Below are 121,896 nucleotides of genomic sequence, written 5' to 3'. Positions count from 1 at the left end.
TCGTCTCAAACATGCACAAGGAGAATTTACAGGAAGAGAGAAGATGCAGGAAATAGGATGATCTGGGGATGAAACAAGGAGCCAGTTTTGGTGTCCAGAGGGCTGTGCTCTTAGGGGGAACATGGTTGTACAGGCACCCCCGAACGACCTTCACTCACAACCCGCTGTCTTGAGCAAGTAGTAACATGAGCTCTTACAAAGTTGATTTATCTTGCTGAGGCGGTTCCTTGCTTTGCTCGCTGGCTAGCCAGGAATTCTTGGTGGCTTGCGACAGAATTATATGTCATTCTCCCTTCAGTTTCCTCAGGCTTCACCCAAAACCACTTCTAATCAGAGAAAAGGCTCCAAGTTCATATACTACACTTCAGATTAGAGTTTGTCTTACTGTCTGGCATTGAAGACAAACAATCTCTGCTCTGGCTGTTAACCACAGACTCACTCTTTAGCAGCAAAATTCACATTCAAACTTTCATTTGTCTCAGGCTTAGACCCAGTTCCCAAGCAGAAAAGTTTAAACCTTCACCTTGCTACAGACCAGGCAGTCAGCAGATACCTGACTTCGAGCACAGCGTAGTGCTTTCGGGATGGATTAACGCTGGGATAAAGACACCAATGTAAGCAGAAAGGCCACCAAAGAACTTGGCGCCCTCATGCCTACTGCCTGGCCCGTGCTGCAATTCAATGCAAACCTTTCCTAAGGGACTGAGAGCCCTTCCTCTGTTTTCTGTGTATCCCTTCCTCCGATGGACAATACTGGGCATGGCAGGAAAAGGAAGCACATATGGTTTGCACTTGATGACGGATCGCTTCAAGGAAAGGACACAGAGAGGCTGTGGGATTTTCAAGGACCCTCTCAGCAGGAGTCTGCAATACAGAAGGAGAGTTGTGTAGCTTTACAATATATGACATTATGCAACCCCAGTGAGTGTCCTGTGACTGCTTACTCTTGCATTTCAGTAGGACTCTAATAAATGCAGTTGATAGTCTACAATATTCCACAGGGAAATAAAAAAGGATAAACTACCAGCATTTGGAATTTTTGTGGTGCAGCAGTTCGTCTTAGGAAGGTGTATAATGAGATTTCCAATAAACCGTCACCCAAAGGAGTAAGCCTTTTTCTCTTATACGATACCAACACAAGTGTTCACACAACTCACGTGTCAGAAAGCAGCCCGCGTTTGGGCATCGTGTACATCCCATAAAGATCAACTCAAGACAAAATGCAATTGTGCTTATAAGAACATCAACGTTAGCTCTTTCGTTTATCTGCGGTGCAGCAATATTGCACTTGCTAAAATAAAAGACACGGTCCATCTTCCAAGAAGATTACAATCATATAAAAATCAAGTCTGGAATCATCCTTTGCCTGCCTGGGGCTGCATTTAAAAATATTATTCCTGGCCTGCTCCGCTTAAAGATCTCCACCCGTATCATTTATCTAGCTGATGCACAGTCTGGCTACTGGGCTACAACAGACATAAAGCCGAGTCCCCTGGAAAAACGTTATGAAAAAAAGAAATTATGTGTCTGCCTCTCGGTTGCTGGATGCCATCCGTGCAATCTGTAGGCAAATCTGAAGACGATAAAGCTGCTTCAAAATGTGCATTGCTACATTGCTGTCAGCCAGAATCCTGGTTTAGAAGGGAGAGTGGGAACGTGGAGGGGGGGAAGTTACCATTTTAAGAGGCCTTTAGTGTCTCTTTTGTTTCCACACTGTATTTAAAGACAATCTGAAGTCAACTGCCAAACTGGCAATTTGGTGAGGCTGCTCAGGAAAACGCTGGCAGCAAACGCTTTATCGGGAATTTGGCATCACGCACCCCTCTGCTCCATCCTTGAGGATCTTTGCCATCCTAAAGAAAGAGCTAAGGGAAGAGGGCATCAGAGCCATTCCCTCCTCTACTCCGAAAGGCTCCTTGTGGTTGAAATTAGGATGCTTTTGACAGAAAAGTCAGGGAAAAGGCGTGCACCACACTGGAGGCAGCAAAGAGTATGGGTACTGCTCCTCGAATCAGTCGACAGGCTGCGAACGCGCCTGCCACGAAGGAGAGAATGAAGGTGGCCAAGCGTGACCTGAAGGCAGCCGGGAGAGCGCCCTGAGGTGCCTCCCCAGGCTGGCGCTGGCCAGGCCGCAGGGACAACCCCTGCCCTGAGGGGAGGGGACAGGAGCCCCAGGCCCAGCTCAGGCACCACAGCTCCTCTGCGGGGTCAGCCTGGAGCAGGGCAAGGCACAGCTCTGCCCTGAGGGGGGTCGCTGCCTCAGGCCCGGCCCTCACAGGCAGCGCCGAGACCACCCAACAGTGACCCGCCCGCCCCATCGCCTCAGGGCAGCCCCGCGCCCGCCGCCGCCCCCCAGCTCCAACCGGCGGCCGCGCACACAAAAGGCGGTTGTTCCCGCCCCTCTCCTATTTAAGCGTCCTTTCGACCAATCAGCGCCAGGGGAGGGGATTAGAGGGGGCTAAAAGCTGGCGATTGACCAGCCCCCTAGACCCCGCTCCTGTGCGCGAGGAAGGGGGTGGGGGGGGAGCGTGCTGGCAGCCAATCCCCAGGTGCGAGTAGACGGCTCGGCCAATCGGCAGGGCGGTGGGTGGGGCCCGCCGCGGGGTCAGGCCGGGAGTGAAGGCGCTCCATCGCTCCTTCCTCTCTCTCTTTCTCGCTCCCCCCGCTCCGCTCCCGGCTGGGACTTCTCACCGCGGGATCCCTCCGCCGCGGACCCGTCCCCCTCCGCCTGCTCGCTGCCTTCCAGCGAGGGATTATTTCCCGCGGTTGTGGCGGCGGCGGCGGGGCGGCTCCGGCGGCGGCGGCGGGGCCCAGCGCGGCGGGACGGGCTTGCGCGGAGGATGGACGCAGCCGGCGCCCGGCTGAGAGAAGGAGCCGCCCCGTAAGGGAGGACGCGGGAGCGCAGAGGCCTGCTCGGGGCCGCCGGGCCCTGCCGGGCGGGGACCCCGAGGCCAGGCCGCGCCTCGGCGCTCGGGCCTGTTCCCCCGGCGCCGCCGGCGGCCACCCTCGGGGGGGCCCGGCCCGGCCCTGCCCGCCGCCGGGGGCTGCCCCCCGCGCTCCTCGCCGCCGGGCCCCCTCGCCCCCCGGGGGGCGGGTTTGCCGGGGGGGCGGGAGCGCGGAGGGGGCCGCTTGGGGGGCGTCGGGGCGCCGGCCTTGCGGGCCCCCCTCGGGGCGCTGCCGCCCGCTCTCGCCGCCGCTGCCCCCGCCAGGCTGTGCTCCCTCCGGGCCGGGGGTAGGCGAAGCACCATGGTGGAGAAGCGGTGCCCGCGGCTGCAGCGGGACGGCGTGTACCGCTGGTTCTCCGAGCTGCCCTCCCCGCAGCGCGTGGAGTTCCTCTGCGGCCTCCTGGACCTCTGCATCCCGCTGGAGCTGCGCTTCCTGGGCGCCTGCCTGGAGGACCTGGCCCGCAAGGACTACCACTCCCTGCGCGACTCCGAAATCAAGGCCAACAACCCCGCCGACCTGGGGAGCCTCACCAACCTGACGGACGAGGTCGTACGCAGCAAACTTTTGGTCTCTCTCGCCCTGCTGGGCTCTGCCCACCGAGAGGCGGCCGGGGTCCTCTTCCGTACCCTCACCCACATCGATTCGGTCATCAACAACTACGGGCTACAACTCAATGAGGGCCGCACAGGGGATGAGTTCCTGTTGCTCTTCACGATGGCATCCAACCACCCTGCTTTCAGCTTCCACCAGAAACAGGTGCTGAGGCAAGAGCTCACCCAGATCCAGAATATCATGGCCAGCACCAGCAAGAATCCCAGCACCTCTACCCTCAACACCATGGCAACCTATCCTGGCTGCCATAAGGTGGGTGTCCTGCTTTTCCACACCGTAATGGCACTGCTGCAGGGCGCTGGGCTGTGTCTTCAACGATGATTTTAAACCTTTCTTTTAGGACGGGCATTCTGGTGATAAATGGCAGCCTAAGCGACTGGCAGAGATCACTTGCTTGGTTGATGATGGGGGTGGTCAGCTGAGGGTGCAAAGAGGGGAATGCATGGAGTTTTTACGGGCTTGTGACGTTTAAATGGGACGGGGTTCACAAGCTTATCAAACGGGCAGCAGAATAAACCTTAACTGATTGTTTCTGGTGATATATCTGCTGAGGGGACAGTCCTGCTGGCTGCATGGAAGACCAGTGATTTAGTAGGGGAAACAAGCATGTAATATCTCTAGATTCGGGAGCAAACATCTGTTTAAAAGTTTCCCTGGAAGAAGCTGGAAGGGAGGATCGGCTTTGGGAGTAGCTGTCCAGTGGCAAAGGCGTCTTGGTGAGCCTGGGTTTTGTTTAGACGAATGTGATGGCACACATTTTGAGTTTCTGATACTAAACTTAAAGAAATGTTGTGGCTGCCTGTCACCCTGAGCTCTTGGGTATTGATCCTGGTGTCAGTGGTTCACCGTCATTAACTTGCTGTTTGTTCATTCAATTGCCAGCAATTAAGCTAGACAGTAACATTTTAAGACGTGCTGTTAGTAATTAGATATGTTACTGACTGCTCTTAACCTGCTACAAATTAGGGAGTCAAACTGGCTTCTTGACTGAATTTAACCTGCTTTAAAGTTCAAACTAAGTACCAGCTAAGTGGGTGCATGTGATCAGTTAACAGGCTGCAGCTTTTGAGGATGTAGGACTCAGCAACTAACTACGTTACCCTTCTGTTGGGGAAGATGGTGTGTGCCTAAAGGCTGTGAAAAACCCTATATAAGAGTAGTATCCTAAATAAAGCTGTTTCTGAGGACTCAGTACAGATTCCATTAAGTTGAGCGCTGAATTTTAGACTGAGACAGAAATGTATGCTCGGTCTTCTCCTGAATACAAATTTCCTTCCAATTTCATGTTTCTTCGAATACCCCTGCTTTAATTCTAAAATTTAGATGAGTATTATTAAACTTCATATGTCTCTTAATCTTCCCTTCCTATGTCTTTAAACAGTGCTTGGTTCTGACATTTTCTTTTAAGGGGAAAGAACAGGGTATGGGAATGCCTTTTTATTCAGTTTAAACCTCTGCGTGAATAAAATATAGATGGAAAGAATACTTCACAAGAATGTAGAAGGGTATAATTAAAACCAGAGAAAGCTTCCTTTCAGATGCTTAACTGCTTGCAACTTCCCTTATTCAAAGATGCATGGACCCTAGGTTTGAAAGGAAAGACTGTAAATCATAGACAAGTTTTCCCAAGCTAAGATGAGCAAAAAAGATAAAATTATGCAGGCAGGAGTATTTTTTAGAGTATGCTTTCAAAGCTTCACAAACAGTGCACGATTTACGTAGCTGAAAAACTCCGGCACTATTTATGTCAATCTAAGATGGACGGAGAATCATTCCTACCGTTTTTTGTGCCAGCAATAAGGCATACAGGACAGTCATTTGATTATCCTTTTTTCTTCTGAACTCATTGAAGGGTTGTGTCTTTAAAAATACTTTTTTTTTGAGAAATTTTTGAGAAAATTGAGAATTTTTTTGAGAAATTGGCATTGAAGAATACTCTCAACAGAATAGTTGAGAGGGAGCAAAAAAAGGTGACTGCTTTTGCAGTCTCTGGAATATGCATTTTGTTTGAACAGATGCAGATGTCCTTTTTTAAGATTGTTAAATTTTTTCAATGTTGATAGCTGGGTAATTTTGCTACTTTTAGAGTAAGCAGTTGGCTTGAAACAGGAGTTGGATGAAGCAAGTGGAAAAAACAATGTCTTTCTCCATTCAGCCCTGTTTAAATATGCACAAATAAATTCCAACAGTGTGGACTTAGATCTTGTGATGTTACCAAGTTATGTTGTGACAATGCTTGTGTTGTAACATCACCTAGAAAAAAAACAATGCAGATGTCAAGAGAAAGTGAGCTGCACTGGGCTGCTGCCTGCCAAGAGCCCTGCGCGCTTCGTCCTCTCCAGAATTGGAGGAGAATTTCTTCCCCGGTGCCAGCGCCTTCTCATCGCTCTTGTTGCTTTACTACAGCTTGAGCTACGCTCAGCTGGTGCTTGAAGTCAGCACTGTGTCTTAAATTGTATGAATGCTGCTCCTAAATTCTCAAGCACAAACCTCTTGGAGCTCATCCTTAGGAAACGAGCTGGAGAAGTGGTCACCATTTGAGGCCCCGAGAAACTTTTGGAAGCTGGAATGGAGTGGATGTGGCATGCAAATAGGGAGCTCTTTGTGAACAGGGCTAGTTATCCTTCAGCCGTTTCCCCTGTGCGGGAACAGGGACTAACACTTGTGTGACTACCTGTTTTTCTGTATCGCTAGAGCTCGGTTACAATCCCTGATGATTTACATTTAACTTGTTTATTCAGGGAGATGCAACAAAAAAGTTGAACAGCACTCTTTGCTCTCTTTGCAGAAACAAATGGAAACGTGCTGCTTCTGCTTAGTCAGTCCTATTAAAATATGACCCAAGTTGATATTAGCTACAGCTTTTTTCCAGGGGATTGCAGCTTGCGATCCTCTTTCCATCTCCTCTCTTTTGCATCTTGCAGAAAAACCTCTCAAAAAGACATTGTGTATAATAGTGAAGAGCTGAACAGTTGATACTGTAAACATTTCATGATTCTTCAAGTTGCTTTGGAGTAGGTGAGTGCATTTAAAGTTGGTTAGTGGTACAAACGACTGCTTTTTGCTGTAGTCTTTTACTATCTGCTGCAGTTGCTGATTACAAGGAGGCTCAAAGCAGCTGCCCATATGTTTTCCTTTAATTTGTGCTTTTTGAGATTATTCTTGGATTATATGAATCTTGGTTTCACAGGCGAAGGTGGCTGGGGCTGGCTTTAAGTAGGTCAGTAATTATTAGATTCATGGTTTCTACCTGATAGTACAAAACGAACACTGAGTTTCTTTGCCCTAAGTAGGCAGAACACTGCCCTCTCTACAGCAGACTATTGCTTTAGTCTCTGTTAAGATGACAATTTCTGCCCCTTGTCTTGCTCTGTATTTTCTTCAGGTTTTGAATGGTGCCAACGCTTGCAGGACTTGAGTTGTGGATTCTACAAACTTTCTGCTTGTAGGCATAAAACCTAAGGTGGCTGTATGGTTTTTAAAAATTAAAACACTGCAAATTGTCTCCAAATGAAGCCCAGGTGTGTGTCTAAAGAATCAAGTCTTTAAAAACTTTTCTTCCTGGGATTAACTGTAATGGGCTTATTTTTAACTGGAGATGATGCAACTGAGTTTTCAGGCTGGTTTAGCACCTTAAGATGCATGTTCAGCTGCCTTTTTATACCTTTGCCACAAAGGAGAGAGAACGGTTTTCTGGCCAGCACTTAGACCCTAGCATCTGCAGGCTCATTTCTGTGCTGGTGCATAGTGCTCAGAGCTGCAAGCTGCTGCTCTCCTCATAGAGGAGGGGGAGCTGGAAGCATCAGGGCACATGAAAACCATAGCCAAATGTCTCCTGCTGTGCACGTACCCATCCAGGTGCTTTGACAGGCAAATTACCACTGCTGCATTTGTGACCCACAGAGAAGGGAGAAATGGCTCAAAACTGTCTCCCAACACCTTGAACCACTCATTCAGACTTTTATTGTGTGTGACTTGTAACAATGAACATCTTTTTTTAGCTATAGGTGAAAATTTTATGTTTTTACTCATTCTTGGTTGCTTTGGGGCTGTAGTGATGCTGTCTTTACAGAACCCCTTAGGCTTACGTCTTGTAGATCATGACGTAGCAGGACATATTTGGATACCGGCACTCATCTGGACATAATAATACGAATCTCTGCATGGGCTAACTTTTTCTCTCAAGAAGTCTACATGCATTAGTAACACTGAGGATGTAACTTCCAGAACTAGAGGAGAAGTTATTCATGAATCTGTCACCTTCTTTTTCTTGGAGTTGTTTCATCTACTCATTGAGATCATTCTGTAAAACCAGGGAAATAAGATAATGCTTTGGCTGCTTAGTGCCTGCTCTGCTAGCTGACTGACAAGAGCTTTTCAGTGCAGCTAGTGTGATGATCTGGTTGTGGCTTCAGCTGCAGAACCAGGGTCATAAATAGTAGGTCTGACTACAGTTTGTTTGCAGCTGAAAGGAAATAAGAGTCAGTGACACTTATTGTGGCTCTATGGTTTTTAAAAATTGAAACACTGCAAATTGTCTTCAAATGAAGCCCAGGCATGTATCTAAAGAATCAAGTCTTTAAAAACTTGATTTTTAAAGTGGCTGTTTCAGGTTGATATCTTGTGAATGGGAAGAAGGACTCTTGCCTAGTCAGCTTCCAAATACTGCACCAGTGGCTATTTCAAGTTTATGGCATAAGATGCTATTTTTCACCCATCCTAATTCCACGGGCTCATCTAAAACTTAGAAATAACTAAAGACTAGGTATTGGGAGCTGTGTAGAGCTGATGTCCTGAGGGGTCCATTTCAAATACCTTCACCTTTCTGCACTGTTTGCTGCAGGTGAAGTTACATACCATCTTCAGAAATACTCAGATTTTTATTTCATCTGTGGAATGATGAGTTGGAAAAAAACTATTATTTGGGTTGAAACTGAGTCCTTAAGTCCTCAGAGTAAGCAATCTAGCAGTTAAGTGATCTATGTCAGCTGCCTTTATGGCTTTTATGCTAGCTTTGTAGGGATAGAATAAATCAAGAAAAAACTAATTTTTTAGCTTCCTAACCCACTGAAGGTATTTCATAGTGTTAGTAGATTACCATGTTAATAGCAGTTGCTAGCTAGGATTAGATGTGTTTACTCACCGATATCAGTAGTTGCTATCTCGGGAATTATCTCATTTTTGAAAACACATGAAACTAATTTTGGGAGCTGTAGGGGCAAGTCTCATAGCTTCCAGCTGGTGACATGTGCCAATCTTTGTGTGTCCTTTTAGTATTCCGGGTACTTGAGGCAACACAGATTACACCCACCTCTTGATGTTCTGGTTAAGAAATGTGAGGCTTCCAGTTCTGGCTCGTTTCTTACTGAGATTCTCGTTTGAAAGTTTTTGTGACTCTGATAAAATGGTTCAGTCTCAAACCTGCAGTATTTTTAGAAATGAGCTTAACGTGTGAAGGGATCCTTGGAAGACAGCGCTCTCATGTAGTTACAGTATTAATTACCACCAAATTCACTTTGCCTAATCGTATGTTATGTGATGAACTTGAATTTAAGAACCTAAATTAGTTTGCTTGGGAAATGGACTGTACATCCAAACATCAGGGACAGAGCAGCCAAAAAACTTGTGTTGAGCTAATGATGATGATGTTTTTTCCGTGAACTGTTTTCCCATTTTTTGCGCAGGCTGAATGAAGTTTTTGTTTTAAGAGTGCGTTCCACTTCACTTTTTTGAAATTACTCTTTTTTTTCTACAAATTACCTTGTAACTGTTAGTTGTCAGTTAAGCACCATTGAAGTAGGCCTCATCTCTTCTGAAATAAAAATGCCTATTGTCAGGTGTTGGACATTTTGAACTGTACCAGACTTCAAACTGTTTTAATTGAATCGGTGTACAAGCTGTATGCAGATCCTGCTTGGAAAAGCAGAGCCGGCAGTAGTTAACCACACCTAACAAGCATTCCTGTGTCTAACTTCAAAGGTACTGAACAGCATCCTTGTTTGGGAGTATTTAACCATTTGGTTTAGCTTTTTTAACGTTTGAATTGCTAAAACTGAGATGCTGTCATCTTTGAGCTGGATATTGGGTACAGCACTGCCTCTTTCTAGCAGGGTAGAGCTCTGATTCTTCTATGGACTTCTCAGTGCTGCGGTACCTGTGATACTTCTCTTAAGTGTGCCTTGGTGAAGGGATGTTTATAGTCATCCTCTGTATTCAAATACTGCAGCATCTATTTTACTACTTGCTCTTGAGTGCCTTTTCTGCTAAAAAAAGGCAAATAAAGGAATGTTATTCCCAAGAATATAGAGAAGACTTTCTGTGAATACACAGCATCTTATTATAGAAATGCTAGATCTAATTCGTCTGTAGAAATGAGAACCATTGTCATGCTTAAAGTAGAATTTGACTTTACTCTTTGGCAAAAGAATTGAAGCAAGCTGAATTGAAGTTTCTCCCTATTTAGATTTGAAATGGGTATTAAATCTAGCAAAGAGATGTTGATATGGTCCAGATCTGTATTTCTTTGCATGGGTTTTGTAATGATCAAACATCTAAATTCCTTGTTCTTGCCTCATGCCAAAATAGAATTTTTCCTTTGGTCCCATTGGTATGATTATCCAATAATAAGCATTGGAAGGGGTGAACTTTTTAACAGGTGTTCTGGCCAGAGTAGGGTTTCGGGGTTTTTGTAAATAGCTGAAGTGATCCAGAAATAATAAGATCAATTACTTAAGAGAAAGCTCTTAATTTTAATTAAAGACCTGCCAAGTCATGGTGATAAATAGTGAAAGTGAACACTTCTCATGCATATTATGAATTCTTTTCCAGTGTTGTCTTTTTTCCACACAAGTTTTATTACACACAAGTTACTACTTAAGTGGATATTGAGGAGGGGAAGGAGGGAGAAATACAATTCAGTGAATTTCTGACCTGTCAGATAACCTCTGCCAAACTTGTTAACATGTGAATTGTTGCAGAAGAGACTGCAGTGGCAGTGAACCATTCTACCAGGGAAAGGCTCATGGTATCATTGCTTGGATTATACTTCAGCAGATTTTAGAATTGCTTCTTGGACAATCCTTTTACCTCCCTAATGTATGTACTGGCCCCGTGGGGGCAATTTCTCACCCATATGCTGGGTTTGTAAAATCCCGATCTGACTTCTTTTTGTTTTTGAAGGAAAAATAAAATACTCGTCATCTGTCTTTTTTGGAATATGCCTGATGTACCAAAAGTCTAGAAAGTGCCTTGAATTAACACAGTGTGAGTGAACTGGTTGCACTTGCAGCTTGTCCAGTAAGCTATAGTAAATCGTGGAAGATCAGGTAGATGAAACAGGCTGTTTTGTAGCTTATTTGTATTAATGCTTGTGTCTTTCTGTTGCCTTTTATAGAGAGTTTTTCCCTTTAGAGTTCAAACTTCAACTCAGTGTTATCTTTTCAGCAGGAAATCCCACATATTCTGCTTGTTTGGCAAGCTTATATGGTTAACTGTTGGAGACTGTGTACTGGTGGCAGAAAACATTGCGTTAGCTAATATTAAAGAATTCTGAAACTTCTTTGCAGAGTGCAGCTTCACTTGTTTAGCTTACGGGGTGAGTGCACATCTTTGTACAAACTGGAGTTGCCAGGTGTTTTCAAATGCTTCTTTTGATTGTCCGTCTGGAATGGCAAACGTGCGGTGCAGTGTGATTAAAGTCCGGTTACTGTATGGTAGATTTATGTTCCTAGCATTAACAAAGTATTCACAATTCTTTGAGTAAAGGATTTTTAGTGGAAATTACTTATTCTGTAAAATACAACCCAGACTTTTTCGGTCCATCTGCTCTACTGAATTTATAATGGAGCCTTGTAGCAGGTGTGATTGTCCCATAGCATTCAAGTACTGCACGCCTCATTTCATTCCAGTAATAGTCTCACAGAACAAAAGCGTCTGATCTATTATCCCATTTCACTGTGAATTGCCTCTTCACCCTTTGTGTTTAAAGACGGATACCTTTTTACTAACCTCCTATTAGAATAGGTGTGGGACCTTTTGTAGCTGTTGAGAAACATGGACACACCTGACTTGACTGCACCTGGTCTTACATCTTTTTTTGGTAGACCCTGGCAGTTGGAACTGCATGAATTTCTAGCACAAACCAAACGCTTTTGGTTGCGCTCACTTCCCAGTCCAACAATGCAACTAAACACATGTAAATTTAAGTGCAGAGCGGTGTTGAGAACTTCACTAGGTATGTGAAAAGTTGGGTGTGTTTGCCAGTGTTCCTTAAACATCCTTGTGGAAGAGCCCAAATCTTCAAAAGACTGTAGTTTTTAACTTTGTTCTTCTAGTGGGAGAGCAGTCAGGTATTTGCATGTATAAGTAAATGCAGAACTGGTGCCTGGGGCTATGGTTTCACAAGCAGCTGGGCAGACTAATGGCTTCTTGCTACTAAGAGGAAGACGTTTGCTCAGCCTTGCTCCTCCTGGTTTTGTAGTCTCAGTAGATTTGAGTTCCAGGTCCTTGCATTGGTTGCTCTTGCTTCTGGCTCAGCCTTAGCCTACTGAAAAATCTCCTGCATCGGCAGACTGACACCTGAGTGTCAGCAATGCATATTTTTTTGAATTATTTGGGTACCTGTGTTGGGAAATCACAGCTTATCTGCCTAAGCATGCAAGGGCTGTCTCCTTGCCATCAAGCTTCTGCTGGTGCGTTTTTGCAAACAGGATTGCACTGTGTTAAAGACCTTGGTGTTAACCTCAAAATAAGCTGCTGTTAATGCTCACTAATATGAAACTGGCAGGAGTGAATGGAGTTGACTGGTTTTTTCTCCCCCCAGACTTCAGTACTCCAATTCCTGAGTGCACTCTTACACGTTATCTGCAGTAGCCTCATGGAGCTCAGTTTATGATTATGAAAAACCTTTTTTAATGGAGACGTCCAAAGCAAGTACTGGCAGAAGCATTTATCTGTGGGACTTTCCCGGTATATCACTGGCCACTTTTGGAAAACTGAACATCATGTGGAAAAAGTTCCTGTGTGATCAATGTGTTGTGTGGCTTTTAGCGGCAGCCCTAGTATCTCACTTGACTTGACTCATTGCTTTTGTACTTCGTTCACTTGTCCTGTGTAATGCATGACCTAAATTTCATACCTAACTAGGTATAGAAAACAGTATTTTATTGCCTCGGATCTTATATCATTGTTTCCTTAAATTATAAGTCGTGTTACACTTTAGGTAGTAAGCTATGTTGATTTGTTAGTATTGGCTCAGCTTCAAACTAAGTCAGCAAATACTTCGCTATTAAACCATGTATTTTCTGTGTTCTGTTTAGTTATTTTTAAAAGGAACATATAATTGCTGTTTCGGTAAAATTCTTACCACATTAAGTTTGACTTCTATCAGTCCTGTTAGTTTTATGGAAGACTTTGCTATATTAAATGTTAGGCATTGTCCCTGGAGAGCAAAGCTAACAGTTACTGAATCTGGCTTCACAGATTTACCATTTTCCACGTTGACTTCTGCCGTCTTAGTGGCAGAGCCACTTCAGGTACCAGCGGTGGGAAGAGAAACACCACCTGTTGAAGCAACTGCTCAACGGTGATTTTGTTGTGTGATATTTTATTTTTCTGTGTGGTTTTTTGAAGGATCACGGGTTTTGGAGAGCTTTCTAGAACTTTTTTCACTGTCCCAAGAAGATCTATGCCTGTTAGTACATCTCTGATGCTGAGAAGATGATCAGTGCGTGCTGCTGAAAAAAAAGTTATTGTTTGCTGGCAGGTGAAGAGGGAAAAATGGGATAATGGCTAAAATTCTAGCAGTGACTTCTGATACCTTGGCATGTTTGTCCTCAAGCCCCGAGTCAAAGCAATTGCTTCTCTTCCTGGTTACCCCATGGGGGTGGAGGGCTTCAGGGTGGCATTCTGTGGTCATTCTGTCCAGCACTTGTTGGGAAGGCTGCGCTTTTCCACAGCCGATACCAGTTTTAATACTGTCTTTATTACTATGGAGAATGAGGCACAGAAGAACTCAGGCTGAGCCTCAGCTAGTCATTAAGTAATGATGAATTTTCTTTGTTTTCTTCACTTATGGCTACTACTTTAACTTGAAATTCAAGAGGCAAGTTAGGTTTTAATCTGGAAAATCAAAATTTCATCGGTGAGCCGGGTGCTTTGCTCTGGAGGCAGTAGATGCAACATTGGAGTTGAGTAAAAATAGTTCAAGAATCTCTTCTGCACCCATTTGAGTGGTGCATCTTCTCGAGTCATTGAATAAGCCTACAGGCCTCTCATGTTAAAACAGTTAGTGAATAATCTAATGAAACTATGGATAGGTGCAACAGAGGGCTTTCCTTCTCCCTGGCCCTCTACAAAATGCTGTGCTAAGGAAAAGATTAGGTATAGTGAAGAGCATTTCTATTACTTGAACTCTCTGGGGTTGCTGTTGTATTTGATTAGTCTTCATGGACTGTTTCTGCTGATGTTCTCAAATAATTTAAGCTGAAAAATCCAAAGCCTTCTGTTCAGATGTCTGATGCTCTGCCCTCTGAGACCTTGAACAATTCATGAATTTTTCTGCATTTCTAAAATGTCACTCCTGTGGTTCATTATGATAGAGAGCCTGAACATTTCTGGTTTCTGTGATGCCAGCTTATCCACCTTCGCTGTGGACTGTTACTGCTTTAGCAAACAAGCCTTTAACAGTTCCTGAACAGCGGATGCTTACTCTTTTATGGTGTCTTGGCTTTCTTCAGATGTGTTACAGAGCCCAAGAGGTCCAAAGCGATTTGCTTACCACTTCTGAGAATCTGTATCCCACTGGAATGCCTTGTTCTTTATTCAGAATCTAGTGACTACTTACGAGTAGTTGTTTGTGCTGAGCCCAAACTAGGGATTGCAGTAGTGTTCAGATACGGTGAACGTTCCTCCCAGAATTTACCTGATGCTGAATTTCTGCAGTGGAATTTGGCCAAGTCCTTCCTGGGCATCTACTGTTAAGCTTTTGCCAGTGTTTCTCCCAACCCTCCCAGGACAGTGTCTTCTGCAGTTCATAGCTGATGGGTTATTGTTCCTCTGTGTTTTGCTTGGCTTCAAATTAAAAAAAAAAAAGGCTGTTACTATTTCGGAAATAAAATGTTGCTTTGCAAACCATTTTTCATTATTTTACTTCTCCTAAACAAATCCAAACCTTTGCAGTATTGGTATGTTTAAGTCAGTGGAAAAAATTATTTAAAATTTGGAATGAAAGCTTTAAGCAGTCAGATTCACTGGTTATAACACCATTCAGCTCACTAACAAAGTGTTCCATTTGGAACTAATCAGAGCTTTGTGATTTTTCTAGGCCAATTTGAAACTGCTTTGCTTTGATCTGCGACTGAATCAGATAGTATATGAGCTCAGTCAGTCAAGACATATGGGCTAAATTAATCTTTACCAAATATATAAAAATTAAATCTTTATGGAAAGAATTGGAGGTTATGTATAAACAAAATGCGCATTTTAAACTGCACGCGATGCTTATTGTAAGGATAGTGGAGAGAAGGAATACAAGATAGGAGCAATATATTGTAACAAACTGCTTGTTTAGGATTTTTCTGAAACCATGTGGCTATGTTCTTACTCAGTTTCCAGCACTGTAAGTGTTTATATTTGCTGATTGTTCTGAATATTTGGAACCTGGTTGTTTTGGGTAATGTAGTCTTGCCTGGATCTAATTTTCTAGCTTGCTTGATGACTCGGTTGCTCTTTTGACATCTCCCATTGCCGGGAGGACGCTGGTGTCACTGCTCGCTCCGCTGGAACATCCCCTCAGCAGCAATCCGCTGGAGTGAGAGTTTCAGAGCTCCAGGAGAGAGACGGTGTGAGAAGTTTTGGTAAAGACTGACATCGGCAAAGAGATTTAAACTATTCCCCACCCTCCCCCCCAAGCTTAAAGTTTAATGGCGAGTCTTTCTAACATGAAAGTTTGATACTAAGTTTTTGTTATTGGTGGAAAGCTGTGCTGAAGAAGCATGGAGTAAACTTTATTTTTTGATCATAAAGTGGACTAACAGTGCTGAAAAGGAAAGGAGGTACTTGTAATCCTGCTTTCTTCCGACACTCATCTGTCTTTCTGCATTTATTTCTTTGCACATACAAGCTTTTTTATGGATGTCGAGTTCGCCAAGTCTTTCACTTGTGCTACCGCCTTAAACTGCATACAAATCTATAAACATCAGTCTTAAAATGGAGCTTACAATAGGTAATTGTATAGAGTAGGGCTGTGCTATTTTTGACTTGCATTGTGTATTCCGATTGATGTCAATATGTAAGGCTAATGGTAGGGTGAGCAAAGTATTGTTTTAAGCGTTAATTGTCCTAACTCATGGCCCTGTCTCACGTAAACAGGGTCTGAGTGAGCCTTTTTCCTTACAGGGACCTGTAGTCGCTGATATTGGTTGCCATGAACAAAGGATAGCTTCTTTTGTTGTGTTGAGATGCACGTTTTCTCCTGTGATTTGTGAAAGGCTAAAATCCGTCTTACATTCTAATTACAGCTCTCCATACCAGGATTTCGGGTTGATTCAGAATGTGGCAATTGGAATTCAAGTAATGCCTTAGTTAGTATGAGTGCTTTTGTTAGTCCTAACTACCTCTTTAAAGCACTCTTTCCTCTTTAAGATACTTAAACCCTTGTGTTCAGTACTGCTAATGTTAACTGTTCATCCACTTCTGCTTCTCATTACCTAGAAAACAAGAGAGTAATTGCCTTGCTTATGAGGCAGGCGTTGAATGTTGTACTACAAGTAATAGATGTTTTTATGTGTTGCTGCGTAATTGTGAATGCTCTTGTGGACAGCAGCTGGAGTAGGCAGTGTTCAATTCTGCTTTTTCTAATGACTTATGTTGGTTTCTGTAGTTTTAAGTAATGGTGAAAATATGTTTTCTTATGCTAATGCAGTTTAGAGGGTACATACTAGGCCATGAAGTCTGTTTTGATGATGCAGCCTTCTGCTAGGGCATTTTTAGTGTGCAATTTTTCATTGGAATATGATCACGATAGCAGGCTTTTAAATGGCAAAGACAAGGAAATCATTTTTTTGCTAAATTGGAATTAATTCCTTGTAATCTGTGTGGAAATGCTTTGAAATGCCTTGAGTCTGCGTCCGTGTAGATAGGTGACATAACGTAAAAATGATATTTTCCAAGAGCCCTTTTTCCCCTAGTTTTCTCCTTGAAAAGTTAAGCGCGGTGTGGAGAGGTTGAGGGTCTTGCAATATCTCTACAGTTGACTGCTGTGTGACTATTGTTTAAAAAAGAATTATACTTTAAGTAGCTTTATAGATTAGCCAAGATAATCTAGATTTGTGAATAGCTGCCGACTAAAACAACTTCCCCAAACTGTTACTTGTGGAATATCAGTAGTAACACCCCTTGGTTTTAAAAGAAGCAAACATCTCCGAACTGCCTTCAAAGTGGCTCTGCTCGCTCTGGAGGAAGGTATGATGTCCCTCAGTTTATTTTACTGGATTTCTGTGGTTTTTTCTTTCCAGGTCACTCCAAGGTCCGAGACCCCCATCAACAGTGTCAGCAACAGTTTGGAAAATGTACTACATACATCAACACATTCCATCGAGGAGTCATTACCCAAGAGGCCTTCGGGGAAACACTCCAAAGGTGTGTCCTTTTCCGCATGCTTACTTCCAATGGAGGAATGAACTCGTATCTCTTGATAGCGATTAGCGTTATTTTAATTGTGATTGGAGACTGGGATTTTGCTTCTTTCCTTCTGGGTTGGGCTGAGCAAAGGAAGTCATAGAAGGGTTTTTGTAGGAGGTGTTAGCATATCAGTGAAAAATGGTCAGTGAGAGACAAGTATGCTTCTTCTGTTGGGAAATAAGCAAGAAAGTTCCTTACGAGTTGAAATGCTAGCTTAGCTCTCACGAAATATTATATTCTCAAAGAGTGAATATCTCTGACACTCCACCTCTCATCCTTCTAGTAGCAGGTTATTTCTTAGATGAAGCGTATGGCGATGAGTGTTGCTTTACTGGGGAGAAGAGAAGGCATTTAAAACAGCAGTTAGGCTTCCACTGCCACCTTTCTCTTGGTTCCCAAGAATGTGTAAGTGAGAAGCTGAGGGAAGAGTGGGGGATAGGAGAGAAAGCTTGCACCTCTTTCAGCAGACATGTGCACCCTGAATGTTCTTACAAAACAAATCTTTATTTTTCTAATGTTATATTGCATGCTGGCCTGGCTAAAAACTGGGCTTAGCAAATCTGAGACAATAAGGATGCATTCCATTTCCACACTCCAGGCAATGATTACAAATATTAAAATGTCTAGGTTAAAATGTGAGTAACAGTATTTTTGTTTAATGCCTACAAAAAGCACTGTTAAGTGAGGAAAGTCTTTGAACTGTGAGCTGTTATTTGTGTAGAACAGCTTTTGTAAACCCTTTGTGGTATTAATAAAAGTAGCTCTGTATGGCAGAACTAATGCAGGGGAAATACACCATCACTTTAGCAGCACTAGTATATTGCCTTCAAATGTCATTAAAAATATTGTCATATGCCATATAAATTATTTTTTTTATTTGGAACTGGGCTTCAGAGTTCTATTTCCTTCTCTGCCACTGGCTTGCTGCTTAACCTTGCAAATCTAGTTTATTACCACGTAAATGGTGATCAGGAATTTCAAAGCACATCTTCACTTAGAGAACTGATAGGGATTGGAAAGGGTTAAACGTACCAAGGAAATGCTCTTCGCTTGCCTCCACCAGACCTCCTTTTCTGTGACATACTCAACTATAATCCCAGTAGCTGTAAGTAGCAATAATTTTTTACAGCAGAATAGTGCTGTAAGTAGCTATTTCTCCAGCTGTAAAAGCTATCAGGATAGAAGAAAATGCAACACTAAGCAGAAGCATGGCTAGGTTTGTGGCTTTCATCTGATTAAAAATAGGACAGGGTTCAACACTGTTTTCATTTGTACTCGGTGATTGCCATTCCAGCTCCATATATGCCAAGATTAGTCATGGTACATGGTGAAAATTAATTAGGTTTTCCTCTGATCTGTTTTTCTCTTATAGAATACCTGCTTAGTTTTCAGAAAATGTAGCTTTTTAACTCATAGATTGCCTTAGTGATAGCTGGTAAAAGGAGTTGTGGAACAAATACTAACAATTACTGATATTCTGCTTTCTGGTTCACCAGCAGCAAAGATTGTGTTGACTTCTCCTTGATATATGATGATCTGTCTGGTAGGGAGCTCTGCCTCTTAAGTTTGGAGTACAACTGAAGATTATTTGCCAGCCTGCAGCCACCATTGCTCGCTTACAGGTTGCTAATTCTCGTAGCAAACACACACATCTCTTAATTTAGCAGGACCTGCTAGCTTTTTAACCTAGACCACATGAAATTCAGTTATGAGAGTATGGGATGGACAGGTTGCTTGACCAGCTGTGTAATTCTTGTGTTGATATTTCTAGCGAGTCTTGTTTCAGACAGCTTGAGGGGACAGGATTTCTTCTCACTTGCGGTCAGAAATAGTGAGCTGCCTAAGTTCGTCATGCCTCTCTTGGCAAAGTACTAGAGCTGGAAGTGTCCTGGTTAAAAAGGCTGTAGCTGAAACAGAAGAAAAATGAGAAAGCACACGAAAGGTGCAGTATCCATTGTGCTTAGTTGGATTAGAGACAGTCTGTATTAATCCAGTGAATGGTTTTAATCCTGATTTGTAGAAATGTCAGTAATATGCTGAACATGTTGAATGTGAATGTTGAACAGTGAATGGGTTTGTAGTAGGCTTGGACCTGAAAGCTCTCAGTGGCTGTATTTTCCCTAATCCACACTTTGAAACGAGGTTTTAGCGTAAAACATTTCAAGTTTCTACGTGGGAGAGAGGCAAGAAGAGTGAAGCATATTGCTGAATACTTTTTAACATACTGCGGTGGAAGACTGTATGCACTGTGTTTGCATTAAGTGGTTAGCTGGAAACATTCATACGTGCTTCATGTAGAGACTTGTCAGATACATAACTTCTGAATAATTTCACCATGCCATCTGCACAGAATATTGCTGCCTTAGGAAGCGAATTTATAAAACGTGTGGCAGTCCGAGAAGTCCATAAACCTTTCCTTTTATCTCAGAGGCCCTGCTAACAGTGGGAACACTGTCAGGCACTGGGGTACTGGATCCATGCTGTAATGCCCAAGTTGCTGGGAGTGGTGACCAGCTGGGGGCAATCATATGGTTATTTAGCAAAATTCACCAATTTTTCTCTGCTGGTCCTTCAGTCTTAGCTAAAGCCCCTTCTCCCTTCTGCATGTACCAGTGCTAAAGCCGGGTAAACCAGATGGACATTTCTGCAAAGTGGAAGTTGTGACGCTAGGAAGATCTGTACCTGTTGACATAAGCATGTCAGGTATCTGTGCTTTATCTGGACTTCTCTTTTGTAAAACAAAGTTCAAAGATTTGGCCTACGCAAGTTTAGAAAAAATACAGCTGGGTATTGGCATAGAAGGATGTGGACCTCTTCTGAAGTCTAATAGCTGTAATGTGTGTAAGTTGTGCTTTTTACTCATACTTTTTGATTGGTGATTTAGGATTTTTCAAACCTGTTTTCACAGATGTGGAAGTTACTGAAGGTAACTTTGGGAAGTGGAGACTTTCCCTGTTCTTAGGGACAGGCTATTGTGCTTGTAAGCTGCAGACAGGCTTATTTACAGGTTTTAAGGTATTGACAGATCTCACTGGTCAAGGAGGACAGAGGCAAATACAGATAGGTTCTTGTGTTATGTGTAACTGAAATTCCAAGAGGGATGTGTTGCTAGATCTTTCTGTGTCCTTTTCTACTATTTCTAGAATGTAGTCAGGTTTTAACTATGGTTTTAGCACCAATCCAAACAAAACAATTGAACTCAAATGAAGGTTGGGCATTTTTTGTATACTGCGTGGGTTGAGTGCCACACTGTCTTCCTTGTGTTGCCCTAGGCTTTTTTCCGCAATACTACAAGAATTGAACCAGTGCAAATATAGCTGCAGAAGTTGTCAGTCTCAGAAATGCTGATTCCAGTTTCAAAGATGAGATTTCATGCTTGCAAATGGTTGCCTCATAGGCACATACTTTAGCAACAGTGCAGCTGTGTAGTGATGGTCCCTTCTACAGGCAGGTTTGTGTTTCCCAGCACAATGCCAACAAAGTCGGCAAACTTACTTGGAGGTATTCTTATAAAGGCACCGAGGCTGGTTGTCTTAAATTTAGGATTTTACCCTACGTTTTCTGGGGAGCCACCTCAGAACTTTTCCTGGTAGCAAATGACCCAGGTGGTTAAAGAAGGTCACTGGTTAAAAATAGTCTATTCACTAGCAACTTTTGTTTTGCAGGCAATCCTGTGCTGGTAGCTAAGGGGAATTCGGTTGTTATGCCAAAGTCCAGAAGGAGCTATCTGACCTACGGGAAGTCCCATTCACAGAGCTAATTGGTAACAAGCCTATGGATGTAGAGTTGTTCTGACCTTGTGGGGCAATTCCCAAAAGAGAGTAATTATGGTTATCAAAACGGAATGAAAAATTGAGCTTATTTTGTATTTCTTAAAAAAGCAATAGGAATTTCCTGTACACCAGTGATGTTATTAATTACTCTTACTGTAAGGTTCTAAGCAGAACGATTTGGCCATTAGGTGGATAGCACTGTAGGCAAGTACTACTCTGTGCATGTGACATTTTAGCAACTTATTAAACGTGGTCAGTGACCACAGCATATTTTCCTAAAGCACAGTGGAATAAAGTATGTTAGACCAGATGTTGAAGTGTGGAACAAAAGAATCTTTATAATAAAGGCCATGTAAGTCGCAAAACATTACAGTACGAAGACTGTGCAGTCTTCGTACTGTAATTTCTCATAATACTGAGTAAAATCTTGATTTGTCACAGCCTCTGTTTTAAATTTTCTGCAGTGGAAGTTCCGTGTCGGTATTTATAAGGTGTTCATTACCACTATGAAGCTTTGCAGGTGGCGCTTATCACTGTTTTCCTCCATAAGGTAATCTGGAAGATAGTTTCCTTGACTGAACAAGTCTCACTTTCCGCAAAGTGACAAAAATTCCCCTCTTGTTTCCTGTATATTTATCCTGCCTTTTCTGCTGCTGCCACACAAACCCTCAAAATTGTCTCCGAGCCAGTCTGATTTCAAATGAAGCAACTGTTGAAATATGATCCTTACAGTGAAGCTGAATCACAATTCTTGCAACACATGCATCTAATGATAGGCACAAACTGCTTTCTGTGGACAGAGAGGCGTAAAGCTTTTAGATGCAAAATGGGTGCGGTAGGCTTTATTCTACGATCCATACTCCTTTTAGTACTCCTGCTGAGCACGGTAAAACTTCTTGCTTAATTGAAGGTATGCTATTAGTCCACATACAGGGTCCTGCAAAGTCTTGACAGTGTCCCAGGCTAGAATAAATCCATGGAACAGCACATGACTTACTGGACAAAAGGAGCTGCAGTCTGTGGACATGAGGAAAAAACAAACTTCAGAGAAAATGCATCTCAGTAATGTATTGATTTAATTTTGGATTAATATTAGGATGCAAAATATATCCTTATTTGCAGTAATTCTGTTGACCTCAGGGAGGATATGAGTTGCAGGTAGGTTAAGCTGATTGCTATGTGCAGCAAGCTTTGGTATTGAAATTGCTTCATTATAATAGTCAGCAGAAGCATGTGGTGCAAGCTATCCAGAACTTCTAACCACTATTTTTGCTACCCAATTTATTTTCCTTGGCAAAATGCATTTGTATGGTCTTGCACCTTTTTTTTCTCCCACTTCTTTGACTCATTCTTTTTCCACAAGAAACTAGACTGCAGGAGCTGTCTTAGTTAATGGCAATCAACAGTCTTTTCCACCTGAAATGTTTGACACCAGTTGTCTGGCCTATTGAAGGCAGGGAGAAAATACCGGGAGGAGAAAAAAGCTCCAAAATCCTTTTGGTTCAGGGTCCAGACTTCGTATTGTTGCTTTCTTCTGCATCGGTTGTGTAGCTGGATTATTCTATTTTTAAGTAAATACATCATCTCCAACAATATTGGGTCAACTACTGTTAGGGTAGGGCTTAAAGAAATATTTAGGCTATGATAATCCTTCAGGAAAAATCTCCCTCTACCAACTGTATAAAATTTTTCAGCTGTTTGTATATGTCTTCATTTTATCTCTGAAGTAGAACTCTGCTTCTAAACTTCAGCAATGTAGGCTGTTAGATCACATGCAAGGCATTGCATTCCTGACTTACTGTCTCTAATATACTAGTTGCTTTATGAGTATCGGGTATTTTAGAGTTAATTCTAGCAATCAAATCCAAGGATTAGTGTACTTCAAAAAAAAAAAAAGTGTTTTGATGTTGCATATTTTCCCCTGCGCTAGAAGATTATTGTATATTAAGAAATTTCTTGAAGCCTGTATGTTGCATAAATCACGCGGTTTGGTCTCCTGTAGATGGAGTTGAATTAAGGTTGGAGGTTCAACTTTGCAATAAAGACAATACTCCTAAGTTTTTTAGTTTAGTTTTAAAAAAATTCAAAACCATTGCATTTCAGCTCAAGTTTTTACTGATTGTGCAGTTGTAGTCTGTGCTTATGGAGGCAGGCGTAGAAGCCCATTTTACATCCCCAAGCCAGGGGCCAGGTTAAGTGGCTCACCCTTGGGCTGTGCCAGAGCTGGGAGTAGAGTTCCACACTCCTGAGGCTGCACTTGGACTCTGGCAAATTAGTGTTGTTAACTGTTAATAAGTTAACTTTTGTACTCTCTAGAGGTTGGAGTCAGTATTTGTCATCCTTGTTACCTCCCTTTCCACTTAAAGACTTGTCAGGAGAGATCTGGGATTGCTGTGACAAGATACAAAGGGAGAGGCGGGGGGAGCGGCATGGGGACTCCTCTAACTGAATGAAAAGTAGACTTCTGATCTCCCTACTCGTGCGATAATTGTCATAACCTTTTTGTGCAAATGCTTAAAGGTGCTTCTTACTAAAGTTTGTAATTCATGGCCTAGATTCCTTCACGAGGGCAGCTCTTTGTGGTTCACAGGCACTTTACGTGTAGACTAAAAGGTTTACCCCTTGGCCAAGAGCTGCAGTGAGTTGGCTTCAGTGGAAAGTCATGCTGTACATGTTTACCAGTGGCTCTTGTTTGAGTTCGTGTGACAGAAGACTCTCTAATGCACGTTTCCTATAAGCAGTTTTAATTGTGTATATACCATATGCCTTATTCACATACTCACCTAAAATAATGCTTATATCAAGCATGTATCTAAGGACGTTATCTTGAATAATCTTCTGAGTGGTTCTTTTTCTTTAGTCTTGTTTGGGCTTCTTGCTTGTTTTTCCTCAATAAAGGTGACGGAATCACTCTGCTCGGGCAGCTCTGTCAGTCCCTACCTTATTAACTGTTGAGCCCGTTGATTAAATTAATTCAAATTTGACAGAGGTATTTGGAGTTGTTACTTAGGAGTCTCTTCTATCCAGATACTACTCTTCATGCTTCCATCACGAGGAGAGGTAAGAACAGTTCAGTCCCTACCCTGTTTTGTCTGCCCAGCCACTCGCTGCGTGTGTTTTTTCTGGACTAGAGGCAACATGTGCTGATTGTTGCCCAGTTGGCAGCTCAGGAGAGTCCTGTGCGCATCACTGTAGGGGATGCAGGACTGAACTGGCATCCTGCAGAAGTAAATGGGTGCGCAAGAGAGGCAGTTGTCTTGCGATGGTAAGTGTGCCTGGGGAAGGAAGGTAGCTAATTATGTGTGTATGTTTAGGGAATATGTGGAGAACTTGAAAAAAAATTAAGGTAGACGTGGTAGGTATGGAAAGAGGTATCATTGTAGGTCTGTCATAGGGGATATGGGGCTGGAGTCTCTGCAGAAGAGAGGAGAAATACAGCATAGGTCCGTGGGGGGAAAAAAGGCTTCCTTTTGCTCCTTACTAATTAATCTTGCTTTTATTTTTTTCTTGTCTTATATAAAGACTTGTTCTGAATTTGTGTACTGGGCAATATAATTTTCTTACTACATTAGAAAATGACCAGCTTTCTGTTAAAGTAAGGTTTGACAAGCACTTGATTTTGAGTACTCTGAAGCCTGTTCAATTTGGTTTTAGTGGGAGCTGGATGATACTTCTGTTTATAATGAATTAGAATCAAGCTACTCTGAAAAATAAAAATTCTAAGAATAGTAAGCTGGTAAACTCAGCCGTGCCAAGGAGTTTACCTCGCTGCAATGCATTCCTCAGGCAGATTCCTGTTCTTGGATAATGACAAAGTAGTTGTCAATGTTTAATGTGAGATGATAAACTCCTATTTAATACTATTTGCCTTTTTCCAGGCTCTTCAGAAGCACAAGAGGCAACACTTAGGCATGTACATTCCTAGAAGGACTCTCTTGTATTGCCAGTTCATGTCTGTGAAGTCCTGGAAGTGCCTGCTATGGCACATCATTTGTTAATGCAGATGAAATTAATAGCCATTACCTCAACAGCTATGGAAGCAATAGCAGGACCTTCTGCCAGTAATGGAAACAACATAAGCGACTTGAGCTCTTAATTAAAATTGCATTCAATGAGCAAAACCAGGTTTTTCTCAGATCTTTAGGGTAGTGGCTTAATGCAGTGCATCTGCTGAAAAAAAAATGTAGCAGAGTCAGGATAAAAATGGGTTCTGCAAACTTTTACCTGGTGTACATCTTGGTGGAACTAATGCTTAAACCTGCATTTATACTGAAAAGCCTTTATAAAGGCAGGGGGTGGGAGGAGAGGAAATTTGTAATTTAAACTTATTGAAGAATAGAAAACAGGTCATGCAGGACTCAAGAGAAAACAAAGGTGAACGCTTAACTGCGGATTCTCGTCTCCTGCCAATTCCTGCTGCAACCTGATGGCAAATAGCTCACTAAGACTGGACATTTGTGTCTGCTGCCTGGAGATTGAGTAAGGGATGTGTGAAATGTTCAGAAATGCTCAGCTGTTCATTGCATCTCTTTAGAACTTAACACCCTTAACATCTGGAGATGTCTGTTTTGAAAAAACCCGTTTCACAGCCACGTTAAACAGAGGGATACAAGAATTTAAAATAAATGGCTTGCTTATCCTCTCTAGGCTTACATTTCCCCTAAACTAAATTGGACAAAAAAAATCCCTTTAAAGAAGAAAATAGGAGTGATTCACATGTATTTCTAGAAAACCATAATGTCCTTGCCCATTTTTTATATACTGTCACAAGTGTACTAATGACTAAATGGCAATTTTCTTGTGTGTGGCATGCTTAAGAAGCTCTTATAGCTGGTTAGCTGGTAGATGTTCTTTCCCTTCCCTTACCAGTTTATTGTTAAATCCCCCATTTTCCAAAGCACATTTTTTGTTTTCATATACCTTTACATTTAGATTAATTCTTGTCTCCAAAATGTGGCTCCCTGAGGGTAATAGACTTAAAGTACAGTAATTTTATCAATAGGTAACTGGAGTTTTTACAGGTAGTTGCATATACAAGTTAGAAGTGTTGTCATCGCTCACAGATTTTTGCATCTAGATCTGAAAATTTGAGAACTTAAAGTGAACCTTAGGTTTCTTGCTTGACTTTTGATGTCGGCGTTAGGGTTCTTACATTGGGGCTTTTCTCTGCATATGTGGGAGGCTGGCAATTTTCGGAAGAATCAGACTACAGTAGGGAAAAGATAACAGACATTGTAGGACTCAAGATAACATTAGAGAAACTGGTGATACTGGGAATTGGAAACAATAAATTTGGGTTTCAAATAGGGCGGTATATCACAGGAGGAGATGCATTATCCTTAGTACTGAGCACTGGCATGACACTGGTCTGGTTTGAAAATGAGGAGGTGGGTGGAGAGGAAGGATGAGAACATGTCACAGAAAAGGTCGTTTACTTTACCAGCGATTTTCTTTGCTTCCCCTACTACTACAGCAAATGTTTCTTTACTCTGCCTCACTTCTTTCTAATCTGGAAGTGACCTTATTTGGTAAATGACAACACTTTATTTCCATGGAAGTGATCATGATTTCTCACATTCAGTATCTGGCACCAGGGAACAGATGGACTGCAGAGAAGAAACAACGAATGTAATAGTACTTATGCTAGTGAGAGAGACCTTTTGCAAACTGCAGGACATGCGCAGTTAGAGGGGAGGAAATCGGTTGTGTTTTTTAAACAGTGTTCTCCTGCACTTTGACTATTAGCCGATGCCAGCATTGATTCACAGGTCAGAAGACAGTGAGTGACTTTATTATTTTTTTAGACTGCCGATTCAGACTCGGAAGCAACTGGTGCCTCGTGTCCTTTGAGGATCCCTGTGCAAGAGCTACTGATTCTTGTGTTCTAGATACGGCTTTGCTTGTCATTTACTGTAGAGTCTTGCTTATGTATCCATCAAGCTGAGGTAGTTCTTGTTTCACAGCAGGGCTGGCTTAGAGTTTGTATAGCTCTCGGAGAAAAAAACCTCAGTTTTATGTCAATGTTTGGGATTTTTCGAATTGGTGGTCAGAACGGCTCTTTGGACACTCTTTGTAGACAGAAGCGAGTTCCTCCCCTTTGTTTTGCTTAAATAGGTATTATTTCTTAAGTTAGTGAAGGCACATATAATTTATATCTTCTTTTTGCTAATAACCGAAGAAGAAAATGGTGCTATTAAGGTTGGGTTTGTTATAAACAGAATCAAAATGAAGAATAAATGAAGCTGAGAACAGTCAAAGCAGTGAAATTCTGTGTATTAATTCAATTTTATTTGGGGTTGCTTAAAGAAAGCTGGATTCTTCTGTCGAATGAAGGCTTAATGTAGTTTTCATAAACTGCATCTGTTGAAAAACGCCAGAGCAGAGCCAGATACTGAGACCGGGATTAAGAGATCTGACAGCTGTGTATGGGTAAGAAAAGCATCTAGAGTTGTTCGTGGGTTGATGCTAAGTAGTAAGTTGAGAATAAAGTCTCATTTGGGGATTGTGGATAGTGGAAACTGGGAGAAGTTTAAGGGGTCATACCGCTCCAAACGTGCGTATAGCAGGGGAGCCCATACTTTCCTTAAGCATTTGATGCTAGTGCGGTCAGACGTGTTCCTGCGATAGAGGAATTGTGGCTCTGATCCATATGGTAGATCTGTTACTGTATGCCACACAAGTAGAGGAGCAGACAAAGAATCAACTTTGGCATTGCTTTGTCAGGTTTCATTTCAAATTTCATCTTCTCTTGTTTTTTCGTGGTGGAAAGTCACAGGCTGTAATTATGCAAAACAATGGTTTTTATTAAAGTAAATTTTATTTCTCAGGTGCACAGAAATGCTAAGCTAAAAGGTTAATGTTTCATTTGCTTTCTGACTTATTCTTTTATCTCCCTGGAAAAACAGCAGTGGACTTGCTGCATTACTTCACTGCCTGGAGTGGATGCGTTTCATCAGTGTATGGTGCGGATGCTATTTTTAACAGTAACTCAAAGGGGTAGCTCTGCTAAAATTACATCATTAATATACACAGCTGAAAGGAAATGGCATAAAACACAACAGTGCCTTAGAAGATTACTGTGTTTTCCACTTTGTGGATGAATTATTCAACGTGTATCATTCAAGCAGAGATACAGTTGGACAACCACATTTGCAAAGCATTCAGACTTCGTTTTCTTGTTAATGATCCTGTGGAAGGGTGTAATAAGTGAACTTTGTCTGCAAAAACAGGTACGAAACAGGTATTAGTGGCTTGGGAAGCTCAAAGTTTGTTTTCCTGTCCATTATTAAATAGTTCAGGGACTTGCTAGATATCCTACTATTGCAAAAGATGGTGGGGAACTAGAGCTTTAACCTCTAGTTTTGCTGGAAGTGCATTTTGTTTCATTCTGTACTGCGTGCTGAAGAATCTGGTGGCAAGAGTGGAGAGTCAAAGCTTAGACTTTGAGGTTTTTAGTGGATGGGGTTTTGTTTCTGTTCTTTTTACTTCAGTTCCTGGGCATTCTTGCTGCCTTGGCAAATACTAATAAATTCTACTTCAGTCTTCTCTTCCCTCTTGTATTTGCTTCATAGATGTGTTACAGAAACAGTTGTCTAATAGTTGTACAGTATCTCAAAATAAGCTTAAATGCTGAATTAAACTTTCTTCTGTCTCTTTGAATTACTGGCCAAATCTTGTCTGGGATCCAGAATGAAGGAATAATGATTTATACAAAAGTATAAAAGGGAACAAGAATATTAAAGCCTGAGACCAGAGACCTGAAAATGTACAAAGACATAATTGCCAGCAAAAGGAGAACCTCACAGAAGCGGTTGTGCAGAGCGGTATTTGTTTCTCACTGAGCTAAGCACTTGAATGCATTTGTGGCTCTTGGCAAGACTGTATGTACTCAAGGTTTTGCCTAGTCGAGGTTAGTCCCATAGTCTGGTGTTTTTACGTACTATGCTAACAGGATATTTTTTTCATCATTAACAAGGTTTTCATGCTATAATTCTTTAGGAAAAAAAAATTTTGAAGCTGATGTAAAATTACTTTGTCCTCGCTGCTCATGCTTGCTTGTTATTGCTGCCTTAGTCATGAGTTTCAAGATGCTGATACTGTTCTCAAAAATGCAGAAAACAGCATGTGCTTATTTACATGAGCATTAAACTATGCTGGTCTGGAGTAGCTGTCTTTCAAATAAGACTAGCTGCCTGTATTCATGTGCCTTTGAGTTAGAAATGCACATTTCTGCTGTATTTTTGCTTCGTTGGAAACTCTTAATTCCTTTAGGTAGCTGAAGAAATCCTTCGGCCAAGGTTGGAGCAGCCGGCCATCTGATCTCAGCGCTCTGGTGTTTTATTGCCAGATTGCCCTTCAAGCCAGGGCATGCTGGCGGAGCAGCTGCTGCGTTATAATCTCACTGACAGGGGTCCATCTATGCCGATATATGGTTACAGGCTGCAGCCCGCCAGCTGCATTTGTGCTGTAGGAAAAAACACAAACCAAAACCAAAAAAACCCGTATGTTTATATAATATGTATAATATAGATATGTAATGTTCAGGTCCTGACTTGGTGACTTTTAAGCTTAAGTGTTGCTGGGTGAATCCTCATCGGATGCAATTGTGATTGATAAGAACTGTAATTGTTTTTATGCAGTGGAGACTGGGTCTTTTTAATAGAGTAACAGTGGATTATGATTCTTGAAGTGGGACCCAGAAAACTTGACTAAAATCTTGTGTGATGTGGAAAAACTAATGGGTAGTGGGCAACCTTAACTCAGTTCCCATTTTCCTCACCCCCCTCCAAAAACGTGGCTTGTTGTTAGTTGAAACTGCACTCAAAGGTGGCATCCTGCGTTATTTCACTGGTGGGTTTGGTGTCTTGGTGTGAGACTCGATTTGTCCACCAGTATTCAGGACATTGCTCAAAACTTCAAAGCCAATGCCAGCTCAGATTCCCAGCTGTGCTGACTACCTAAATGTGTCATGTTTTCTCCATCTGGTTTCCTTTCAGGGTGCATCGGCGACGTTTGTGTTCCCTTTCTGAGCTCAGAGTATGTGTCTGTTCCATGCAGACATAGGAACTTCAAAGGCTTCAGCTGCATTGGGTTTGTTTCCTCCAATGTTTGGGATTTAGTGAAGCCTGGGTTTTCTGGCGTTTGGTATACTTTAGCACAAAAACTGTGATTAGGGAAAGGGCCTACACTGCCAAGAGTGTTTTCCATCGAAAACTGACTTTGCATTTTTAGTTTAGTAGGTGAACATAGCATTCAGATTAAAACTAATCATCTGGCTCGCCTTGGGTTTGCGGGGGTTCAGGAATTAGCTGCCAGAGAAAATCCTTTCTAGGGAAGCATAAGACTTCTCTCGGATGAGCTAACCTTCTCTTAAAAATAGGAAACAAAGCCAAGATTTTGTTTAAAAGTGATCGAAGAACAGTAAATAAAAGAATCACTTGATCAGATAAAACTAAACTAAATATACAACTGCATGTTACTTACCCAGTCAGTAAGAGTATTTATATACAAAGTTGAAGATCTCTCTTGATTGCGGAGGTATTTGTGCTAGCATGGGCTGCGTAATTAGATACGGGCAGCCTGCTTATTTTAATTGCCTATACAAGAATGTATGTTAGTGGTTACTGAAGCTGCCTTCAAACTGAGCGTTTGGGCTGATGGCCACTTTTGCAGGAGTACTTTTCAAAAGGAGCTGCGCATTCCTCCGAGAAGCCTACTCTTGTTAAATCGGAGGAGGAAGATGAGTCATTGGGCTGGATTTCTAACCAAATGAAGTACACAGCTGCATTCATAACTTACACATGCTTTTCTCAGTTGTATGAAAATAGTTAATTAGCTGCAGTTACATGTAGAATTAGCCTGCTTGGGGAATTAGGCGGTAAATATATTTTACAAATTAAATTCTGAAGTCCTTTAAAAAACAAGCAGTCCCCCAGCCCCCAAGCGACAAAATCTGAGCACATGCTTGAATTCAGACACTGACTAGTGTCTCTGAATTTGTTGGAGGATACCTTTAAGCCTTGCAAGTGTTTACCTAAAATCGTGCTTGAAAATGCCAAAGTGTTTCCATGGTATTAACATAGTCAGGGATTCCTTTTTGGATGTGTTCTGCCTGACATTATAGAGAGATGTATCTTAGCTTGATTAGAGCTACTTGAATCAAGGAATAGCTTTTACCTGTTGCTCAGTTGTCCCTAACTAATGTCAAACTCTGGCAGCTTTTCTTGGCACTGTATCACAGCTCTCTGTCTGCCCGGAGCATTATTATATATATTTCAACAGCATACCCTTGGTAAGTATATGTTTCAAGGCACAGCACCTGTTTAGTGACATGTGTTGGTGCTCAGATTTAGTAAGGCAGTGGAGCTGTTACAAATACATTCCATACAGCAGGCCTTTCTGGATAATTTATTCTATAAAAGCTTTTTCTGACGTTAGGGAAGGAAAAAGGCAACTTGTAAGGCAGTTGTCTGTTCGGTGGCAATGGCAGGCAGTTCAGCAGCAGTAATGCAAAAGTTAGTACTCTTGGCCTGAAGTATTTGGTAAGAAAAACCTTCAAATTTAGCGTTTGAAGCTGTATCTTGATTTTGAAAGCAGCAGACTGAGTCTTCTGGGTTTTACATTTTCCTGTCCAGATGGGAGTCTTCTCCAGCCTTCAGTGCAGACAGCTTTTTGTTTTATTTAAGCTTTTCTGAATCCAGTGAAGTTGCGAAACCATTCTTTAGGTTGATTTGGCTTTTGTGGTTGGCTGAAGTGCTGACAGTATCATTCAGTATTACTCAAAACAATGTATGAATTCAATTAAAATCTTAAAAGCTAGGATATACAGGCATTTTTTTAATATCTGTCTTTTTTGGAGAAACAGAAGAAGGTCATCTAGTTGGCAAGTTAAATAAGCCAAACTGAGGAAATAGCAAGAACATGCAAACTACTAGTTTGATTGGGGGCGAGCGATATGATCCCAGCGTATTATTGCTTCCTATATGCCGCCAAAAGCAAGCTAATGTCCTTGATTCTTAAAAAAGCTGTGCAATTATTTCCTGTGGAATATTGCAGTTCATAGCCTTCAGTCTTGCTTTTAAGTGACAAGTTAATCCTAATTTAACTCATGTTGTAAGTATGTGTTGGTTTTGATCTTAAATATTCTCTCAGTTGGAAGAACCCTTATTTCTTCCAAAGAAAAATGATAGTTCTAAGAGCATTTCTTCCACTAATGTTGCTGCTAACGGAAATTTTTCATTATGTCCTTGAAACTTTAATTTCCATTGTCTTCTGTGTGTTTTTGTAGAGGCAACAGCCAGCCAGAAGACTTTCTTGCTAACTAGTAAAACTGTTCTGTTTGCTTATGAGTTTTTTCCTAGCTGTAGCTTCCTTTTTAAGCAGACACCATGGAAAAGCCGCTGTCTGCTCTTCTACTTTTAGTCTTAAGAGATACCAGCAGAAAACCTGATGGTCAGCCCTGTTGTGAGGCTGAACTGGGTCCTAACAAGTCCAACGTACCTTAAAGTTGAGTTCTGTTTTCTCCCTTTTTCCCCCACAAAACCATCTGTATTATGAGGAGAAAAAGATCAACTCAGCATTGACTTTTAAGGAACCAGAAACTGTCAAGACTAAGAAGGAAAGGCCAAAAAGTGGAAATGCAGGGAGCAGCAAGCGATATGATGTGCTCAGTAACGCTAGCCGGTAGTTCTTGGGTCGTATACTTTGACAGACCCTGCTTCACCAGCATCAGTCGCAGGAATGGGGAAGAAGTAGAGGTCCTTTCTTTTTCTCAGTGAGAGCTGTGATGGTAATTAGTCTTGTCTCCTGACTGTGTTAGCCAGGCAGAATTAGTTCCCGCAGGATGCTTCGTTTAAAGAATTTGGTAGTCAGAAAATGACGGCTCTGTTTGGAGTCTCAAATGTGTGACTTCTTTTTAAGAAGGTTTCAGTGATTTCTGTATTGCTGGGGTCATTGCTAAGTTTCAAAGATACTGTAAATGTAGTATCCTTCTCCCTGGAACACAGTCTTTGATTTCCTGGATGGGTCAGGCTTCATGGAGTATGTTGAAGATGCCTGATGTGGGAAGAATAAGCAAAGATCTTACTGTGCTTTTCATACCAACCACAATTTTTTTCTGCCCTCTTTTAGAAGGGGGATGTAAATTCTACATAACTTACGGTTCAGTTTAAATGTTTCTTAGCAAGCAACAGCTTTATACTTGCATAAAGGTTTTGGGATCGCTTAAGTGTTCAAAAAAACGTGTAGATGTGGCGCTGCGGGACATGGTTTAGTGGGCATGGTGGTGTTGGGTTGATGGTTGGACTTGATGATCTTGCAGGTCTTTTCCAGCCTTAGTGATTCTGTGAAGTGTCCCAATTACACCTCTTCTCACAATGTTTTGTCAATCCATAACCACTGTACTATGTGAAAACAGGTTAATGTCTTAATAAATTACCCTGCTGTGTCTGGAGAGTTCTGAGAATGAGATGTCATTTCTCTTCACTATTAATATAATAATGAAAGGTCATTCCTACATGACAAATCAATGTAGAGAGAATTGCTTCATCCTTTCCAATATTTGACTTTTTCTAGAAGTAGTAGTAAGTGTTTCTTTTTGAAAGTGATCTTATTTCCTTACCTGTCTTCCCTCACTTTTAAGGAAATACTCTAAACAGTTCTTGGTGCTCTCAAGTGGAAGCAATTTTTCCATCTGGTGTAGCTATAGATAGACAAGCTCGTAGCTGCGTGATGTGCACTTGTCACTTAAATTTACCTCTGGTGCTTTTTAATAGTTCAATACACTTACATTTTAAGAATATATTGTATGTCCTGCCTTTTCATGTTCTTTCCCTCCCCAGAAGCACAGTTTCTGTAAGTACGAACATTCCATACCAGCGAGCATCTCTTGTTATTCCATTATTTGGACTCTGGCCCATCAATATGTTGATGCGGATTGGATATCTCTTACCTAGAAGGAATAGTTTGTGAGTTAATGTGTCATGAAACAATCCAGGGTGTGCTTTTGCTCGTCGTTGAATAGAGCAGAGTTCAGGTTCAGTGGTCTCGGTGTCATCCTCTTAGTATTTAGTGATTTGGAGCCTGCTGGGTCCATGTTTGAAAGGTTGTCTAAGGTTTTTAATGAAGTGAGGCGACGGGGATGCTATTCCAGTGAAATCTTCCTCTGAAGAAGTCTCGGGGACAGATCAACAGTGCCAGCTCTTTTTTGGCTTTAATGACAAAACTAATACAAGCTAATATTGTAGTTGTCTGAGTTGTTGAAAGGAATTATAGTAAATAAACATGAGATTGACCTGATTTGAGGTCCTCGGACTTATCATTAACACCAGGCTCTCGGCAACCTGAAAGATGCCCATCAATACCCGAGTTATTTAGTTCTCGATTCTCACTAATTTCAGCTTGCTATTAATCTTAGACTCTGGCCAACCATTTCTGTATGTGCTTTGAAAAACTAATATTTGATTCTGGAAGCTTTCTTCAGGCCTCCAGTATTCCAGTGAATGAATAATTGAAGTTTTGAGGCGTATGAGGCTAGGGAAATAAAATAAATTTAGTTGATTAGAAAACTTGGTCTTGTACGTTTGTGGCAGAAGAGGATAAATGTATTTGCTGGTAAGAAGAGTGTATCTCAGCTGGTTTTTTTTCATTCTCCATCATAGTCTAGATAAAAAGCTTTTAAAAAGATCAGACATGTGAAAGCAGGAAGCTTTTTGAAAAACAGGCAAAACCCCCTCTTAAGCTGATGCTTATAAGCAGTTTCTCAGCTTCAATTCAGTTGATGAGTTGATCTTTCTGTTAAAAAAAAAAACAAAAACAACCACCAAACTTTGTAATTTCATGTGCTTTGTTGCCATAAATATGCTTTGAAACTAGCAAATAAACTTTCTCCTGTTTCCCCTCACTTCTGCCTGTATGTGTGGGAATATAGATGTTGCCTGTATGTGTGGGAATATAAATACTGGGGGGTTTGAGGGTTGAGCAGGGAGACTTTGTGGGTTTTTCTTTCCAGTTTTTGTGCTGTCTCTTAGGATTACCTTCTGATGTCTAATGGACAACAGTAATTGAGTAATGCTGCTTTTGAAGTATTTCTTTTAAAAAAAACAAGAGGAGAGGGCATGTGAAAGTCTTGGTGTTGCGTTTTTGGTTACCGCTTCTGTGTAAACAAGGATGTGGAAAGTATGTTGTTAGTTCCTTTTTGTTAGGTAGACCTTTTCAGCAAAAATTCAATTGCCGTATTTGTGTTTGACTGCTTGTTTGCATGAAGGCACAACTTCATGAATGGAAATTAATCATTAAATCCAGAAGCATCAATTACGATTATGTACTTGACCTCCTGTATAACACAAACTAAAGAATTTTACTTATGATTCTTTTTCCCTGCTTAAAAATAAATTGTAACATTTCTTTTTTGTCAAGTACCATGTCTCAAGAGCTGCACATGTTCAACCCAGTCTCATGACACTCAAATTTTACCACCTGAATGCTGGAGAACAGTATTTCCGTGCTACGTGTCTCGCAAACTGAACCTACATGCAGTGATTTAATAAAAAGGAAAATAACTAGCTAGGTATGGGGTAGAAATTACACTTTCAGCCTGTGTGGTAAATTCTTCCTGGTAGTTGCAATGTCATTTGCTTTAACCCAATTGCTCAACTCTCATGATGTGCTCCTGGCTTGCCGTCTTATCTGTAGTTTTTGTCTAGCGTTGCTCTAGACTCTCGTATATGTTTTCTTTTGGTAAAGAAAACTGCTAAAAAAAAAAGCACTGTGTAAAGCTATTTGTGAAATCAAAGGAAAAACATACTGGTACAAATTATATTGATTTACACAGTAGAACTCGTGGAATAGGTGTTAGATTTAATTCTAGAGTGCTAGTGTTAGAGCTGAAATATTGGATATTATGAAAAAGGTTTAGCCTTCAATCAACACTTGTGATTATCTTGAATTTTTTACTTTTTCAGAAGGAATGCAAACTTTCTCAGTGTGGATTCAGAGATTGATCTGTCTAGTCCTTTCACTGCTTAACAGTGGCTTGATCCAGAAGTTGAAAAAAGGGAGTTACAGGAAAATAACCTCAAACCCCGCAACCTACAATGGGACATTAAGGTCCCTTCCAAAAATGATGTCTTTTCTGCTCTTGCCCACATCCACTGCATGTTTTACCCTGACCTTGACCTGCCAGGAGTGGCTAATCCTGAAGCGGTTGAATTGGTCTGGCACTTTAGGTAGGCGCTGACATTTGAGGAGGAGGAGGGAGGTCCAAGATCCTGCTCTTCTGGAGGGAGAGGCTGGTCAGTGGCTGGCATCGAGGAAGCCAGAGGGTTTAATACCTGGTCGTGAGGGGAGGGAAGGAGTTGTTTGCGCCTTCACAGAAACACTCAACTGCTCAGATGACAAATGCACTAATATCAGCCAAATGGGTAAAAATCTCAGGCTGGAATAGGAAAACAGAACTGAATAAAACATCTTCAAACTCGCTGGATCTGTTTTACCTGGTCATTCTGGAATAGCGGGGAAAACCAAAAAGCACTATTTGAAAGGAGAAAAGATGAATTAGTTCCTCTAATGGGTGTCATTTCTGACTCTGCCTCTGTGCTGTAGTATTTCAAATGCAAGCTTCTGTACTTGATACAATTCTATGTACAGTTGAAAACTACATGAAGAATGCTTCCCTTTTGTGTTTAAAGGAAAGCAGCAAATAAAGTAATAGGAAAAAAAACCTTAGGAAACTTGATTATAGAAAATCTCTGAATGATGTTTTTGTACTGTCTGCTGGCCTTTCAAAGCAGAGTTCAGCAAAAGACAAAGGTTCAGCTATTAAAAATCTGATTCCTAGTAACTACACCTGCATCCTTAGGGTTGTGTGGATATGTCCCATTGCTCTGCCCTTTTCTGGATGGTGCCGCAGCCTCGATGGGAGCCTCTCCCACAGCATAAGTCCCACAGACCTCCTTTGTAGTTCTCTACCCCTTTCCTATGTCACTTGTCATCCCCCAGTTTCACTTACCTGCCTTAATTTCCCAGATAATTATGGCTAAATCTCCATGACGAAAAGTCTCTTAGAAGGTCTCGCAGTGAGGGGGGCACGCATACACAAGCGCTTTTCTTGGATCGTTTTCCGAGGAAGTGCTGGGAGAGAGGAGCAGACGGAAAGGTATGTCTCCGAGATCTCCTATCAGGACTGATACCCTGCCAAGCTGCTCTGGTCGGTTCCTGCCCCGTGCCTCAACAAAGCCTAATGTGGAGAGCGTAGCTGGGCTACTCCTGGATGAGTTCCCATTGATTAGTTCCAGACCTAAAGCTCAGATTTGAGGTAGTGCAAATATACTTGCTCTGGCTATCTCCTGAATTAGAAACAACATTAACTTTTTTTTAATCCCCTGCGTTGGGAAGCTTGAGTTTTGCTGAATTCAGCACCCTGAAAAGACAACAGTATCATGTGTCCTTAATTCTGCTACAAAGGTTTTTCTGGTCATGGAATAATTTATAGTGATATTGGATAGAGTCAGCTCTTTGAGCAATTTCCCATGTGTTTGAGAGTAAATACAGCAAAAGAAAAATTTTTTTTTTTTTACTTTATAATTTGTTAGACAGCAATCCTGATATCCACTCATTCCTGCTTGGTAGGTGACACCGTTTTCTTCCCGAGTTTTGTGTGACTGATCGCGCTCAATAAAGTTAAGCTTGATAGGTTTAGGAAGGCTATTTCAATAAAAATCAACCACAAGTTCAATAATGCGATAAGCATGTGAGAGGCCACGTAACAAAAACATACAACTTGACAAATTAAACAAGAAATCTAGAATTTTTTTTAGACTGATGATATTTTTCACGGTATTGGGAGAAAATTACTGGAGCACTTTGTATAACGTTAGAAGTTATCCCCTCAGTTGTCCCTAGAAGCATATTGCTGCTGCACAATGAACTGTATTTCATGCTCTAGAACAGACCTAATCTTACAAGATTCAGTTTAGGATCACTGCAGTCAGTGCAGAAATATCTGTCTAATGGTTCACTTTGCTAATTGCACTCATTTTCCAGAGGATGCATTCCCTGTAGCAGATGATATTAACTGAACAAGTTCAGACCAGACCTTCAGCATGGAAAGGTCATGTAACTGTCAGCACAACAAAATCTACGAGGTGATTTAAAGTTTGTTATTAACCCACAGAGTAAAACAGAAATAGCTTTATTTTATTTTGAGAGGTAATCCTCTTTTGCTTGAATCACTGTAGAGGAATAATGAATAGATAGAAGAGATGGAACGCTGTAGAAATGCCAGTGACAAGAGCACTTTCAGTGAAGTGACATTGGATTTGCTATAAATGACAAATGTTAAGCAGCACTTGCTATGTCTTTCTGGCTTTCTTTGTCCTACTCCAAAACCAGATGTTGCAGCAGTTGACACTAGGCTTTCTACAAGTTACTTACTCATCCTTCAGCTGTTTCACTAACAGCATGGGGATACCCCCTCTCAATATCCCCTTTCCAAGTTCTTTCTAATTATCATTCTGAAGTACGTATAATTCGATCAATATTCAGTATATTTTAACTGTGATCACAATTAAGGGTGCCCTGAATTTTCTGAAATAACTGTACCGAGGTAGATTTTTCTTAAAATGGCAAGAAAACCACTGAACCGTGTGCAGGTTTAAATCTTCATGCCACTACATACTTTCTAGATGGCTCATCAATATCTGGCATGCAGAAGATTTGTTCCTGTGGCGCTCAGCATGTGGTGTAACAGCGCAGTAGGTACTGTAAAATCGTTTCAGAAGCGTGAGATGAATCCACTGAAAACTTTAAGAGAGGCAAGGCTCTACAAAAAGCATAATATGCAGGAGAAAGTAGTAAGTAATGAATTGACATTATTCATAAGCTCAGGGATTTATGTTATTGTAATTGGGAATTACATGGAGAAGGAACAGTTGAGATGATGATAAAAGGAATATTGATTCTGTATTTTAAAGACAGGCATGAACATCTGTAGAGCTATTTAAAACTTGCCAGTCCTAAAAATTTCAACTGCAAATAAATAAGGACTCAAAGAGGAGGTCTTTAAAACAGCCAAGACCTAGGCTGTAATATTTTTAAATGAAGAGGACTACAAAAATTGTTACATGGCCCTGGTAAAGACTTCAGGTGATGATGGTTTTAAGGTAGAGGAAAATCAAGCTCCAGATTGGCAATCGGGTGGCTTTGGCTGAAGTCCCACTGTGGGAACAGGGAGACGTGAGGCTGATGGAACAGGTTGCCTGCTGTGGTTTTTGCACTGTTACGTTATGAGGAAGATATATGCGATAAACATGCGTTTGAGTCTTACAGGTAATATAGTATATAAATAGTCTTGAAAACTGATAAACATCTTGTAAATGGTGATTCCCCAGACACAAAACGGTCGGGCTCTGGGTTTTGCTTGTTAGAACCGCTATGTGAAAACACAATATACACAGCGTGCATCCCTTCGAGCGCCTGTCGCTTGGAGGTGAAATTCTAGTGGCTTAGTTTTAATATAATTGCTTTTGAATTTTTAAGCCAATGTAAATTGGCTTTTTATGAGAAAAAATCCGTGTGTGTATCCCCATGTGTGCAGTCAAAAGGCAGGGGAAATTTGCAAGAGAAATAGAAAGTCAGTAAAATAATCTTCATGAAGTTTATTAGCATGGTGGAATTTCTGATCTGTGTGTATTGGGAAATGAGGGTCTCCGAGAATTTAGCGTATCAAATATCTGATGTGGTAAGATCGTGTCTTTAAAGGCTGCATATCATATGTAGGGATGGAAGCAGTGACCTGTACCGTTATTCAACCCTTTCCACAGTAAGATCCTGGGTTTACTTACAACTTACTCAAATTGCAGTATTTGAGGCTGAAATTTCTCATGAAACTGCTGTCGAGGAGTCGTGATCTCAAGACAGCAATAAAACCACACTAAAGTCCTTGCAAAATCAGCTCCTGAAATCATGGAGGCTTTTGCCATCTTTGTTTCTCGGTGCGCCAGTTTTCCCTCGGAGGGATGGTATTTGCTGCTTGATGTTGTTAAGATAAATCCATGCCTGTTTGTGTAGCATTCTGTTATTACGCCGATGAGCGGTATGATAAGGCCACGAGGAAATAAAGAACTATGCGTTTAGTGTATTGTTTGGGTGCTGGTTGAAACGAAGCCTTGCTGAGGCTAGAATTGAAAGCATCACGGAGCAGCGGTATCAACCTTCCCATCTGCCGAGCGAGGCAAGCCCGAGCTGGGCACCTAAACACCGCCGCAAGTCGTTGGATGCTCTCAAAGCAAGTCCTGGCACTACCGAAGAGTCATCGCTTTTGCATGCGTTTAAGAATATCCTCCTCATTCTTCTTCTATCTTTGTTTTTTCGTAGTGAGTGTTGAAAAAGTGGAGTTAAAGGGACTGGCACACAAGAAGAATGAAAGAAATGTTGAATATTCCTTTGAGGTAAGTTTTTGTGATTGGTTTTTTTACTATGAAAGAAGGGAGGATAAGACTTAAGGAGGAGTTAAATTTTCAAACCTTATTTTTAGATCCCAGAAACTGGTCTAGTGGAGCTCCTCAGGGATAGATGCTAGTCATACCTTACAATCAATGATCTGGAAGTTGTCATAAATTGCTGTTGATTAACATGCATGGGTGATGCAGGGTGGGACACAGGCAAAATAAAAATACTCGCTCTAATGCAGCAGGTTGTGGCAAAGTAGATATTTCGGGGGAAAATATCATGCCATGCTTACAAAATGGGTATCTGTATGCTGGTATGCAGAAGCTAGAAAGAATTTAAGTCTTCATCTGGACAAAGAAGAGAATTTAGACTCGTAGGTCGGCGCTTTACATGTGGGAAAAGTGGCAGGATTTATCTTTGCATTCAGCATTGAGGGCAGCGTGAGACTGTGGCGTATGGTTCAGGTGTTACTGGTTTTAAAAGGGGTCTTGAAGAATACAGAAAATAGCTATGGAAATTACTCAAGGCTTGAGGAAAATGCCATGTAGCGAGAGAGTTAAAGAACTTGACTGAAAGATGACTTTGAGTATCATATAAAATCATTTTCAAAGGGAAGAAAGTATTTGATGGTAAAGGGGGCGTTAATCCAGCAGAAAAAGGCGTAACAGGAACTGTTGTCTGAAAACTGAAGCCAGACTAATTCAAAGTGGAAGTGAGAATAGTTTCTTTGGAATGAGAGTGGTTAGCCACAAGCTGTTAGGAGAAGTGGCTTCCCCCCGTTTTTACGCAGGTTCGGTCATTGCTCACAATTTCTGTGGAGGGATGACTTCATTCTCTGAAACCTTGTGTTAATAGCACAGCCTGGATGCTGGGCGCTGGCGAGAAAGAATGACAAACTGCTTTTCTCCCATCCAGTTGAAACGACGTATTCCAAAATTCAGAATGCAAAGCCCAGAAAATGTCTTTGGTTTGCTTAATGAGGCAACGGAGCCAAACAGTTGGTGAGAAAAGGAGAACCCAAAAGAAAATGGACAGTAGAATTTCAATTATCTACAACTTTTACAAAAAAAAAAAAGCTTTTCTTGAAAACTACCGCTCAAAATAGAGCGTCAGTTCAGCATCTTTTTGTGATTTAGACAGCGTTAACCTCTGCATGACTTGATTCATGGATAATGTTCTGGATTTTCTGAATCCCATGATTGTTCCAAATGTCATCAACATTAGAAAGGATTTTTTCAAGGGGTTTTAAAAATCTTTATGAAGTACGTGGTTGTCTGGACTCCAGTTACATATTAGTATCTTGTGAAACATCTTTTCCTATTATAAATTTTTCTATAAATACCAGGATTTTACCAGGATTTCACTTGACAGCTTGTAACTGAAAGAACAGTACATAGCTTAGCTGAGCTAATAACTCGCTGTTTGCTGGGTTAGAAACCCAACTATTAAATGTTTTGTTTAGGAGCTTGGGAATAGAAGGTCAATAGATAGAGCAGTTTAGTGTTTTCAGCGTCGCTTGGCAATGCTATTGTTCTCTGCATTTATGGTTCACGTTATTGTTTTATAAGTATTGAAAATTATAACAAGTTAGCAAAACGTAAGTTGTAACAAAGGTCGGGTTATTACAAAACTAGAAAGAAAAAGAAATTTCTCCTGTATTTTCTGAAATTTCTCATGAATTTAAAGAAGTATTAATTTATCACGAACTTTTAAAAACACACAAAAAACCCCCACAGGCTTTGTAAAACCAGAAACTGCTTAAGTTTTCTTTCTTCTTTTCTTTTTTTCCCCCCCTGTACTTTTTGTGTAACAGCTCTGCAGAGAGGAAATTCCTCCATTATGTAATATATTTTGAAATACTCTCTTCTCACCAGTCTTTTTGGCAGCCTTCTGAAGGCTGGAAAAACTTTGTGTATGTTTTCAGTTGTCATTGAAACTAGTGTCATGTGAGAAGATGGCCCCCCGATTCTTGAACGCAGAAAACCAGCTTTTTCCCCAATAGAACCGCTGAAGATCCATATGCCTTCCAAACGCTTTGAATAGGTATCTTCAGTCTGAAGGGACTTAGCAGCGGCCGGTCTCATGCTGATATTCTTCGTGCCAAGAGATCTGGACTTTTGGCTCGCGTAAACTAATCATCTACCGACCAATAAATGCCTCTGTATCTAAGAATGTAATGACTTAATGCAGAAAGCGTATGGGAAGAGATACTGAACCGTTTCCTTTTTCGAGGGCACGTACGAGATGGTGTCTAAAGAGCGTAGCTAGAGCAGGAACTGCAGGTTTCATTTCTAAGGTTTTACCTTTTTTTTCTTTGCGGTTGGGGTGATTTGCTGCCATCTTCAACTTTGCGTGGCATACGGAGTAGATTAATTATAAATAGGCGCTGTTGTGCTGTAGCGAGTCATTCATATCGTACATCAGATTCTACAAACCAGCTGTTTTCTTTAACAATAATAAGAAAAAAAAATTTCCATTACTTGGTAGTCTGTTCCTCAATACTGGATGTCTGCAGTGTGCAATGGCTGTGTCAACTATGAGGTGCTTTTTTAAGCATTCAGAATAGTTGTTAAGTATAATAACAGCAAGAATCGGGCAGTGAGGGAGGACTGCCTAATAGCTACTAGCGCACAAAAAGCGTTTTTCCTTGTTGATGTCACACGTTACAAACTTTCTTGCAGTCCGTGGGGGCCATTTGATACCTGTTACTGATCTTTTGGAACCAAACTTAAATCCCTGACTATTAGTTACTAAACTGAATACTTTTTACTTCCTAAGGTCCTGTGGTCTGATTCTTCAGTGACGTTGGTAACCAAATCTTCCACTGAAGTGACTGAATTTATTTCAAAGGTAAAGGCGATATGAAAAAGACTTTGAAAACGGAGAGGTGTTTGTCCCTATATGTAATTTTGTTCAATGACATTTTTCAAAATGGGCTGAGATAATACAGATAGATTGAATTTCATAAAATGTTTGACTTAGAAATTGCTGTGCCTTGAATCTCATATGAGTAACAAGTCTTCTTTTGACTTACTATTTGCAATATCTTCCACCCGTAGCTATCTCAGCTGTATCCAGAAGAAAACTTGGAGAAATTCATTCCTTGCCTAGCTGGTCCAGATTCATTTTACCTAGAACGGAACCACATGGACCTGGAATCGGACCTTAGGTATGCTGGGTTTTTTGTTGTCGTGGTGTTTTTATCTTGACACTTGGCTTTTTTCACCAAGTGGAAGGAAGAAACAGGAGATAGAAATACTATGTTCATATTCTAAATTACTTTCAAGAAATTAGAGCCTGATCCTAAGCATTATTTCTTGATGTTCTACTAATTCCAGTGCATAAGAATTTTTCAGGAATTCTTTCTTCAGCAATACATATGGTAATAATATTCGGTATTAAGCTTCCTGGAGAACTGACATTTCCTCATTCCTTGTTAAAACAAATAGAGGATCATTGGCTTTGCAGAAGCTTGGTTTGGGCTCAAAAAATAGCCAAAAGTGCTTTAAACACCGCCCCCCCCCCCTCCCCCCCCCCCCCCCCCCCAACGCAGGAAACAATAATTGCCTGAATAGTCATCCTTCTGTATTGAGGGATGGGTGGTGGGGATTTTCCCACCCCCCCACCCTTTCACAGAGTTTTTTATTGTCTCAGTTGTTTTAGGTTGTTGTAGTGTTTATTTTACTTTGATTTAGAAAAGGTATGTATGTATGTATATATTATAGCCATTAAATTTTTGGAAGCCCTTAACAGCTAAGAAATTTGTAAAGCCTTAGATAGTACCTCCTCACATTATCACAAATCACCTGGCCATTACCTAATCTAAAAGACCACATAAAAATTCATCATCTGTGGCAGGTCGCGTCAGCTCTCTCTTTCTAAATACTGAAAGAGTTTTGCTAGGAAGATTTGAGGGACTGGAAGTATTTTCAGCTACTACTCTCTTTAGGCAAAGTATTAAATGACATTTTAAAACAGTCATTAACTTTTGTTAGAGCTAAACACCTATTTTCGCTAAGTCAGGACAGACTTTTGTCCACCGTTGGCAGGGCCACGGTGGATATTGGTTTTCCATAGTCAGAGCCAGCAGGTGCATGCCTGGATTATTTTTCATGGCAAAGAGCGTTGCCGTTTCAAACAGTCCCGTCCGTGCTGGAGGATCGCAGCCTATTGACGAGAGTTGGGGAGGGAAGAGGGAATGCATGTTGCTGCTGCTGTTTAGCTAGCAACAGTCTCTCCAAATCTAGGTTAATAGAACAGCAATCTGCGTTTACCCTGCAATGGTTGTATCTTTGGAGCACAAAAAGAAGCTGTTTTGTTAAGTGTTGCATATTTGAAAAATTCAGAACTGAACTGTGATTTTTTCAAGGTGGAAAGCCCATTTGAATGTGTATATAGTTGAATTGTTGTTTACTCAAAGACTTTTTAAAAAATGACAAATACAAAGATATGGTCAAAATGCTGTCTTTTTTTAACAACTTTTTATACCTTTTCAAATCTATAGAAGGTTTGGCAAAAGCCAGTCAAGTTTGCATAACAACAAGAAGTCTAGTCGTGTTGATAGAACCCACTTCATACATTGCAAAGTCATACATTGCAAAGTTTTAGGAGATTGCCATTTTTTCCTCCAAAAGAGACACAGCAATCCTCGGGAAAACGTGACATAAGTTTTACAGCCTTTTTCCCTACGCTGCCAGACTCTGCATCTGCTGTTTATCTCAAAGAGGAGAAAATTAAATAACAGATATATCTATATTTTATGGTCTTCAGGTTCATGAATTTGAAAGGAAATTTTCAAGTTTATATTTGAACATTTTCTGCCTTACAAGTGTTCGGTGTTCCTAAATTAAGCATCTTTACTGAAACGCTAAACAGAGTGAAAGCGACACAACGGTAACGTGTGTTTCAGTAGTATTAAGGATAAGAATATCCACCCGTTTCAAGTCTACTTTGAATCAGATTTGCGCAGTGTTACTAGTTTGAAAGGCCTTTTAGGTTTTCGTTGCAAAAATTTCACATTCAATTTCAAAATTACATGTACAGTCTACAATCACGATTGCATAGGCAGCTGCAAATCAAGTCTAACAGAACGGGGGGGTTTCTTTGCTTTTGATGAACTTGCAGGTATTTGGCACCGTTACCTTCCCACGTGGTGAAAAATGACCACGTCAGAAAGTTCTTCAGCACTTCGTCTCCTTCACAGCAACTTCAGAGTTCAAGTAAGTTTAAATGAAGTTTAAAAATGCATTTTTTGTACTGATGTAGATTTCATAAACTGATGCCGTTTTTAACTTCTGTTCCCTGTTTTTAGATCCTGGCAACCCCTCCCTTTATAAAGTAGGAACTACGCTGGGAACATCTGGAAGGTGAAATGTTTTGTTTGCGTTTGTTCTGGTTAGTTGTAAAACCCCAGTACATAGGTAATTATCCGTCTCCCCTTGGGGATTTATTTGAGTCTACACTTCCATATTCATCTGGAGAAGATTTTAAGAAAGTCTAGCCTTAGTGTGGGGTCTGCCCAAAACACAAATGGTGAGGAATATTGGTGTAAGGTATTAGCGTTCCTAGTGTTGTCATTTGTTCATTCTTTAAATGCCTTAAGGAAACACATATTATAATAATAATTGCAAGAGCTCAGGATGGGTAATTGCTTGAAGAAAAGTTTTGCAGTGAGTTGATCGCAAAGACAAAAAAACGTAGGCAACAGACAGTTTGCAAGTCAAAACATAACATGATATAATTACTGGAAATGGAAGGTAGAATTCAACTTCAGCTTCAAAAATAAAGGATATAAAATGTAATTACCATTGGACCAGACTTTCTAGCACTGTGACAAGCTCTCGCCATTGGCAGTTATGAAATCGGCAGTGGCTCTCTTGTCCCAAGAAATGTGTATGCTCCGGGAAGAATTTAGGGAAGCCTTTTGACTTACATGGGAGGTGAGATCAGAGGATTGCAGTGTTCCTGCTGGCAGTAAAACCTATGAGCGCCCGTTCTGAGCAGCATTTCTCAATATGTTTTAAGTTGTAACTACTTGTTGGCATCAGCACTTCAATGTTGAGCTGCGGCGATGGACGATTTCGCTGTGATCTGCCGCTTACTGCATAAGTCGTAAAGGTCTCAATCACATACTTAAAAGGACTAATGATCATCTGAATTGTAGGCACAGATCCGGTCATCCCTAGTGTAAGTCTTCGTGGGTGAAGGGAGACTAGAGCATCTCTGAAGGGTTTCTTCTCTCTGCAGCACATTTGAATGTTCCCTTGTGCAGCGGGGGGTTTCCTTTCAGAGGGGAAGGAAAGGGAAGGAAGGAAGGAAACCTCTTCCAAGGGAGGTACAAGTCAGCCTTGGGAAAAGAAGGAAAGTAATTCTCTTGCCTTTTGTTAGGATTTAATAAACTCAAAACTCATTCTTTTAAGAGGTAATTTTCATTTTCTCCAACAAAACCCAGAACCCTCCAAGGAGCCAATAATTGTGGGTTATTTTGCTGCTTCCGCATGTACAGAAAATTTCCACGGGATTGTATTTGGGCTTCTTTATAATAATGCAAAGCTGAACTGCAGCCATTCTCTCTAAACCTTTTTTTAATCACAGGGAGGTAGTAGAACATATATTATCTATGATTATAGAAGGAAACCTCCACTTAAGCTGAAGATAAGGCTTACTATTTGCCGTAAACTGCACTGGTTTTATCATGCTATTGAACAGCATAGGTACAAATCTGTAACTTGGATCAACTGCAGGTTTTACCAGAAATCCTGGAAGCGGTAGATCTGCGTGGCCGTAGCAGCTGAACTCTGGGTGACACAGATTCAATGTGCTAAATCAAATTATGTTACTCTTTTGCAGACCTATATGTGGAGTGGCTGGCATTCAGTCTTCTCAGAATCACGTTCAGCACTCGGCTGCTGCTCCCGTTGCACTACCCCACTGCTCCCACGCCGGAGGTACTGGCTCATCGCTGGCCTATCGCACCCCGATGGACACCTCTTCTTCACCCATGTTAATGTCTTCCAGTCCGCAGACCCCTCAGACGCAGGAGCAAAATGGGATCTTAGACTGGCTCAGGAAACTGCGGTTGCACAAATACTACCCTGTCTTCAAACAGCTCACAATGGAGAAGGTAGGGCAGGAGGTTAAGAAAAGGGAGCCAGCTCGCAAATTATCCGTATATTCTCTAGCACGTAGACAGAGGCTGCAAACATCTGCACTGAGACTTGCAGAAGTTATTGGCAAACGCTGGGAAGGTTTGCGCTCTCTTGAAGCAGTAATATTTTGATGGAAACCTTCTTTCTATTTTCCATCTGTCTTGTGGCCAGGGCCTGGGCTGTTCGACAGCTGCCGCCCGTTTCGGAAATCTTCACCGAATGCTCGGAGCTCCAACTTGCATGCTGTCTTTGGAGCTCTGCTTTGCCTCCCTGTTCTTCCCTTTGATGTGCAGTAGATAGCTAAAATTTGTTGACTTTTTTTTTTTTTAAATTCTGCTTCTTGATTGATTTTTTTTTTTCTCCCAAAACATTTTGTTATTTGAAAAAGTAATTCGCAGAGACTTCTGACGGGAACGTTAGCACGTGCACGTACCTGCAAATGAACGTCAGGTTTTTGTTTTCTGTAGAAATTCTTGCAGAAAAAGAATCGCTTGTGTATTTGCGTAGTAAGAGTCATGAATGATACCTCTGTGTGCTGGATTTTATCTAGGTAGAATACTTTTACAGCATTTACCCAGCTCCATCTGTCCAATTCATGTCCCCTTACTGTCTTTTAGCCTTGAACGCCCTCCAGTGGACTAAGTGCTTAGGTTGAGCCAGGCCTAAACTGGGATGGCTTTGTGCCGCTTATAGTATGTTGTATGTATTCGATTAGAATCTGTTACCAGAGTCTTCTGATGTGATTGTCTTCATTATGTGAGGGGAAAATAGGTAGTGGGTTTTTCTTTAATGAAGTAGCAAACCCGTGCATATTCTAGTGTGCTGGCATTTTCTCATTTTTAAAAAAGCGTACATCATTATGCATACTTTGCTGGCTTTAATTTTCACTACATTATATTACAAATGCATTTATTTTATTTTCATGTTCTATGTCTGTATTTTATTATAAAATTTAATTCTGGACTATATTTTCCAATTAAACTGATGAGATGACCGCACATTGATTTCTGTGTTAAAAATGACCCAACTAGGAAAACTAGAGTGATTTTTTTTTGAGAGCCAGATCCTTAAACTCATTTATAGCACAAAGTCCTACTTTAATATTACACAAATTACTTCATCTTTATTGTGAAAAGTTAATACAAGCACACACCTAATTAAATTTAATCTACAGATATTCTTTCTTTCATGCCAGTCCCCCACACTTTTATTCTGCACTGATTCTATAATTTAAAACTGGAGTAGAGAGTTTCTTTGAATTAACGTGTGTTAAAAAATGGCTTTAAAGTTGCCTTTCAGAACTGATCTTTACTGAAAAGGTAAATAAGAATATTTCAGGCTGTAAAACTAAACACACATTTTTTTCTTTACAAGTTTCTGAGTCTTACTGAGGAAGATCTGAATAAGTTTGAATCTCTCACCATGGGAGCAAAGAAGAAGCTCAAGACCCAGCTAGAGTTGGAGAAGTAAGTGCGGGGGGGAACTGTCTTTTTGAGGTCATAAGATATTTAATGCAAGTTTTACAATGGTCGTTGCTTTCCAGACCATAAACCTACCAGGATTCCCACCTGTAAATATGGATAATGCTCATCTCCCTTCCTCTGCAGTTGTGCTGGATACTTTGAAAAGCTCTTGAAACGGGGGCTTGCTAGATAATATTTTGTACTTACTGGTTTACTGTTGCCTGTTCAGGGCTGTGGTGAGGACAACGAAATGTAAAGAATTTGTGAACTCCATTTTAAAAGGATATGGCGACCCAGTCGTAACATAAATGCCTGTCTTCACCTGTTCACGTTGACAGCTCTTGTAAGGAGGGGGACATTTTTAAAATAATTTACAAGAGATACACACTGTTGCTCAGGGTTTTTTTTTTAACTTGTGTGATAGGTATTGTGAAGCAGGTGTGCAAAGCCCGTTTAGATTTTGGGCTTACCACCTACCTGAGATTCGTGGGGTGGGAGGGAATCGGGCAGACAAGCCATTGAGAGGGTTTGCAAGCTCAGGTGATGCACACAGAAAGCAAGGATGCCCAGCAGGACTTTTTCTTCGTAAGACCTGCCGATTTTTTTGGCTTCCAGTCACTGTGGAGGGAGCACAGCTACTTTGAGAGCCTCTGCGGTGTCCCACGGTGACCCAAGCCAGCTGCGGCATCTGCAGCCGCTCAGGTCTCTGCTGACTGCCGGAGCTGGGGTGCGGGTTGCCAGATGATACAGATGATACCTGTACAGGATCTGGGCTTCCAACTTCGTACAGGGGCAAAGCACTGAAAGTCAGGGCTGTTGCAGGTAACCCTCGGCTGAGGAAGACCACAGCTTTATGTGGTGAAGGTGATATAAAGGCAGCCAGCACTCTGTGCAATATTAATAGCCCTTTGGGGAAGCTGATGCAACAGATTGTCCTATTTTTTATATCTCCACTTAGAGGGAAATGTTTATTCTGAACCTACTGCAGTTACTTAAAAAACAATTAAAAAATCCAAATCCATGGCCATTTATCAAAGCTCCTTGACCGCATTTTTCATCAGTCTTACTTTTTCCAGAGCGTGCTTCCCAACTGAAAACTTTGGACTGCGTTTGGCTTCTCTTTGGCTAGGTTCGGGACGCGCTTACATAACGTGTGACAGAATTTAGTCGCCATTTGGTGACGTTTTACCTTGTAGAAATAAAGGCGTTAGTATTGTGATCAGATGGCAAATAGTCCGAATGTAACTGCTGGCAAGAAACTGCGGTCAAGATTGATGTCATTTCCAAATGCTGCCATTTGAAAGTAGTGTAACATTTTAGTGGATTATTTAGTGGGCTTTGTCTGCTTCAGTTTTGTTCAGAAAATGATTTCTCTATTGTTGTGCTTTAGCCAGTTTTTGTTTCTTCATACCTTTCTCCATCACCCTATAGAGAAAAATCGGAGAAGCGGTGCCTAAACCCCACAACACCTTCTTCAGTTACCAGCAGCGGTGTGGCAAGGGTTCCCCCTACTACGCACGTAGGGCCTATCCAGAGTATTCGTGGCAACCACGCTGCAGGTAAGAAAGAGGCGGAGAGGACACTGCTGTGCTCTCGGGGCTGAATGTGTCCTTGCACAAGAGCAAGCTCATTCTTTACGCTGCTTTTTCGCCAACCTGTCGTAAGCTTTATCTTCCAAAATGCCATCGGCTTAATAGGGAGTAATCGAAAAGCCCGATTCCTGTGTATATGGAGTGCAGTAAAAAGTAGTTGCCTCTTCAGAGCTTCTGTGTGAATGGCTAGGTGCACTAGTCAGCGACCGTTACGCCTCCCGACTCCCTCTTCTTAGCCGATGCCTGTCTCTGTAAATGTTCGGCATCACTGTATGTTAGATGGTGTCGTGAAACCGTTGTAATTAGGTCCTCTCAAGTAGGTGTTACCCCTCTTGTTTGCGTGCCCTGATCACTCGCGCACCCTTTGTCTGCAGAGCTGCGCGTGGATGTGGATCAGCCAGCCCACCCGCTGCCCCGCGAGGGCAGCTCTTCCGAGTACTCCAGCTCTTCTTCCAGCCCCATGGGCATCCAGACAAGGGAGGAGAGCTCGGACAGCGCCGAGGAGAACGAGAGACGTAAGCAGAAACTACCAAAGAGGTTGCCTGTGTTGCCCAGCTTTGTCTGCTGAAGCCGTTATATTTACAGATGTTTCTGTCCCTAGGTTTAGAGATTCACTTAGACGGTTCAGAAAAGGAGAAGCCAGTGATGTTACTGAATCATTTCACTTCGAGCTCTGCCAGACCCACGGCTCAGGTCTTACCAGTGCAAAACGATGCAGGCTCCAACCCGTCCGGCCACCACACTCTGCCAATGCAAATGATGTCAGCGGCCTCTACTCATATCACCCCCATCCGCATGCTAAATTCAGTGCATAAATCAGACCGTGGCAATGCAGACATGAAGCTACTTTCGTCGTCTATGCATTCACTTTTATCTTTAGAAGAAAGGAATAAAGTCTCTCCTGGACCTAGGGGCAGCATAAAAATGGAAAAGAGCTTTGGAAATACAGTGGTGGATGTAATGTCTGCATCTTCTCCCCACCAGCCCTTGCAAGTGCTGTCGGGGGCCGCTGAGAACAGCTCGCCCACATCTACCATGAACTTTGGTCCTCGAACCAAAGTCGTACACGCTTCGACCCTGGACAGAGTGATAAAAACAGCTCAGCAGCCAGGATTAATAGTAGAGACGAGTACTGCTGCCACTGTAACATCCAGCACAGTCTTCCACGTGGCTCGCCCACCTATCAAACTCCTGGTGTCTTCGTCTCTTCCTACCGATTCTGCCATTGCCGGACAGACTTCCTGCTCCAGTAATATGCAAATAACGGTGTCCCCTGCAATAATAAATCCCCGGACTGCTCTGTACACAGCCAACACCAAAGTTGCCTTTTCTGCAATGAGCAGCGTGCCAGTGGCGCCAATGCAAGGCAGCTTCTGCGCCAACAGTAACGCCGCCTCCTCCAGCAGCCACCCCTCCACATCATTTGCAACCATGGCGAATTTGCCCAGCTGCCCCGCGCCCAGCTCCAGCCCCACGCTCTCTTCTGTTGCTGAGAACAACTTCTACAGCAGCAGCAGCAGTAGCAGCAGCAGTAGCAGCAGCAGCAGCAGCAGCGGATCCGCAGGGAGCATCCCAGTACCAAACCAGAACCATCACCACCATCACCACCAGCAGCAGCAGCCGCAGCCGCCCGGGTGCATGGTGTGCAGCTCCTGCGGGTGCAGCGGGAACTGTGGTTCGAGTGGGATGACCGTCAGCTACGCAAACTATTTTCAGCACCCGTTTTCAGGACCTTCAATGTTTACTTTTCCCTTCCTGCCCTTCAACCCTTTGTGTAGTAACGGCTACATCAACACGCAGCAGTACAACAGCAGCACGACTTTCCCCGTGGTCCACACCGCCTACAACAGCGGGATAGCACCGGACTCCGTAATGACCGGGCAGTCGACGTTCGCCGTACCGCCAATGCAGAACTTTATGGCGGGGACAGCGGGGGTGTATCAGGCACAGGGAATGATGGGAAACAGCAATGGTTCGAGTCACAAAAAAAATGGGAATCTCTCCTGTTACAACTGTGGGGCCAGTGGTCACAGAGCTCAGGACTGCAAACAGCCTCCCATGGATTTCAATCGACAAGGTAAAAGCCGGTGGAGGGACTGACGCAGGACGTGGCTGACGCACGAGCGTTGCCTTTAGCCGGGGGAATGGCTGCGTGCCCCGAGGGCAGGAGGGAGCCTGATGGCAGTGCCCTGTCTTTTAGTTTCCGACTTACGTAAAAAAAAAAAAGTAAAAAAAAAAAATCCTCTTCTTGAAAGCTGGTGGTTTTCAGCTGAATTGGCAAAAGTTGAAACTCAGCTTTTGTGCAGACCCGTCCGGAGGACAGGGCCCGAGTGGGGGAGGCTCCGGGGGCTCTGCGGGGCTGCCGCTGGTTTCTGGGAGGGGGAGAAGCACACGCAGAGGGAGGGAGAGGGCTTCTGCGGACAGATTGCAGCGGAATTGTTGTTGCCGCTTACACCTTGTCATCCAGCTTGCCTTTGGTTGCAATTGCAAGTTCCCCGGGAAGTTTACAAACTGACCGTCTCTGTTCCCCCTTTCCCTCCCTCCCCAAAATAGTAACCTAAGTGGAGAATTACTGTTCAAATGCCCTCGAGGGTCCCGTGTTTGCTGCGATACTTATTTTGTAGGGCACGTTGCTTACACGGTTACAGCACGGGCTTCTCCAGGAGAGAGCCGAAATCCTTCATTCCAGGCAGGAAACAACTAAGAGAGAAATGCTACTTTACCAACAGCGCTTTCTAGTCCCTTTTTTCTTTTTTATTTCGATTGACATATTGTGTTGAGATCATTTGCATGTGGGGTAGGCTTAAAAAATTAAATAGGAACTTTTTGACTGGAGCGAAGAGCACTGAGGTCTTATATTGTCTCTTGTCTATAGTGTATGTCTGCATTCGTTTTTATATGGTGCAGACAAGGTCTCAAGTATTTGAGCACTATACATTAAGAAGTGACTGGTTTTGAGGCAGCAATTTACAGCAGTGCTAAAATGTAACTAATTAGTAGAGTTTCTGCGGCTAATATTTTGATAGCGGCTGATGGGGAAGAAGCGACGCTGCCTCGTCAGTCCCGATTCGGGGAACTTCAGAAACGTAGTCTGCTGTCTTTTTAAGCTGAATTTCATTTCCTTAATTAGATTTCCATTTCAGCTATCCCAAACGGATTTTTGCCAGCCCTAAACCTACCTCTAAGCCGGTGACTTTTCCTGTGTAAAACTATGCTTTGATTTTCATTTCCGCCAGCTGCAGGCACATGCTTGTCAGCCTCTTCTGCAGCTTTGCCGCGGCGCTGCAAGCTGGTGTTAGGCTGTGATCTTGCCTTACGTGCCCGATAAGCAGCGGGCTGTTTTAGAAGGTTCTGCGATGTAAGGGACGTGAGAAGGTTGATGTTGTTTAATTCTTCTGTTTCCTCTCCCCCAGGTACGTTTAGGCTGAAATACGCTCCTCCCTCTGAAAGTCTTGACTCCACAGACTGATATTTTATCATCTGGCAAGAAAATACTGTAAGCCATGGAGATCTAAGGAGATTGAAATACAAAACTGAGACGTCCAGTTGCTGTTAAGCTTAATGTATTTTTTAATCCAAAGGTGCTTTACTTTATTAGACTAGGTAGAAAATCTAGCTTAGGGGTGCATCAAACCCATTTTTGATTGCCAAATTCAAGCTTGGATCTTGTTGTTGGAACTTCTGACCGCGTGTCATAGGACCGATGCGTACTGGATGGATGGTGGAGCTGGCCAGCTGCATGTTCTGTTGCAAGTACAACATCCGACCTACTTTTTGTGCTGGAGAACGTCGCCATACGTGGACTTTCTAAGGTGAAAGGTCTAACTCCAGGGCAGCTACATTCTGAAGTGGAAGCTGGAGGCTGAAGGTAGGAGTGGCCGTTCGCCAGAAGGACTTTGGCACCCCTGGGCTAGGTAAAATGTCTACTTTTTTTCAAAAGTGATCAGGCACTAATCTCTGGGATTTTTAAGGATTGCACTACAGAAGAATGTAAAACTCTTCAAGCTTTCTGCACTTTTAGCAGACAGTGTCACTCTGAGACCAGTGCAAGAGGCAAAGAAGTTCCAACTTTTAGAAATTGGCACCAGCAGGCTATGTGACTTAACCACACAATCAAAATCGTAAGTCAGTCTCTCCTTTCCCTTCCAAAAGAACACACACGGCAGTTTCGGTTCCTTCTGGAAACCAACTTGTGCTTCGTTGTCTCACTTATTACTAGATAGTGCTGGGCTCCCAGCAGTGGAATAAACTTAGTTTCCAAGGGTCCAAGTCCCAGAGACTCCAGAGTCATAAAGGCTTCAAGGATATTTTCCTGTAATACACAAAACAACCTTTACGTCCTGTTACTGTATATAGGTCTCTTTCACAGAAACCTTATTATTCTGCTTTTGTAAATGAGTTTTAAACCATCCTAAAAAAAGAAAAAAACAACTCTGGCAGCAGAGTTTGTAAGCTTTTGCTTTACTTTATATAAAAATCCCCCTTTGACTCCTACCCCAAGGCTTTTGCTACAGGATTCAGAAGTGGTAGAAGTCAAACATGTAAAAGGTAGTAAACTTCATTATTATCAAGACTTTGAAGGATTTATTGTCAGCCTCCTTCGTTGCAATAGATTGTAGATGACTAGCTTTGGTGTTAACTACTTAGCGTACATAATTTGTGGGTGACAAATCTAAATTAGGACTTGAGAGGAAGCCAAACAAATCTTGAACTGCTAATTTGAAACAGTTTGGTCCTGTCTGGTTGAAAGAAGATACTAATCCTCGTGGCTCACCCGAGGAATTTGACAGCGTTAAAGGGGTGAGGCCTTCTCTTTAAAATGTCTGACATAGAGAGATTTGCACACTGTAATTTGGAAGACACCTTTAAAGTCTGAAGCCTTGTTTACACTCGGAGGTATTTCTTACACCAATTTAAACCACACCAGGATGAATAGTGTTTGTAGAGGCGCAGCTGACTTTCGCTTGGAAGCTGAGGGAAGTCCTATCCCAGAAGGAGGTTTTGAAGTGGTGCAGAGCAGCCCCGAGGAGATCGGGCCGTAGCAAGGAAACGTCGGTGGGAGGGGGCAACGCAGTAGCTTGACGGTCGAGACCTTCCTGGACCACATTCATAGGAAAGAAATGTTCCGGGCCGTCCTTCAGCCCCGCTTTCTCAGCGGGCGGTCGTCAGCCTCGCCGGGGAGGCAAGCAGGATAAACAAGCATCACCGGAGAGGTGCAGTGACGTGAGGTGGCCAGAAATCAAACTCGGTCCAGGTGGCGATCTGCCAGCTCGTAGCGGATTTGGCTTTGTGGAAACCAAAATCTAAATTTGCATAACGTTTGGTTTAAAAAAAAAAAAAAGGTATTTTTTATTCCTATGCAATGAAAACAAAATAATCAGATTTGTGTGTTCTCAGCCCGGCTGACACTACCCGCAGTATTGCACATGCTGTTGAAATGCTTCTCTTGGCTCTGCCTGCGTTTGAGGAGGTTACCTGTGTTCTAACGAACAACCTGCAGACCTGCAACACTACAGTGATGAAAACTGACAATGCAATTTACTTTGCCTTAATGAGCTTGAGACAATGGTAGGAACAATCTGTCATACTGTATTACGCTGAAGGAAACATGCAGTTTTCAGTGACGATGTTTACTCTTTACAGCTTCGAGGGTCTCTCCAGTGGCCTGGAACATGTGCTGAAAGCCAAACCTTAACTTTTTTTTTTTTTTTGTCACTTTTTTAAAACAATATTTTAAAACTGAATTGTATTTAAATAAACTGTATTTCAACACACACGCAAGTGTTAAAAACCCTCTCAAAATAGCAAAAATCAACAGCAAAAAAAAAAAAAAAGTAATTTCTGTACCAGTTGCATTTTGTTTTAATGCCCAAGGCTGGGCACACAGTCTCGTCTAATATTCATCGCAGCGTTGAAACCGTTAACAAAAGGACTGTAAAACTGAACTTCTGTCCAGCAAACTGTTTCATTCCTTTCTTCAGAGCTTTCTTGGGGATTGTTTCCTTTGTGTAAAGTTAAGGCTGATGTTTCTTAAAGTGGCTTCTGTGTACTTTGAGGTAACGTTTTTAAATGGTGAAGTCTGGTTTTAGAGTTAAGTTCAAATTCAGAAGTCTTGAGTACCTTAAAGCAACGCGAGTGTTAACAGAGAAACGCTTGATGAGCCGGCAGCAATTGCAGAGCCTTCCCTCAATCAGAGCGAGTCGTGGCTTCAGATCTGCTCCTGAACGCCGTCCACTTTGTACCAAGAACAACCAAAGTTGGTAAGTCCGAACAGAGCACTTTAGTTCCATAGAATAATCCTTAATCTGTTTTTAAAAGGCACAAATCCATCTTTCCCCCCTGAAAAGTAAGGCAGCTTGTTTTAGAGTAGTAGTTCCAGCTTCACTGGCTGAAAGAACCAGTTCTTAAAACCTATTTTTATACATCGAAAGACGGAGATTTCAAAGAACGCTATTTATTCCTATCTTTGTCCTGAAAGTATAAAAAGAGTTAGTTCTCAAAACGGATTTTAGTGTGGAATAGGAATGATTTTTAAACTTAAGATGGAAGGGAATCCCAAGCCATCTCCCTGCAGGGGCACGGAGAAGTTAGCGCCGAGTCTTCCCTTGGGGGAGCGAGCGACGTGCAGGGAGCGTTCAGAAGCGTTTTCCATTTGGGAGTGTTGGGGATGGAAGTACTCGAAATAGGATGGAATTTCCAGCAAACTCCTCCTCACGCTGGCAGTCTGCAAATGAAGCATTAATAAAATACGCCAGGCTCGACGCTCTACAGCAGGAGAGCCAAGAGGGAAGCCTCATTTTAGCAAGTGAGGTATTGACAGAGTTCAACAATACTTCTCCTTAAAAGAACACGTCGCGCTCTGCTTTTTGTGAAACTTTTTCATACCACAGTCATTAATTCTTGGCAAATTAAGTGCCAGACTTCTGAAAATTAACGGTCTAGCACTAGACCTTACCGTTACCCGCAATTCTGTTTCACGCTATTTCTCGCTGGCAAGCTTCAGGGTGAAGGTACTCAAAAATTAAACGTCGTATGTGGTATTCGGCAGAGCAATGCTCCTCCCCGAAATAAAAATGCCATCATCTGAAACCCCTGCGTGTGGGTTAGCTGTCTGTCTGTTTATTGGAGGTCACGGGCACTCGGAGCTGTGGATCCGGGGTAGTCCAGGATGCTTGTTAGATGAGGTGGATGTGGGCAAATCTGGACAGAAATCATGTAACTGAGCACTTGCAAGAGTCTGGAAAACGCTTTTGCTGGTGGAGGCCCCTGCCCACTGCCATCGCCTGTAATAAACCCTTGGAACTACCCGTTTGCTCCCTTAAATTTTTCTCACGTAAGCAAGAAACGTGTTGGTACTGAAGCAGAAAGCAGAAATCCTGTGTGTTTTCAAGTGCAGATTAACAGCTTCTCTTGGACATAACTTTCCACTAGGAATGAAGGAAACTCCTGCTCCCATTTGAGCCATTTCTTTTACTTCGGTCAATTCTAGTATTACAAATTGTGCATGTAACTTTATAAATATTTTAAATAGTTTTGTAAATATTTAATATTCAGCTAATTTGATTTTGAATTGTAAATGTCAAGTATTCTGGTATTGGGATTTTTATGTTTTATTATACTTTGTTAAAAGTAAAATTGTACATTTTTAGAATGTTTTTATCTGAGTAAATTTAATGTATGGAAAATAAAGAGTTAAACAGAATCCCTCTGTGTTTTTTTAATTTAAAGGGGCTTCATCTGTGTGGGGGCTTCTCCAGCTTGGCAGTTACCAGGGACTTGGGTTTTTTCATTCCCTTTATTACTTTTGCTGTCTCTCCACCCACAGACATCTGCTTGTGAATCACCGATCTATTCCAGTGCTTGCAATTGCTCTCCTCTCCTTGACTCAGCTCCCGGCTGAGCCAAGGAAGCCGAGCTGCTCTGAAAGGGTTTGCGCTTGCCGTTTGCGCCTGGGAGCGGCCCTGGCCCGGCTCCAGCTGCCCACCCGAGCCCCTGCCCGGCTCCAGCTGCCCACCCGGGCCCCTGCCCGATTTCACAGGGAAGGGGGAGCTGGGGGAGGATGAGCAGGGAAGCTTCGCACCCTGTTCCGCAGGAAGGCGGCAGCCCAGCCGCTGGGCTCCGCTCTGCCCCTCACGCAGAGGGAGCCGCAGGTCAGGGTAAGAAAAAGGAATCGCCAGCTCGCTGTGTCCCTAAACCTTTTGTGGCGGGTGCCTGGGGTGGTTCCTGACGAGCGGAGTCCCGCTCGCGAGAGCGTCGGGATTTCGAAGCCGTGAGGGAGACGGTGGCAGAGCAGGAACAGAAACGAAATGGGGCTACGGAAATCCGTCCGTATGCGGGCACGGGTCCATACCCAGCTAGAGAGCAGGACTGTCTTACAGGGCGATTACACCTGAAGTTCCTCCTTCCGGAGGGTAGTAGCTCCCTCTCCGTGTCGTTAATGACGATCAGTATCGGAGGGCTCAATACCCGTGTCCCGTCATCATCATCAGGACCCAGTTCAGCACCTTGTGTATCCCGAAGCAGGTGGAACCGATCTCTCTGCGCCCTTCCCTACAGAGATTCGATTTAAGAAACCTGCCTAGAAATAACCACGCAAGCCGTAATTAAGTTGGGATGTAATCCATCCATATCAGCACTGTATTAATTTTAAAAAAGCAACATTTGTACAGGAATATCAGTCAATCACGTTGTAATTACAAGTATGGTTGTCAGTTATGAGTTAAACAATTCCTTACACGAACAAAACTAAACATAGAACAAGCTGCATTTAAAAGTTTACGTTGGAGTAAAAACACAAAGGACAATAAAAAAAAATCTGAAGTAAGCATTGTGAATGAGATGCATGCAAAGAGGTGTAGCTAGGTACAAATTGTACACCTTATTGAGCTAGAGTGCCAAGACGCAGTAGTATTGCTTCTTTTTTCCCCCATTATAGTAAGTTAGCTTCCAGTAACAGATGTAGTTAGTTCACAGACACATAATATACAAGAGTAATCTCATCCTGCTAGACTTCACTTGATGATGACTAGAGGAAAAAACACAGGTCCTACGAGATACCTTTCCTCTGCACAGGCTGCCTCCCCGCTCACGACAGTAGTAACACCAAGAGCTTCCAAACCCTGTGCAAGTGGCAGGAGACTTAATTGTTTGTTCGTCAACTCTCGACAGCAACTCCTGGACGTGAGCTGCTTCTAAAAGCGGTTCTCCCTGATCCCCCCTCGGTGGTAACAGGCAAAACAAGTGACAGACCGGTTAGGCAGTGCGGGTTGGTAATTCCAGTGGCGTGGCCGAGTCCAGCGTTCGGTACGGAGGTGTGTAAAACCAAGCCGTTCGCTTGCTCACGTCGGAGGGCTTCAGCGCAGCCGCCCTGCCGAGCAGACGGAGCCGGCGAGGACGGGCAACACTCCCACGACCGCAAGCGATACGGGCACTGCTCGTGGCTCAGATGGCGCTGGCCCGCTCTGCGGCCGGCTGCACGCACCGGGACAGCCCCGTGTGCCAGCAGCCGGTCCTGCGACTACCTTCTCCAGCAGACTCTGCCGGGCAAGGGAACGGCAAACCTCTGGGCTGGGGGGGATGATCTTGTGGAAGCGAGCCCGTATGAACAACAGTGTCTCACTGAACACACAGGCATTGGAAATTCGTAACAGACTGGAGTTTATTTGAACGTTACCTGTCCAGGTGTGTATTTTACAGTTAAACGCTTCCTAAAACTACAATAAAGCTGTGGTGTTTGGTATGAGTATTTCAGAAATGGGCACCATTCTTAAGTTTGAGGTGCCACAAAAAAACAGAGACAAAAAGAGTTGTACTCCCCCAGCTCACCCCAAGCACTTGCCTTAACTCACTGCAGCACTGACACAAGTCTCATCGAGCTGCAGAAGACAAAGCTCCGCTTTGGAACGTTAAAACATATTTGCTCTCACGAGAAGCCTTCCCATTTTTTTTTTAAAAAAAAAAAAAAAAAAAAGCTTTAAGGAATCATAGGGAGATTTTCCAGAAAACTGTCACATGAAACACTTGAGCTCCTCCCTGGTGCCTGTTTGCTTGTTAAAGAAGTCAATCAAGTGTCCCTTTATTTGCAATTGTCACATGCACAATCGGGTTCCATTCATAAAGTCCAGAAATGTAAATGTGCCTGTGTGGAATATTACAGCAGGTTTCAAAGCTGGAGGTGCTCGTCTGTACTGTTTAATAGTCACAAACAAGGCAAGGTAAGATGAGACACCTGCTAAAGCAAGACTATGCTAAGGTACTGAGAGCGTAGGTGACGTCCGCTTCTTTCCCTGGGGTGTGTGTGGGGAAGAGTGGGGGTGATGGCCAAGGGTAAACCAAAATCCTAGGCTAGAAGCCGCTCGCGTGTCTTAGTCAGAAGATTGCACTCCGAAAGTCTCCTGAGAGGCGTACACCATGTACAGGAACCCATCCTCGTCCTTCTCGCTCTCGTACACCTCGGAGATGGGTGTGGAAACGCTCACCATGCTGTGTCCGTTCACCAGGAGGAAGAACGCCTGGTTGGAGTTCAGCTGCAGGCGTCGCCTGTCGGGGGGAGGTTGGGGGAGCGGAGGGGGGAAGGAGTTTGACAGTGATGACCATGCATTTCCACTCACATTAACAAAGGCTTTAGGACAGATGGCAAAACAAAGTCCTCCACTGCTGACAGCAGTAAGATGTCCCCACCCAAAGCGGCCCTGCCACTGAAGAAGGCATTTGCTTCCCACCTCAAAGTTGTATTAAATTCATCTACTAAGTCAAATACATCTACTGACAGAAGCCCTTATTTCACTGGAGAAGCTATGCTCCGGAAGGGCATTACACTGAAGCGAAAAGGAAGAGGGACCTCTGGCCAGGATGACCCCTGTGCAACCAGCAAACACGCAAGGCCTGCGGGACCTTTGGCTTGCAGCTTAGCTCAACAGCATCTCACTGGAAATGTAAACCCAGGCTGACCTTGAGGGATCTGCATGAAGACGCGGAGGGAGGACGGGCAGAGCTTCCATGAGAAGGCCCTGGACCTTTTAAACTCACTTTGTCAGCAGCTCTGTAACAGCCTGCGTTTAACCTTTGGAACATCTTGCCCCCTCTTCTCCTCCCGCCCAGGAGAAGCATCGTGGGAAGGGCAGCGAGCGACAGACTTCACAGACGGCGTGGCACAGTAAACATCTAACTTCGGTGTTTCCCTTAGATCATTCCGGTTGGGGGGAAATAGGTATTTCTGCTAAACTGCCTGCTGGAAAGCAGGTTTGCAGAGAGGAACTCTCTTACTACTTCATAAACCAAGTAAGCAAGAGGAGCTCAGATAGGTGGAGGTGCAACCAAATAAAGAAGGAAAGAACAACAGATCAGAAGAGCCTGCCACTTCCGCTCACTCTTGAGGGGCAGCAGCAGCTGGAAACAAGGATTTATTTGGCCTCCCAGCCGCAGCCCTGGAAAGGGACCCTTCCAAAACCAAGCTCTAATCCCTCCAGAGACAGCAGGCGGAGAGAAGGCAGCAGCTATCTGAGGGTTGGGAAGGACAGGCTTTGCTACGCACAAGAGGAGCTGGCTGAGGACCAAGTCCAGCTGGTACCAAGTCACCTACTAACAATGAAGCCAAAGAAAAAAGGTGGGGAAAATCCTTCAGCTTGCTGTTAACCTTTTTGCCCAGGGTCTTTAATGTTCATGAGACATTCTGGAAGACTTGAGCAACCTGGTTCCTGCTTCCAAAACCCTATCTCACTTTCTTACTCATGTAAGAGCTGGGATTTGCTTGCGACAGACAGTTCTTGTACAAGCCTCCGAGGCAGGGAATTGTTTGGACACGTGGGGCAACTCTCAGCTTTTACAGCTTGTGGCCTCCATGAACCAGCTCCCTGCTACACCGTGACAAACAAAAAGCAAACTCTGGTTTGCTGCTAACTTCCAAGTTTACCACTTGAGAACTCTTACTAATCAGATATTCCTTTCTTGACATTATGCCAGGAGAAATGCACTTCTAGCAGAATTTCTGACCACAATTTTAGACCACACAACTTCCACTCCATGGCTATTGCCCCCTTTGCCTTTTCTTGTAAGCAAAGCTCAAGCACCAGAGCGGAGCACTACTCAAGCCACAGTCTGTGCAAACAGCTGGGACAAGAAGACACTGGTCTGAACGTGTGTTTTTCAGACCTCAACATTGTCACTGAGGGAAACCTCATTTCACGATCAAAGGATACCAACATCAACCCTAAGCAACGGCTCAGAGCTCTGGCTACGAGCCCAAACTCTCCCTCCAGCGGGTGGGAAGAGGCAGGCACTCCGGAGAGGGACTCCCAGGCAGAACACCAAGAAGGCATCCTAAAATAGCCAAGCAGGAAGCGCTGAGGCCCTGGGCCAGAAGCACCCATGTTAGACAGGGATTCACAGCCCCAGACTCCCTCCTACATCTCTGGGAACCAGTTATTTCTCTTGAAGGCAGACTAACAGCTCAGCTCTTTTCAGAGTTTTTTCCCAGCAAAGCCAAAGGAAGAGCACCTTCTCATGAATTTGTCCTAGTGATGATACCAAGCACTCGTTAGATGAATTTTCCTTTTAAAGAGTTCCCAAATGCATACGCCAGGTGGGGAATTAACAAAGAATCACAGTTTTAGGTTGATGCAGCTTACACTGAAATCACAGCATACTACCTGATAATTTTGATTAGCTCGCTCATGTTGACATGATCTGGTACCAGGAACTTGGTCTTATCCAAAACTGGAAGCTGCTTCTCTCCCTTGTACCTTTCAATGATCACCTGAAAAGAAACAAAAAGAAAGGAGCAGGAGATGTGAAAGGCAGAAACAGTGTCTGGTGCCCTCATCTCCCCCCTCCATTTTACACACAGCAAAGTACAAGCATTTATGCTAAACTCCATTTCCCTTCATTTGTGAATGCAGTATCTCGAATCTGAAAAGGAACAATTATAATTATCTTCACGTGCCTCTCTTGTTCTGTTTGCAAGAGTCACTGCACGAAGGGGTAACAAACAGGGATTTAACAGCAAACATCCACAGCTTCAGTGCCGTTTTAGAACAGTTCGTTTGCTGGAATCATTTAATCTAGCACTGAACTACCCAGCAACAAGGAAGCTCAAAAAAGATAAAGCGCACTACCCTCTAACACATCACAGTGCCTGACTAGGGGCTTGGGCTGCTATGGAAGTCTGCAAACTGAACCGCTCTTCACTAGAATTTCTCCAGTTTCAGGCCATCTCTTTCTAAGAACTACACCTCCAGATTAGTATGCTATTCCATTCACCTTCCATGGTTACTCTAATGCATGAGAGAAAGCTACTTTTGAAGGGTATAAAGCCTCAAAGGAGAGAATTTCCTCCTCCTTAATCTCAAGGCAGCATGCTTAGGAACCAGTAATTCTATCAAGATTGTTATGTAGTAACTACTTAATTCACGAGGAAATTGCAGATTTGCCAATTTAAGTAGCACCCTGCCCAGCAACTGTATTTAGTTCCTGCTTTTAAGAAATGATCTCAGAATTCGTGCGCTCCCATTTCCACAGCCGTGTGGGTTTTGTTGTTTTTAAATCAACGGCAGCTACGTGACACCATTCACTTGGATCATTTCCATGCTCACGGGGACTGGCTGTGTTGATATTCAAAAGTCGCGCAGGTGAAGAGATATTGAGCCAATCTAATTATATCAAAGACTTCCTCACACCAGTTTAAATAAATGCTGGCTCATTCTGGAAAAAAAACCCACTGTTTTTAAAAAGATAGACCATAACCAATAGATAATATTTCCAACAGCAAAATGAAGGATGTTGACAGCACAGGAGGGCTTTACCATCTAGCGTGACACTGCCATCTTATCTCATCCAGAACTGCTAATGATAATAATGAGGCAGTGACTCAAGCCAGGACACGGACAGGCAACCACAGAAAGCCTCCAGGGATCCTAGCAGGCCTCTGCCATAGCTTGGAGTTTGCATCACTGCATCTTCAGCAACTTGCTTAGGTACCTCTGAATTTTTGCTCGTTATTTGTCCACGGCTGACTTAAAATGAGAGCTTTGCTATAAATCAATGGCTTTCAATCTATGGTCACAGAGCTTGGGGACTACGGCTAAGTGATCTGTGAAAGGTAGGTGAAAAAGCAATCTTCTGAAAGGAAAGAGATTTGTTAGAAAAGGGCCTTTTGGGAAAACTGCACATACCAGAAAAGTCAGAAAATCTCTGCTATAAACTATTACTTGTTCCCATGCCCAACAGCATAGTGGAACAGCAGCAGCAGCAGCTTTGAGAGGAAGTAGTTTTAAGCTAAAGGCAAGCTGAAAACATTTCGGTTTCTATTTGACATGGGGGCAACAACTGCTTCTGTTAATGAACTTGCACTGGAACTGCAGACAGTTTGCAAGCAGCTGTTCACAGAATAATTTTCACTCACAGGGATCACCAGCTCTCATCACTGAGAACCAAAGGCTGAGGACGTCTGATGAAATTCTCTCTTCTGCCCCCCAAGATCTCCTCAGACTTTCCCTGTTCCCCCAAATGGCCATAAGGACGGTTGCATTTATTGCTTACTGCAGTGACAGCCATCACACAAAAGTCCACCAGCTGTGAAGAACTCACCAGCAACAGACCACGATCCCTGCCTTTCGCTTCCTAGGATGCTTGGCTTTGCATTTGTAACTTGAGGATGCCAGAAATAAAAGAAAATAAAAATTCAGGCAGCATTTGAAGCTGACCAGCTTAAGAAAGAGTGACAAGGTGAGGGCTGATCCCCTCTTTGAGGTGGCCCAACACGAGGTGGAGGGGTTTGACAGCCAAGCAGCATTTCTGGAGACCTCAAGCAAAGGCCCGTTTCCCGGAAGGCAAGTATTTCTGTCTTTCTCACCACAGATCGGTGATGAAAGCCTTATCTGTCTCTACGTTACTGTGTATTCTTCTTGGTTAGCCTTTGCAGACTCTTCTTTTGGGGAAGAAAACACCGAGATGAGAAATGCTGAACACTCAAGAGAATCTCAGAGCTCAGCCAGGGTGTGGTTTTCTCTAAAGTTACAACACACAACTTCAGTACACAGGAAACCCCATTTCCTCCAGTCCCCAGCTAGCACCTTGCTCTACCACACCGACAGCTGGTTACTAGTTTGAGAATGTTTCCGAAATGCAGGCTTAATGACCCTGAACAGCCAAATTTTAATTTGGTCACATCAGGACAGTTCTTTTACAGGTTTCTGACCACTGAAAAGACCATGAGACTGAAAATTGAAGTGAAAAGAACCAGACTTACTGGTATTTTAGTTGGATGCTGATCTCGAATCAGTCGTACATCTTCCACTCGTTGCTCTGCAAAAGATTAAAAAAAAGTCTGTTCAAACATCCACACTGAATGCTGTTATTACTTTATTTCTCCATCACTGAAGAGAGGGACTGCATGTTAGGAAAAGCCACAAAAGCAAATTCAGGCAAAGCGGCTTTCAAACGGGACAGCACTGTCACAAGTAAAACCTCTCCTTCGACAGATGATACTTTGCTCTTTAACCCAAGGTGACAAGTACTGCATGCACGCTGCCTGGGACTCCTAGAAAGTGTTAAAGGAGACGGACCCCCCCGCACACCCCTCATTTTCTGCCCACTAAAGCAGACATTTAATCTCATAAATTTATGGCATCAAATTACACCACCCAAGTTAATAAATAAATATCCTGTACTATTTCTGCGAGAACCCAGAAGAGGAAGTTGTCAACAATTACTTGAGACCTAAGACTAGCCGAAGCCTGGCAGCATCAGCTTACACCGTGCGTTCTAGTATTACCGAATTACAGTTTTCTATTTTGATTACGCCGCACCCATTGTCGCAGAAGCTGTTGGTAGGTTCTTGTGTACCTAGACATTTCACTGCTCTCTGTGCCAGTTTTCAGGATAAAGTTCACCTCTCCTCAGACACAAATATTAATAGCACAGATATTATAAACCAGGCTAAAGTACACGTCCGAGCCAAAGTAAACAGGCTCAGTTGCTTTTAGAGGCAGTTGCATCTGCTTATACCCTGCCTACTTTCAGATTCAGTGAACTCCGTTTTAACCTCTCCAGTCCTTTTCAGCGAGCCGGGGCTTTCCAGGCCATCTCCATCTTATAAACACCTCTCAGAGAGAAGATTTAGTGTTGCATCACAGCTTTAACAGACACCTTCCTAGGGAGAGGTGCTACTGATGGGAGAGGAAGCGCTTAACTCAGCACCCGTCAGCCCAACTCATTGCTGGTATGCTAATGCACAGGACACACTACCTGTCCCGTCACTCAGCAATAACATCACTCAGCTCTCCATTAATCCACATTAAGTCTGTGTGCATGAAATACATCCATGAGCCTTTTTACGAGCCCAGTAAGGAAATGCAACTCACGTGAATCATGGTTTTAAGCTGGAGGTGAATCAAGCAGAACTAAGGCAAGGAGTATGCAAAGCCTTCACCTGACTGCAAGACTGAGAACCTGAAAGCCATCCTGCTTCACATCTCACAGTCCAAGCCACGCTCTTACTGACCAGCACTAGCACTTCAAGGGCAGAGATTACTAGCTCATTAAAATACTTTTTAAGATTAACCAGAAACACAAGAGATAAGGGGAGGGAAGGAAACCAACCGTCAACCCAGCAAGCACAGAGAGGTTTGACTAACTTTTCAACTGAAACAGGTTTGTTCACGGCAGTGTTATTCAGCAGAACTCCCCGGAGTAGAAGGAACATAAACCGGACAAATCATTTGAGATTATTGTATATGGTGTGTTCAAAATCAGGCTTCAGTCAGCCACAGATAAACACTCTTCTCTGACGACATTAGTTGCAGTGGCAACTGCTTGGCTGCCATCCTAGCTGAACTTAATACCTGCAACAGAGGCTGCTGACAGGCGATGGGGTCAACAACAGTTTTGGAAGACTCCAAGAAAAGGGGCAGCTTAAACGCAGACTCTGTTAGATCAAAATTCTCTCCACTTCAATGCGGAGAACAGCTTATGTTTAACAGAACAGCAAAGACAAGGGTGGGCACACCAGAAAGCTCTCTTAAGCAGCTTGACTTTAACCCAAAGGCAGAAGGAAAAGAAAATCTGGATCAATTACTTGCACCAATTCCATTTTACGTACAGGACTTTATAGTTCACGCAGAAATAGGTTACGCTGCCAGTTCTTGTTACCCTCAGAGCGTTTCAGCCTACCTCCCCAACACACATGAACAGATACTGAGCTCTTTGATTGCTCTGGTCCCATCCTAAGCACAGGAAGAAGTGTTGGCACCACTCTATCAAGGCTATTCCTTCTAGAAAGAGACTAATCTCATTTCCCCAGCCATCATTACACAGCTCTTTTCGATGCCTTGCTAGTTTTCAGCAATTAAAAGGAGACGGGAGGCATACATCCCAGTCCACTTGCAGCTCCCTGGGTAAAGAATTCCTCACACCGCGCCAAGTACCAGACTGCAAGTGGAGCTTAATTCTCCTGTCAATAGTGCAGCCGAAGCTGGACACTGAGCAGACACATTGGGAGGGAAGGGCAGGCCCATCTCCTGGCACACAACGCAAAGTGATGTTTCCAGGCTCCTGGGAATTTTACAGTCGATAACGGATGATGTGGAGAGGCGATCTCCCCACCCCAAGCCCCTCTCCCAACGCAGCGCAGAGCTTGCCCCGGCGCAGCACTGCCACACACCTCGCTCACCCCGCCGGGCACCCCGAAAACACCCCTGGCCCAAACCTCCAGGCTCTCGCCCCACAGCGGAGGGGCTCACCCGCCCTGCCGGGGCGGAACAAGCCCCACGGCCGCGCAGGAGAGCGGAGACCGCGCCGGGGTTTGTTTCCATTTCAGCCCCGAGCAGGCGGCGATTCCCCTTCGGCCCCAGCAGCCGGGGACACCCGCGCGGCCCTCGGCGGAGCGACACGGCGACGCTGGTGACCGGGACAGGGCGGCCGGGCCCGCTCCGGCCGCGGACGCCCGCTGTCAGCAGGAGCCGGCCCCGGCCCGGGGATCTCCGCGGCTCCTAACGAGAGCTGCCCCCTCCCCGCCTCACCGATTCCCCTCCCGCAGCGAGGGCAGCCGCCGCCGGCCTGCCCCGCCGGCCGCCTCCGCAGCCCGCCCGCCGAGCGACGAGGCCCGGAGGGGGCCGGGGCAGCCGGCGGGCCCTGTCAGCGACCCTGCCCCGCCGCGTCCCTTCCCGGGGGGCTCACCGAAGGTGCGGCGCTGCTTGAAGCTCTTCTCCGAGGGCATGGCGGCGGCGGCTCGGCCTCAGGCCCGGCGGCAGCTCTGCGCGGCGGCGGCGGACGACTCCGAGTGCCGGCGCCCGCCCCCCGCCGCCACCACCGGCGACTCCGCCGTCAGCTGACGCCGCGCGTCACGGCGGGGCGGGCACGGCCGCGGCGACGCCGACATCTTGAGTGTGGCGGAGCGGACTGCCCGCCGCCTGCCCCGGCGCCTGGTCCCGCGGGGTGCTCAGCCGTAGCCGCTTCAGTGCCCTGCCGTGTTCCTCCTCGGCGACACGCAGCCATGGCTGCCTCAGAGTGCCCTGCCAGTGTCCACCCTCAGTGGTACACGGTGATGGCCGCCTCAGAGTGCCCTGCCAGCGTGCCCTGTCAGGGAAAGCCATGGCCACCTCAGAGCGCCCTTCCATGTCCTCCTTCAGCGACACACAGCCGTGGCCGCTTCAGAGAGCCCTTGTCATGTCCCCCCTCAGCAACACACAGCCATGGCCGCCTCAGAGAGCCCTTGTCGTGTGCCCCCTCAGTGACACACAGCCATGGCCGCCTCAGAGAGCCCTTGTGTCCCCCCTCAGTGACACACAGCCATGGCCGCCTCAGAGAGCCCTTGTCATGTCCCCCCTCAGTGACACACAGCCATGGCCGCCTCAGAGAGCCCTTGTCATGTCCCCCCTCAGCGACACACAGCCATGGCCACCTCAGAGAGCCCTTGTCATGTCCCCCCTCAGCGACACACAGCCATGGCCGCCTCAGAGAGCCCTTGTCATGTCCCCCCTCAGCGACACACAGCCATGGCCGCCTCAGAGAGCCCTTGTCATGTCCCCCCTCAGCGACACACAGCCATGGCCGCCTCAGAGAGCCCTTGTCATGTCCCCCCTCAGCGACGCACAGCCATGGCCGCCTCAGAGAGCCCTTGTCATGTCCCCCCTCAGCGACGCACAGCCATGGCCGCCTCAGAGAGCCCTTGTCATGTCCCCCCTCAGCGACGCACAGCCATGGCCGCCTCAGAGAGCCCTTGTCATGTCCCCCCTCAGCGACGCACAGCCATGGCCGCCTCAGAGAGCCCTTGTCATGTCCCCCCTCAGCGACGCACAGCCATGGCCGCCTCAGAGAGCCCTTGTCATGTCCCCCCTCAGCGACGCACAGCCATGGCCGCCTCAGAGAGCCCTTGTCATGTCCCCCCTCAGCGACGCACAGCCATGGCCGCCTCAGAGAGCCCTTGTCATGTCCCCCCTCAGCGACGCACAGCCATGGCCGCCTCAGAGAGCCCTTGTCATGTCCCCCCTCAGCGACGCACAGCCATGGCCGCCTCAGAGAGCCCTTGTCATGTCCCCCCTCAGCGACGCACAGCCATGGCCGCCTCAGAGAGCCCTTGTCATGTCCCCCCTCAGCGACGCACAGCCATGGCCGCCTCAGAGAGCCCTTGTCATGTCCCCCCTCAGCGACGCACAGCCATGGCCGCCTCAGAGAGCCCTTGTCATGTCCCCCCTCAGCGACGCACAGCCATGGCCGCCTCAGAGAGCCCTTGTCATGTCCCCCCTCAGCGACGCACAGCCATGGCCGCCTCAGAGAGCCCTTGTCATGTCCCCCCTCAGCGACGCACAGCCATGGCCGCCTCAGAGAGCCCTTGTCATGTCCCCCCTCAGCGACGCACAGCCATGGCCGCCTCAGAGAGCCCTTGTCAGCCCACCATGTGCCCCCTCAACAGCACGTGCTCTTAAGCGACTTTGCCTCCATGCAGAGGTGCAAGTTTAGTGGTTCACCTTCAGTTTGCCTTCAGCACACGTAGACACGAGTATGAGGAGGTTGTGGCAAAGTTTACATTTAGGGAACAAAATTTTAGGGGCAGGTGTTCCAATTCTCTTTGAAGCCCACCGCCCGGCCTCGTGTGGTTTGTCAGGAATTGATTAGATCGCAAACAATTTCAGTCACAAGCCAAGTTCGCTCGCGTTCATCCTGCAGATACCGCGTCGCGATTAAAAATGCCCAACTGTTTCCTCCTTTAGCAGCTTTCTGACACAAGCTGTTGGCTGTAGACTTTCAGCTGCCTTTCCTTCTCTTTCTCTCACATATGTTCCCAGCACCGTGTTTTGAAATATAAGAACGATTTTGCAGCAATAGGGCTACACAATCTTGCTGTACAATCCAACATCAGCGGCTGAAGGGACAGGGAGTTGCAGCCGGCAGTGTCCTTATCGAATGGAAAAGGACTGTTTTCTACCCAGCTTAGAGATTATCAGGGTTTTTGCATTTTTTGGGGTGGAACAATGCATTGAAGTTAGTGACGCTGCGCTCGCACTCTGGAATGAAGGTTCGTTACCTAATTTTGTGATTCAGGGTCATACAGTTCCAGTGGCTATATAATTATAGGATGAGACCATTAAAGATGTGACTAACCAAGGAAAGAGAAACAGCCCTAAGGTCTATGAATGCTCTATCCATCACATCACTGTCCAGGGACAGCAGGTGAGACATAGTGGATGATCATCAGAAGGCTGAAACATCTGAAACTTAAACTAGCAATCCCAAATGTCTGTTTCAACAGAATTCTTTCTTATTTAAAAGAATGCCTTTTTAAAAACATTCTTCTGGGCTGAGCCACACTCTCAGAATGGTACCTCAGGAGCTGCCGCAGGCTGTGTGGCTGCGGGCAGGAGGACAGGCCCCGGGGAAACCGCGTGGCATTGGTTTTGGGGTGTGCAGGTGAGTCCCGGTGGCAGGGCCGACAATACCGAGCGCTGCGTGTGGTGCAGTTTTCATCCACGGTACCAACTGTTAGCAGGGCTGCAGCTCAAGCTGAAAGCATCCATATGGTGCTTAGGAAGAGCCACAATCAGAGTATCTGCTGACAGGCTGGGCTATCACATGTTCCGCTCATGAATAATCTGCAGAGACTGTGAGAAGGAAAGCTTAGATCCACACCAAGACTCGCTTGACCTCTCCCTCCTCATCTCAGCCTTCGCCTATGTCTACGTGTCGACAGCACAGACAGTTGGCGAGTCTGGAATTGAGGAAGGTGTTAGGCGCAGTTGGAATGACAGCATGGACATAGCCTTTGGGACCAGCTCTGCCTAAGCACGATTCTCCAGCCCTAGTGAGAAAACGCTGCTTTTGAAAATGCTTTTGCTTCAAACTTAGTGACTACGCTGGAACAGAGCCCTTTAAAAATCTAGCCCACAGAGCATTTTTATTCTAGTCTTAGAACACTTCACAAAGCATTTAGTCTGAAGAACAGAAGACATAACTGAAAGGAGACGTTATATTGTCTTCAAATATGCAAAAGGTTGCTACGGAGCAGGAGGGAATTAGCTCTTCTCTGCATGCAGTGAGTCTAGGACAAGAAATAATGAGCTTACATCTTGGAAAAGGCGATAGAAATTAGACGTTGGGTTAAGGGTAAGAATAGTTGAGCACCGCAACAAATTGCCTAGGAAAGCAGTGGAATAGTCACCATCGTATATTTTTATTTAACAAGAAATTCGTAAAACATCTGTTCTGAACAGTTTAGGGAGAATTGTTCTTATCTCAGGGAGGAAGATGGGGGAAATATTCTCTTGCGATACCTGTCAGCCCCAGTTTTTCATGACGCAAAAGAGATGTGATTTGCCCAAATTTACAAAGCACTTTAGAGCACAAGCTGGGTTTGGATTCCAGCTCAGATCTTCATGTCTGCACCCTATGCAGCAGGATATACTAAATCTTAAGTCTGAATTAAAGAAAAGCCAGGCTTTCCCAACTGTTACATCCTCCAGAAGATTGGGGTCTTTTTTGGTTAAAAAGCCAGTCTGAATGGTGACTTCAAACCCCAGCTGATATTTACAGCATCTCCCTGGGGAAAAGCTCCCACTTTTCCTATTTTTTCCATATGAGCTGCCTCACAACAAAGTAAGCGTATGTCACAATCAGAATTATAAACCATCCTCTCATTTCTGTGGTACAACAGTACTGAAAAGGCTTTTTACAGTGAATAGACAAAGCTATTCCTCTGCAGTGCTACACCCTTGCTGGAAGACAGGACTTTAGTGTCTAGGGCTATTAGCTCAGCAGCTGTCAGCAGTATTAAATTCACCAGCAACATGGAGAGAAAACCCCCATAAAATAAAAGGAAGGACACTGTGCTGACAGCAGCTTGCATTTAAACCTGAATCAAAATACTTTCCCTCAGTTATTTTCTCATTAATTGTTCTTATTGATCTAGCTCAGCTAAAGATCAATGTGGGCGTTGATTTTTTTAACAGTGTGCAGCCATTACCCAGCTACTGTTGGAGATTTTCAGACAGAATCAGATTGTTGTGAATTGCTTGCAATGCCTTAAAATAACTCTTCTGAGAAGTTTTAATCTTAAGTTTGTCTTAAGATGGTGACTACCCTGTGAACAAATTCCCAAACTTCAAATTTCTCCATGGAAGTCTCCTTCTGAGTTAGGAGAGCTCTAGCAAGAAGTGATGAGAATGACAAAATATCTCTTTTGTGAGGATATAAAAGCATAATCTGAGAAAAGCAAAACTAAAGAAACCACTCGCAGAACATTTTCCCTGTGTGGGTTTTCTCTGAGGTCTAACAACAGATGAGCCTGTCCCTCAGTGGGAACGCTAACACCATCTCTCTCCTCTATCTGACCAGCTATTTCACAAGACTTTTGGAATAGAACGCTTCTGAGATTATTAGACAGATGCTTTTTTTGGATGGTAAATCCAAACTAACACACAAACGTATGCAATGTTGTCACAAAAGCATAATTTTCTTAGAATGTTTGGCTAAAAACTCATTGCGCTCCCCCTGCAAGAAGTATTGCCCAAGACATCATTGGCATGTACTGTAACTCTGACATCAGTTACTGCTGCTACTGCTGTTCCAGCAAACATTTATTGGCTTCAGGATCAAGCTTTAAATGGGAGCCATTGGTTTCACAAGGAAACACAGTAAATCAGTTGGTGTAAGCAACAATAACTTATGGTTTTGTACTACCTTTCACTCAAAAAGTTCCATAACCTCTTGGCAAGCAGTAACGGCAGTAGCAGGGAAATTGTGGAACAATACAGCATGCAACAAATCTGCCGCTGATTTTTAATACTCCTAAGATTTAAGCAATTCCACACATGTTCAAATATTAACCAAGTTCTACGTAGCCTGTGGCTTCAGTAAACACCCTTCTGATTTACATCGTGAGAAACTGAGGCATGCAGAGGTTCAGTGAGCTGCCTGTGATTGCACAACCATTGCTCAGCAGCCGACCCAGTAATAGCATCTCGAACACCTGACTGCCTGTCCCGTGATCTGTCCTGGACAGGATAATGCTTCTGCGAACCGAGCTGCCGGAGGTGTTGGGCACAATGAAATTGTTGAGGCTGGACCGTGGCCAAAGCTGAAAGAACAACAACTGCTTCTTGCAGAAGTGCTATAAAGTCTTTAGTGACCCCAAGCACTCATGACCACAGCTGTTCATCAGATCGACGAATACCTCATTGCAAGGACAGTATGTTGAAGAAAGACCATACCCTTTTTCAGAAAGAGAGGGCACCGAGCTCGGCTTTAAAGCAGAAGGATGCACAACACTTCCTGAGTCATCAGCAGCATTTTCTGCAGTGCTCTGGATTTTCCCTGAAGAGCCCGGTCTGTCCACTGATTAGTTTATCCTGCAAAATCTGGTGAGATCAGTGTACAGACAGAAAGGAAGAAGGTGGGAAATACTAAAATCAGGATGAGGATGAGAAGGGATATTTTCCAGCTTAAAATAGGAAGGAAAGGATATCTGAGATGAAAATATGTACATCACAAAAAACAAAGCAAAATTCTTTGGTCTTTCTATTGTAATATTCTCTCTTCAAAGTGGCCTGCCTCCAAGGATGCTTATTACAAAGCAGAAACCGCACTGCAGGCTTATGCCAAAAAAACATGCTGCAAACACTTTGTGTGGCAAACAGGGCTTGCAAAGAGGGTTTGTTCATCTGTCTCAGCCTGCCTTGCCATACTTCGCTGTCCCTCTTGCCAAATGGAAAATAAATAATTCTCTCCTAGCTGCTCAGGTTATAATTGGCTGGATATGCCATCAGCTGGCTCATCCCCGCTCAGAGGCTGGGAAGGCGTAAACACTTCCAGAATTACAGAAAATGAGGACACTAACTTTGGGACCAATCCAAAGCCCTTTAGAGTGAAGGTGAAGACTAATTGACGATAGCGAGAGCTGCATCAGCTCCTTAATTGCTGAAGGGAAATGAAACAATAAAATTTCCTCTTTTGGTTCATCGTTTTCCAAGAGCCCTGTGGTAATGGCTGCAAGCTGCCTGCCTGAAAGAGCAGGACTGGAAAGCTCTGGGCTCTTACTCTGGTGATGGTTACAGAGAAAGGTGCTCAGACACTTGGTAACGCCACAGAGGATGGGAGATGATGATAACACCCTTTTACTGTTTTCCCTATCATCACAAATAAAGCTGGTAAATTCAGATAATGTATTCAGTAGCATAGAGGAGAAAGTGCCAATTTTATAGTCTGATGACAGGGTGGTGAACGCTGAAGTTGTAAGTTATATTCAGTTCTAAGCACCCCGTTCTGCACCAGTCCTCTGCCTTCCGGGCCCCAAGGAGCTTCACTGTGCCCAGCTTCCAGATTCTCTGCTTGTAACTATTGTGTGATGCTCCGCAAGAACAGCACCAGAAACCTTTTCTGTCTGGGTCCTGAAACTTGGAGTAGTGACAATGATTGTTTCTCCTCTCTAACGTGATGAGAGGCAGGGATTCCCCTGCTCTGCTTCATGGGAAGGGGAAATGTGGTCCCCCCGAGCACTGAGAGCCCGCAAGGCTTGTCGCATTGCCTCTGACTTTGCTGGGCTTCGTTCCCTGCCAGGTGACATCAGTGCATCGTGGAGGTGGGCACTGCCTTTCAGCCGGACAGGCTTTTCCCCTTCTTCCTCTTAATCTGGAGGAAATGGGCATGGGGCGATGGAGCTCTGTGAGAATTGGCATGGATTTATGATGGGCTGTCCTGCCTTCTGCTGGGTTGGACTGGTAAGGGGGTCAGTGGGCCAGGGGGAAAGTCTGATCACTGAGGGACGGAGCAGGACGCAGTGGCTCAGCGTCTGTGAAGCCAAGGCTGTGGGATAAGGTTATAGGGGTCAGGTGGGTGAGGGAAAGGGAGAGGAGGTTGTAGTGTGATTAAGCACAGCGGGAGCATTCAGAGGAAAAGGAGAAAGAAGAAAGTCCAGATAAAAATAGAAAATGCAAGAGGGAAAAGCATGTGTGTGCTGTAGACTGCTGAGTTTCTGCTCGAGGCAATGTCACCAAGGACATCTTTTGTTTCATTCACACGAAAATCCTTGCCATCAGTACTTTTCCTGTCCTCTCCATGAATCCATCAGTTCCTAAACAGACATACATGACAACGCCTTCTAGAGCTGCGTCAGAAACTTTGAGCACCAGCTGAGCGTAATGTAACACAGGGGGAAAACCATGTGATTCAATACAGGTGGAAAACAGCTACGGACATCTTTCCAAGCAGTTGATGTTTGGTTCAGGTGACTCATTGTCCATGTGCCTTGTTTTAGATACTTGGAGCAGCTTTTCTTAATTTAATCAGAACTGCAGGGACTAAACTTGTCTGTCACTGAAGCCCCCAAAGGATTAGCACACTATTAAAAATGACATCCTCATTCTGCACGTGGGCAGCGTTGGCAGGAGGAATGCAGCAGTTCAGGCTGTAAGAAGCCTTGCGTTTACTCATCCTGTGGTTGTAGCAATTTTGTTCATACCACAAGCCGTGCAGCCTGGACTCATCGTCTGATCGTCCTGAATGCACGGCCAGCCAGACCCTTGGAAATCGGGGTATTGTCCCCCTGACAACAAGAGCTGCCCACTAGACCCTTGGCAACCCAACACGACCCAAACACCTCTTCTTGTCTGGTGGGACTGATGTCCAAAGGTCTGTTCCTCCTTCATTTTCTGCCAGTTGCTCGCTCTGAAGGTGAACAGCTGCCCTGCAGTGATTCTTGTGGGTGATGTTTGGGGACTTTCTGAATCCTGGCCTGTACCAGAAACAGTGTGCCCAGCAGGAGCAGGGAGGGGATCGTGCCCCTGTACTCGGCGCTGGTGAGGCCGCACCTCAAATGCTGTGTTCGGTTTTGGGCCCCTCACTACAACAAGGACATTGAGGTGCTGGAGCGTGTCCAGAGAAGGGCGACGGAGCTGGTGAGGGGTCTGGAGCACAAGTCTGATGAGGAGCGGCTGAGGGAGCTGGGGGTGTTCAGTCTGGAGAAGAGGAGGCTGAGGGGAGACCTCATCGCTCTCTACAACTACCTGAAAGGGGGTTGTGGGGAGGTGGGTGTTGGTCTCTTCTCCCAAGTGACGAGTGACAGGACAAGAGGAAATGGCCTCAAGTTGCGCCAGGGGAGGTTCAGGCTGCATATTAGGAAAAATGTCTTTCCTGGGAGAGTGGTGAAGCACTGGAAGAGGCTGCCCAGGGAGGTGGTGGAGTCACCATCCCTGGAGGTGTTCAAGGAAGGTGTGGATGTGGCACTGCGGGACATGGTTTAGTGGGCATGGTGGGGTTGGGTTGATGGTTGGACCTGATGATCTTGTAGGTCTTTTCCAACCTTAATAATTCTGTGATTCTGTGTGATTCTGTAATTAAGTATCTGTTTTCCCGTCTTCTTCCAGTTTAGGTACCTGTAGCTTGACCATCATGATGAACGCTGCTTTGAGACCCTCACTGAGGGCGAGGCCTCTCGATTAGGATTCAGGGCAGCACTTCTGCCGGCATCGCAGGGGACCCTCTTCTGCTGAGCACTTCAGTGAATGTGGGGAGTTCATTTCACTGCAGAAATCCCAGCCGAACAGCCACTCTTCACAGCAGAGAGGCAAACGAGGCTGGCTTTAATTTTTGTAATTATGTGGAAACAACTTGATTCCCTTGCGAGCGTGTTGTCAATGCAGCCCTCGCAGTCCGTTCCCGGCCAGTGGAGCTGGATGAGGACGCTGAGGAACCACGAAGGACTCTTTAAGGAATGCAGCTGTTTTGCAGAACAGCATGGGAAAGAGGAGCCATTTGCAAAAAATGTCACGTCTGTCTTGCAGGAAAAAGATGGGAAAAGAATGAATTTGCAAAAAAAACCCAACAAAACCCAGGTATCTCCTACAGAGAAGGAGCCATTTGCAAAGAAACGAGGTGGTTTCTCAGGCAGCACCCCAGGGGATAGCGGTAAGGGCGTGTGGGCGCCGGGGAGTCCCCGGGGAGGCCGGGGGAGGCCCGGGGAGGGGAGAAGGCAGAAGGGCACTGCGCGGGGCGCTGTTTCTCGAGGAGCCTCGTTAGCGCAGTAGGTAGCGCGTCAGTCTCATAATCTGAAGGTCGTGAGTTCGATCCTCACACGGGGCAAGAGTGGTTTCCTCCTTTTCCTCCTCCCGCGTGCAGGCAGCAGCTTCCGAAGGAAGGGAAAATATATCTACTTTTTTTAACCGAGTTGCAGCGGGGGCGGGACCGGGGCGGCAGGGGCGAGCCCCACGGGCCTGGCAGCGCGCTGCGGTGCAGGCCGTTACCGGGCACGGGCACCCCTCCACCGGCCCCCCGCCAGGCGCTCGGTCCTCCCGCGCGCTAGGGGGCGAGCCCGCCCCGGCGGGCGCGGCCTCCCGCTGCCGGTTGTGTCGGGGCGGGGATAACGGCCGCCGAACGTTAGTTGGCCGCGGGGGCGTGGTGAGGCAGCGGGGGCGGCGCTGATTGGCGGCGCCGCGCGGCGGACGGGCCCGGCGGCGGCGCGCACCGCCCCGTCGGTCAGAGCGGCCACGGCCATGGCGGTGTGCGCCCGGCTGTGCGGGGTGGGTCCGGCCCGCGGGTGTCGCCGGCGGGGGGCGGCGCGGGAGCAGCGGCGCGGTGGTGCCGGCGACAGCGAGCCCGACACCGACACCGACCCCGAGGAGGCGGGCGGCGGCGGCGCCACGGAGGACGAGGAGGCGGCGGAGCGCATCGAGGGCGGGCGGCCGGTGCCGCAGCCCGCCGAGGCCGGCCCGGCCGGGCGGGCCCCGCTGTCCCTCCTGGAGCTGCCCCCCGAGCTCTTGGTGCAGATCTTCGGCTCCCTGCCCGGTACCGACCTGCCCAGCCTGGCCCGCGTCTGCACCACCTTCCGCCGCATCCTCCGCACCGACACGATCTGGCGGCGGCGCTGCCGCGAAGGTACCGCCCGCCCCGAGGTGGGGGGCCGGGGGCGCCCTGAGGAGATGGCCCCGGGGGGTGCGGGGTGGGGGGCCCGGAGGATGCCGAGAGGAGATGGGGTGCAAGGCCGGGGGCCCGGGGGATGCAGGAGGACCCGGAGGGTGTGGGGAGGTGATGGGGGTGTGGAGTGGGGGTCCTAAAGGGATGCAGAAGGGAGGTGGTGCGTGGGGTCTGGGGGTGCAGGAACGAGCTGGGGCCTGCGGGGGTGCGGGTTGAGGGGCCTGAGGGGTGCATGCAGGGCTCCGTGTGCGGAGGGTGGAGAAGAGGGCAGATCCCAGCTCTTCTGGGGCACGGTCCCTTCTTGGTGGCACCTGCTGCAAAAGGGGCGAGGTGTGAGCAGCTCCAGCAAAGGGCATCACGCTGGGGTTGTTCCCCGGGGGGGCAGCTGGAGGGGAGGAATGGGGATGGGACCAGGCCCAGGCCCTGGCAGGTGATGCCTCCATGGAGGGTGTCCTTGGGTGAATCCTGAGGATGGGGTATTTCAGGCAGCGAGGAAAGGGGATGATCAGGCCCAGCAGAACGGGGCTGCGCTGGGGAAGAAAGGAGGCCTTGGGTGTGCAGCTGGGGGGGTCCTGGAGCCAGGGAGGCACAGCAGGTAAAGCAGCAGCAGGGAGCCGCTGGGGTCTGGTGAGTGGGTGGAGAAGGGCAGGCCTGGGTAAGGTCATCCATCCCTGTTCCGTCTCGGGAAGCACAGTGCCAGGTTCAGAGGGGTTCCTGGTTTGCATGTGCGTTTCCTGGGAAGTGTTTATTGCAAGGATGCTGTGCTGCATTAATGCGAAGGCTCGTGGGGCGTTATTTTCGGTAGAGCCTCAGTTCCGTGTTGCTGTGGCCCTGCTTTGTTAGGTTGCGATTCTTACTCTTTGCTCTTTGTCCTTTTCCTCATATCAGTGTGGCTCTCTGTCCCCTGTTTGTTAATCCGGCAGCTGTCCCACCCTCCAAGGGCTGTCTTGCTGTGCTCGTTGTCTCTCTTCATAGTGTGATCCTGCCAGGTGCATCTGCTGCCAGCATATGAAGTCATGTATATTTTGTTGTTGTTTGTTTTCTGTTTTCAATACCAGTGAGGGCATCGGGATGAAGAATTTAGGTATGTCGCAGTGGCTGCCTGCCATAGGCAGTGGGATCTGTTCAAACGCATTAAACCTTGCAGGAATGAATTCATGCCTTATCAGCACTATCCAAGAACCCTTGGACAGTACAAAGGCTGTACCTAGAAAATGTATACCAAAGCATTCTTATTTCTTAGTTTAGCATGGGATGATCCCATTGTCCCAATAACTTGACATTGTTTTTTGGAGACAGACTAATAAAATGGTATACATTCTTTCCTTCTACTCCTCTACTGACATAGAGTCCTCAGGGATGTCTGTGTATTTTATGAATGGTTTGCAAAACTTCACTGATTAATTATTTTGATAGGTCGTGATCCTGGCAAAAAGTTTCTATAGAAATGTATATAACTTTTAAATATAGGCTAGATTGGCTTGTAAAGGAATCACTAAATTGGGCCTGATGGGAAAATAAATTTATTTATTAAATTCGTGACTGCTCCTTGGATTTTCTTGCCAGTAGATAAAGCAGTGTTCAAAAGCTTAGCTGAAATTTAAAGAAACGGTGGGCTTTGTGTGGCTAAAGCTAAACTGGACAGGAAGGGAAAGTATTAAGACTACACTTTTGTCTCAAGGCCCTTAGCTAGCTACAAGGTGAGAGTTGCGTAAAACCCAATTTTTTTTCTCCTTTTGCACACTGTTTCTTCTGTTTCCCGGATGTGTCTGCTCCATCCACTGTCAGAGAGCATACTGGTGGACTGCTGGTGTGATTGAGGTAGATCTTGTACCAAAGGCATGGTGTGTGAGCTGTGCTGAACAGATAAGGGTCAGGTTCCTGGCTGAAAAACTTCCTACATCTATGAAACTGTTACTGCAATCTTTTCAGCAGTCGTGGTTCTCCAAGCAGTTCCTAATCTGGACTTCTTGCACTGTTCATAGTGCTTTGCATTGCTCTACACAGCAGGGTAAGTAGTTACCCTTGTGGTAGTACTGTAACTTTGAGTATTTGTACACGTGAGTATAAAATTGGTCACCAATTTATGGAGCTACTCTGCAGTTAATTTCTCTGCATATATTTCAGTGATGTATTGCACACGCTCAGCTACTGAGTGTGTTCAAATGTGAGCATGCAACTGTGTGATGAGTGCAACTACTGAGGACGTATATGAACATCCAGTATTAGTATATAGGTACACATATAAGATTTAGAATATCCTGTACTGTATTTCTGTATAGCTGTATATTGGCGACTGTATGATAGTCAAATATAAAATGTAATTATTTTTTGTAATCTTTTTCAAAAACAAGCCCCTTCCCAACTGAGGGCAGTTCTTAAGTGTATGCTTGTATATGAGTTTAAGCGTGGCATAGTAACGTGTCTTGTGAAGCTGCATGTCCTAGAAACAGAGTGAGAGCACGTGTGCCTCTCCTAGCATACGCCTTGTATTGATGGCTTATTCACTCTGAAACCTACTGATGATGTTCCAGAGCTGAGCTCTTTGAGGAAGTAACTGGTAGACTTCAACTTTGTGTCGGTTGCACATGCAGAACTATTTGCGTTTTCAGAAATGCGCAACAGTAAAGAGACAAGAAAGACAATCCTAAAATTAAACAGAGCAGTTCTCTGAGAGAAGCTGATTGTGGCAGTGCTTTGTTTTAGCCATTTTCTACCTTTGTCTTGGACAGGAGCAGTGCTGAATGTAAGGAAAAGCCCGGCTGTTGCCCAAGTCAGATGGGGCACTCAATCCCTTGAGCGTTGGTATCTTGCTCTTGCACTGCTGTTGGCCGACTCAGTTGTAGATTAGTCTTGAGAACGTGTTGTGATTAGTGCAAGCATCCAGAGGACTTGTCTTCCCGAAAGTGGAGTGGCTTTTGCTGGTGATTGTGAACTGGGAGAGTGCTGGGATTAACCAGAAGTAGTTGTGTAACACTGGCATGGCTGTTAGGGCTGTTGTCCTTTTATCATTGCAACTGTTTGGGGTAAACAATGTCTCTGAATTGCATCTTTGGCAAGGAGAGGATTGCAGTCGCTTTCATGTTTTCTATAAATAGGAGATTGCTGATCTCTGCAGTGGGAGCAGAATTAAAGCCTCTTTCACCCTGGCTGGTGGCGTGACCTACCTTGATTAACACCTGATAGTCCGTTTTAAATGGTACCCACTTTCATCTTAAAATAAAACAGCGCAAGTGCAGCAGAACACCTGGAAACAGACCAGTAATTCAGAATAACCAGATCTAGAACTTGGATGAAAAGGCTTTTGTTTGTGAAAACAACCTCCAACAGCTTTTGGACCTGCTGAAAAATGTCAGCCAAGGTGTTAAAGCTGCTAACCTTCAGCAAGTTTTATAGAAAGAGGTACCTGTGGAGAGAAGACTGGGAAATTTGGTGTGTATGGTCAGTGAGGGGACTGTCGCATGGAGTTCAGCTCTTACAAGACTCTGGAGAATCCACGCAGGAGTTTGATGTACAGCTGCTCCCACAATAGGAACACTTTCTTGTAGTGCTGCACCCTAGTAAATGCGAAGATGGTTTTAATAAGTCACAAGGCTCTGATCTCCCTTTATGTGACGTTCAAGCATTGTATAGTGTGTTTCTTTGGTGAACCATCATGGGCTTTTCTTCATCTCTGACCACGTTCTTTGGCTTTTAGACTACAACTTGGCAACGGTTTGCTGTTTCTCACTGCTAACAGCAGGTGCTCACTAGCCGTAGCCATCCTTCAGAGAGTCTTCCTTAGATCTGTTTGTAAGCTGTAGGTCTGAAGCTACCTCTTTTCTGCTTTAGGGTTTCCGCAAACGCTTTCGTTTCTTGTGGATCGTATCTCCTTTTACTCAGCTCCTTGCTTGTGGCTGCAAAATATCTCGGTGGTAACTACAAGCCTTCCCCTGCGAGAAGTGTTTGGGAAAGTATTTGGTGTATTTTAATCTGGTAGTTCAACCTTTGGAAACGAGAAGCCAGTTCCAAACTTGTCCGCCTGGTATTTTGGAGATGCTAGCCTGAGAATCTCCCGTTTTTGTGGTCTCTGAAATAATCCAGTAAGTTTCTATGCTTTCTGTTCTGTGTACAGCCTTGTAAACACACATTTATTTATCCAGGAAAAATTAGAGGGCTTGATTAGTCAGGGCACAGTGGAAACTTAGCAATGGTAAGGGTGTCAAGCTCAACCAGACATCCTAATTTCCTCTGAACTGCGGATGTCCACACACAGTGCCTGCAGCTGCTTACTGGCATTGCCGTGCTGAGAAAGAAAGAAAAAAGCAGTAATCTGGTCTTTGATAGGAGTACAGGCTTCTTCCCTACCTGGATTTGAAGAGCCTTGTTTGTTTTGTTTTGTTTTTAAACTTGCATAGGCTGCACAGAGGGAGGTGTGTGACACGGCTCCTAGTAGAAAGGAGAGGTGAACGTGAGGCTTAGGCCAGCACATGGCGAGGGCAGGCCAGGGAGTAAATTACACTTGCAAAAGTATTAGTGCAGTTCATAATAAATGGAGACTGCCTTTCCAAGTCCTTTTAAATTCCAGTGCATGTGACCATGGAAACACCAAACACACAGTGACACAGTGCTAAATCTTTCAAGCACTCCTTATAAACCTAATAAAACAAGCTTTCCAGCTGGTCAAGTAAGAACTTTAAACCCAATTTCCATCCTTGCTTTTGAAGCAGGATTAAGTAGCCATTTTCTAACGGTATGAATTTCGTGTGTGAGTTTCTGTGACTATTAACTCCTTAAAATACTTTACTCGGTGAGCTGTTGCACTGAGATATGTTTCCTTAAAATAGACTCACTTGCACCAGGGTGGAATTTCCCAGGAAGCTTGAGCCCTTCAAAGCTTTCTTGGAAAAGGCTTTCTATTCTCTGTAAAGAAAACCTTACCGGTTTTATTTTTCTCTATCTTGAAGCTCTACTTACTGTTTTACGTTCCTCTTGTCTTTTGGATTAAAAAGAGATGGTCAGCTTTCTTGCTTATAATATTTGGAGTTTTTGTAGTCACTGTGAGCCAAGAGACTGATTTTTTCCAATCAGGCAGCCATCATGGTGTTAACAGCTCATGGGTCAGAAGAGCTTAAGTGATGCACTTACCCGGAGTTAAGCCATCACTCTGGGATTTTGGCTCTTTGTAGTTGGTTGCTGAAAAAAACAGGGTAAGGACTAGTTATCATAAAATGAGATGAGTGTTAAAGCATGCTAAAATGAGATTGTTTTTTCTTTGATAATACTTCGTTATAAGCCTTGGATGTCTAATGTCAATAGCAATATCAACATTCTAAATTTTTCTCTTTTTTAAAAGGAGCTTGCTATTACTTGGGACAACTTTGAATCTTTCCAGGAAAAAAAATGAAGTACAACACTTAGGAAATGCACCTTTTAGTAGTGGTTTGGCTTTCATAAAATTTCAGTGCAGGTTATCAAGGGCACTTGCATGTATTTGGGATAGAGCTTTAACATCAAATCACTTCCCACCCACCCTGTTGTTTCAAGATACCTGCTGGTAGTGGCTGTATCATGGCACTGCACTGAGACTGCACTCGAAGTGATTTACAGATCTACTAGGGAAAACGCTCTGCGAAAACCCAGCACCTTCTGGCGGAAGAGAGAACGTCACTGTGCTAGTACCGCTGTTAGAGAGCGACAAGGAGAAATGCCGTTTGGGCAGGATCCTCTGCATGTCTCCTCCCTTTCTGATGCAGTATAAATATCTTCAATGACACTGAGTTTAGTGTAGCTGCAATGCCTGCTGCACAAAGTGTGCATCTTACTGATTCTGTGGCCAGGTGAGTATTTGTTTACGTGGAAGGAGTTGGCTGTTTCCAAACAGCAGGCTATGACCACGCTGTTTCTGTCATAAAGATCTCTAACTTTCTGGTCAGCTGAGGAAACATACTTTTCCCTCCATCCCTTTGATGTGATTACTAAACACTTGTGTACACATGCAGACCGGTGGTTGAAAGCCTTGCAAAGTCTGGCAGGAGGGATAGACACGGGGTGACCTGCAGGGTGGGTCTGGATTTCGAGCCTCCAGTGGAGCTCTGGTTTCACAAATCTGCGCAACGGCTGTGTCTGGTGAGCTGGCTGTAGCCCAGCGCTAAATAGCTTGTTTGTGCTGGGCTGGATGTACTTTCCTGCAAGCTCGTCTGTCTGCTCTCTGGCTAATTGTGCTTCCTCATCTCACCTTGTGTTTGATAACGCTTAGAGCTTCCTCTGGCTTTTGCTACGGAAGTCAGCAGGGACTTTGCCGCTGACCTCTGCATCTTTAATGAAGGGCAATGTGTGTGTTGTACCTTCTGCCCACTCCTACCTTTACTGAACTTGCTGCTTACCCAAAGTGATGTTACGCAGAATGTGTATTCCCCATAGGCGGGCTGACAGTAAGCTTTGCACGTGCTTTATCATAATGTACATGTACCACAAGTGTATTTATAGACAGGAGGAGGTTGAATTCATTCAGGGAAACTTCTGCTTTTCTCGTATATGAAAAATGAATTCTCAGTTTGCAGCAGGTTACCAGCATTAGGTAGCGGTATTTGGCAGCCACGGTAGATTGTTAATTGAAGGAAGCTCAACCGAGGATAAGTTTCATATTTAATGATTTGATCAGGGTCTTCACAGATACACTTTTGCATCAAATATCTGGCAGGTGTTTGGTATTGCTAAGGAAAGCTGGTGTTTGATGTGTGGTATAGATGTCTTTGATGTCAAGGAGGGTAGTTTTCCATACTGAGATCTAACGGGGTCACTGCACCAGGGTGTTTGTGGTTGCTGATGATTTTTTGGGATCTCCCTCCTCTCATTTCCTCCCTCTGGTCTTCTAAGGATTTCTTGCACTGAGATGTTAGTACTTGCTTTTATGTTTTTTCAAGTTTCTTAGAAGTTCAGCATTGACTTCCTGAAAATGAAATGAGAGAATCTCATTTTCTGCTTCAAAGCTGCCTTTAAGATCTCCGGATTGCTTTGTGTTCAGGGTGTTCTGTAAGCAATCAAAGGCATTTGAGCATACAACAGACCCATCTCAATCTGATCTGCTTTCAAGTGTAACCATATTTGTACATGCTGGTGCCTGTTTTATGTCTCCATTTCATTCTTTCTAAAGTCTGTGACCTTTTCTTTAGGATCCTAATAAGCAGTTTTCCCTGTTGGATGCCTCAGTGGGAGTAGGTAATTACTACACACAATCATGATTTGATCTAAATGGGCATACAATCCCAGCTGGAATGAGTACGTCTTCCACAGTTCACACTCTTTCTGGTCTAGGTGTAAGCATCTGTAACTTTGCTGTGTTTGTGTGTTCCTTACGGTGTGTTTGTTGCAGGCATTGCTTGTAAAATGTCTTAAGATTCCCAAACTGCAATATAATTACATCTCTTTTTCTGTTTCCTCTTCAAAGCAGCAGTAAGATTCTCTGAGTAATATGGCAGCTTGCAAGAATGCACCTAATAAGATCTCATTTTTGCTCAAAACAGTAGATATCAAGATCATGGGTGGCAAACACCTTTGGGCCAGAGTTGACGTTATTATCTGTGTCATTGCAGAATATGGCGTCTGTGAAAACTTGCGGAAATTGGAGATCACAGGAGTGTCCTGTCGCGATGTTTATGCCAAACGTAAGTGATAAAGCTGATATAGATCTGTATGTCCTTGCTTAGTACCAATTTTGAAAGCATATACATGTTGAATATTTATTAAACTTTGACAATGTAAGTTACTCAGATTTACTTTCTAATGGCAGGGGTTTCGTCTGTGAAGTTGAAATTTTTTGGGTTTTATTTACTATTCAGCAGATGCCAAGAATTGGTATGTCTGTGTCCCCAGCCCTTTGGTAGGAAAACAGCGTGTATTTTAAATTTATAATAAAGTGTATTGAGAGTTTTTCATCCTTTCCTGTTTTGCCATTTTTAGATCTTGCTAAGGAATTAACTGATATTTTTCATAGCTGGAGGCTTCCTATGCCCTTATGTAGCTAAGTCTCGATCTCAGTGAAAGGACGCTGTTACATGCTGACAGTGAGAAAGTGCTGTAGGTAAAGGGACGAGCATTCCTCTGGGCTGCCCCTCGTAGGGCTGGGCCTCTGCCGAGGTGTCGGTGTGTTTTAGGAACATCTGTGGGAGTGGGACCCCAACTCCTTAGACACAATGTGCCTTCTGCAAGGTAGATGCATATCTCAGAGTGGGGAGGGGGCATCATCAGAGGAGAGAAACCAAGGTAGGCTAAGGACTGAATGGAGGCCTGGATCAATGGCGAGGCTGCCTCCCCTGTCACCAAACCTTGCCCTTTGCAGTCAGAAGCTGAGCTGGTTGCTCACAGAGCCTTGCGAAGCCCCCAGGAGCTCCCATACCAGCACTGCCAGGCTGTGTTGTCTCGGTTCCCCACCACAAATTTTGTAAGGGACCTGTGGTCCGTAGGATAAAGAACAGTGTTTAATCTCCGGCACATGAACTATGGCTTCTGGCTGTTCAAATAAGGTCCTGCTTTATGAAACAAAAGCTGTAATTGTCCCAAGTTACAGTCATGAGAGGTCTCTGTAGGCTTTGCTGCAGGTCCAAAATCTGGCTCAGCTTTATTTGTACTCTATTTGCTCAGTACTCTATTTGCTGAACCTTGAAGCATTGATGACCTCAGGCATTGATCTTAATGCTGGAAAAAATAACAGGTAGAAGGGTTTTAATCCCATCTGTAATAGACTTGCTGAGCATCCATGGGCAAATTATGTCATCACCTAGTGTCCCTCTTTACCTATTTGTGCGCTAGGACTGGAACTGCCTAATTTTCATGGGTGGGGAGGGCTGAGTGATGCTGAGCCATGCCCTTAGATGTCCACAGAGAAGTCTTGTTAGCACTTGAGGTCTCGCTTACTTCCCATTCGATCCTGTACCTCTGTATGATGCTGATGTGGTAACAGCCATACTGTACATACTGCATTGGATCTTAATTCTGCATTGCCAGTCTTAAATGGCAGAACATCTCTTCATGAGTTGTAGGCTTTTTCCACTACAGTAGTTCCGTGGTTCAGATTTATTACAGTGATACTTAGAGTGCTTTTTATACACACGTTATATGTAAAAATGCCCTTACTGGCTCAGAACAATGGTCTCGCTCTAGCCCAGTACTGTATCTCGCAGCTGTGGCTATGAGCAGTCACCCAGGGAAGACTGAGAAGAGGGCAAGCCTATGCGATACTTTCCTAAGTACTCTCCCAGCTTCTGACTGTTGTCAGGTTGGGGCATTTCCAGAGTCTAATGCGGTTTGTTGGTTTAATAGCCCTCAATAGATCTGTCTTACACGTTATGTTTCCAGTCTTCCTTTGTACCAAAGCAGTTTCTGAATCCATAGCATCCATTGGCAGAGTCACACTTGACATGTGAGAAGCACCTCTGTGATAGACTTTATTGCACTTCTGAATAAGGACTGTGTCCATATCCATTCAGCAATCCTAACTAGCAATGGTAACTCTGAAGTCAGAAAGCTTGGCAGCATCTCTGGCTTCCAGGGTTGCACCATCTTAGCTCTCCTGCTCAGATTCAACAGTTTGCCCCGTTGCAAACACTTATGGAACAGTTTCCTGGTGGTGTGACCCCATTTTTTCTACTGTCCCATAAACTTTAATTGCAGAAGAGTTAATTTGGGGCTACTGGCGGGACTCACGTGCATTTTTCTGTCCACTGAATGTGCTTCTGTTAAGACGTAGTGTGGGAAATGGGGAACTGAGCTTAAGTGCTAGAAAGCATAACTAATCCAAGGCCTGGGCTACTGTTCATGTAGTTACTTGGCCTAAGTGGTTGTCTTGAGATGGCGGTGCTCGTTATAGTCGAACTACAGAGTTTGAGGGGGACTGTGATTCCACTTTAAATTCACTGGGTGCCATTTGTAAATACTGTCCATGGGAATCTTGAACATGCCAAGTTCTGTGTGAGTAATCCTCCTAACCGAGTATACCTGAGACTGGGGCTGATGGAAACAAATGGTGCACCGCAACTGGAAGTAAAAGTCAAAAGAGAGTTTGACTTTCCTGTGTGGTCGATCCGGATTCATCGTACTGTTACGTGCTGGTTACAGTGGAGCAGAGTTGGCTGGTACTTACCCTGCTGTGTCTGTTCAGGTATAAACCCGCGAGTGAAGTCGGGGCGTTTTATGAAAATCCTTCCCGACTACGAGCACATGGAGTACAGAGATGTTTACACCTGCCGTACGTACCTCCTGCTGATTGATGCTTCCTGCACTAAGCACACACAAGATGCTGCATGGAGTGTGACGTTGCTTTCAGCAAATAATTTTGGGGTGGACCTTGGGATAGTACAGAGGGTGCCAGTTAGTCAGTTCTTGCTGTTGCGCGTTAGTGGAGTATTCTGACCCTTTAGCGTGACAGTGCGAGTAGGGCAGGCAGTGAGGTATGTTGGTCTCCTTTTGAAGTGCTTTGAGTTAGAAAATTGTCCTGACTGGGTGCAAAAAGGAGGATCCCTGTTCGCAGTAGGGGAGCCCTCACTCTGCTCTTCATGGATTGCTCCTCTCTTAGAAGGAAGCACTCAGATACCCTAGTGAGGGCTCCCAAAAGCAAGTTTGAATAAGCTCTGGACTTGCAAAAAGCTTTGTCTTGATCCGGATGAGCTGCCTTCAGTGAAAAATGCTGAGGGTTCCCATAGTAATTCCCTCCCTGCACAGTGAATCCATTTGACCACCATCTCTAAGAAACATTCTGCTGGTGTTTCAGAGGTTGTGATTTGCCTTCCTCAGTCAAGAAATTGCTCTGGGTAAACTGTTCTTTCCCTCCTGGTGTTGTGTTGAGAGAAGAATAGTAAAACATTGGAGTTTTAGTGCTCACTGTTGGGCAGGAGTTGGGGGGAAGTACTGATTAGTTTACCTCAATTAAGGAAGCCATTCCTGCATGGTATTTGGAGGGGGTGTTGAGCTGTCTCTAATGCTCCTTTGGGTCTGCAGAGTTTTGCAGACTCAAGTGCCTAACTCACTGGTGCTTGGGAATGTAGTTTTTTGCACACGCTCATGAGTGGAGTGGACGCTGCAGACTTACCTGTGCTAAAGAAAGCAGTCGAACATGGGCCACACAGAGAAGAAGGTGTCTTTAATGTGAGTCATGACAGACAAGCAGCAGCAGTGCTACAGCAGGCATCGGTAGAAAGTTTTATGTTTTGACAGTCCTGCCTGTCAACACCAGCCTTGTTCTGGAGCTGGATGGGAAGGAGAGGCATGTCCAAGATGCCCCGCAGGACGAGGGATTCCTTTGTAGATTGCTACCTGGGTGTTTGCTCGAAACGTGCCGTTTGTGGCGGCTCTCAAATAGCATTTTGTGTGGTTCCTTCAGTTGTTAATGCTTCACCTGCTGCCCCAAACTTCTGATGTCTTGTGCCCCTTTTCTCCAGAGGTGTGTTGTATTACTTGGGGAGCAGCCAGTGTGGTTTAAGATGCGATTGCCCATTTCCCCTTTTTTCCTGTCCTGTGTATTAAGACCGTGTTGTCGGGATTTACCATGTGAGCGCTCCCTAATTCATATTCACACGGCATTAGCCAGGTCAGCTCAGATCACTTTCCCCAGGGTTTTAAGCTAGCCTGGCTGACACTTGGCTCTTCCCACTAGCAGGTCAGTCATCACCAGCTGGAGGGCAGTAACTGCTTACATTGTTCCAACTCATTTTGCTTATAGATACCTTGCTGTATCCTGAGAGTCCAAGAGAGTTGCAGTGAGTCAGGTCTTTTCCACTCAAAGTGAGCTACCTCTGCTTTTAAGGATGCAGATTTCACTGAAAGCTCCCACGTTAGGTTTTTGCATTTCTCTGCCTGTGCCCTCCAAGCTGGACACAGGTAATGAAATAAGATTTAGTTACAACAGTAACATCTGAAAGCATCTGCTCTCCTCCTGTTTCAGTAACCCATTCTGGGGTTGTAACTTGTCTGTTCTTACCTATGATGTCTGTGGCGTGCCAGTGCTGTGATGCTTGCTTGAATCGCCATGCATTTGCTCAGTGTCACTTCCTTGTCCTGTGTCTAACTCTAACGAAGAGCCGCAGGCATTAGACCTTTCCCGGGCAGCCTTCTGTTGGTGGGAGCTTGGGCATTCACTGCTTTTCCTGGCTCATCCCTAGATGGATTCAAGTTGCCTTTCCATCTGAAGAGTGTGCAGGACTGCTTGTGGCAACGTGGGCAATATCCAGGCTGGGTGGTGGTTGTATTGAAGCATCCAGTGAACGTATTTTTGCTCCATTTGGCAGGATGTGGGCTCAGGAATTCATATAGGCTTCTTCACGATTGAGAAAAATAGGCAGTGTGCATAGCAAAGGAAAACCTCGGAGAAAGAACCAAGCGCTGTTCTCTTTTGAGGAGCAGGGAGAGAAACAATCAGATCCATCCTGTCTCCTGCCAGGGAGAGACAGAGCTGGAATTCATTAGGTTTTTCCCGCAATGAATATAGCTGCTGGCTCACTGGAGCCCAGAGACACCCCAGGCCTGAAAATGGAGCTGTGCTTTTGCTTTGAGACTCGTTTGGGCCTTTGGCCAAGTACCAGCATTTTCCCTAGTAACTTCCTTTCCTGAAAGAACAGGAGGAGTCGTCCATGGCACCCTGAGCAAGTGAGGAAGATGACTTGTCCATTAAGGTGTCCTTGCCGTGGGCGTTGGTGTGTAGGGAGGGTGAGGCCGGGTGAAGCACTGCTCACATTGCAGCCTGTTTCCCTTCAGCTCATCTGGAGAATTCTATGGTGCCAAACAGCTGGGGTTTTAAAAAATTAAAAAAGAAGAGCTGCCCATGGTAGTGGTGCAAGCTAAGCACAGAAGCTGCTATCCAGTGGGTAGGATTCTTCTGGAGGTGAATGGGATTTTTTGGCCTCCTCCCTCCTTTGCAGCCACAGGTTTCCAGGTGGTTGGGGCAGATGGTGAAGCAGGCTCTGTCTGTGACTCAGCCACGTATCCTGAACTGCCATGGCTCCTGGCAAACTGAGCTGCAGCTGGAGCCGGCTGTTTACTCAAAGTGAGCACACAAACTGCCCTCGACAGGCATGTGTCTTGGAGTGGAAGGGCTTGTCTTGTCAAGCAGATACTTTTTCGGCTGCTGAAAAGTCCATTGATTGTAGCTACAGCTCTGAGAGTGCTTCAGACAGGAGCTGGGGGAGAACAAGGGACATCCTCATCACTCTTGGATAGCTTAGCGTCAAGTTTTCTGTCCTAAACATAAAAAAAGCTGGGTTTTATAAGCTCCATGCCAGACAGGGTAGAAGGAAGGTTGTGGTGGGTGGAGCGGCTTATGCACATACCATTTATTAATATGTAATTACTGCACTGAGACGAGACGACTGGGAATGTGGTTTGCTTGCTTGCCTTAGTGCTGTTTGTGCTGCACTCAGTTCACTGGGTGAAACCAGGCCATCAATCTTATATTGTTTACTGCACAGGAAAAAGGCTCCTCCAGGCCAGTTGGCAGCAGCTCTGGACAACCCTCCCTGCTGTCCTAAACCTCTGTGGAAGTTCTCTGCTTTGGTATAATAAAAACACTCCTATAGTTCTTGCTATCTTAAGTAGTTAATGAAACAAAGCTGTTGTAACAGCTGCACTGAAACACAATTCTTCCTATAAATTTATGCAAAGCAAAAAACATTATTCAAGCCAGTCCTGTAGGTTAAAATGGGTTATTGTGGCCTTCTGAGTTGGCCATGAACATCATTGTAAGGCAAGTGTAGTATCTTCTTGCCATCTTCATAGAAATAATCTGCACCTTGTTGTTCCTGCCCAAAATGCCAGATTGTGTGTAATGTCTTCACATGAAGGTTACTGGTCATGTCAGGAAATTATATGGACAAAATTAACAGCTGACTTTGTGAGGACTGGAGGCAAGTAGCATCTCTAAGCTTTCCTCGAGAGAGGAGGTTTGTTAAGATCGTTCTGTAACAGGCATTTTCTCCTGCTTGCTGAAAATGTTCCTACTTGTCCTTCAATTTTGGTGGGATTGAAAGTGCACCTAGCTCTGAGATGAGAAATGGAGAAGCCTCACCTGCTGCAGTAGGCTTTGAGGGGGACTTTGAAGCAGCTTTTGGGCACTGCTGAAATATAGCTGCTTACTTAGAATTTTTAAGGCCGTTACTGACCTGGTAACACCACCAGATCTCCTGAGCTGGTGTGGTCTGTGCGCTTTGCCCGTGCTCTCTCAGTGGCTGTTTTTAAGGATGCTTAACTTTGGAGACAAGTTTGTCTATATAAGGCAGGGAAATTCTTTCAAAATATTCAAATTTCCCTGGTCCTTACTGCCTTTCTGCCCTTCCTTATTTTATGTTGCTTTGCAGTCTGAGGCATCAAGTACATTTTTGGTAACTGGAGATGGCAGATACTTTATTTGTTTTTACCTCTGGGTATATCATGTGATTTGCATTAATGGGACCGTGTTGCAAAAGTTTTCTGAAAATTCCTGGTGAGGTATCTGGTTGTGTAAAGTTGTGGAAACTAACTCCTGCCCCTGCACCGGGCCAGGAGCAGGGCTGCAGAGAATGAGATAAATCTGTGTGAGCTCATGGGAGGCCTCAGTTCAGAACTGCCTGGCTGTGGTTGGGTGTAACCGGTTTTCCCTTCTTCAGTAAAGGCAGTTGTGGGTGGTATTGGTCAGTGTTGTGTGCAGTCTGGTAGCAAGTCTTCCTTTTTCTTTCTTCTCCCAAAATCCCAATTCCTTAGCTTGATGTGCTCACTTCAGTGTCTTGCTGTTCCCTAGTGCTGCACCGATACCGACACATCCTGGGATTATGGCAGCCGGACATCGGGCCCTATGGGGGACTGCTGAACGTGGTGGTGAGTGAGTACCTCCTTCTGGGGGCTGTGATGTTGAGGACAGAGTCTTTTGTATACCGCTTTCTAGACCTGGTTGCCATCTTCGTGCTATTGAGAAGACTGAACAATCAGCCCTCAGGCAAGTGATTTGGGTCCCAGAGGTTTGCTTCTTGGATCTTTTCACCATCACCACCTTTCTCCAGACAGTCCTCTTGTTTTTCAGCTGTACTCCAAACAGCCACAGGAGCACACAGAAAACATGAGCAATGTTTCAGGGAAAGGCTTGATTTAGAGTTTAATGCTGATTCTCCAGTGGCTGGCCCAGGAGTCCATTTATGTGCATCGACTACAGCAGAGGTTTCAGCACTGGCCCATCGCTTACTACATTATCTTTGCACGCAGCTGCACTTTTTGCAAAGGGTTTTTCACTTGTGTTCATGCACCTCTCCTTCCTGTAGTTTGCCTTACTTTTCACCAGCCATGTCTAAGACTAATGCATCAGATGTGGGGATACTGGTGCAAGACCCGTGGAGTCTGGCAGCTCTTGTGCTGCTGGGGAGAGCAGTTAATGAACAATATCTGACTCTGTATTGGTGAGAGCTGGGCCAGAAGTTTGCCTGAAGCCCTTGTTCTTTGCACCGAGGTTCAATAGCTGACAGGTGGAAGCGTAGCAAATTACGAGGCCTTTGGGTTTTGCAAGATTTTGTTCCATGGACTGGTATAAAAGTGCATCCAAGTGCACCAATACTTACACGATACCATGGCCTTATAAAGACAAGTGTGCCTCTGTGGTGCTGCTCTGCTTTTGTCTCAGATCTCTCTGTTTAGAAAATATCCTTTCTCTGGAATTGCAGGGCTTGAGGGGAAGGATTCTGTTAGGTGTGCAGGAAGAGGGCTGGCACTTGTACCTCTCAGCAGAGGAGATTGTTGCTTCCTGTGCTGTCTGTGAGTAATAGAGCCAAATAATTCCTTGTCCAAAAGGCGCAGATAATCATGAGAAGCAGAATTCGTCTATTCGAGTATCTGCCAGCATGAGCTCTCAAACCAATTAGAGCTTGACTAGCTGTGTGGTCTCTTCAGTGCAGTCTCTCCCTCTGGATCCTGCACACCAAGCATCCGTCACAAAGTCGTTTGCAGTAATAACAGCCTGATCGTTTTCCAGTGGTGCAGAAAGCCTTGTAAAGAAACCCTCTCCCTCTTCACCAAGGGTGTGCTGTGAGTGCATATGGTCTGGTTTAATTGCTGGAAAGCAGTTTGGAAATGCAGCAAGCTGTTCTACAGCTCCTGCCCTCTTGCAGAGTAGGCCCCAGAGTTGTTTGCTGCAAACTCAACAGAAAGCATGCCAGGCTGATCTGGTATGCTTTGTCTTCCATCCCTCTGCAGGTAGACGGCTTATTCATCATCGGGTGGATGTACTTGCCACCTCATGACCCTCATGTTGATGATCCCATGAGATTCAAACCTCTCTTCAGGATTCATCTCATGGAGAGGAAATGTGCAACGGTTGAGTGTATGTATGGTCATAAGGGACCTCATAACGGCCATATCCAGGTGAGCTCCTCTAGCACTTTCAGCATCATCTGTCCTAGGTGCGATGTGTGTGTGCGTGCATGCACATTGGCTCTGGAAATGGATTCATTAAAAAATTGTATGAGAATTTTATTTAAGGGAGGTGGCTTTCACCACCTTATTGCATGTGTGTATGCCAGCTTTACGCTTATTATGTGTCTGACAAGTTGTGTGAGCTGTTCCCCGCTCTGAATTTCTTTACTGGCAATAGTACAGCAAGGCTGTTGTACTGTCTTCTGTTGAGCTGGAACAGGGTGGGAGGGTGGGAGCACCCGTATATGGACAAGCTGGGGGAAATGATACACAAAATGGCTTTGTGCAGCTGGTGAGTGTGTCCAAACAGACACACAGACCTGTTCTGTTTTACAGCGCTCTCTAAGATGAGACCTTGAGAAGGTGATGTAGCATCCATTCAGTACATTGGATGCTTTGAAAAGCTTCCTGAGAGGTTGTTTCCTTTTCTTTGAAGAAGGAAGCTCAACTAGAGAAGCAACTTAAAACAAGTATCTTTCATTAGAATGCAGTACAGTTTTGTTGCTTTTATTTGTCTATTCTGTAGCTGATGCACTCGCTACCGCTTAGTGATTTCTCTGTTGTAGCAAATTCAGTGCCACATGTTGTGTAAAGCATTTACTCAAAGCAGTCATAGTTACATCATCCTAGGCATCTCTAATCAGGTCTCTAACCTGTTAAATTCTCCTTCATGGTAACTACAGATTGTAAAGAAGGATGAGTTCTCCACGAAATGCAACCAGACAGATCACCATCGGATGTCAGGGGGAAGGCAAGAGGTAAGAGTGCTTTGCCAAGAGTCTGGATTAAGGCTGCTTGTATGTCCTTTTTCTGAAGATGCAGCATTGCTGCCTTACCTAAGCTCTTGGCGAATGTTGGGGTCTGGGAGGTGGTCTTCTGTCTTCCAATTTCTGTGTATCTGAACATACATGAAAACCCAGGCTGTTAGCCTCTGGCTGATTTACTACGATCTTTTTTAAGTGAGTAGAATTGATCAGTGACTTCAATCAAAACTTCAAGTGGCCATATTTGAAGAATTGCAGGATCTTGGGGATCCTCTTCTGTACTTGCCAAGGTGCGGTTTAAGTATCCAGTATATGGGATCAATTCAGTGTTACACCTGCACAGTGTCTGCGTGGAGACCCTGTGCCTTACCTCAGTGCGTAGCAGGGTGTTGGAGTAGGCTGTTATGTCCATCCTGTTGAGCAGAAAGCTGTTTTTAGGCAGTTCTGTGTAGCAAGGTGGTCTTTGAACCCCAGCACCCATTTTCTTCATGTGGTGTGACACCATTCCTGTTCGACAGCAGGTCTGTCCAAAGAAAGACAGCAGCATGCATTGTACTCCATGCAGCCCTGCCCAGACACTGATCTCTATGTTACTGCTGTCTGTATAATTAAGATCTTTCATACACAGGCCTAATATTGAGTACCAGCTGCGTTTGAATACCTGCTTGTCATCTTGGTCGAGGGATTAAAAGCTTCATTTGGTTGTTTATCCCGTGTCTGCGTCAGCTATACCAAGCAAGGCAGATTCCCGACTCAAACTACATGTTTTAAGGTGCTGGTATCAATGTCAGGATGAAAACCTTCAGCTAATACCTGTTCCAGGTAGTGGTGTTTGCTGCCAGCTAGTTAAACATGACAAATCTGATACTTCAGTCACTTCTAACAAATGCTTTAAAATGTCTGTCTACTAATGGGAAACAGCTGGGTGAAAGGTTTAGTTAAGCATTTTCTGGTTCTGTAGCAGATGAGAAATGCTTTAATACTTTCAAAGTACTGCGTTAAGTGTGTGTGGCATTATGGTAATTGGAGGATCTGGCTTTAGAAGATAAAGCAAGCAGGTTTGGAATATCACTTGGTAGGCTGCAATCTTAGTGTAAGCTGTTACCATGCTAACTCATGGTAGGGTATTAACTTGTCAGAGCTGCTGTAGAGGTACTTCAAGACATGTTTTCAAAGCACCCTTTGGATTTAGATGCATCAGTATTAAATCAGCAGGATTTAACCTCCCAAATCTTCAGTGTCTTTCAAAAGCTTCCTCTTTTATGTTTAACGTGCCAGGATAGGGCACAGGAGTCAGCTTATGGGCATGCAAATGAGTTACTGCAAGGTAAGTCAGGACGTAAAGAAGTAGTAGATTGGATCTACTACAGTAGAACAGTAGTTGCAGTAGCAGGTGATGCTTATGCTTTTATTCTGAGGAGGCATATTGGTTCTACCTGTGATTTATTTATTGTGTGGAGCCTGGCAAGTATAGGGCAGTTACCACTATCACTACTTGTTAAGCATATTTCCAAGCCAGCTCTGTAGCAACATGTGCTTGTTCCTGAATCCAGCTGTGATCCTCTGTCTTTGGCAGAGCATATGCCCTCTCTGTGGCTCTGCCAGTGAATCATGCTGACGAGGTGAAGTCATGTTGGGGTCGCAAATGAAATGCCTTTATCTTCCCCCTTTTCTCATCTTGTGTTGCAGGAATTCCGGACGTGGCTAAGGGAAGAATGGGGTCGGACTCTGGAAGACATCTTCCATGAACACATGCAAGAGCTCATCTTGATGAAGTTCATCTACACCAGCCAATATGAGTAAGGGCACCAGCTCTTTCTAGGTATTGAGGCTGCTGCAACTTCAAGAGCACATTGGATCATTTGTTCCAAAGATGGGGTGCTTGCAATGGGCTTTAACAGCCAGAGGAACGTTCTGTCTCTGCAGGCTCCGTGCAAAGATACGGTGAAGCACAGTGCTTTCCAGTTGTACAGAGAGATGAGCTGTGATGACAGCAGTAATAATAAGGTTCCAAGTTCTTTACAGTAACTATGCACAGGAAGATGGTTTTGAGTCATTTAACTGTGTTTAATTTGAAGACAGAACAAATACCCGTGATCCCAAGGAGCTATCTGCTTATTATCCATGTTAGTAAGCAATATGCTTTGTGGTGTGCTAGGCAGAAGTCAGACAGTCCGTGAGAACTTGGGGTTCTTTTTAACTGTCACTCCAAACTTCTAATAGCAGCCACCTCGCTGTAGCAGATGTTTAAATATGCTTTGCTCTTAGGTTCTCCGGAAATCCCAGGGAGTGAGGAGGTTTGCTGTGACCTTGCTGCAGGAGCCTCCTGACGTGCTAACAAGGACTGGTAGAGAGAAGTGAAGGGAGGGAGTGCTTGCATAGGTCTAATGTGAAATGTTAAGCTTGTTGGTATTGCTGAAAACACAGATCCCGCCTCTCTCTTGATGACATCCTAAAGCTGCCTGGAGGAGCAGACTGCAAACACATTCTTTGTGTCGAGGGATTCTCTCTTAAGCGCTCTAACCTTTTGTTTTTTGCACAGCAACTGCTTGACATACAGACGCATCTACCTCCCTCCTAGCAGCCCTGATGACCTTATAAAGCCAGGTCTCTTCAAGGGAACGTATGGGAGCCATGGGCTGGAGATTGTCATGTTGAGCTTTCATGGAAAGAAAGCAAAGGGGACTAAAATCACCGTGAGTGCATTTTCCTTTCTCTCAGATGCTTGTTAAAGTATTTTCTTCTTGATGCCATGGATCTCTGTTTGGGAGGTAGTCAGTTGTTGCCACCCCAAAACCTGTTCCTCATGGGGATTGGTGGCATTGGGTGAATCTTAACACGTGCAGAGTAGCTAGAACCTGCTCTGCAAAGTTTCTCATGACACCACCTGGCTCCCCCTTCCTTTTCTCTCCCTTCCAGCTGCTTTCTGTGAGTAGCTGGTAGCAGGTCACTGGAGATCACTTGCATCTATCTGAGGAGCGGGTACCAAATGTTGGCAGCTCTTCACGGAAGTCAGGCTAGCAAGCTCCTTCCTCTCTGCAGGGAGGGATTCTGACAGAATGCATTTGCAGCTTTGACTTTCTTTCACCCTTCCAAGTATAGCCTGGCTTGTAGCTTTTGATTTAAAATTCTGTTTCTGGGGGAAAGCAGAGGTGACGCAGACAGTTCAGGGAAAAACTAACACGGTCTGAGGGTGTGGGTTTTTTTGCTGTTGTTGCCAACTTTTTAACTGTAGAATAGGGTGAACTACGTAGAAGTCAGCTGGTGGACATGGGGAGGATACAGGTCTGAACTCTGTAGCACTCTGTCTCTGCAGCCGTGTTGTTGCTTCCTGTCTCTAGGGAGATCCCAACATCCCAGCTGGGCAGCAGACTGTGGAGATCGACCTGGCTCATCCTCTGCAGCTACCCGACATCGAGAACCTTCGTGACTTCAGTGAGCTCTCTCGCATCGTCCTGGAGGTCCAGGAGCAGGTGCGTCGGGAGGAGCAGGAGGAGGAACACCGGCAGGAGGAAGAGGACCGCTCCCAGCAGGCTGCCTCCCAGCCTGCTGCAAAGCCCCTGGGAGGAGAAGGTGCCGAGGGGGAAGAGACTGCAGCTGGGGCAGAGGGGACGACCCAGGACAAGGCACCAGCTTCCCAGCCCTTTGTGCTGCCCATGGGAGTCATATCGAGGAATGAAGACTATCCCCGGACCTGCCGAATTTGGTAACAGGGACAGGGGTTTTATAGCTTAGTTGTGCTAGTCACTTTTTGAAAGGGAAGCAGGGGAGTCTTTGAGGCGTGTTCTGTATTTGCTTGCCCTTTACCTGTATGCGGATCTACCAGCCCCTTGTGCTCAGATTTTCTGCCGCTGCTGCCCTAGCTCCCACGCTCTGGTTTGCTCCCTCTTTCTTACCACGCTGTCTTCTGCCATCCTGCTTCCGTGCTAGATTTTACCCTGTTACTTCTGAAGCTGGTGCCTCTCCCGTATCTACACCCCCACACACCTTTTGTTTTGTGTGTCTTTTGTTTCCCAGAGCTGCCCAGCTTGTATATGTAGAGATCTGTTCAAGCTACTTCCCATTTCTGTGTGTGTCATTTGTGTTCCTTGGCTGTGGGGTGTTTTCCACCCCCCCCTCACCTCTGGTGCCTTGGGGTCAGCTCTGGAAGGTGCTGAGCACCCTAAGCAGTAGGTGCAAGTATGCAGAGAGCTTTGTTGAATGGGACCTGGAGTCAGTGAAGCAGCATACTAAATGAAGTGTGGAAAAAGAGCCCAAAAGCTGAGGCTTAGGCAGGTGACCTTTAGCCAAACATCTGTGCTCATGGAAAAAACTACCAATAGCTGGTTAATCCCCGAAGGCCCCTGCCGTCACAACCGAGTTATGTTAGAATAAAACCCTGCTCCACCTGCTGCTTGCTTGGAGGTTAGGCTGACCTTTACTCCTCCCCAGCTCCAGTTAGATTTTTCTTTTTTTAGATTTTTCTTTCTCTCCCTTCCCCTAGGTTTTGTTGCAAGGTTTGCCTCTCTGATCACCCTCTCAACATGCCTTTTCTTTTCTGTGAGGGTTGTCTGGGTTGATCCTTGAGTTGCAGAAGTAAATCTCACATGGATTACTGGGCTGAACTACAGAAAAATTCAGCCTTGGTGTACAGGTGCTAATTAGCATAGCCAAAAGCAGCAACCTCCAAATAGCAATGGAGAGTTTCTTTTCTTAAAATGGTATCAACAGTGTTTTGTGCTCTGTGAAGAACAGACTGAATGTAAAACTCCCTGTTCTGTAGCACCTGGCAGTGTGTTTGACAATGGCTTGATCATAGTTTCATGTGTGGTTTTTTTTTATTAAAAGCTGGGTAATTATGGCTATTCTCACATCTTTTTTGCTATTCTTCTCTCCTTGCAGTTTTTATGGGACGGGGCTAATTGCTGGGCACGGTTTCACCAGCCCCGAGCGAACACCAGGTGTTTTTGTTCTCTTTGATGACGATCGCTTTGGATTCATCTGGCTGGAGCTGAAGTCCTTCAGTCTCTACAGCCGTATCAAGGTCTCCTTCCAGAACGCCGAAGCGCCTTCCCGTGAGGCTTTTGATGAAATGCTGAAGAACATTCAGTCGCTGGCTACTTGATGGGTGATTTGTGATGGACAGGGCTAGGGGTTGCAAAGGCTGCTGCACTCCCCAGCCAGGGCTGGGATGGGGATTCCTTGCTCTCGGTACCTCTGAATAAAAGCATGCACTTTTAATAAAGCCTTTTTACCCCAAAGGTACACATCCCGGTTAAAATATCCATGACTACCCTTTCCTCCCTGCCACTCCACACTGCTCCCTAGCAGTCCTTGTTACCCAGTCTGTAACATAGCTTTACGTAGCTGAAGGGATCCTGCAGAGGAGGCAGCAGACCTTTCTTATTGCAAAAAGAATGTTTTGGAAGAAAAATAACTCAAGGTCAGAGCTGGATCAGAAGAACGTCTAATTGACAGGATGGACACAAGCCCTCTGTACTGACCATTAGCAGTCTCCCGTGGAGAGAGCTCTTCTTCAGGGAAGGGACTCGTTTAAGCCTTTGCTGCGCTCTAGGCTGATCTGTCCTCCTGGGAGACTTGCTTTACCCTCTTGAAAACCTGTGCAGTCCCCCGCTGCAGGCTGGCTGGCTGCTTAATGATAAATTGCGTCAGCAGTGACAAAGCACGTCCTCCTCTCCAGAAACCTTTCTCTGGGTGTAGTATTGTCAGGAGAGGCTGGTGTAATACCTGCATCCTTGGCTTAGTAATTGCAGTGGGTGGTTCCCTTTTGAGAAATTCCCTCAGCTTGGCAGCAAGGGAAGGATTCCCACTGTAAATGACTGTGTGTGTAGTGTTGCCCTGCCTTCTGGAGCTTGGTGGATGTGCTGTCTCTGGGGTTCCAGGTCTGGGTGTTTCCCTGAGCGTAGAGAAGATGGTTCTTCTTACTTACAGGAGCTGGGTACAGAACTGGAAATGACTGTAAACTGCAGAAGCTGGTGTGTTCAGAACTGGTTTTGTACCTGAAAGGTTCACTTCAGATCTTTTAAACTGGGCCTGAAAATGTAAAGGAAGGAGAAAAAAGAAAACTAACTGTGAAATAAGCCCAAGTGCAGCCTGCTGACTCCTGTCTGTGATGGGCAGCAGAAGGTGCCACATGTCACTGGTACTGATGCGACCCCAGTTACGTGTCATTCTTGTATCGGGTTGCCCTGTGCAGTCTGAAGGAGCGACGAGGGGTTGTCTTAATATTGCTGTGGGTTGTTCTGGCACCTTTTATGGTCGGCGCTGATAGGTGGGTGCTGCTGCTCCACTCACAGGACCCTTCTGTTCCCTATCTAATCGCATTGTTTTTCATCCTAGATGATTGCTGCTTCCACAGAAAGCTCCCGGGCTTAATTTCCTTCTGTGATAACCTGCATTCTCTGTGGCAGATCTGAGCTCCATTGGGAAGTGTGGGCTGCAGGCGAGGAAGCAGATTCCCCATAGACTGTCTTATGCAGGAAAATCCTGGCCAGTGCTAATCTACAGACTGTGAGTTGTGCTATAAACCATCAGCATTTGCATCAGCGTGTGTTATTAATCGTGGGTAGGAAGAGATGATGGGGATCCTTGTGTGGAGACGAGAGAGCCGTTTGTAAGGAAGCTCTTGGTTACAGGCAAAATACATCCTTCGTTGCAGTTGTGGTCTGGCTGTGATGATAAACTCCAGGTTTCTTCTCTTCCCGCTATCAGCCGGATCAGTGTCTGACAAAACTCTGCCTTTACCTCTTCTGCAGGTTTTGGTTTGTAAATGTGTCTATATCTGTGTTGTGCTGGGAGGATTCAGGCCCCTTCTGCGGAGAAGTTTCAGTCACTGCCTAGTTTCACTGACTGCGAGCAGCTTTTATTCTTACTCTCGCAAGGGCTTTTTGCCATTTCTGGCTCTTGAGTGTTCCCTCAAGCTGCGTGAGAACCGAGTCTCCAGCAGAGACTTTGAGCAGAAGGTCACGACACTCTTAGGATTAATTCCTGTCTCTTTGGATATGGTTTTACAGACCTCTGGGAATTTGAAGGTGATTTGGGGCACTTTTTTCTTTGTTTCCTACTGCTTTGTCGGTAGTGGGAAACATGCCTCAGTATTAGAGGTGAGGATCTGAAGTGCTATTACCATTCTAGTGAATAAGCTATAAAAAGTAGGTTGTTTCTGGGTAGCCTGTTGGAGGTGTTCCTGTTGGCATCGGCAGAGGGAAGACTTGACTTGGATCTCACCCCATCGCGCAGGGCCGGGAGAGGGGAAGGGTGGCAGTTCTCTGAGCCTTGGTGCTTGGGCAGAGAGGTGAGCTGAAGTTAAAATCGGGCATCTCAGCCTTTTGCTGCGGCTGCCGAGCTGTGTGCAGGAGGAGAGTACGTGCTTAATCTTGCAGGCGGAGATTTCCAGCTTGGTGATGCAGATTTCTGGGATACCTAAACACTTTAGGAGTCTGCTCAGCGTCTGGGTGGCCAGTTTGTCTTAGAGCTTGCTTTTAGGCTGGTGCTGCCAGTAATTCGGCTGCTTTGTATTCTCCGTAACAGCCTAAAGGGATGAGAGAGGTCCCCTTGGGCAGCTGTTTCAATCGCTTGTCCTTAAAACCAGCTCTGCTTCAGCTGCAAATGGATCCATAGTTCTGATTATGGATTCCTCTTTCCTTCAATGTCCCCACTCACCCGAAAAAATAAAAATCCTGAAATTTTACATAACTGACTTAATAGTTTTTGCTTTTTGTTTTTGAAGTAAGATTGAAAATCCAGACTGTATTGAATGCACTACAAGCACTTGGCCTGAGACCCGAGTCACTGTCTCGGGTAGTACAGTAGCTGGTCTCCTCCTTGCAACCTGCTGTGTTGGGTGGGCTGAGTGTGTAAAGGCAGTGTAGGTACGTTCCACTGCTGTGTCATAAAATGCTTTTAGTAGTTGTTTCCTGCAGCTTAAATTCCCCTGGATATCGGGGGTCTGCTGGGGAGTGCAAACCCATGGAGAGCAGATGACGGGAGTGTTTTGCTCGGTGCTGAATGCAGGTCTGCTTTCTCACTTGGGTGAGACTTGTTGGTTGGCTGTTGGCACAAGTCGTGCATCTGCTGCTCTCTGCGCTAAGACGGTTCTTCTACTTGTAGCTTGTCCCTTCCGAACGTTTTCAGTGGCAGTGTTAAGCGTCTCCCTTCCGAAGGCAAGACCTGCTTGGCTGGCTGGAGAGACGGACTTTGCCGTGGCTTGATGCCCTGCAGGAACTTTTCACAGCTCAGCTTTGTCCCTGTGGTAGCATCTTTTTATTTATAGTGTACCTGATTGGCCTCAAAACGTCAGAATGTGCTAGTCCCGATTAAAGGCAAAACTGCTGATACACCATGGCTTTATTCTGTCTAGAGCAAAGGCAATGAAAATAGTAAATTTTGTATTAATACTCCTCTTCTGCCTTCTCTTCTCACCTTCTGCTCCTCAAAGCATGGCAGGCTTTTGCGGCATTTCAGAAGAAAATTCCCTCTGATTTGGCTTCGGGTGAGGAAAGCTGTCAAGATGGTGAATTTGGAGAGACTGGCATAAATGCTCTGGGTGCTCCTCTGCCTTTGCTGGTTCCTTTGTACGTCGGTGCTTTCAGAGAAGAGCAGAATAAAACAATGAGGCGTGAGCTTGCAGCTCTGAAAGCTTTGGGAGAGGGGAACGAACAAGAGGAGTGCAGCCAGATTTAGTGGCAGGCAGTTTGGATCTGAGCATCGCCTGTGGCCGAGGGGGATGCAACCGCAGCCCCGATCCTGCCTTCCCTCGTGATTCCTGTGGGAAGCAGTGCTGACAGCACAGTATTTGGCTGTACTCGCTCGTGTTTGGTACGGGCTGTACCACCCCCCTGGACAGTATGTCTCAGTGCATACCCTGCTTCTTTCCTGAACCCTAGTTGTCCAACTTGTTGGGATATTTCTGTGAGCTGTTGACAGGGATAATGTGTGGCGGTGCCTTGCAGATGGTGATAAATTTCTGGTGCTGACGTGTCCTCGTCCTGTTCGCTCTGTAGAAAATCTTGGGGACAATTGGCTTTATTTCTTGATCCCAGATGGGTGGAAAGTGCTGGGGAAGAAGGAAAACAACTTGTCAGGGGTAGGAATACTCTCTTAGCAGAAGTCTTTTGGAACAAACAAAGCGCTTGCAGTTAGGTTGCAGAGCAGCATTGCCCCAATAGCCGCAGCACGACCTAGGGCTTAATTCTAGCTCAGGAGCAATAAGCAAGTGACTGGCTTACGTGCTCGGGCTGTGCTGTGCTCCTGGATCACGCTTTCTGTGTTGTCAAAACACATGGGTTTGGCCAGCTGGAAAACAGAAGCATCAAAGATCCTCATCCAGGCTGTTTGTTTGCGTTGGGCCTGATTTCATAGCTATAAATACGCTGTGATCAGGCGTTGTGGTTGTAGGAGACTCACTGCAGTCCACATGGACTTGTCAGGCTTTTTTTTTTTAATTCAGGAGAAGGAAAAAGGGTGGAATTACTTCTGACTTCAGCTGTCAGCTTCCCTCCGGAGTGAGCAGTGCGGTAATGCCACGGCTGCTCTGGAATGGGACAGCAGAGGTCGGATGGCAATTAGTGAGGAAACTTGTACTGGGGAGACAGCAAATTCATGTGCAAGCTTGCTTGGAGGTGTAAGCTACCAGGAAAAAAACCCAAATGCAGCTGGCTCAATGTTTACTTTTAAACAAGGATGACTTTCTATTGTGTTGTGTTTTTTTTTAATTTAAAACTAGTGGAACTTAATGGGAGTGTTGGGTGTTGTGTGGAAAGGGGTCGTATAATCTCAATTTGCTAGTTTAGGAAATGATAATATATTAACTCTGTCTTGTAGCTGGTTGCTCACGTGGCCAATAATCTTCTGTTGTGTTCAGCTGCCAAAGGATTGCGTGCTGGCCTTTGCGCTGCAGGCCAGACCGACGGCATAACTTACCAGTTGGACAGTGAAATATTTGAGATCAGGCGGTGGAGTGGAAGATAAGTTACCAAACTGTGAGTGCCCCTGACCTTTTTTTTTTTTTCCGGCGTGTATGTGCTAAATTAAAATGTATGATTCTGTTTTTTGTTTGGATTGCAGTCTTTTTAATTTTTGAGGAAAAGAGCACTCGGATCAACTGTGTTCATTAGCTTAATTAAAGCAATCTGCACTTTTTTCATTGATTAATACTCCTACTTCCCCTAAGCAGGTGTACTCTGTTTCAGTGTGTATTTTGCACTCACCACTTTAACATGACACAGATGGATTTATCTGGGCATTTCCAGCAGGCTTTGAGTGTAAATAAGTTTCTCTAAAGTACCGCATGGTACTTACTAAAAATGAAGGTGAAACACCAGATCCCAGCTTTGTACAGAGGGTAGTGCGGAAGAAAAAGGTGAGCTTTTCTTTCTGAAATGCCGTTTGACATCAGACATCTCGGTTTAATGCCACAAATGTCCACGTGGAACATGGTAACTGTAGTTTAAACAACTCGCTTGCCCGGTCTGCTCCCCTGTCTGAGGGACGGGGTTTTGCCTGTCATTTTGTTTGGGGGTTTGAGAGGAACAGGCTGTATAAAAGCCAGACGTGACTTTGCAACAGTTGGCCTACTTCATCCCAGGTATCAGAAAGCTGAGCAAAACGTGTGTGATACTTTTACACCTGATCATTGTTACCCAAGGAGCCTTTTCCAATTTCAAATAATAAAAAGGAAAGTTTTGTGAACTTAGTTCGGTTTGCTTCTTTTTTTTTTTTTTGTTCCAAAGGAAAGCAGCGGGTGAGTTCCACCCTTCTGATGTGCAGCAGCCTGTCTTCCACTGCACAATGAGAATTAATTTTTCCCTCGTTCGAGTACTTGGTGAGCAGTTAAACTGATTTCCTGAAGATGCAAGGCACACACCCCCACACCTCATGCTGCAAAATTCCAACTCTTCCCTAGTCCCTGTTTTCTGTTCTTCCCCCTGCATCTGCCATGCACAGCTCCTGCCCCGGGGTGCCCACGGTTCCGGGCTCCCTCCCGCAGTGGGTGCTGGGGCTGGCAGAACTAACGACCTGAGCCCTGACGAAGTCTTTCTGCCCTCCCAGCCACAGCTTTCTCTTTCTGAAAGGAAGCATGTGGTAATCCTGATTTTTATTTTTTTTAATTCTTTCTTCCACTTAGTCTGAATGAGATCAGCTGGCACAAAACTAACAAGAGGGATGAGGAGGGCGAGGCAGCATGATGGTGTAAGCCCTGTTCTTGATGGAATCAGGCTAAGAGTCATCTATATTTCTTATGCCCTTTTTTCATGTTTCCCCCCCCACCCCCCAACTCCAGATTCACACCCACCTCAGATCTGAACTGCTTTCACTGCTTTTCCAAAAGAGTGATTATGTTGAAATGGGAGCATTTGTGGTGTGAGCTCAGCTGCCACCGAGGAGTTGTTCATCCTCAAGCAGCAGGTCTTGTGCCCGGTTTCGTGCTGGGACCTACGTTGGAGTCCCCAGTTTGGTGTGAATGGCCTGAGTCCTGCCTTTGCTGGAGTGGATGTTGTGCTTCGAGTTTTGCAACCCAATTCTGCCGGTAAGTTTCTTGACAGATGATTATTTTTAAGAACAAACCTTGGCTGTAGAGCACTAAATTACCAAAGTTCACACATGAACTTTTAATCTGGAAATGGCTCTACCTTAATGCCGGTAGTTAACCAAGGCCAGAGTGCACTGTTACAGCTCCTCGAGTGCAGTCTTCTCAGAATGTGTGACCTCTTCCATTTGCCCTTCTCTTTTTTTACCACCAATGTCTTCCCCTAATCCCGCGCGTTGATTTTTCTGGTGCTGAAGGCACACCTGACCCTACTCCTTTACGTGAAGTGTTCTATATACGATCACGCAGTCGTTCAACCCTTGGCAAGGGAAAATAGTAAAACATGTCTAATAAGCATGCAATAACTCCTACCATATGTTTGGCCTTCGAGGAGCGCAAATGTAGTTTCTCAAGTGGCAGCATTTCTGAATACCAACCACATGCACCTCCCAAATGCTGGCTTGCAACCCTCCCTCTCTTTCCAAAGAAACTGGGAGATGGGAAGGTTCGGTGCGGGGCAGGTTAACGCCTCCTGGAGAGGAGCGGGGCAGCGCAGGGCTAAGCCGCGCTCACCTCCTGTGCCGCAGCCCCTGGCCGAGGGGTGAGGCGGTATCTGTGACCTGGCAGACATGTTCCTTCAGCGGGTGGGTTCTTCCTCCCGGCTCGGTGATGGATGACCTGCTTTTTCCATCTGCTCTGGGCGTAAAGTCCCGAGTGCCACACCGCTTATGGGCTGTTAACTGTGGAACAGGCAGAGGGTTGTCCCTGTAGTTGTTAGCTTAGAAACTGAGGCTGTGCAAGGGTGAATTTTTCCCTCTCTGGGAAGATGGTTGCTGTGAACAGGCACGTCCCACGCTGGTTTGGGGACTGTGTTTGCAGCTGGGTCTTAGTCTCCTCTCAGGGCTGTGTTTGTGCTCTGCCAAAGAGGCCACCGCTGCCGTTTGTGGTGATGCTGCTTTTTCCTACTTGGCTCGTTTCTAAAAACCACAAGGCTTTGGTGCCTTAATGCGGAGTCAGAGGTCTGTTGGTTCCAGCCAGGAAGGAAGGTGGTTCTCCCTTCTTAATGCTGCGAGTACGTGCCTGAAAATCAGCTCCCTGTGTGAGCCCAACTCCTGGCAGCAGCTGGAGACCTTACCCTGGGGTGAGGACAGGGTGTGAAAACAACATCAGGATTTGCCATTCCCTCTCAATGCAAAACTTCTGCCTTTCAGCCTAACGCTTACTTTATTTTTGGCTGTTGGGAGACGCGTGCTGCTGGGCAGGTCTGGAACCTCACGCCGACTGACCGGCCTGGCAAGCCAAACTGAGTTTGCTCCAGACGTTGTGTAAGCTTATCCGGAGCATCAGCACCCTTGAGCTGTGTGAAACACCGTCTTGCGCTCCGTCTCAGTCCTGATCTCCCTGCTCCTTCGGAAATGGGCTGGAACAGAGGCTTTTATTCAGTGCTGCTTGGGAGGGTTGGAAATTTTCACTGTTCTCTGCTCATCAGCCATCTACCCTGCTACAGGCTTGGGGACGAGTGGCTGGAAAGCTGCCTGGCAGAAAAGGACCTGGGGGTGTTGATCGACAGCCGGCTGAAGATGATCCGGCAGTGTGCCCAGGTGGCCAAGAAGGCCAACGGCATCCTGGCCTGTATCAGAAACAGTGTGCCCAGCAGGAGCAGGGAGGTGATCGTGCCCCTGTACTCGGCGCTGGTGAGGCCGCACCTCAAATGCTGTGTTCAGTTTTGGGCCCCTCACTCCAAGAAGGACATTGAGGTGCTGGAGCGTGTCCAGAGAAGGGCGACGGAGCTGGTGAGGGGTCTGGAGCACAAGTCTGATGAGGAGCGGCTGAGGGAGCTGGGGTTGTTCAGTCTGGAGAAGAGGAGGTGAGGGGAGACCTCATCGCTCTCTACAACTGCCTGAAAGGGGGTTGTGGGGAGGGGGGTGTTGGTCTCTTCTCCCAAGTGACAAGTGACAGGACTAGAGGAAACGGTTTCAAGTTGTGCCAGGGGAGGCTCAGGCTGGATATTAGGAAAAATGTCTTTCCTGAGAGAGTGGTGAAGCACTGGCAGAGGCTGCCCAGGGAGGTGGTGGAGTCACCATCACTGGAGGTATTTAAAAGACATGTGGATGAGGCACTGTGGGACATGGGTTAGTGGTGGACTTAGCAGGGTGAGGTTAATGGTTGGACTCGATCTTAAAGGTCTTTTCCAACCTAAATGATTCTATGATTCTTTGATTTTACCCTGAGCTCTTTCCCTCCTGTGAGAGGGGAGCATCATTTGCCTTCCCTCCTGATGCAGGAGAGAATGAAGGGGGACAGACCTGCGGAGTCGCTCCCGGGGTCTGCGTTAGAGGCTGGGAGTCCCTGTGTTGGGTCTGGGGACCCGGGGCAGAGGGAGGAACCTTACTGCCCTCCCTCCTTGGTCCGAGAGCTGGTCTTTCCCAGTTTCCAAGCCTTTGGAGGCACCTAAACAGGGGACTGTTTGGCTGTCCAAACTTGGGTCTGCCCTCTCCTCTTTGCATCCCTCCCTGTCGCGTTGGCTGGGAGGAGGATGAGTAATTTGGGGTGTGCTTTGCTCACCCCGCTTCCCAGCGGGGCTTTGTTTCTTCCTCCGCTTCCCCGTGCAAAAGGTTAATTAGCGGCAAGCTCTCCATGGCTCATTAAAGACTCGGGAGCTCTTTCGGCGGTTCCTTGGAGCCGTCAGCCCTTTGCTCACACGCTGCCGTGCTCTTGCGGTAATTAACGTGCGTGCCAGACCTGCGGGGGGGGGGCTCTGCTGCTGGCTCCCCGGCGCGTGGGCCTGCGCCTTTGGGACCCGGCATTTAATGTCACCACGTCCCTTTTTAGCCTTCCCCTTTGGCAGTGGCCGTCTCCGGGACGAGGGTCCCCCCGGGGGCCGCCGCTGCCGGGCGGGGCCGTGGCGTGTGGCGCCCGCCAGGGGGCGCGCAGAGACCGGGCACGGACACCCGTGGGGCCCGCACCCCCCCACACCCCCCACCCCGGCGGACGTGGGCGCTCGTGGGACCCCGAATCCCCGGCACCCTGAGGCCCTCGGGATTCGAGACCCCCCCGGGGCATCCCCCGGGTGGGGACCGACGGGGGCACCCCAGGGGACTGGGTGGTAGCACCCCAGGACACAGGCATCCGTGGGACCTGGGCACCCCAGGGGACTCAGCACCCCTGGGAGCCAGGCACCCATGGGACCTGAGCACCCCAGGGGACAGGGTGGCAGCACCCCTGGGAGACAGGCATCCATGGGACCTGGGCACCCCAGGAGACTGAGCACCCCAGAGGACAGGGAGGCAGCACTCCTGGGAGCCACGCACCCATGGGAACTGGGCACCCCAGGGGATGGGGTGGCAGCACCTCTGGGACCTGGGCACCCCAGGGGACAGGGTGGCAGCACCCCCAGGAGACAAGCATCTGTGGGACCTGGGCACCCCAGAGGACTCAGCACCCCTGCGAGCCAGGCACCCATGGGACCTGGGGACCCCACAGGACTGAGCACTCCAGAGGACATGGTGGCAGCATCCCCGGGAGCCAGGCATCCACGGGAACTGGGCACCCCAGGGGACAGGGTGGCAGCAACCCCAGGAGCCAGGCACCCATGGAACCTGGGCACCCCAGGGGATGGGGTGGCAGCACCTCTGGGACCTGGACACACAGGGGACAGGGTGGCAGCACCCCCGGGAGCCAGGCACCCCTAGGATGCTCTGACGCTGCCCTCAGTTTCTGCAACCTCCCTTTGGCAGTGCCACGGTGCAGGGGGGGGCTGGCAGGGGGGCCCCAGCATGTGGGCTTGCCAGCAGGCACACCTGGAAGATGCCCGGCCCAGGGAGACGCGGGGACGGGGCTTTCTCCCACCAAAAACGAGCGGGAAGGGCTGAGCCGGGTAACGATGCACTGATCTCTCCCCGAACAGAGCACGAGGTGAAACAGAACGCTGATGCGAAGGGCAGGGAGGGCAATGGGAGTCTGTGGCCACCAGCCATCAGCTCCCTCTGAATTATTCAATAAGCAGCTCATTAGCCGGCCTGACGCACTTCCTTCCCTGCCTCCTGCTCCGTCACCCTGTGCTCTGTCTCCCCGTCCGTCAGTCCAGGCTGTTGGTGGCCCCGGCATCCCCCCGGTGCAGGCAGGGTCCAGGCTGGGGGGACAAGGCTTATTCCTGCTGGGGCTGGGTCTCCCATCGGGGCTCGAGGGCTGCTCTGGGCTCGGGCTGGGAGACGTGCAAGCTGGAGCACCTTTCCTGCTCACCCACCAAGGTGCCGTCCTACCACCCACCCTTCTCCACCCGGCCCCAAGCGAACCGGCTCCCATCAGCTCTCTCAGTCTGTTGTGTCGCTGCCCGGGGGACAACCCAAACCCACCTCAGCCACTGTCAACATTCTGTGCCTCCCCTGAGCCAGGGAGGATGCAACTGCTTTAAATTTCTGTTTAAATTCACTCCCCTCCCTCTCCCTTTCAGCCTTCGTGTCTCACCTCTCTTCGCAGTGTTTTTCTCGCGGGCTGGCTTCTCCCTGGGGCTTATTTCTCCCCTTCTCATCCCTCGCCTCACCTCCGGGAGCCCAAATTAGTCACGAGCTGGGGTCTTGCAGCTCACCCCACTTCGTGCAGTCGCCACTCTTCCCACGGAGCCTCGTTTGACCCCGTGTCCCTCAATCCTCGTTACCATAATACCCGAGCCACAGAGCAAGTGTCCTTTTGGCAGTGACCTTGTTACCTGCTCCAGTGCCTTTATCCCACCCTTGCTCCCAGCGTATTAGGGGGTGATTTGCAGCCAACTGCCTGATGTCCCATAATCCCGGCTGGAGGAGGCGAGCTCCGTTATCTGTCACTGTATCCGTGCTGCCTGGCTCAGCCCCCTGCGTGTTGCTGCTAATTAAAACCAAATGAGGAGGGGACGGCTGGCAAGTGATGCACTAGATGGCTGCGACTGATCCGCTCCATTTAGGAGTTCCGTGAGTTGCTCGAATAAATAATGTGGAAATTTAATTTTCTGCCGCTCTGGAAGGGAGAGATCTTGGATATTATTTGTGCTCCCTTCTGAGCATCTTGCTTGCTGTAAAGGGGAAGCCTGCCCTCGTTGGGACCCTTCCCAAAGGCTCCCGCGCCGATAACGCATTTGTTTCATCCACGACCACATCTTGGCTCGTGTTGGTTCGTTAGGGAGAAGGTGCCAAATTGGCTCTCTACCGCGCGGTGCCTGACACGAGGGCAGCTGGAGGCAATCACCAGCCCGGGGGGGGCCTTCTCCTCTCCAAAACAAGCAGATACGGCAGCCATGGGGAAAAATACGGCTTAGAGCCGGCAGCCAGCTGGGAGCCAGGCGGCAGCGGCTGTACCCCAGCCCTTGCCACGCTGTACGTACAATTCCCATCTCCCTCTTTGTTTTCTCTAATTGCACAGCGAGGCCTCCCGAGCACAGCCTGTTTCTTACCCCGCGCTGGTACAAAGCCCCGTGGAATGGGGCTGGGACGTGCTGACCCGGGAACGGGGAATACGACCTTGGAATAAGGATCTAACCGGTTTGGGCTTCCCTGGGGAGCGATGCTCGGCCGCTCAGCGAGCCGTGGCCGTGATGGTAACTCTGCTCTCCAGTGCTTTGCCCGGGGCGGGGGGGTGTCAGTGCTGTTCCCAGGGGAGCGCTGCCCATGGGGCAGAGCGGGATGGGTCACCCCCACCCCAGCTACCCCGGCCGGGGGCATCCCCGCATCCCGCGGGGTGGATGGAGGCGTTGGGGCAGCCCCACAACCAGCCAGAGCAGGGTCCCCACGGGGGTCTCAGCAGATTTTGACGCTTTTCTTTAAGCCTCTTGGGCGGGATATCAGCTTCCCCCGCCAGGCATCGGTGCGATTCCTCTGCGATCTCCTTTTGCACCATTTCCTCGCCTGCGGCTGTGCTGTTTCACATAGGAGAGGGCTCAGGGCAGCAAGGTGGAATTACAGCATTACAGACAAAGCCTTAATATAATCTTCCCTGCATGAACGGCGTTGCGGGGGGAAGACACGGCGAATGTTCTGCGGAGCAGGCTTCAAATGAGGCAAGCTGCGGTTCAGGATGTACGCTGAATTGCTTCATCACCGCTCCTAATGGCTTAACCAACAAAATCCATATTCATAAATCAAAACAGGAGCGTGAGCGACCTCTGTTCAGCTCTGCCGCCGAGCTGTGGTGCATTCAGAAATAAGGGCAGATTATATATTGCAGGCAGCAGCTCCATATATATCTCCTGCAGCTGCCACGACTTGGCCTTGGTATTTACTGAGCCCAAGGAGAGACGATACAATCAAATCTGTCTGTCGGCGTCTGAAGGATTAGCTGAGTCAACCAGGAAAAAGCTGAGCTAATTTATCATGCTATTTTCAGTGCTGAAATGCGCCCTGGACATAATTTCACCCTCAATTACAGATCCCGCAGTTCTGCAGAACGTAATTATCACAAAGGTTCTTTTTCAATGTATTTAGTGTTTGGATTTGGGCATTGCGGCGGCGTGGTGGCAGCTCTGCAACCAAAGCTAGCTGATGAGATCTGGAAAGCGGAACCAGCGGAGAGATAAAATGAGTGTTATCTGTTCTCTCTGGCCAAGGAGAACGCGGTGCAGGGAGGAGAGCATCACAGATGTGTTGGCGGAAGGACCTGGCGGTCTCTCGCCCACCATGCAGGGCTGTCACCAGCGCCGGGTCAGATCAGCTGCGGCTTTTTCCATCCCCCCCGAGGATAGAGAATCCACCGTTTTCTACCCTGAACCCCCCAAAGAGTCATTGCAAAGTCCAACCCAAAGTCTGGCTCTGCTGTTTTGCAGCTGCCCTTCAGGTATCTCCCCCCCCGGCCAGGCAAGCATCCCCCGGACACCCATGCCAGCCCCAAACCCTCCGATAGCCCTGGCTGGACCCTCCCCAGCATCAAAACATCCCCAAACTGGTGCCCGCTCTCCCGGGACAGCCTCCCCAGCAGCACGGGGAGGGCACCGCAGCCTCCCTGCCACAGCCAGCCCAGGCTCGCAGCGTCCCCCCGGCCGATGCCCTTCGGCGTCTGCAGGCAGATGCATTTCAGCCACTCTGATTTAACTCCCTCTGCAAATTTGGGCTGCCGGTGGCGATGCCGTGCAGCGCCTGCTGCGGGCTGATGCGTTGGGTCTCCGCCGGGGAGACCTCCCAGGAAATAAGCCATTTCAAGGGGAAAAAAAACAAAAAAAAACCCCCAAACTATGACGAACTGCAAGTGATCTGCAGCTTTAACAAAAATTATCTCCGTTTTACCAAAAGTTTAGCCATTTGCTGGTGAGTTTGGCAGCCGTGGAGGAAACGGGCTTTGCAGGGATCCCTCGGGGCTGCGGGGCTGGCCGGTTTCCCAGCCCAGTGCGGGTGAAGGCAGCGGCTCGGTGTGACGGAGGGGCCAAAAATAGAAACTTTACCGCGAGCGGAGAGGAATAATACTTTTCCTGAAGCTGTGCAATAGCCTTGAGGCTGCTAACGTGGTGATAAGCCGTTGTTTGCCTGCGCTCTGGAGCAAGCGTGTTTTATCTCTTCCTTGTTCCAGCCCTGGAGAAAAAAGCCCAGCGAATTTGTTGCCGTGGGACCACCAGGTCTGTATTTTATTATTTCTCTATTCCGGCAGCACCTGGAGACCTGATTTGAATTACGTCGCGTGACACGGCTGACGGCCTGGCCGTGGTCTTGCGTTAAGAGCCAGAAGCTGAAGGTGCAGGGGAGCTCTGCAGCTTCTGGGAGGGTGAGCTGAGCAGGTCTGATGCCTTCATTAGTGGCGTTTCGTGGGTTTGGGAGTCATGGGTGCCGATGCCCGGCCGCGTTGCTCCCCCGGGAGCCGCGTCGAGGGGCGAGCGCAGCCTTTTCGTGGCGCCGGGAGGAGGAAACGTTTGCAGCCGCCCGAGCAAACAAGAGGCCCCGAGGAGGAAACAGCGCGAGCCGGGGAAAATCCCAACCTCCCTGTGCAAAGCCCGGGGCTCGAGGAGAGGATTAAATACTGGGATTCTCCCATCCCTCTCCTGCCCCAAAACTCGTGTTTTCAGGGGAGGGGGTGCCGCCGGTTTGCGATGCCGGGCAGTTTTAGTGGTGCAGAGTTTGCTGGGTAGGAGAAAACCATACTGCCACCCTCCATAAAAGACTTAAGTTAAATGTTGAGCTAATTAGCTATTTTATTAGCAAGCAGCTCCGGGTGATAATGTCTATAGCAGTTTAGCGGCCGATTGCCTCTTGCAGCACCAATACAGCCCAGGTTTAGATGAGTTTTTTCCCCTTTATAAAACTCTCTGCAAATCCCCTCCTTGGCCTTGCATCTGCCCTGAAGCGCAGCCGATAAACCAGAGATTTTTCCCAGCTTCAGCCCATCTCTGGGAAGGAGGATGATATTAAACTTGAAACAAATTACATTGTGCATTCGAGTGAGGATGCTCGAATGCGTTTTCTTTTCCTAATGACAGAGGCAGTGGGAATTGCAGCACCATTAATTTCTCCTTTTGCCTCCTGCGAGTTGTCAGCGGCTCTCCCCCTCGCCTAACAACTACCGCATCCAACGGGTCGGATCCTCTGCTGCAGCCCCGGCACCTTTTGTACAAGCTCAGGGCTGAAAAATAACCGGAGCAGCCCGGGAAATGCCGCGGGGCGAAGCTGGGAGCCGTGGGAAGTGGCAGGGATGCAGGTTTGCAGCGAGCTCCAGAGGAGCCAGCCTGGCCCCGGCATCCAGGGCTGCCGCTTCCCGCGGCGTTTCCTTCTGTTTGGTGCCTTTTGAACCTTTCGGGGTTTCTCGCTGTCGGTGGACGGTGCGGAGATAGGGCGGCTGCCGGGCTCTGGAGGAAGACCAGCTGTGCTGCCAGCTCTTGGGATGGGAAACCACCGCTCGGAGGACAATAAAGGTTATTAAATGTCAGGGAGAAAGAAAATTAACTTTTTTTTGCTTTTTTCTTCCCCCCGCCCCGCAGCCGCACTGGTTTGCAGGCGCTTTGTGCTGCAGTCGGAGCAGCGGGAGATGGGGACCGGGGCATGGAAGCGGCTGCCTCGGGCCGTCCCATCGACCCTGGATTTGGGATGGAGGGTTGCTCCTCGAGCACTTGGGGGTCCTGGCCATGGGTCAGGGACCTGCAGACGCAGCCTTAGGCGAGGGCAGAATGCAATGGGTGTATTCCCTTTGCTGGCGCAGCCTTGCAGGGGGTTGCATGGGTTTGGGCTCACGCTCTGGGCTGCGGGATGCATCCAGCCGCCTTCGCCACCAGCTCGTAACGTTGCTCCGACCCTTTGCCAAGCTCAGTGGTGTCGGTGACGCCGGCTTCCCTGGCCTCCGCCACACCTCTCCTCCTGGCCCCGCGCCTCGTGGCTCCGGCAGCGTGAGCAGCAACAGGTCTTTCCAGTCCTGCCGTGGTGCTGCCCACGGCCGCATTTTGGCACGCAGGAACTCCCAGGTCGGCTCTTGGGGCACGTCGGCAACGGGGCGGCAGCCGGGGAGAGGGAAAAGCATGGGGTGCGTCACCGGCTCACCTTGTTTATCTTTTATTTTGACAGTCATAGCTTGAATTAATGATCGTGCACCGGTAAATGCTTGCAAAACTGTCCCTGTAATGCCAGGTTGTGTCCGCCCTGGGACCGAGCTCGCCGGGGCGCGCGGGGCATCGCCTTCTGCCGGACGCTTCTCGCCCGCTGAAGGAGCCGCCCCGGGGAGCCAGCGGCCACGGGTTGAAGGTAAAAAGCAAATCGGGGCTGCGGGGCTCCCCGGGGAGCGTGCTGGGGCCGGAGCAGCCCCTCGGGGCTCCCGGGGGGGGGGGTGTCCGCCGGCGGCATGGCTGATCCCGCCTGGCAAAGCCATTGGAGCCTGCTGGGAGAAAACATTGGGTGCTGGCTGGCACCCCACACAGCAAGAAGGAGGTGTGGGAGGGCAAAAGTTGGCAAATTTGATGTGGTTTGGGAATCGGGCATTTTTTTTGGACTGTGAGCAGGGTGAGCCCCAGGATCAGTGGCCAATGATCAAAGTGCAGCTCCCATGAGATCCCAGCTCACGGCATCTCCCCTGCTCCCCCTCGAAGGCTCATCCACGGCACCGCTGCGACGCTTTCCCCTGTATTTTTACCTCCGCCGCGCCGCTGCCTAGCTCTCTCCGTTTTAACAGATGGCTGGAGTGACAATTACTGCCTCAAAAGACTATATTTATAAATTCCTTGTTGGGCTGTTATTCAGCATGTGATAGAGCTTTACACAAACAGAGAGCCGAGAGTCACTGCTGGCTGTTGTAACTGGAAAGGAAATTACGTTGCACGAAGCACTTCAGGAGAGCGTGACGGGTTTTGCCGGGCAAGCGGCTTTGGTGAGCGCATGTAAAATGAGTTTGGTTTCCGTTGATTTGGTGCGTGTTAAGAAATTGTCACCTGGGGGTGACTGGCACTGTCTGGCTGGCATCACATGCCATGCCATGCCATCCCATCAGAAGGAGCACGCTGCATCACGGGGGGCTGCAGGACCACAAGGCAAAGCTGCCTTTCATGGCTCCTGGAGTTAATTTAATTGTCTTTCTCCTCTTCCTGGTTATCGTGCTGATGAATTTGGAAGCTCTTAATGCAAAACAGTTAGGGATGTGGTTCCCTAGGGATGGAGTGATTTCCTGTCTGGAAATGCAACAGGTCTTTTGTCTTTCCCGTCCCTGCCTGCTCGCTTCTGGGCACCGCGTGCTGCTGGTCGGCAAGGTCGATGGTAACGCCCGACGTGCCAGGCTGCACGTCGAGGATTGCAGAGGATGCTGGCGATGTTCCAGTTAAACCAGTCGACCCTTGGGAAAGATGACTGGGAGAGCAGGGGGTCTGCGGGGAGGTTACACCCAAGTGGAGTGCTCAGGAGAGGATAGATGAGGTGGCCTGCTTGCGAATCCATGTCTTCATCAGGATTTGGAAATAAAAGCAGAAAAACAGCGTTCGGTCCTCTGCCAGCGTGTCGTGCCCATAGCATCCGTGCTGCTGTGCTCGAACCATCTGCACCATCCTGCCGGTGACCTTCCCTTCGGTGCTGCGGCTGCCGGCATCTCCCGAGCATCCACTGCACTTACTTGTCCCAAGCTGCTTGTGTCCGAACGCCCCGGGGACCGTAGGGCTGCCACTGGCTCCTCTCTCCCGTGTGTGGGGCGGCGATGGTGGACCATGCTCTGCCTGGGTGAGATGGCACGGTTGGAGGTGATACTTAACCATAGCTGGTCACCCTTTCTAGCAACTGAGCCAGAAAAGGGAGAGGGGACATAAAACATGAGAGCTGTGCGGGGTGAGCACTGCAGGTGTCAGCAAGCAGCATCTTTTGGGGGGCTGGTGGAGGCACCGCGGGGTGTTGCCCAGCGTCGAGCTGCAGTGCCGGGCTGCCCGCACCGTCTTTCCCCAGGAAGCGCGGCGGTTTGCACAAGCTGAGGTGTGTCCTGCCACGCCGAGGCCCCTTCCGCTGCTTCGGGAGCCGCCCCGCGATGCTGGCGAGGTCCCCGCCACCACCCTGGCCCCGTGACACCGCGACAGCAGAAAGCTGAGCTGTCGCTCGCCGGTGCAACCTTTGCACTCCCGGCAGCCCCGTGTTTGCTCCTCGCCCGTCCTGGCCGCCTCGCATGGGCAGGAGGGATCAAAACCACCTTCATTTCCCCCCGCTCTGCCGCTGCCGGCACTCCCTGGGTGGTTTGCCGTGCTCCCGCGCGCTGGTTTACCGGGATGGGCGAGGACGAAGAGCAGCGCTGGGGGGAATTATTTAAATTGCAGGTGCAGCAGGAGCTCTTCCCCAGGGCTGTCTCGCCATGCAGCCAGCAACGGCACGTATGCAACGCCCGCGCGGGCCCCAGCTATTTCTGTATTAAGTGTTTGACGGAGCCAAACGCGATTCGGGTGTATTTGCAAGGGAAAGCACAGGGAGAGGAGCCCCGCTCCTGTTGCTCGAGCTCGTGTCAGCCTGGCCATCTGCGTCTCCCCGGGAAGGCATTATAAATAGGTTCGGCTGCTTTCCTTTTCCGTGGCATAACTTTTCAGCTCTCTGCACATTACAGGGAGGCTGAGGGTAATTATAACACCTTCGTCCTAACTTGCTGACGCTTGCCTCCCTCGCTGAGCTCTTCTAACGCACGTGCTGCGGCAGATGTTTGCTAACCGAGAGGACCCCGGGGAGACACGGGGAGGCTTTTTCCTCCCTAAAGAAGTTAGCATCAAGGAGGCGCGTGTCTTTGACAGCCCGTGGCAAGCTCCGCTTTGCTCAGCGGAGAGGTAAGCGGCAGCTGGACATGCAGTTGTGTCCCCCTGACGTGGGATCCAGCCGTGGGGTGGCTCCGGGGAGGGCAGAGCATCACCTGAACCGAGCCACAGTGGGGAGCGTGTGCTCTGGCATCTTCTGCTCTGCGTGGATAATCCACCAAATCGCTGTGTTTTCGGGCTTGTTTTGTAACCTGGATCCCAGCTGTGATTTACTGGGGCAAGCTGGAGGTCAGCGCAGCGCTCGTCCCCTCCGGCTCTTCCATTGTGTCTGGCTAAGACAGGGAAAACCCTGTGTTTTAAACCACATAAACACCCGGTGAAGGAGAAGCTGCTCGGCAGCGCCTGGCTGCGTTCGGCTCGGTTACAGTGGGCGCAGAGGGAGGTTTCCCATGCCCGGACCGGTGGTGTGCCATGCATGGGATGCGCTAGCATGGTGTGAAGCTGGCAGTGCGGGCAGATCCTCATCCTCAGATACTTCCATAAGCGAGGAGAAGGAAGCTCTGGTGATGTCTCCATCAGAGATTCAACCAGGAATAAGGAAACGAGAGGATTTTCCCAACTGTTGTGCAAATAGGGGCGTTCAGTACGGGAGGGTCCAACTTAATGCCATAAACCAGATTGGATTAGGAAGGATTTGCAGAAGGCCGGTCTGGACGAGCGGCTTATTTAGGTTTTTAGCAGCCGTGTCACAACAATACGTGGTGTTGCAACATGCCGTTGCGTTGTACGTTCACGTTGGGGTGTTGGGTTTGAAGGGCTCAGTGAGCAGCTGGGACATCCTGGGCCGGGCATGGGGGAGACAGTGCGGGGTGGCCACGGTGCGGGGTGGCCTTGGGAGGGTGGTCTGGGCTGTGAGAGGGCATGGGGGGACACGGCTAGATAAGCACCAGGAACCCGACATCTTCTTTGCCTTGGGAGTCTGAACCAAATCCCTTAGCTCATGAGATCGTGGAGGGTGAGTATCCTTTGGGGCTCAGATGGTTTCGGACTGTTGTGGGTCTTTTCAATGCAAATTAATTTATCGTTATGCAAGCGACTCTGTGGTGTTGAAGTGTCTTGTTGCCCCTGGCCCACCCCATGTGCTTTTGCTGTGCTCTGGGGGTGCTCGTGGGCATGACCCTGCCCAGGCTGCAGCCGCAGACCCGTCCAGCTGCAGCAGAGGAGCTGCCCCTCTTCTATGGGGCTCGGCTCACGCCATGGGGTCAGCCTGGCCCCGTGGTGTTTGCATGCAGGACCTGGGCTTTGGGGCTTTTATCAGAGCTTTTATCTCATTTCTCCCTGTTCTTGCTCTGTCCCCATTCCTTGCAGCGGGGTTTTGCATCACATCCTTCTGTCTTTCAAACCCCGGCTCCTTTCCGGAGCTGCCAGCGCCTTCCCCTGTGCCTCGTGCCCAGCCCCGCTCTCCTGGGCTGCTTTTTGCTCAAGGACGTGAAGCAAAAATTGCCCAATACTTTAGTAACTTCCACGAAAGAGGTGCTTCCCCTTGTTGCTGCCGAGTAGGTAGGGATGGTGCTCGCTTCTTGGCACCGATTCCCCCTCCCTGCCTCCCTCCTGGTGCTGGAGAACCGGCCCCGGCAGATGTGAGCTCGGCTGTCTCATGGCACCCGCCTGCTCCTGGAGTCGTGCCGTGTTGTGATCAGGGAAGGAAAATAGGCCACTTATCGTGTGCGACAGACACAGCCACCCCCGGAGCCTTTGTCTGCAAAAAGGGGAATGGAGTGATGAATATCCACGTCAATCCGGGGGCAGAGGCAGCAATCCGTGCGCCAACGCTGCAGCTGGGGCCGCAGCGCCGGTGGGTCTGGGGGTGCCCACGGGCTCCCTGCAAACGCACCGAGGAGGGAGATGGGTGCTGGAGGGTGGATGCGGCTGCAAGAGTTGGGGGGCGGTGGGAGACGGGTCTCAGCTGGGGATGGAGCTGGGGAGCGGGGTCCCTCCATCTCACCGAACAGCCGC

General features: G+C 46.4%; 3 protein-coding genes and 1 non-coding gene across 5 annotated transcripts; 3 read left to right on the top strand and 1 right to left on the bottom strand.

The window, feature by feature from the left end:
* The first annotated feature begins 3,246 nt into the window (after nt 1–3,246).
* ZCCHC14 (zinc finger CCHC-type containing 14) lies at nt 3,247–54,273 on the top strand. The gene is made up of 13 exons (XM_059824880.1): nt 3,247–3,810; nt 17,073–17,196; nt 40,383–40,456; nt 43,236–43,307; nt 43,517–43,626; nt 45,582–45,676; nt 45,769–45,823; nt 47,307–47,580; nt 48,980–49,071; nt 50,500–50,627; nt 51,035–51,175; nt 51,262–52,737; nt 54,074–54,273. Exons 1-13 carry the CDS (start codon nt 3,247–3,249, stop codon nt 54,127–54,129), a joined length of 3,261 nt encoding a protein of 1,086 aa, XP_059680863.1. The 3' UTR covers nt 54,130–54,273.
* A 4,990-nt stretch (nt 54,274–59,263) lies between these two features.
* Nucleotides 59,264–68,910, bottom strand: MAP1LC3B (microtubule associated protein 1 light chain 3 beta). The gene is made up of 4 exons (XM_059824718.1): nt 68,832–68,910; nt 65,905–65,960; nt 63,308–63,414; nt 59,264–61,199 (listed from the first exon to the last, which is right to left on the bottom strand). Exons 1-4 carry the CDS (start codon nt 68,869–68,871, stop codon nt 61,025–61,027), a joined length of 378 nt encoding a protein of 125 aa, XP_059680701.1. The 5' UTR covers nt 68,872–68,910; the 3' UTR covers nt 59,264–61,024.
* A 9,238-nt stretch (nt 68,911–78,148) lies between these two features.
* On the top strand, nt 78,149–78,221 carry TRNAM-CAU (transfer RNA methionine (anticodon CAU)). The gene has a single exon. It is a non-coding gene; the product is annotated as a tRNA-Met (tRNA).
* A 410-nt stretch (nt 78,222–78,631) lies between these two features.
* On the top strand, nt 78,632–101,493 carry FBXO31 (F-box protein 31). 2 transcript variants are annotated; one of them, XM_059824792.1, is made up of 10 exons: nt 78,632–79,013; nt 86,627–86,698; nt 89,191–89,277; nt 93,793–93,869; nt 95,232–95,399; nt 96,134–96,208; nt 97,904–98,013; nt 98,757–98,910; nt 99,556–99,920; nt 101,096–101,493. In XM_059824792.1, exons 1-10 carry the CDS (start codon nt 78,632–78,634, stop codon nt 101,316–101,318), a joined length of 1,713 nt encoding a protein of 570 aa, XP_059680775.1. In that variant the 3' UTR covers nt 101,319–101,493. The 2 variants fall into 2 exon arrangements, with proteins under 2 accessions (XP_059680775.1, XP_059680776.1); XM_059824793.1 differs by lacking the exon at nt 89,191–89,277.
* The last annotated feature ends 20,403 nt before the right edge of the window (nt 101,494–121,896 follow it).

This window comes from Gavia stellata, chromosome 15, assembly GCF_030936135.1.
Source record: "Gavia stellata isolate bGavSte3 chromosome 15, bGavSte3.hap2, whole genome shotgun sequence".
Classification (NCBI taxonomy): domain Eukaryota; kingdom Metazoa; phylum Chordata; class Aves; order Gaviiformes; family Gaviidae; genus Gavia; species Gavia stellata.
The sequence above is the reverse complement of the archived record's forward strand: the minus strand, read 5'-3'. Positions and strand labels throughout refer to the sequence as shown.

Excerpts from the sequence above, each read along its gene's own strand:
- FBXO31 (XM_059824792.1), top strand. The coding sequence starts at position 78,632 with ATGGCGGTGTGCGCCCGGCTGTGCGGGGTGGGTCCGGCCCGCGGGTGT. Across the intron at positions 89,278-93,792 it reads CAGAGATGTTTACACCTGCC|TGCTGCACCGATACCGACAC; the intron begins GTACGTACCTCC and ends GCTGTTCCCTAG. Across the intron at positions 95,400-96,133 it reads CTCATAACGGCCATATCCAG|ATTGTAAAGAAGGATGAGTT; the intron begins GTGAGCTCCTCT and ends TGGTAACTACAG.
- ZCCHC14 (XM_059824880.1), top strand. The coding sequence starts at position 3,247 with ATGGTGGAGAAGCGGTGCCCGCGGCTGCAGCGGGACGGCGTGTACCGC. Across the intron at positions 3,811-17,072 it reads CCTATCCTGGCTGCCATAAG|GTCACTCCAAGGTCCGAGAC; the intron begins GTGGGTGTCCTG and ends TTTTCTTTCCAG. Across the intron at positions 47,581-48,979 it reads AACAGCTCACAATGGAGAAG|TTTCTGAGTCTTACTGAGGA; the intron begins GTAGGGCAGGAG and ends TTTCTTTACAAG.
- MAP1LC3B (XM_059824718.1), bottom strand. The coding sequence starts at position 68,871 with ATGCCCTCGGAGAAGAGCTTCAAGCAGCGCCGCACCTTCG. Across the intron at positions 65,961-68,831 it reads CAAGCAGCGCCGCACCTTCG|AGCAACGAGTGGAAGATGTA; the intron begins GTGAGCCCCCCG and ends AATCTTTTGCAG. Across the intron at positions 63,415-65,904 it reads AGCATCCAACTAAAATACCA|GTGATCATTGAAAGGTACAA; the intron begins GTAAGTCTGGTT and ends GTTTCTTTTCAG.